Source organism: Mixophyes fleayi, chromosome 3, assembly GCF_038048845.1.
Source record: "Mixophyes fleayi isolate aMixFle1 chromosome 3, aMixFle1.hap1, whole genome shotgun sequence".
NCBI lineage: Eukaryota > Metazoa > Chordata > Amphibia > Anura > Limnodynastidae > Mixophyes > Mixophyes fleayi.
In genome coordinates, this window is record NC_134404.1 from 73,714,545 (window position 1) to 73,827,898 (window position 113,354).

A 113,354-nucleotide genomic window follows, 5' to 3' on the forward strand; every position below is an offset into this window, starting at 1 on the left:
TAAACAACACTCCGTTCAGAGAAGAGGACAGAATAGACAGATGTCGAGGCCTTTGCATGGCTCCATGGCGCCAGCTGTTCGATGAGACATCCTGGGGCCGATACAGTTAGCAGCAAGATGCCGCTGTAGCAACACGAGGTGCATTTCCGCGTGAAGCTTTGGTAATGATCTTTGCTCTTTTTCTGCTTGCACCTATATGAGGTTTTCATTATTGTAATTACTGGTAAATGCACATAAATACAGTGGTTACTGCAGAACACCAGCTAATTCAAATGGACCTTCTGAATCACACATTGCTGACTTTCCAGTTCTAGCTAGATTTCTTTCGGCGAACATTGGGTTGTGATCGGAAGATGACACACACACAGGCAGATTGCCGTCATCCTACAACTGTATTTACCAACATGCCAGATGATTCAATAAATTTATACCGGATTATTATTTGGCTCGATTTTTAAGTACATACACTGCGGTAGAGGCCCAATCGCCCGATATCACTGTAGACATCGCAGTGTGTGTGGCCAGATTAAGATGTACTTTCAAAATACAAAAACTGAAGCAACAAGGTGGTCTAGTATGAAAACAATCATTTATTCATATAAAAATGTTTATAGATAAAGTTATATAAATGAAAATACATTTTTAAAAATAAACCTGTAGATAAACTTTTGCGCTCTTGCTAGACTTTTTCATGTTTAATATTACATGTATCAAATCTAATAACAAGGTTCTATTGTTTAATTACTGATGCATAGTAATAAAGGGAGTTTATTCGTAACTAATAGGACACAATTTGTTCCCATTTCTAAATCCCCATATATTACTCCAAAATGTCTGGTTAAGCACTGGACTACTATTTTGGTACTGTAGCTGTACTACACTGTGATGTATACGTCACTCTGTCCCTATCATGTAGCTCCTACCTGTGCCATATCTTGTGTGTACCCAATATATAGCTTCTACAAGCATGTTGGCATCTAAGAAGTGAAACAGATGATAACTTGTCTCCTGTTATTTGTATAAATTAATAAATATATCTCTCCCATACCTGCCTAAAAGTCTCTAATTTCACTTACTGTAATAATTTTCAGTCCCCTATGTCTATGTTTAATCCTATAGAGTTGTGGTGTGGTTCGTGAGTGACCACCAGAGAAGCACTTCTGAAACAGATGGCATCTGGAGGGGCTCTGGTAATTGAGGATGCTAATATTAACATACTAATTAGGCAGTTTTACATGCTAATCAGCCTGTCTAGCATTCTAATGACAATCACTTCTCAACTGCTACACCCCTGTTCTATGTTAGTGTAGTAGGCCAATGAGTAGAACTAACATACATTACAGGCCAGTAGGAGAGGGGGGGGGGGGTGAGACTGAGCACCAATGAGGGAGAGATTAAAACACTCACTGAGTCTCTTAGCCACTGTCCCTCTCCTGTGTCAAATAAGGGGCAGGGGATTTTTTTTATTTAGCCTTTGAATTGCTTTGCACACACTGATGCTGAAAAAACCCCACACATGGACAATAATTGTGATAATAATTTTCGTGGTTATGGGCTTGTGACAATGTTATCTAGTACAGGTCTTCATCTGGGTTGGTGGTATTTTGTGAACTTCAGAGTGTGATCTGTAACCAACAAGAGTTATCTGCAGTAAAGTTTCCAGGGTTATTGCAGTGAAACTTCCGCTGAATCAAAGGAGTACATCAATGAAAAGAGATTGTATTTTTATCCCTTGCTATAAATCATTCTTTCTTTCTTTCATGTGATGTTTAATCTGCCACATAAGAGAAAACCCCATGTGATTTATTTATGACCATAGTCACAGTAAAACATGCTTTATGACAGGAGATAAAGAAATGAAATTTTGATCTCCCTATAACTGATCTAGGCTTAAGTATCCCAGTGACCCCAAAATGGAATTTAACAAATAACGTATTTATGTTCATATAACAAATAATTTATGCTAAATAAAGACATTCAGGTCAACGTGTGAGCTCTTTACGTCCCATACGACTCCCAGGTTTATAGCTACAGGTAGTTTAAGGAGGTAGGTCCGGCGTCAAGATCTGAGGACTCTTCCTATTTTCCAGGCTAGGAATAGATTAATGAGCAGGACGCAGGGTCTGTTGTCTACGTTTCACCTCCTGATCCAGCTGTTCCTGTAGTGTGTCCACCTGTGAGAGAGAACGCAATTGTCTTGTTGTGGGCTAAATGAGAAACTATATATGTAGCATCAAACTGGAGTATTACTGGTAATAATGACAGGGATTGACCCGATCCACCCAAACTACACCATAAAACACCACATCACACCTCTAAAAAGAGGTTACACCCCATTTTCGCTATCAAAATGGGACTGTTCCATGAAGGGGACTGTTGGGAAGAATGTATTGACCATACAAGGAACTAGATACTTGCCTAGGGCATCACTGTCCAGGAACTTGCACAGATTATGGTTTTATGAGCATTTTTTTTTTCTTTTTATTGTTCTTTTTTTGCTGCTTGGCTTTTAGAAACGGGGGCAGTTAATATGTAATATATTATATGAATATATTAATGGATGGAAAGACACAGAGCTAGAAATAAACATTACAATCAATGCATCATACCTGACTGAGATACCAGTAATAGAAATGTACGCAGGTCACCTATGAGGGTCTGCATTCACACACACACAAATACAATCTGTACTCAGTATCCAGCAGTTACCTGCTCCTCCAGTACTTTGATCCTCTGCCTGTGCGCTCTCTCTCTAGTCTCCAGTGTGCTCTCTGCCTGTTGCTGAGCAATGCGCAGTCTCTCACTATCAGTGTCCAGCTCCTGCCGATGTCTCACACTCACTTCCATCAGCCGCTGAGAGTGAGCTCGCTCCAGCTCAGTTATCTGTGACTGTACAACAATAGTGCATGTCAATACACTGAATGCTTATCACCTAACTAGCTGATCCTGTGGCTAGAGAACAATATTATTATTACTTTTTATTGCATGCATTTTTATTGACAACTATCTCACAGACGATTATGAGAACAAAATAACAGGTCAAAAACTTATGACAATGGTGGTAATGGGGGAGGGGGGGAGGCAGCGTAGGTAAATCAGTAACCAGGGGGATAAGTACTCAAACTATCATAGAATCATGGAACAGACTCTGATAACTGTCATTATGGTGACTACATTAGGATAATAGAAGTAACTGCAAGGTAAGCTGCATGTATGTCAATGATCAGTGAGAGTTTCTTAGTGAAGCTGGTAAGGACATTTCTAAGGCAACCTGCGGGTTTGTAAAGTTGGTTTGTAGTTTTGATGATGAAGACAACCTCAAAACGACTGATAAAGGAAAACGATTTGTTTATTCTGACACAAATATCTTAATGTTATTTTTATAATAATGTGACAATCAATTCCCCCCGAAGTAGCGCTGCGCTAAAAATATTACCGTTATTACAGTTGTTTCAGCTCGCAGCTCAGGGAGCTGCAAGCAAAAAGCCGGCGTTAGAACTACCGTAATAATGGTAATTACGCGCAGGTTGCGTTACTTTTAACAGTAATGCGGTCGATTGAATTCCCCCTTAATGTCAGCTCCGCCCTGTTTAGAAGATAAATGCTAATACACACACCCAGACGGAGGAATAAAACAGTGGGTGACAGTGACAATTTACCTCCAGGTATTCATTCTGTCTTTGTGCCTCTGTCAGATCTTTCTTCAGCGAAACCACCAACTGGTTGAGCTGCTCCTTCTCTAGGCTGAGACGTTGTGCGTCCCCATCCACTCGCAGCTGCTCACGTTTCACCTTTATATGACAGAGCAGAGTGAGCCACTCGGATTGTAAATCAGCCTTAATGTATGTCTGCCTCTCCCATATTATGATTTCAAGCAAGGTAAGGCACACTATCACATCACCTCTCTCTGAAATGTATATCACTCCCTTTCACACTGACCTTTTCCAGAGCAGCTTTCAATTTGCTGTTCCCTTTCTCTAGAAGAGCAGCTGAGCGCTGAATGTCCTGTCTGTCAATCTCAACCTGCGTCTTTTCCCCTTGCAACATCTTGACTCGATCTTGTAGCTCAAGCAGCGCAATGCCCTGTTCCTTCTCCCTCTGCTGCTGCTTGAGCAGAGCCTGGAAGAAATGCAGTGAGACCTCAGTATAAGTCAGAGAATGTTAGAACTAGATATATACTGTATTCAGATATACCACCAGGCAAACACTCTAAATCTGAAAATAAAAATTAGGGTCTGAGACAACAGAATGGAAAAATCTTTGTTGTGTTTTATCACAAATCTGAAAACTAATAATATGTTAATTACAGCAAAAAAATTAGTTATTATTATTTCACAACAGAAAAAAGGCTTCATTCAGAACTTGCTATAAAGCCCACCAAACCTGTCATTGGATTTCTAAAACTTCAAGAGAAACGACAACGGCCTAGTACCAATTTGAAAGGAAAAGAGTTTATTGCACAGTTGGATTCATGCATTTTTTAATTTGTGATAGTAAATAAAGACCAATTTCAAAAATGCATTTTTTTGCTGCAATAAAACTATTGTTAGTTGTAATTGTCAGGCTACTTTTATCATGAACAGCCACCTTTGTGTGCTGCATTACTGACTCACCTGCTGCAGCTCCTCTGATCTTGCCTGATATTCCCTGCATGTCAGCTGCATCTCTCCCAGCTGTTGTTGCTGCTCCTGTACCGTCTGTGAGAGACGCAGGTTCTGTCTTTTGCTGTCACTCAATGACTGTCGAATTGCATCCAGGCGCTCCTGGGGAGGTATAAAACAATTCGGGGTCATCAAATACAATAGAAACCATTATGTTTTCAAACACGCTCCGTTTGGGTGTGTTGTGCGTGGTGGCAGACCTGTAACACCCGTCTGTCTTGCTCAGCTGCTGTCAGAGCTCCTTGTAGTCTGCTCACATCATCCTGCAAGTTCCCTCTGCCAGATGCTGCCTCTCCAAGTGCCTGTGACAGCCCCTGTGACTTCTCCTGCAGCTGTCGCTCGCCATCCTGTGCCCTAGACAGTGCCATGCTCAGCTGCTGCACCTCCCGCTGCAGAGTTACCTCTCTGTCTTCACTCCTTCTCAGGTGCTCCTGCAAATCGTGTGCTCTTTCCTGCAGAGCTTGGACTTCTGCCTCTCTTTCTGCAAGACAGAGTCGTGTCCGCTCCAGCTCGCCCTCCAGAGAGCGGCGGCGCAGCTCCAGGTCAGTGCCGCGGTTCTCTGAGGCCTCAAGCACCTCTCTCAGGCCCTTACATTCAAGCTCATGACGACTTTCGCCACTACGAGACCGGCACAGCCTTTCCTGCAATAGTCAATGGGTTATGAGCATACAGAATAAATACAAAATGACTCTCCAAACCTCCATCACCATTTGATGTGGCAGCAGTAGCTCTGATACTGGGGTATAGCCATGTGAATAATTACCATTACTATTATACTTTGTACTAAACTGCTTATAGAAGTTGTCCACTTTGGGATAAGACGTCCCTTGTAGGTGACCTTGCGATTTATTGGATGTTACTCCTCTGGACGCCCACTGTACCTTATCCTCATCACTTATCCATGCTATCACTGAAGAGGTTTTCGAGTACCAAAGTTTTAAAGAAGTGAGTAAATCAATCTCCCCACACCAACAGATTTGTAGTGCATGAAGCACCTAATGGAAAAGGTGTTTCTACACTCACACATACTTTCTAATGCTATGCACAGTCATTGGTATTCTACATCTAGACGCTCTCTTCAGTGACAGCAAATTGCTATTCATGGAGTGCACTTACCAACAAGAGTGGGCAGTAACATAAGTAGTGTTATCACAAATCTTGTTAGCATCAAAAGCATGAGATAGTACTAATGCTATATAAGAACAAAACTACAGTTGTTAGAACTGAGATGTGCAATATGTAACACTATAACATTCTGCACTACCTTTGTAATACCACCATGTTCTATTATCTCCCTTTGTACCTGTAAGTCCCTCTTCTCATCCTCGAGGACACGCAGACTGTGCTCCAGCTTTAATGCTCGCTCTCCTGCAGCTTGACGCTCCATCTCAATGTGACGCAGGTTGTCCTGCAGCAGACGCATCTCTGTGTGCGATGTACCCAGCCGCTCCTCTGACTTCTGTTGTCCTTTTAAAACAATATATAGCAATCTTTGTAATATGCATTTTTAGTGCATGGTGAGTACACACATAAGAGCATAGGGATTAACAATCCCTATTACATCTTCCTTTGGCTAAACATCTGTGTAAAAGAGCTTTAAAGGGGATTCCAAAACTACTTCATTTAATTAACGTGTACATACCATCCTGAAACCTGTATGAAATACATTATTTCATACTTTTGGCTTCCTTCTGGATTTTTTAGCCACTGTGTTTATATCATCAAATCGTTTTGATTATTTTTGTTGCATTTGGATAAATCCCAAACCGGTTTCTGGATATAATCATATCCAGTGCAAAAAGCACAGCAGGGCTGCTTTCTATCCAGGGGCAACAAAATGAAACAACTGGGTCAAACTATATACTGTAAGTACATGATTGAAAAGCAAAGAAAGAGTTGGAGTGATAAAGCTATGTATTCAGTATAAGTTGCAGGAGGACAGGTACAAGGCAATACATTTACAATACAAGTCATCAGAACCCCATCCCCACTACCCAAACATTTAACAAGTTTTTGAAACAAAAAAACTGAACTTGTTTTACTACACTTGAGTGACCCCCTAATTCCCTCAATTCCCTTCACTTGTGGTCTCTGTGGGCCTGACACAGAGTTAGCCCCAAAAAGAGTGTAAATTTTGTATTTGTGTGTTCTCGAGATGCATCCACATTGGAAGTATATGCGCCTGGTTTACCCAAGTCATCATCATCAGCGTGTATTTGCACCTGCCCTGTAACAGGTGCAATGACATGCCTACTAAAGGTGTATATGGATGTTTCTGCATGTCTGGCATAAGCAGAATGTGTGTAACAACACCTTCCTCCCATCGCTCTGCCTCTCCAGTTGTAAGACGGCGCTAGTGCCAGGTATGCACAAGTCTGCTGCTGTCCTCTTTGTGAGCATGTGCAGTGCAAATTTGCGCAATTTACACCACATACTGGCATATGTTGAACTCTGCATCAGGCTCTGTACCTCTGCCTTTGGCATAGAGTACTATGAGTTTAATCAAATTTAATGCAACTCTCCCTGTATATATGAAGAGTTGTATAGCACATGATAAAGGCTTGTGCTTTGTAAGCACTGAAGGAGATGAGTACGTGTACACTGATGAAAATGTATGAAAGCCGGCACTAGCTTAATATGAGCAGTAACAATGGCGCTAGAAAAAATGCTAAAAACCAGGTATCCTCAAAGTTCTAATAAAAATATAAAATGTATGTTGGCTGAAGAAACCCTTTAATCTAGGCCACACTGTTATGTGGTGTAATCAGTGCTTGAAGTGTGAGTATATACGATGGTATGCCATACTGCTACTTCTCTTACTGCCTTCATTGTAACACTATCAGAATCCATTCACTTACATTTTCCATACCACCACTTCTAAATTCCACTTTGACTACTGGGTGTAATATTAGCATATTAAGACTTGGGGGTATATTTACTACACTGTTTAAAAAGTGGAGATGTTGCCTATAGCATTTTAGCTGTCATTTTGTAGCATGTACTAAGTAAATGATAACTAGAATCTGATTGGTTGCTATAGGCAACATCTCCACTTTTTCAAACCCCCAGTTTAGTAAATCTACTCCTAAATGTCTATTGTATGTTGTAAAAGTTTCAGTTTCTACATGTCAGTCAGCTCAGCCTGAACATGCATTATTATATCTTAAAGAATTGCCAGTCTGTGTGAGCAATTCCTGCATCCACAGAGAGGTAGCTAGATGGAAGTTTAGCTATAACTATTTTAAATAAACATAGCCTAAACATAAAACAACTGGTGCAAATAATCTGTTTTTAACTGTTATGTTTCTAGTACAGACTAGAAAATGAAAGCAAACATTTGAGTGGTTGCTATGTACGGGAGACACCTTCTTTTTCATTTTCATTGGTTTTCATAAATGTTCTCACCACATCTTAAGGCAGTAGTTAATAACCTTTAGGATTTTGCTGGAACATTGTTGTAAATAAACATTTTAATTTTTTTTTAATTATTTTTGTTTTTAAATATAATTTACTGTTGACCATCAGAAATTGAGTATCATGGGGATTAAAGCATATTGGGAAGTTTATGTCTGTTTAATTAAATTAACAGCAGTGAAGATTTGCCCTTACAAACGCCTTGTGTGACACAGTGTGGGTTTTACAGACAGACAGGCAGGGTGTAGCATGCAGACATCAATTTGTTGTTATCCTTGTGTGAGCATGAAATGTATAATCTGTCATCGTGTCTTTCATTTCACACAGTTCATTAGTGAGGTTGAATTTTAAAGAACAAAAAGTGATGTTTCACATTTATGTGATAATCCATCCCATTATGTTACAGCCTGTGAAGTTTCTCGCATAGAAAATAGGATAAACGTTCCCTCCCTTCACATCTCCTTGTTAAGGCTGTAGGGTCGCACCCTTTTAAAACACAGCCTTGGGCTGTGAACTTTTTAGTGTTGGAAGTTGTTCATAAATCTATACTATAGTATAGAGAAAGTACTTTCTTAGGTTAATGGACTGAAAACTTCACAATTTTATTTTACAAATGGAAAGTCAGACAATCACGTTGTTTTAGATTTAATAGAGGGTTGACCACAGTGTGTTTGGGTCAAATATGACCTCTGCTCCCAAATGCCTGGATCATGCCACACAGGTGTAGGCAACTTAGACATACATCCATAGACATGCATCCATACCCCTTCTCTGGTTCAGTGGCTGGATATGTGTGTGTATGGACACCTTTAGATGGTACAGGCTAGTGTCAATTCTAATGGCAAACATTGTGCATTCTGCATTATTTATCAACCCTGCATTTTCTTAAATCCATGTGTATACTGATCATCCATTCTGCATAAACATCAATGATGCTTCTGCTGTGACCACACCACACATTGGTGAACACAACGATTAAAAGATGACTAAAATCTACCAAACAGAAGACGGATACCACTGTGTCAACCAAACAAAAATATGACAATTTTTACAAAGTAGACACTAGGAAAGCAGTGTTTCCTAATGAAAGGCAAGATCTGGCAATGGAAATTAAGTAATTCTAGTATAGCATTTGTGTGGTTATATTTGGTAGGGATAATGCCCAGTTCCAGCAGTGTAGTCACCCATGTTTATAGTGTTAGAAGGCTTGTAGAAAAGAGATACCTTCCTGGAATTCTATTAGCTGTCTCTGCAGTTTCTGCAGCTGGCTCTGCAATCTCTCACACTGCTCTGTGTCATCAACCAGCTGTCTGCGAAGAGACACAATCTGAATGCCGGCCTCATCCTGGCAAAGGGAGAAGATATTCAAAGATTAAATCTTACCAGTTCTGTTTAATAATGCAGCGCGTGCAGTGTGCTACCGTGCTAGCTAATTGAAAATGTGCTACCGTGCTAGCTATTTGAAAATGTGCAAAAACAAAAACACAAAAGGTTGTATAGAGAAGACACAATTTACTGTGTCCCCATATCTTGCTACCTTTATGGCCTTTAAGTTATAAGACTGTTCTTGTTTTAGATCCTGTAACTTTGATAATGCAAACAACAATGCAACCAAGACATCTTGTGTCCCATTTGTACAAATTCTCCTAAATTGTATCCAGTCTTCAGGGGACTTTTGATGTAAACTTGTCCTCCCCCTGACTAACAGAATGATAGGGACCCTTCCTCTAAAACCGCTGTCATTATCTATATATGGAGTGTAATGAAAAGGGAGGAATTAGTGTTGTAAGGATTAATAAATAACTTAACTAGTGAATAAAGCATAATCATATGGGACTGCATTGTAAATACTGTATATCAAATGAATCAATTTATAATTTGATTTTCTCTGTAAGTTAAAAACAGATGACTTCAAAGCGAAGCCCTGCTCTCAAAGGGTTAATGATATAATTTCATGTGTAAAATGTGAGGCAGAAAAACTGTTCTGTGTTACAATATAACATTACCACCTATGTCTGCTTCAAAGACCCCCTGGGGTTAGCTATACCCTGGCATAGGAGTGTCTTTTGGCATCTGGAGAGACTTTTATGAACCACTCAGCATGTTGTCTTACAAAAGGAGACCACATGATGGCTGGTTATATTTTATATAGGCAAACATAATTCTATTCCAAAATTCCACTTACAATCAATATGATTAATGATGAACCACATATTCATAAATAGTATGGTGAAGGGCAGTCCACACATCAAATAAAGCTGTCTGTCATGCAGAGAACGAGAGGAAATTTGTATCAGCTGATCTAATACACAGGACCTATGCCTGTTTGGTATCAATAAATTGGTAAATGTGTATTAGATTTATTAATAATAAAATTGGATCTGTGTGACACTCCGCCAGAAAGATATGTTACATTTTTATCATTGGATATAAAAAAGGGAGGATGTAAATTGTGGTTGCAAAATGTGTCACAGGTCTCCTCTGGAGACTGACCACTGGAGACGGGGAAAGGTGTCTTTAAAAAGATGCAACCACTTACAAGATATTGTCAGACTTTTGAGAAATCAATCAACATTGATAAGCTCGCCATCTTCCAAGCCAATTTTCCTTGGCGCAGATTATACAACTCGTATGTAAGTTAATACTCTGAACTTTCTCCTTTTATTTCACCTATTTGCTGTATATTTTGTCATCTTTTATTATTATTTTTTTATTACATGTAAGCATTGTACTTTTTTGTATATTAAATCTAAAAATGTAATAAGTATTGTCCTTATTGCTCTAAATGAATTTACTGTATGTTTAGAAAAGGTTGATTGTTGAGCTGTGTTAACCCTTTAAATACTAGTGTGGGCAGTGTTAACTCTTTTAGTTATCAGAGTGCAGAGTGTGTGTAATTGGGTAATGAAGTCATAGATTTGCTCTGGGCTTTATAGGTAGCTGGTGGCAGTTGCGGAGAGGTGTGGAAGTGTGTGTCTGTGCTGGGAAAGGGACCAGTTAAATCTAAGAGATAGTTGAGACTGAGACTGGAATCCTGTGTGCTCCCCTTACAGTAAACTTCCAAGTCACGAGTGCGCAGAATGCGGTTGGTGACAGGTAAAGGTGGCCAGGAGTGGTTTCCTGACAAAAGAGAGGTAATATATTGTTTGACTGTTTGAATATTTGATAAGTTATTAGATCAGGGACCCGGCAGAGGCGGGTCTCCCTGACATGGAGTTACAGTGTTTTCGAAGCCTTGAATAAAAGGAGTCATTTACTCTTAAGACATATGCAAAGCATAGCCTTATTCTAATAGTAGCACAATATGTCTGATATCTCTTTGTCTCTGCTCTTTAAGCCACAGTGAGCAATGAGAGCACCCAGTAATATAGTTCTATTACTTGTTAACTGCAATAGTTAAAAAAAATATTTCTGGCACAATATGTACTACAAGCTAAGTTCCTGACAATTCTCACTTACTGATGTTCATCAGGAAAGCCAATTGCTGTGTGTTAACAGTGACAATTTAAAAGATCCTCACCCTCTCCCTCTGCGCTTCCCTCAGTTCCTGTACAAGATCCGTTAGAGCCACTTTCACAGCCTCAGGTTCAAGCTCTGGGTAAGGAGACCGACCGCGATCAGGAGACCCTCCTCGAGAGCATGGAGTCCTTCGTCCATCCAACAGAGTGTTAACTGAGCCATCAAGGCCTACAGATATGTATAGCATTAGGAAAGCAGTGTTATACATGTTCGGACTGGATAATACATAGATGGGATACTGCTGTAAATTATATAGATATTGGAAGTCAGTGAGGGTTGCCGTCACCATACAAAACAGGTAGCTTCAAATATCAATAATAAATGACAGCATTATTCCTCACAATACACACATTTACCCAATGTAATCGCTGAAGCGATTACATAAAAACCCACTGTTTACAGATATATTATTTACAGGAATGTCTACAAATATTAACATCACTTCTGTATTATAATACAATATAGGCGACTGTATCTGAATATTAGATTACGCTGTACCACTGTATCTGTGTTGTGTTGTGATAACTTGCATTTCTAACCATGATATTACAGAGGATGATATTTCCACCCAACCTAAATATGTCCATTGTGCTGAAAAAGTTTGAGTTTGTTCCATGTTTAATGTATCTGAATAAAGAAGGTCATTGGAGAGCTTTATCTTTTTTCAAATGAACCAAAGTCATATTCACCAAACTTAACGTTTGCACCTTGCAGTTTTACAACAGGTCTATTACTGCCCAAAACAGACAAGCAGTTCTTAAAACATTCACAAATATCAAAAGCAGCAGAACCAATAAGCTTATAGCACAGCTGACAACCCAAGTACATGTCCCTGGTTGGTTTGTCTGGTTGCAGTATTTACAAGGTAGGCTTAATGCATAAAATATGTCAATATTCTTTATCTGTACTCACATTCACCGACAACATCTGACATTATGGTTATTCTGCGCTTCATTTGCCAAGTTCTGTGCTAAGGATCTCACCTTTACTGGGGGAGAGAGTTCTAAGAGGTGAGGGACTGCGGCCCCTGATGCCCAGAGTACACCTTAATGCTGAGTACAGGCTGTTTAGTTGGGTCTCTGCCTCCCTGCGTGCTGCTTGGACCTTGCTCAGCTCAGCTTCAAGTGCTCTCACTCGAGTCTCACATGCTCCAAGATGAAGTCTGAGATCTGTAGCCTCGCTGTTTGCCCTTTGTAGCTGATCCTGCAATGTCTTGCACCCCTCCTGCAGCCGCAGCTCTCCTGCACGGTTCTCGCCAAGTCTCTGCTCGAAATCTCTCTCCCGCTGGCGAGAAGAAGACTCTATTGCTGAGAGGCGCTGCTGCAGAGACGAGATCTAAGAGATGCCAGAAGTAAATTAGCAGCCGTCCTCCTATATAGACACCTCTGTTATTTGTACTATTTACCATTCAAATAATCATAACAAATTATGTTCAATTAAAGTGGACCTGTGGTCTACACACAACTACTTTCTGACAGTTACATCCAGCTAGTACTATTCTGTACAATGATCAATAAAAAAATCAAATGCATATAAACTCTGTAAAGGCAAGGAAAACACAAAAAATAACAAGTTCCTCTTGTGCCAAAAATGTATGACAAGACTATATAATATATGACTGTACGTTGGTACAACGTTTCTCAGGGTGACCCCAACCTCTCTGCGGGCGGCCTCCCTCTCCGCCTCGCTCTCCGTTACACGCTGTCTCAGCTCCATGGATTCTCTGCGACTCTGCTGCTCTTTCTGCTCTTCCTGCTGAATACGCGCTTGTAGCTCAGCCACCTCTTGTTCCTTCTGACTGCTCTCTCCACCTAGCGTTTTTACCTGGGTAAATGTGTAGAGTAGGTGAGTGAATGACAAAGCGCATGGTCTCTTCTTGCAGTGTTTAGTATTATATCTGCACTATGTAAAGTCATTATTATGTTTCACCCACCAACAAACTAAGTATCGTAACAACATCTTTAGCTGAAAAACATGACACTATGGAAGACGGTATATTTGGCACAAAGTGATAAAACAGATAGAAGTAGAAAATATAATGCTGATTACGGCATATTTGCATAATAGAATGAGCAGACATCATAGTATAGATAATGTAAGGCAGATTGCTTTGGTAAAGGCATTAAACGCGCCACCTGTTTGCGCAGCTCCTGTAGCTGTCTGCGGGCCTCCATGTGTGAACGCTCCACCTCGCGCAGGTTGGATCTCAGTTGTGCTACTTCCCGCTCCACGCATGATTTTGCCTCCTGCAGTACTGCCATGCGCTGTTGTTTCTCCTCTATTGCCATCTGCAAGCTGGAGGAATGATGGCGATCATTACAGATTACATAATTGTAATTATTATTACTGCACATGTGCATCTATTCGCCAACATATTCAGTCTATTTTATCTACTTAATTCTCTCCCAGAACAGCAAATCCTCTTTATATATAGCTCCAATCTTGACACAATCTGCTTTATTCAGTACCCCGTATACCAATTCTAGTAATGAACTGTTATAGGTTTCCTGTGAGAACAAGAATAATGGGGATTTCCTTAGTCTGATATTTAACAGCCTGATCTTACTGACACAGTATTGTGTGTGCTGAGGTGGGTTCATCTACTATAATTAAATCTGCTATTTAAATCTATTATTTGTCATAATGTACAACTATATATCATGTGAATTCCATGCCTTATATTTTATGCTGCCACCTCCCCATTAATGAAAGGATCAAATTACTCTAATCACTTCTGCTGCTTTACATAGTAAAGTTATTTTTAACAAATCTACCTGTCTGCAGTAAAATTCGGGCGGCTTATATCAAGTAAGCTGTAAGAAATACTTTCCTTACTTCCCTATTTGTAACCACAGACCATGGCAAGTAACTAGGAGAAATGTATCACCTTTCACACTGTTCAGTATATTTAACCCTTAGTTTCAGAGTAGCTGACTTGATTATATACAAATTTTTCATAGCAAGAAAAAACAATAACAGTGATCTGCAAATCCCTTTCTCATTTGGGGATATGTTAGAGGAGATCCTCTTTAACATAAGGTAACAAACTGTCTTATGATATATTATTTAAATGGGTAATCTTAGTAAAGTCTGGCTCAAGGGAGCAATTGTACCGTTTTCCTTTCCATATACATGGCTATAGTTTATACAAGACTGGATTACACATAAAACGAAGACAGAAAACAAGCACATGATTGATGTCTTTAAACTAAAATTCACCTGCTCCTCTCTGTCTCTGTTTTCTTGATGGATGTTCTCAGTTCAGTATTGGACTTATGCAGAGTTTCTCTTTCACGAGTTAGATCTCCAAGTTCTCTGCGCAACTCTAGAGCCTCCTTCCTCTGCAACTCACAGGTCTCTTCCATCTCTCGCAGCAGACGCTGAACTTCAATTATGTCCCTGCGCAACCCATCTCTGGTATCCTCTGCTAAACGCACCTGAGTTCTCAGCTCCTCCACCTGCATGGCATAGACACCTTAGCTAACTTGGGGCCTGCAGCATTTGTTCAGCATGAAGCATACACAAAATAATCATTATTGTCTTTTTTACATATTACCATATTAAGAATATAGTTCAGTTTCCTATAGGCACTAAGCTCTATTCTGTAGAGAGCCACGAGTTTATTACCACACTTCACTAATCCATTTGTTACAATCTTTACCCAAGTCAGCAGTGCTAATAATTTGCTTTTTAAGGATGATACTTTCAGCTGGTGCATGCACAGAGAGTTAGAGTTGCACATAGGTGTAGATGTGCTTAAGATGCATTGTGTTGCAGAAATGATGCTCTGCACATGCGAGTCGCAGATAACTTGCTCTTGTGGTACCATGCTCTTGGAGAGGTGGACCAAGGGCGTTAACATGCAAGTGCAGTACAGTAAGGGCATGTAGGCACAATTTAAGCACGCTACTTTGAGATTCATCTTATTTTGAGTTAGACTGATTATTATTACACACCTACATAAATGATGTTAGTGATTAAGGCATCTTTGTTCCAGATGCATTTATATGTTAGATTCAAGGTTACAGATAAATTGAGCCTGATTCATGTTTGGATGTAAGTCCATTTGCGTAGCATATCTTGCATGAAATAGCTCTGTGCATGCTAAAAAATGGACCTTATGCCAATAAGCGAAATTGCATGCAATTCATGTCTTAGCGCAAATAAAACTTGCGACTGCCTACGTCTACAAGAGATGGAATGGGGAGGGAAGCGGCGGATGAATATAGGCCATGTACAGTAAGGGCGGTCAGACACAGATGCGGACGATTTAAGTCCTAGATTTCTCATAAGTACACTTGGTTTCAGCTGTATCATTTGCACACACTACAGGGTAGGTGTAAATGCCGACTGATAATGATGACTGACACAGCATAGTTTTTGATTAAAAAACTGCATGTATGCGTGCCACTAGCTACCACACAACATGTATGCAAGTAAGACAGACCATAAAAAATGCACTGTATGCACAGTACGCATTGCAATCATCTTTATTTATGTATTTAATGTAAAAAATTTAAATAAATATTTTTATAAATTATTATACTGTTAAGAGTTGTTCTTAAATTTTATATTACAATTTTTTATCTGTTCAAATGTGACCTTTTTTTGTACTTATGCATGTGCATATACTGCAGTCTATTGTGTGTGTCTACATATGACGAGGACCGTATAGGCAGAGTGTACTTACACCCAGATTCAAATCAAAACTTATCTTGAGATACGCTTGGATTTGAATATGGTCGGAACTCTGCTAAAGTACTGTGCTCCTTCTTAAAATACAGTTTGTATTCAAGTTGTGTTCGGACTTGAATCAGGTCCATTATGTGGAAACACAAGTGTGCAAATGCAAACAGAGAATCGTTATGTTCAACTGTAAATCAGGTCCATACAGAGTATAAAGGATTGTGCACCTTTGGACAACCTCCGCTATTTAGGGAAATCGTCCAATCTAAGTAGCCTGCACCAGGATTTGACTGTTATGATCCACATACTCCCAGCACACGCACAGTCAGCCAGTACATTACATAGCTAGCAGTACTGAGAGTTACACATAGGCAGACTCCAGTTCAGTATGTACAGTATATAGTAAATGTATATAGTATATGTAGCTCCTAAGTGAACAGAATGTAATCAGAAGTTGCATTTACTACACCTACCCCCCCCCCCCCCCCCCTTGGGCAGTGATAACCAGTTGGGTCTGTCAGTGCTGACAGCAATCTCTACTAGTGTCAGTCACCACACATGACTTGCGTGTGCAACCGGTAAAGCAGGGCGTTCCAGGCCACCCAGTGAATGTACTGAAGGTTCTTAAATAGCCGGCACTGTCCAAAAGTAGACAACCCCTTTAAGCATGTAAACACGTAGATAATAGTAAAAGAATTGTTATTTTGTACAAATCCTCAATTATCTAATGTTCATGTTTATTAAAAATAAAGCTTAATTTGTAGAAGCTTAATTAAAAGGAATCAAAATTATACATTTAAACTAAGGATTAAGACCCTCTTGTACTAGACTAGAGCAAATACTAGACAGATTGCTATGAAGTTTAGCACATTTGTGTTATTGGCAGTGTAAAATGAACATTGCAATTCCTAGGTTTTAATGTATGTCATTACACTGTTCACATATGAACTTGAAAAGTAAGCACATCCTCTCCATTTATTTTTTTCTTCTTGTACATTGTAAGTCAGTGGTCTGCAACAGGGAGCCACCTGCAGCTCTCCTGGCAGAGTAACGTCCCACCTTCAGTCCTAGTGACACACACAGCCTATGTAGCAGGTTAGTATGTGACTAGACGGTGATGACTTCTCACCAGCATGACTAGCCAGTGATAGGTTAACCTGGACTTTGAACTGAGTCACCACCATATGTATCAACCCTGAAAAGCTATTATGTGGGCTTCTCCTAAGACCTTATAAAACAACTTGCTACTCACCACTGCTGACAGTTCCTATGAGCAGTGCTTTCTTTCCTACTGTGTCATGCCTTTGTATTTGCTTGTCTTACCTCTTTGGTCAGGCTCTCCCTGTCTTGACTCAGTTGTTTGACGCGCTCACAGAGACTCTTGTTCTCTCTAGAGTGAGCTGAGACAGTATTCTCAAACTCGGCCTGCAGAGACTTCAGGTCTGAGGAGACTGCATCTAGCAGTGTCTGCTCGGTAAAAAGAAATGTAATAAGTATTACAGCTTTCTGATATCCTTCACATTCCGCAATAACTGTGTGCCAAGATAGCCATTACAATTCATGATTATGTCATTTTCATAATACAACGGACTTAGCTGCTGTAATCACAAATACAACAACATATTACATGAACAATCATAAGCTCTATGGAACATATCTATAAGTATAGAGCATGACTGACCTTGTCCTGGTCTTGCTTCATCTGAACTTCCCGTCTAAACCTCTCAGCCTCCAGTTTGGTGTCAGATAGCTCCCTCTGGGTCTGAATCAGACGTTCACTCAGAGAATTTTTCTCTGTTTCCTTCTGTAAAAGTGCCTGAACAAGAAGATTTTAAGCCTCAATCACACACATATATCCCAGATGATGAAAGACAGACCGTGATTTCCAAATATGTAACAAAAAAATCTTTAAATTATGATTGGTCATACAGTTTTATATCAAGCTAGTATCAACTAGCTGTTCCAAAACAGCAAGCAAACCTCCTCTCATAACCCACTACAGACAGAGGTGGTATTATTACGATGTATCCATGAACTAAGTTAATGCCATTACCTTTTGCTTCTCACTCTCTACCGCCAACAGACTCTCTTCCTTCTCTTCCTGTAAACGCCCGATCTCTGCACTCAGTATCTGCTTTATATTCTCACATTCAGAGAGAAGCTCCCCTTTCTCATTTTCCATACGCTGAACTGCCTCCTGCTTCTCCGCGATCATGGCCTGAAGCAGGGACTCCTGTGAGTAAACGGTAGAGGGTGAATCACTAAAGCTCACAGCATTGACAATATATGGATGGGGAAGAACCTGTGGTAGTTTCTTGAGAGGATTCGTGTTAATGTGGTGCTCACCTTCAGCTGGAAATTGTCCAGTTGCACATGGGAAAATGTTGAGATCACAATATTGCAAAAGTCTGGAATAAACTGAATTCCCAGCTTCAGATAAGGAAGCTGGACAGCATTAGAGTTGGAGCTAATGAGATGAGAATTACTTATGGGGGGGAGAATGGAAGCTCCTGTAGGACTACACAGTCATCAGCCTTGATGGGATCTTTCTTGCATTTCCACAGTGATTCATACTTATAGTGTACCTTTACTCAAATAAAACACACATGTAAACAGACACAAACCTTCTCTTTCTTCATCCGCTCCACAGTGTCTTGGTGCTGTTGGGCCTGGTTACTGAGAGACAGATGTGCCGTCTGCTCTGTCTGTGCCAGTTGCATCTCCAGCTTGACCTTCTGCTGCCGCAGCTCAGCCATGGCTTCCTCAGATACCAGGGCCTGGTGCTGACCGTCCGCTACCATGAAAGATCATACCAGGATATTTAACATAGGACATACAATATTACATACAGTATATACATGATATCACAACGCCTGTGCTACCTATTCACATCATGTAACCATTATTATTTAGTTTGGTATCAAAACAAAGGATTTTAGCAAAACAGATAAAGTGGCAGCGACTGAACTAAAGGTAAGCCAGAAAACAATCATCAAAAGTCTGAAGAGACTCCTGCATACAACATAATAACAAGAGGTAATGGCAAGTACATGAATCCTCATTTTACCTACAGGCACCTTTGCGACTTCTCAAAAACAATCCCAGACAACACAACATGCAAAGTATAGCATACTGAAAGTAGTTAAGACCAACTCTTAATGTGGTTCTGTAGTTTAAAATACTGCCCATCCCCTATTATTATTATTATTATCATTTATTTGTTAGGCGCCACAAGGTTTCCACAGCGCCTTACATAGTACAAACAGTAGACCATACAGGGTGAAACATTACAGAACAATAAACACAAAGTACCAATGCTTCAGAAAGTCCGGGCAGACATATGGAGTGAGGGCGGAGCAGAAGAGTAGGTATGGAGACAGGAGGGGAGAGGGGCTCTGCTCATGCGAGCTGACATCCTAAGGGAGGGTGGACAAAACAGGCACGAAAGGGAGGCAGTGATGCAAGGGAGAAAAAGGGACCAGGGGAGAGAGGGGAGAACAAGCAGAGTGGATGAGGGGTTAAGTGGATGGTTGGTAGGCTTTCAGGAACAGGTGAGTTTTGAGTGCTCGTTTGAAGGAGCACAGATTAGGAGCGAAACGGATGGAGTGAGGGAGGTCATTCCAGTGCAGGGGGGCAGCTCGGGAGAAGTCTTGGATTCTGGAGACTTACAGAACTTACACTCACAGACACTTACACTCATCTAAGGCCCCACATAACTATGTATATTGAATTATGTTTTATTTATACTTGCCTACCTTGCCATCCTTGCACACTGCTCAGTAAGTACTGGATCACCATTTAGATAAGTAGAATTAAAAAAATAATTTACTAATATGAAGGAAGGTGTCATAAATGGGTTTGGGGTTGCAATAATTCCTTTTATCAGGAGAAACACTTTAAACAATAAAAATGTAGACCTAGTGTATGTCCTAAGCTAAAACCAATAAGCTATAATTCATGCCTATGTGTCTGTCCCATGGAGGAGGAGCTAGCTCCTAGAGGCAGAGACTATATCCCATGATAGTGCTTTCCTTGTTCTAATGATACATATTTAGAGAAAGGTAAGGTTTACATATTGTGACACGGATACCTTTGGGTGGTGCGCACACGGACATCAGTCACAGACAACTTCTTGCTGAAAGCAGGACTTTTATTGTTCCTTCACAATAAACAGCATACTTTCATAAGGATGACACCAGTAAACAACATCAAGTTGCATACACCTCCTTGTGACCCTAATGCTAACTAACACAGTCCAGCATTCTAGCTGCTGGCCGACTTGTTCAGCATCAGTCACACCTTACAAATGAAAAGACAGGCCTAAATACACACAGCTCCTCCCTTTGGTCTAATTACACCAGTAGACCCTATTCTCCACATGTGTGTATTAAACATAGTTATTTGGTCTGTAAGAGCTTAACCCTTCCTGCAGCCTGTATCAGCAGACTCCCCAGGACCTCACCTGTCCCTACACAGAAGAGATGTGGAAAATAGACCTCTTTGCTACAATATATATATATATATATATATATATATATATATATATATATATATATAAACATATATATATATATATACTATGAATGTAATGTTACTAATGATAAAATAACTTATGTCAAGTAAAGGTATTTGCTTGTCCTGTCATTTATACTTATTATTTGTTAGGAACTCCAGCAGCCAATACCACAAAACCCGGAGTCTGCTCCGAAGGTCTGGTTTTCACTATTGCCCCTAGTGGTGGGGACAGACTTGGCTGCAGACAAACGGAGGGTCGTGAGATGGGTACTGGCTGCGGAGAACCCAGAAATGAAGAGTAATGGCAGACAGAGAATCCGGTAAACTAGCCAAGGTCAGGGGTCACTTGCAGAGAAGAATAGTCAGAAAACACGCCAAAAGTCGGGGTCACAGGCACGGTAGCGAGATCCAAGTTACAGGCTGAAAGGTCAAGGGTCACTGGCAAGCAGGCAGAGTCAAAGTCCAGGCAGGGGTCATACACAAGAAGTCAATCCACAGGTTGTCACCAACACGATACAGGAGCAGGCTAGCTGACAGGCAACTGAACGCTATAACCGGCAGGGAGGCTAAGCCCTCCCTGCCTTAAATAGTAACAAGGGCCAATCAAGGCTTACCCCTGTGATGATTGCCAGAGTGAGGGGCCAAACAGAGAAGGCTAGATTAATTAGCACACAGGCAGACCATTAGCGCATGCGCCCGGCTTCAGCACTTGCCGGGGCGCAGCGCTTCTTACACTCGGCGTCCGGCCGTTGCCTTGACAATGGCCAGGCCCGAGTAACAGGAAATGACGTCCCAGCCATCTCCATGACGACCGGGACCGGAAGTGAGTCACGGCAGTGCCCGCGGCCGCCGCGGCTCCTAACATTATTCAACCATCTTTTATGGCAAAGAGTTGAAATGAAGAAATAGCAATTATAACTCTCAGTTTTCTATCCTGTAACCAAGATTTTATCCATTCCACCATTTTTAAATCCAATCCCAAGCTTTCAAGTATATTTAACAGTCTGCGATGTGGGATAGTGTAAAAAAACGTACTAAAATCTAGATAAGCTATATCTACACCCCCCCTTGATCTATTACTTTAGTCACCCAGTCAAAAAAGTCAATATGATTTGATTGACATGATCTCCCCCCAGTAAATCCATGCTGATTGGGATCCTGTAAGTTACTGGATTTGAGATATTCTACAACTCTTTCTTTTAAGAGTGTTTCCATAGCACTTTCCGGGGTGCAGCGCTTCTTACACTCGGCGTCAAGGCAACGGCCGGGGCTGAGTAGCAGGAAATGACGTCCCGGCCGTCTCCATGATGACCGGGACGCTCGGCGGGACCAGAAGCGCTGCCGCGGCTCCTAACAGTATCCCCCCTGAGGAGGGGTCAAAGGACCCCGACATCCAAGTTTTTTAGGAAACTGTTTAAAGAATTTTTTAATAAGTCCATCAGCATGAAGACGGTGTTGTGGAATCCAGGCACGTTCCTCCACACCACGGTCTTTCCATTGGATCAGAAAATGTATTTGCCCCTGAACTTTTTTAGAATCCAGTATTTTCTGAATCAAAAATTCTTGGTGCCCTTCCACATTAACCGAATGAGGCCTCCGAGGGTGGACTCACCTGAATTTAACAGAAAAAATTACAGGTTTAAGCAGGGAACAATGAAAGGTATTTGGAATTTTCAAAGAACGTGGAAGTCTCAACCTAAAAGCCACAGGATTTACTTGCTTGATAATCAAGAAAGGACCAATAAATCTTGGCCCAAGCTTTTTACACGGTTGCCTAAGCCCGATATTCCAGGTGAAAAGCCACACCCTCTGACCCACTTTGAACGAGCATCTCCTACGGTGATGATCCGCAAATTTCTTGGAGTTGAATGAGGCTCGTTTTAAGGCAGAGTGAACCTTCTTCCAGATGTTTTTTAGACTGGAAGCCGTGGAGTGTATACCAGGGAGCCCAGAAGGATTGAGCAAAGCCAGAGAGTTGGATCTGGGGTGGTAACCAAAGTTGCAATAGAACTAGGAGGTACAGGTAGAGGAATGGCAAGAATTGTTATATGCAAATTCCGCCCATGGTAAGAGCGTTGACCAGTTATTGTGGAATTCGGAAGTGTATAAACGTAGAAATTGTTCTAAGGATTGATTAACCCTTTCAGTTTGTCCGTTGGATTGTGGATGGTATGCTGAGGAAAGGCTGATGTTTGTTCCCAGCAGTGCACAGAAGGATCTCCAGAATTGAGCAATAAATTGAGAGCCGCGGTCTGAAACAATATCCAATGGTAACCCATACAGTTGAAACACATGCTGAATAAAAAGTGATGCCAAGGTCTGTGCACTAGGAAGTCCGGTTAGAGGTATGAAATGGGCCATTTTGCTGAAGCGGTCAACCACTACCCAGATAGTATTGTGGCCTGCAGAAGAAGGGAGTTCCACAATAAAATCCATAGACAAATGTGTCCAAGGCCTGGTAGGAAGTGATAATGGCATAAGCTGACCCGAGGGCCAGTTCCTAGGGGTTTTGTTTTTAGCACAGATTTCACAGGAGATAACAAAATCTCGAACGTCTGCAGACATGGTGGGCCATCAAACGAAGCGTGATTCTCTGTGGTTTTGAAGATACCGGGATGTCCAGCAGTTTTATGATCATGGGCCTCAGTGAGGACTGCCTTTCGGAGATGAACTGGTACAAATAAACGGTTTGCAGGTGTCTCAGAGGGAGCCAGTTTTTCGAATCTGCGAAGAGTTGCACCCAAGTCCTGGGCTAGACCAGCATGGATAATCGAAGATGGTACAATCGGCAGTGATCTGTGAACTGGTGCATGATGAGATGAAAAACTTCTAGATAGGGCATCAGCCTTTATGTTCTTTGATCTTGGCCTATAGCTAATAATGAACTGAAAACGAGTAAAAAACAATGACCAACGGGCCTGCCTCGGATTTAATCATTTTGCTGATTCAATATATTGCAGGTTCTTATGGTCTGTAATGACTGAGATGACATGAATGGCTCCTTCCAAACAATGACGCCATTCCTCGAAGGCCCACTTAATGGCTAAAAGTTCCCGATTACCAACATCATAGTTGGCCTCTGCAGAAGAGAATTTGCGGGAGAAGAAAGCGCAAGCAAATAGTCGGTGATTATCAGGATCTTTTTGAGAGAGAACAGCGCCTGCACCAATATCAGAGGCATCAACTTCCAGAACGAAAGGCAGCTCAGGATTGGGTCGTCTTAAGACAGGGGCGGAAATAAATGCCTTTTTGAGAGCCTGGAAGAGGAGTTAATCGCTTCAGAGGACCAATTACCAAGATCTGCCCCTTTTCTGGTGAGAGCAACAATGGGAGCCACCAAATCGGAAAAACCATGGATGAACCTTCGGTAGTAGTTTGCAAAGCCCAAGAATCTTTGTACTGCTTTTAGATTAACGAGCTGCACCCAATCCAGAATAGCTTGGACTTTACTTGGGTCCACAGAAAAACCGGAAGCGGATATAATATATCCCAGAAATGATACATTTTGAACTTCAAACTCACATTTTTCAAGTTTGGCAAACAAGTGGTGGTCCCGTAACTTATGGAGCACTTGCTGAACATGAAGACGATGCTGAGACAATGAATGGGAATATATCAGTATGTCGTCTAAATACACAACCACAAGCTGATTGAGGAATTCCCTGAGAATTTCATTAATGAGCTCTTGGAAGACCGCTGGTGCATTACAGAGACCGAACGGCATAACTAAATATTCATAGTGACCGGATTGAGTATTGAAAGCCGTTTTCCACTCATCTCCTTCTCTAATGTGGATGAGGTTATAAGCCCCGCGTAGGTCAATCTTGGTGAAGATGGTCGCACCTCTGAGTTGGTCGAACAAAACTGAGATGAGAGGAAGGGGGTAGGTATTTTTAATAGTGATCTTGTTGAGGCCCCTAAAGTCAATGCACAGACGTAGCCCACCATCCTTTTTAGAGACAAAGAAGCAGCCAGCTCCCACGGGTGATTTTGAAGGCCTAATAAAGCCTTTCTGCAAGTTCTCTTCAACGTATTGTTGCATGGCTTTAGTTTCAGGGCCTGAGAGTGAGTACAGCCTCCCTTTCGGTAACCTAGTGCAAGGAATCAGGTCAATGGCACAATCGAAATCCCGGTGAGGAGACAAAGCGTCCGCTGCTTTCTTAGTGAAGACATCCCGGAATTCATGATACTGTGGACTGCAGACGTGGACTGCAACATCCGGAGGGGTAAATTCAGACAAGACTGAGAACATGAAGGCCTTCTCAGGCCTCCACTGAGTAATCTCCCCTTGTGCCCAATAGATTACAGGATTATGAAGTCGCAGCCAGGGATGCCCTAGTATCACTGGTACAGATGGACAGTGAATCAAGTAGAAAATAAGGGTTTCTGAATGGAGGGTTCCCACTGTTCAATGTAATGGTGGCGTTTCATACACAACCTTGCCACCTGGGAGAGATTCTCCATCTAACCCACATACAGTAATAACTGTACTGGTATTCCGAAAAGGAATCCCTGAGGATTTAGCAAAGCCTATGTCTAAAAAATTCCCAGCGGCACCACTATCAATGAAAGCTGAGGTGTCTGCAGAATAGGCACCATAAGTGATGTGTGCGGGAACCAACAATGCATTTTTTGAGGAGATGAATTGTAGACCTAGATGAATCTCCTCCTTATCTCCTAGGCCAGATCTTTTCCCGGCTTGTTAGGACAAGAGAAAGAAAAGTGTCCTTTGGTGCCACAGTAAAGACACAAGCCTCGCGTACGTCTTCTGGCTTTTTCTTCTGCAGAGAGGCGGTAAGCCCCCAATTGCATCGGTTCTTCTGGGTCCAATGGTACCGAAGTAAATACAGACGGTAGACCAGACGGTGTCTCTTTCTCCGCTTTCCTCTCTCTGATCCGCCTATCAATTTTGATGGAGAGTTGTATCAGGTCCTCCAATGATGTTGGCGGAGGGTATTGTACCAATGCATCCTTGATCTGTTCCGACAGACCTAACCGAAGTTGGCTGCGAATCGCAGGGTCGTTCCATTCACTGTCGGTAGACCAACATCTGAACTCGGCACAGAATTCTTCAGCAGAGCGTCGGCCCTGTTTCAGGGCCCTAAAATGAGCCTCAGCTGAAGCCACTCGATCTGGATCATCGTAGAGAAGACCCAGCGCGTCAAAGAATGCATCCACGGAGAGAAGCGAAGGGCTGGCAGACGGTAAACTAAAAGCCCAGGACTGGGGGTCGCCTTGGAGAAGGGATATAATAATCCCGAACCGTTGTTGTTCTGACCCAGAAGAGCGAGGTCTTAGACGAACATAAAGCTTGCAACTTTCCTTAAAATTGCGGAACAATGACCTTTCCCCGGAGAAACGGTCTGGCAAATTCATCTTTGGTTCTGGAGCAGGTACCAACGAACTTTGTTGGGCTTGCGCAGTCCTGGAAGCTTCCTCTTGTGCCGACAGGGGTTGCGACAATCCCTTGACCATCTGAGACAGGGTTTGAATCTGTCCAGCTAGAACTTTGGCTGGAGAGGGATTCGTCCCGCTTCCGTCCATGAATAGTCCTCTCCAGTGTTTCACTGGCTGGTTATAATGTTAGGAACTCCAGCAGCCAATACCACCAGAGTCTGCTCCGAAGGTCTGGTTTTCACTGTTGCCCCTAGTGGTGGGGACAGACTTGGCTGCAGACAAATGGAGGGTCGTGAGATGGGTACTGGCTGCGGAGAACCCAGAAATGAAGAGTAATGGCAGAGCCTGGACTTTGACTCTGCCTGTTTGCCAGTGACCCTTGACCTTTCACCCTGTAACTTTGATCTCGCTACCGTGCCTGTGACCCCGACCTTTGGCGTGTTTTCTGACTATTCTTCTCTGCAAGTGACCCCTGACCTTGGCTAGTTTACCGGATTCGCTGTCTGCCATTACTCCTCATTTCTGGGTTCTCCGCAGCCAGCACCCATCTCACGACCCTCCGTTTGTCTGCAAGGGTCTCTGGCAAACAGGCAGAGTCAAAGTCCAGGCAGGGGTCATACACAAGAAGTCAATCCACAGATTGTCACCAACACGATACAGGAGCAGGCTAGCTGAGAGGCAACTGAACGCTATAACCGGCAGGGAGGCTAAGCCCTCCCTGCCTTAAATTGTAACATGCGCCAACCAGGGCTTACCCCTGTGATGATTGCCAGAGTGAGGGGCCAAACAGAGAAGGCTAGATTAATTAGCACACAGGCAGACCATTAGCGCATGCGCCCGGCTTCAGCACTTGCCGGGGCGCAGCGCTTCTTACACTCGGCGTCCGGCCGTTGCCTTGACAATGGCCAGGCCCGAGTAACAGGAAATGACGTCCCGGCCGTCTCCATGACGACCGGGACCGGAAGTGAGTCGCGGCGGTGCCCGCGGCCGCCGCGGCTCCTAACATTATTCAACCATCTTTTATGGCAAAGAGTTGAAATGAAGAAATAACAATTATAACTCTCAGTTTTCTATCCTGCAACCAAGATTTTATCCATTCCACCATTTTTAAATCCAATCCCAAGCTTTCAAGTATATTTAACAGTCTGCGATGTGGGATAGTGTAAAAAAACGTACTAAAATCTAGATAAGCTATATCTACACCCCCCCTTGATCTATTACTTTAGTCACCCAGTCAAAAAAGTCAATATGATTTGATTGACATGATCTCCCCCGAGTAAATCTATGCTGATTGGGATCCTGTAAGTTACTGGATTTGAGATATTCTACAACTCTTTCTTTTAAGAGTGTTTCCATAAATTTTCCTACTACTGATGTAAGGCTCACTTGTCTGTAGCTGCTCACCTCTTCCTTGCTTCCACTTTTGTGTAGTGGGACTACATTCGCTCTTTCCCAGTCCTCTGGAATTACTCTTGTAGCTAGTGACTGGTTGAATAATTCTGTTAATGTTGTTACCAACACCCTTTAAGCTCTTTTGTATCCTTGGATGTATCCCATCTGACCCCATTGATCTATCCACTTTCAGTTTTGAGAGATCTGTTAGGACCTCTCCTCTGTAAATGTACTTGTATGTACCTCATGTTTATGATTATACTTGCAACTTAACTGTGATCCCTTCCCCGCTCTTTCTGTAGTGAACACTGAGCAAAAGTAATTATTAAGATGATCTGCTATTACCTTGTCTCCCGCAACAAGACTCTCACTCTCTGTCTTAAGTCGTATTATTCCTCCTTTTGTTTTTCTTCTTTCACTTATATACCGAAAAAAAGTTTTGCCCCCTTTACCTACTGACTGGGCCATATTCTCTTCAGCTTGTGCCTTTGCACATATGATTACCTTCTTAGCCTCCTTCTGTCTAACAAGATACACCTCTTTGTCTTCATTGCTTTGAGTCTGCTTATATTTCTTGAAGGCCATCTTTTTTTCTTTCACAATACTTGCTACTTCTTTTGCAAACCACACTGGCTTCCTTTTCCTTGTACTTTTCTTAACCCTTTTGATACAAAGGTCTGTTGCTTTAAGTATTGCACATTTTAATTTTTCCCACCTCTCCTGCACTCTTTTCAAGTTCTTCCACTCTGCCAAACAGTCACTTACACATTTTCCCATCTCTACAAAGTCAGCCTTCCTAAAATCTAACACCTTTTTGTTTTTGTGTGGCATAAGTCGGCCTCTGTCTTTATACTAAACCATACTTCATGGTCGCTGGATCCTAGGTTCTCACCCACATTTACATCAGATATTCTGTCACTATATGTAAGAATTAAGTCTAATATTGCGTCTTTGCGAGTGGACTCCCTCACCATTTGCTTGAGGGATGCTCCTTGCAAGGAATTCAGAATGTCCCTACTTCTAGTGGTTCTTGCAGAAGACTCCTCCCAGTTCACATCAGGTAGATTAAAGTCTCCCATGATTATTACCTCTCCTTTTAAAGCCATTTTATTGATGTCCTGCAGTAAGTTCCTGTCCAGTCTCTTCTTCCTGACCTGATGGTCTATAGATAATCCCAGTACGAAGAATAGCCTTGTCCCTCATTTCTATGGTCACCCAAAGGGCCTCAGTTTTTTCTTCAACAATTTGGGCTAGATTTACTAAGCTGTGGGTTTGAAAAAGTGGGGGTGTTGCCTATAGCAACCAATCAGATTCTAGCTGTCATTTTGTAGAAGGTACTAAATAAATGAAAGGTAGAATCTTTCATAGGCAACATCCCCACTTTTTCAAACCCGCAGCTTAGTAAATCTAACCCTTTGTATTAAAGTAGTATTTAAGCTTTTTTTCACATACATTGCTACCCCTCATCCGATTCTTCCCACTCTGTCCTCCCTAAATAAAGTATATTCCGGTATAGCTATGTCCCAGTCATGATTTTCATTGCACCTCTGCAATAGCCACACATCCCTTGTCATTAAAGCAATTAGTTCTGGAATTATATTTCCTAAGCTTCCAGCATTAGCACACATAGCTCTAAGAATTTTGTGTGTGCATCTTCTCTTCCTATCTTCTATGTTTATCTCTCTATGTTTATTTTGTTTTTATCTACACTGTCTTCTGTTGCTGTGGATATGTTTTCTGTACTATTAGTCTACAGAAATGATACTTCTTGGTTGGGGGAGCAGATTGTTTTATTCCTGTTTAGTTCACTGCCCCCCTCTGTTAGTTTAAATAGTTTCTGATGAAGCTTTCAAACTGCTCACTTAGTATTCTAGTTCCCCTTGAATATTTACTTTCGTATAGTCCCCTATCTTGCCAGATGGCATGACTGTGGTCTATTAATACAAATCTCTCCTCATAACACAACTTCTTTAGCCACACATTGCAGTTTCTGATGCAGCGAGTTCTGTCTTCACCTCTATGCACTGGCAATACTGCTGAAGAAGTTACAGTGGTTGCCACCTGTTTTAGAGCAGCCCCAAACCTTCTAAATTCATCTTTTACCACCATGACTTCAGCATTAGCCAGGTCGTTTGTCCCTAGGTGGACAATGACATCCGTCTCCCCATGTTTTCTTGCTGCTTTCACAATTCTTAATATGCATTCTTTATCCCTTGGAGCTGTGGCTCCAGGTAAGAACCTTACTTTCTTCTCTACATCAGTGGCTTCTCCCAGATGTATGCCTCTTATAATGGAATCCCCAAGAGAAGTGTAGTTCTTTTTGGAGATTTTATTTCCTGTTCCTATAGCTAGTAGAAGTCCCCATATCTCATGTTGTGTATTTCCCATATCATTCGTACACTCAAGCCCTGCAAAAGCAGCATATGAGATTTTCAATGGCACAGTTTGTGGGATGTTTCTGAGTCTGGATATTTCCCCCTTTCAGAGCTTACAGTAGTCCAGGCAGAATGTCTTCTGGGGGCTCTCTGAGGCAGTGGTGGACTCAAGGATACAGACATCCTACACACCACAGCTTGTAGTTTGGCTATTTCCTCCCGCAACAAAAAAAATTGCCTACAGATCAGACAGTAGTTGAGTTTTCAGAATGCTCTCCGCAAAACAAATGCATTACACCCACTGCACTAGTCCAAACATTGTATCAGATGTTAATTGTAGCGTCAATATTTGTGCACCTGCTTCTGTATTCTAACTCACCTGATTCTGTTTCAAACTCACAGTTCACTTAAGTCTGCAAGCTGTTTCACTTTAGGATGCAAGCTACTACAATGAGCAAGCTCCAATGAGTCTTTTGCCTACTTTATGTTGTTTATATTAGTGTTCAACTGAGGTGAATTTCTAGTATGAAAACCTATTAGGTCATTTTACAAATTACTACGTTACCAAGCCTCATTTTAAAAGGCCTCAGAGGAATGTTTGTGCCTGGTTTTCAGGCCTGTATGAATTCTGTATACATAAAGCCATGTGTGTATAACTGTGGTTTCACTCAAATTATGAGTATGGCTTGTTAGGAGTCTTGTTTTCTGATATATGTACACACTGACACACTATTATTTACTGACACACTGAGGCTCCTACAAGTCTCAATTATAAGATTGATCTTTGATGATTTTATGATCCAGATGTTGCCTCTTGTACAGAGAGTGAAGCTGCCTTTTGGATAAAAGTATCACAGCCATGAACCTCAATCACAGAGTATCTATTACAAAGGCCGTTCAGGTATAGGTCAGACAGTGAATTTAGTGGCTTTATACCTTGAAGGCTTTGTTTTGTAAGCATTAGTGTGTGGATCTCCCCTTCCAGTTGTTCTCTGCGGTCTTCCAGCTGTGCCGCCCTGCGCTGTGTATCATACAAGGCGCTCTCCAGAGAATCCTTTTGTGCCCTAGGACACAGGGACAGCACAAAATCAGTAAGAGTGAACTAGCACCAGGAGCACTAGAGAAACTACACAGGTGAAGCAGTCTTACTGAAGCTGAGACAATTCTTCTTCTTGCTCCTGTCTCTCAGTCTTCAGGGCTGCTACCTGCACACCAAGCTCTGCATTCTGATTGGTCAGCTCTTCAATGCGCTGCGCTGCCCGCTGCAAGGCTGCTGCTTTTATGCCCAGCTCCCTGTGATTTTCATGCAATTGATCCTGAAGCGTCTGCGTTGTAGCAATGGCCTGTTGAATAGTAAAAACACTGAAGAAGACAATGGTCTTGTATCTCACCACAGGCATTAGGGAGAGTGCAAATCAGTGATTGTAATCTGCTCATACCATGCTGCATATGGAGGAGAGGCGAGGTGGTGCAATCAGCACACCAGGAATGATTGATCAGAAAAGGGCTGCACATGCACCGTGGTGTCTAATATTGATGTCATAACAAAAGAAGGACATGTCCAGCGTTATGTCCAGATGCTTGTGTGCTCTTTTCTCAAAGGGGATCAATGATCCCTAGTGTGCCTTCATCTCAGTCTAGCAGAAGAAAAACAAGAAGCAGAACAGGTGGTTTACAATCACCCATAGCCTGTCTGGTCTCACTTTTTTCATATGTAAGAATAGGCCTAGCACATTCTAATTGTGAATCGCAAGATATATTACTTCTCCCCCTTCCTACCTGTGCAAGCTGCTGCTTTAATTTTGTTTTCTCTCTGTGCACAGTATGAAGCTGCTCCTCAACCCTCTGCTGCTTCTCCTCTGTCTCTTGGCACCTCCACTCCAGTCCAGCTCTCTCTGTCTGCAGCTTAGATATTTCCAGCTCCAGTGCTTCCCGATGCTCCTTCAATGCTGCACAGCTAGCCTCGCTAACACGCCCATCCTCCTGCAGGACACTGCGCTCTGCCTCCAGCTGTATAGTTGGTGGTGGAAAAATAAATGTCACACATATAGGATTACATTGTATCCAGCTTGTGGATAACAGAAGGATTCCCTTGGATTACAAGAAAATCAATTACACTCTTGGATTACAAATTAAGGACATTTCCCCTGAATTACAAGAAGAATTTATCTTAGTTGGTAAATTGGTGAACAATGGTTTATTTACACACATATCTGTTTGATTTACATTTCATTAGTATTTTAGTATGATGGAATGTGGTATTATGAACTCCTTACTGTTATATCGGGACAACTGAGGTGGTGAAGATACCATTCCAAGGGTCCCATTATTTCTCATTACCCCGGTACCTACAGCCCTGAGGTTATAGGAATAACCCTGGGAAGAGCCCTAACACTTTTCGGTACAGGGCTTTGGGAGGGGCAACCCCATGTATGCATACACGTCCAGTTTATAACAACTGTGGGTATACTGCATATGAACCACATATCATAGGCACATTATTTGTGTTTTTTGACAATGTCAATGGGTAACCGGTATAAAGTTCTCAGCTCCAGAAGCGACATGACCTGTGGATTGCACACAATAGTCCTTGTACCCCACCTTTAGTCTCCCAATTCTTATACACTTCTTAGTCACTGTCCATTATAAGGTATCTTTAGACTGGACACTCTGTGTATCACTAAAGGAATAAGTCCATTGTTCTTTACCAGGTGTTGCACTGTACTAGATGAAGAATGCTAGGCTGTTTACTCAATCTTGTTCTGTTCTGTTTATGTTTGCTTAGTTTCATATAGAAATTGTGTATCCAATTGTCCCACTATTTCTTACTTGCTATGTCATGCCATGTACAGAACTGCTTGCTTTATAGTTTCCTTGCAAAAATGTGACTTAATTAAAAAAAAGAATACTATCATCAATTGCAATATCTGTAACAAGTAAACAAGTATATAGCGTTATGTACCTGTAAAATTTCTCGGTTCAGGGCCACTTTATCTTGTGCTAAGCCCTCGTTCAGTGCACCCATTTTGGCCAGCGAGTCGTTCAGTGCCGCCCGGTCACTGCGCATCTGGTTTAGTGCCAGCTCTACTTCCGCTCTGCTTGACTCAGCCTGGCATGGAAATCCATGTTAAAAACACACCAGTAACGCCAAAGAGACACTGTGTACTGTACTTAGATCAATATTTTCCATCTCACGCAGAGTTCTTGGAGCAAGCAGGATGGTATATGTGGCATGTCCTAGGGATGACCCTTTTGGGATTAACACTTAGTAACTGATTATTTAGTAGTAATACAATTCTGGTACAGTTCACTTGCTATGCTGGTTCCCACTGACTTGTTAAAACATTTTCCATTAATTAGCACTAATGCTGATTACAGTGTTTGCAAAGGCATTAAAGGAATAGTTTATATAAGAAGCATCTTTAATGGTCAATAACATACAGGATATTGGACTATGGCAATGACCTCTCGCACACAGTTTTCTCAGGCATAAATTAGGTTTATTCTGCTCTAAGCATATTGGTTACCACTCGAGTTCTTGTACCCTATCTATAACTACAGTCAGCCAGCCTCTCTTTTCAGGTTTCAAGACACTTACTTAACCAGACAACCAAATCAGTTCATGTGCGTTATCGGTGACATTCTTAATGTGCATGACCAATGACCAAATGTATTATTTTTAAAGAACACAGCAATTAAATTATAGATCTTTAAATCTTTAAAACAATCATCACTATTGTCACAGCAACAGACTAGCAAGAATAGAAGCACCTATGCCCTGTATGGCACAGCAGTCTACATCACCCACAGCCTGACCTTGCTAAGAGCACCGCTGACAGCCTCCTTCTCCCCTTGCAGGACATCTCTTTCTAGGAATGTCTGACTCAGACTCTCCCTGACGGTGACCAGGTCTTTCTTCAACATTGACACCTTTTCTTCCAGTTTCTCTTGGGTCCTTTGCCTACAACAGCACGCAAAACAAATGTTCAACACACATGTTGTGCCCAGCTACAGCTGGACTGATAAATGTAGGTGTTAGCAGCCACTTGTATGTAGCAGTGCACAGGTCATCAACATAAAGGTACATAGATATAAGAGCCTTGTGTGCTCTCCTATGCAGTCAGTACCCTGTAGGACTCTGAGGGCAGGAGAAAATATCACTAGGTTTGGTGAAACCATGGGTCTTATAAATAGTTTGGCATGAATGTTGGCCTATATCACTAATAAACTGATATCACTAATAAACAGTCCATAGAAATCAGTGGTGGGCCACATAATGATTTTCAAGGGCCTCACAAGTGCCCCTCAGGCTCACAGTAGGGTGCTCATTAGTTTTGCAGAGACGCAGCACATCACATTATAAAATTAGAAGATGAGCAAGAAGTGCTCATACGGCCTAAGTAGAAGTTAACCTACCCTTGGTTAGTCAAGCTGGAGAGAAGACTTCACCATCCAATCACATACTAACCTTCTACATAGACTGTGTGTATATGGAGTGTACATTCTCTGACATCAAAGTCTAGAAGATAGAATTTCTGCACACCAGGGTGGCAGGTGACCCCTTGAGCGCCACAAGCGGCTGGGCTGCCAGATAACCACCGCTGCCTTAAATGGCCATTTATTATACTAGTGCAGTATAATTAAAGAATTACAGGATCTGCTGAAAGGATTCTGTACATGTCACAAACAAATAACCAAGTAACATCACAACTTCATCCTCCTGACCCTCTCTCCAGCTCCTTCTGGTTACGTTCCCGATCCCTGTTCAGTTCCTCCTTTTGCTCTTCCAGGACCTCCCTCTGACGCAGTAATTCTGCATTCACAGACTTCAGTCTCTCCACCTCCAGGAGAGAAGCCTCAGCTCTCTGTTTTGCTGCCTGTAAGGACTCCTCTATAGCTTCCTTCTCTCTGGGAACAGAAACACATTGACAATGAGAGTGTTCCACTGTTCTCTACATCCTTCATTATACTGTTATAAACCCTAAATGTAGCAAAAAGACAACACATTTTTTACAAGATGATTGTAGATGCAATAGGTACAGCGTGTAATAAGTCTCACAAGCCTATATGAAGTAGACAGCGAAGTGGCATAGAATAGGTGAGATACATGTCATGTGGGCTCTGTGTCTTCCAGCAGAGGGTGACAGTGACACAGAAACTGGGGACTGGGAATATGTCACTGTCCATCCTAAATGTTCACTGTCTCTGGATATAATGAATCCACTGCAGTAAGGTTAATGTGTACCTGTCGCCTACAGACAGTAGAGTCAACCATTTTAAAGGCCCAAAATATAGCTTTCACTGTGAGTAGGCCATGGATGCAAATTAAGTGACTAATAGTATTATACTGCAATCAAATGTGTCAACCAAAGAGAAGGTACAGAGCTGAATTAATACCATAAAAAAAATATGCTAGTTAATGACAGGATTACCAGTATCAGTACTGAAACAGAAACAATGATTAACCTTTCTATGTCATTAATATGGAGGGTAAATGATTGTCAACTCCTTAACAACATTTTTATCTGAATGAAATAGTAATTAATTTAATCTCAATTTACAATCCAAAAACAAATGATATTCTTGGATTTAAATATCTCAAATAAAGAAGGTAAAACAGAACCATCTACCAATGTACCAATGTAAATCATACCTGCCTTCTCTACCAAAATGTCCGGGAGGCTCCTGAATTTTGGGGAGTTCACTCAGACTCCCGGAAGTGCAGGCACCCTCCTGGATCCATGATGGGGGTGGGGATTAATTATGTGATTTACATCATTAAGCCCCTCCCACACCTGCCAGCTGACCTACCCTCTAGGAAAGCAAAAGTTGGCAAGGTTGAGGTAAATTCTTATTTAAACCATACTGGTTGCCACCATATGGACTGTATTCAGCCATATGTTAAGGATCTGAAAGAATTGCTCTCCCAAAGAGACTTTTTGTATGTGTGTGTATATGTGTGTGTGTGTGTGTGTGTGTGTGTGTGTATGTATATCTTTAGAACACTTTTATAACAGTTTTTTTTATTATTTGGAGCTTTTGTTAAACTGTTTATTTTATGAACTTTATTTTAATGCAATTTAAAGTGGGACCGGCTATGTTGGGCTGGGTCACCTGCATTTATTCTCCAATAGGCAGCTGAGTCGAATCTTGCCCCCCAGGCTAAAATTCACCAGCCCTCCCCTGCCCTCACAACATTTAATATTTATCACTTAGCATTTTATATATATTCATGTATACCAAATAGCCTAATAATTAACAAATTATGAGACAGTGATTGACACTAGCAAAAGTAAATAAAAACAAACAGAAGAGAGCACTAAGCTTAAAACCCAATGATAACACTTTAATAAAATAATGCAATTACACTATTGGCACTGATTGGAGGAGACATTGAATAGTCTCTAATCTGCAAGTGCAATGTGAACATGTGGCAGACACTCCGAAACCTCAGAATAATTTGAAAGAGGATAATCAAATAAAAGTCAACAGATGTCCATAAGAGTGTCCTGATAGGTTACCACTGCTATCGGACTTCCAATTCAGAGCTGTTTTGAATTGGATACACATGTGGCTTCAGCTTAAACAGAAGATTGGATTCAAACGCAGCTGTGATCAATGGCTATTACAGTATAGGAGTGCTCTGAATTGGAAGTCCGATAGCAGTGGTAACTATAGGAACTCTATGGACATTGATGATTTTATTTGATTATCCTCTTTCAAATTATTTGGGTTTCGGGTGTTGCAATGTTCAATGCACCTGAGATTTGAGACTATTAGTCTCCACCAATAATGCAATAGTGTAATTGATTATTTTATTAAAGTGTTATCATTGGGTTTTAATCTTAGCGCTCTCTTATGTGTGTTTTTAACTTTTGTTTTTTATCACGGGTCCCAGAACCCGTTAGAGAGGGCTGCAGCTTTGCCAGGCACTGTTTTTACATAACTTCTTAAGGGCATTTACTGATTTATTGTGTATTTATTGATACTAGCAGTCTACTGGCCTACATACCCTCTATTATTGTGGATAATACAATGTGATGCTAATAGCAGCTCATCCTCCTAATAAGCAGCTCACAGTGATGTGTAAAACACGTCTGGTATTATGTACAGACTCAGTGCTCTTGTTTATATGAACAACCAGTGGCTGGATTCCAGTATTACAACAGAAGATGCAGGGATGTGCATACATTGGAAACTATAGTCTCCGTGTAAAAGCAACCTGGTTACTATAAATGGACAGTCACATTGAACAATGACAATTTACATGTGCACTGCTTATTGGCATACCACGTGCTGTAGTACACACCATAGAGACATATAATCCTATAAATCTAAACCAATACACTGCACATTAGGAAGTTAGTGGGTTCTGTTTTTTATGTCTGTGATTCTGTACCAATTGAACCTGTGTCCTAGCCCCTTTGTCATATTGAACATGGTAATGTATAAAGTTTACTATTATATGCCAACAATTAATTTCAAACACAGTTATTATGTAGTTGTGGTGTAACTTACAACGGAACATGGCAGTTTACCGAGCTCCCTATAAGATAAATACCTAGCACTTGTCTGGTTTTTATAAGAGACCTCAAATAATTTTTGTTCAAGCTCACTTTAACACTGAAACATCATCTATTTTGTACTCTCGCAATAGAACAGTAAACCCTGCAACATCCTGCAATCAAAGAAATGTGATTTTAAAATATTTGTATTGCTGCACTGTGCCCTCACAAAGAAACAAGGTAACAAGATAAACATTCTCTCCTGCAGGGTCTCTGACCTGTAGACTAGAACAGAGTAGCAAAATTCTAAACATTAACTTCAGAGACTAATTCTATAGTAACTGAAAGAGCTTTACATGTAATCAACGTCTCAAAGAGCTGAAAGTTAGGAGTGTACCTTTATTCTGGTATTATATGAGCCACTGCTACAGCTCTCGTAGTGGAGTTTAATTACAGTTCTGTAGCAGAGAGGCGGCTAAACAAAACTACTACAGTTGCATGAATACATTTATATAGATGCATTTATATGGGGCATTAACAAAATGGTTCCTGTGCAATCTTGGATCCTGGCGGGGTTTGCATGTGACCATTGTGAACAGGTCCATTGGACAGAGGGCAGGCTGGGCTGAGGGGCAGGGAGGCATGTGCCCCTTCAGACTGGTACAAGTTTCATCTGTTTGGTATCACTGCCTGTCTGGCACCCGCATAGTGCCTGGGACTAAGACTGTTTTATTTATAGATTGCCAATGATGTTGGTCAACTAAAGTCTGATGCCCTCCTGTTATATCCATTTGAAGTTCATTGGAACGTTCAGGATGGAAGAAATTACATTATTATATTGGATGACATTCAATGTTTGATAAATATTTATATATTTACCAAATTTACATACACCTTATGCATTTTTTTAAATCAATGGTAAATAAACACCAATAAATATCACATTGCAATATCAATATGAACTTAATAGGGCAAACCACCAGGCAACTGGAATGTCATCCCAATTACTGAAGATGTTACTTGGCAAGTAGGGTATTATGGCAGTGAGTAAGTAGCATGTAGTGCTTAGAACAATATTACAGTCAGATTAATATTATATTAATATCATCTCACCCCCAGAGATCTGAGGTCTGATTTTTACCACTACAAAGATTAGAAAGAAAGTGGCTAAAGCTTTTTTAATTATTGCCCTTGCGTAATATAATACATTATAAAAATAGTGCTATTATGTTCTTAAATATGTCCGTTTCTGTAGAAAATGTAATGTGCTTGCTAGGAAAACACTAGAGTGGAAATGTTTATTAAATAATCATGAATCATTTATTTTTAAGGACAGTCTCAGTTATAAATCATATAAATACAAATCGCACATAAAGTGCAAAAGAGGCTGTTGAAGGAAGTGCAGATGTGAGACAAAGGGTAGAGAGGACGCTGCTCGTCACAGATTACAGTTTTATAATAGTGACATTAGCATAAATGCGTTGCATGCCATAAAGTCACATGTTTTTTTCAGTCTAACTAGCACTGTATTGGCCAAATCTATTAGCTGTTTGGTTGTTATTGTTATAGCATATTTCTGGTGCTCTGCGCTGGTATTAAAATAAATCTAAAAGCTAACCTAGTCACAAAGAAGGAATGTCACTAGAGATCTGGGATTTGATTTTTATCATCAGAGAGATTAGATTGGGAGGGGGCATGTATAGTAATGCCACCAAAGATCTGGGCTCTGATTTTTATCACTACCAAGATTAGGGTAGGAAGGAGTAAATATTATAATTCCACCAGGGATCTGGGCTCTGTATAGTAAAGCCACCCAAGATGAGGGGTCTCTTTTCTGCAATATACTAGGTTTCCCCTCTTTCGTTCTGTCTAGAGTATACGTAAATCTTAGCTATCGAAAATGCTCCTTTAGTGTCTCTACCTCTGATACATATTCCCCTCCACTCTCTGTCTGTTAGGGTCCACCAGGGATCTGTTTAGGGCAATCTACTTTTCTCAGTCTACACTTTTCCTCTTGGTGAACTGATTCACTAATTTGGACCCAAATATCACCTATACACTGACAACACCCAAATCTACCTCTCCTCCCCTGACCTCTCCTGTTCTGTACAGTCTTCAGTTGTCTCTACATAGATGTCCCAATGCTACATAAAGCTCAACATGTTTCAAAACAGAGCTTAACATCTTCCTCCTTCCAGAGTCACCACCTGCCCACAAATCTCCCTCACTGTCAATAACACCACAATTTTCTCAGTCCCCCAAGCTGGCTGCCTTGGTGTCACACTTGACTCTGCTCTGCTTTATTCCCTGCCTCCACCTTAGAAATACTGACAGAATATGCTCTTTTCTTACCCAAGATGTTAAACAAAAACACTTATCCACTCTGTCATCATCTCCCACCTTGACTACTGCAACCTGCTCCTCTTGCATTTCTCCCATCTATTCCCACTTCAATCCATGTTAAATGGTGTAACAAAGACTTATCTTCCTAAATTCTCTACACTGGCTTCCTGTCTGCTCCAGGATCCAATTCAAATTATTCACCCTCATCTACATAGCCCTCAACAAATCCACCCTTTCATATATCTCAAATCTCATATCAAAATACTCTCCCTATCGCCCTCTTAGATCTTCCACTGACCTGCACCTTGTCTTGCCTCTGGTAACCAGGGGCGGATCTAGAATTGTATTGTACGGGGGGCGATTTAGGGAGGGGCGATTTAGTCTCCGTTCCCTTTTTGATTGTTAAGGCTGCCTGCAGCTGCACACTATGTGCAGGTCCGTTCGGCAGAGACAGACAGGGAGAGTGTGCTGCTATCTCTGCCGAATGGACCTGCACAGTGTGCAGAAGCCTGCAGAAAGCCCCTGCTAGGGTGGGCGATCACCCAGATCGCCCCACCCCCCTGGATCCGCCACTGTTGGTAACCACGTCACTCCTGCCTACAAGACTTCTCACATGCTGCTACCCACATGTAGAATTCCCTACCATGCAGATCACTCTACCACTGCCTTCAAATCTTTAAATGCTTTCTGGAAACCCATATATTTATTAGAGCTTACCCTACTCCCACCTATATTATTCATAGCAAATATTGTAAATCTGTCATTAGAATCCTGTCAGTTTTGTACAGATGATACTAGAATGCTCTGTGTATTGTATAAAGGTTACGATAATCCTCTGTGTATTGTATAGTGGTCACTACAATTTTCTCAGGATTTTCTCTCTGGTCACTAGAATGCTCTGTGTATTGTATATTTGTTACTAGAATACTCTCTGTATTTATTAGACGTCAATATAATATTCTATGTATTGTATAGAGGGCACTATAATGCATTCTTTATTGTACGGAGGTGACTAGAATAGCCTCTGCTTAGAATACTAGCAAGATGGAGCTGGTAGGTGTTGTAATTGATTATAATTCTTTGACATAACAAATTTTCATAAATTTAATTATACAAGCCACACCCACATTAGACAAATCGCACCAGCGCGTTTTCTGCCACGCCTATTTTTCCTTTGCGACTCTCTGGTAGAAACACCTGGATCACTTGCTTGTATTTTCTTCCAAGCTAACTTTTGTCAGTCCAACGCTTTATATATACTTGTGCTAATGTTGGATGCTTAAAATGGCGAGAGCAATGGAATCAGAACATACCAAGCCAACATTATGACAGAATATAATTAAGATACTGTCAGCAAAATTAAAAACTCACCTTTTAGACTTGGAACCTCAACCACCAAGGTATGATAATGCAAAGGAAATAAAACAACAATATATATTATATACTGAGCAGAAGGCATTTATTTTAACTGACATATAATGTATCAAACCAACAGCGTTTTTTTAACCGGTTGAAGGCATCTCAAAGGGTGAACATTAGACAGGTGCTCTCTCCTGTACCTGTTTAGGGATTCCAGACTGGCTTGATACCTCTGCGATTCTTGTTTCACCTGCTCCAGCAACTCTTCCTTCTGCCTCCTAAATTCAAGACCTTCTCTCTCCAACTCCTTCAGATTTTCTAAAAGATGTCTCTTAGTGTCCTCCATGGACTGTCGTGTCAATGTTACTTCACACAGCAACTCCTGCCCAAGAACATGTACTGTGAGTGGCACACGCTTATGTATGTATAGGCTGTCAGATTGTGGATTTCTTCCACTGGGTGGTCCAAAGCCAAGAATAATGTTTAAAAGACTCTTATTACATATTGCTGTCAACAGATTTTAGTGTGGTAGTATATTACATTTATGTGTAAATGTGCTGGAAAATGACATTGTTTACATTAGTTAGATAATATTTTTTTTAGAAAGACATTATTGTAGCAACCTGTGAAACAGGCAGAGAGGAACCTCTTAATTTAAAATTACAATACCCGACAGAAAAGACTGATGGAAAATAACAGCATGATTTGGCGTGCTATCCATTTAATTTACATGTACTGGATACTGTATCTCTCTTTTTCAGAATGTAACACTTACGGTGTCTATACAGGGCTGCAATTTTGATGGTCAATTAGGTCGGTTCAGACCTTAACTGGCTAAAAATAGCTACATATCCATCACAAACGTTTCACATCTAATGGGAGCTATCAAATGTTAAATGGGATGTATGTTAGATGTGGTTGGATGATGATTACATCTAACCATGTAGGTGGTCATCATCTGACAAAGGAGTGTCGCTTTATTACATCCGGGCATTTGGCCTTTGCTCCAGAAGTCTTGCTCTTTCAGGTTTGGTCAAACACGTTTACATAAATGTGGACTGAGCATCTGGATGAGCCCGTGTATGTCCAACTTTACTTTTCAAAATTATTTAACAGTTAATCTGTTTTTTTAACTTAAAAACCTGTACCCTCCCTTGAGTACCCCCTTTCCCCCCTTAATGTACCTCTTTATCGCCTTTCTTTCTGTACCTCCTATTTACTTTTTTTAAAATTTGTAATCAAAATGACTGATATTAAACATGCCCCCACTGTATTTTCATATAATACTGCCTTACCTTCTCTCTCTCCTGGTGTCTCTGTAGAACACTCTGAACGGCCTTAATGGCTGTGTCTGGCCTAGAAGAGATGCGCATACGAGTAGGAGATTTCCTGCTGGTTGGGGAGACAGCACATTTCAGTTCGTCACCCGTAACTCCTCCTGTATTCTCTGCATTCACTGTATCAGGGTTTATACCATCTGCTTGACACATCTAGGAAAACAGAAAACATCTCTCAATGGCATGCAACAGAGAAGAGGTAAACAGAAACAACCCCAGAAAACAGACTACATACTGGGAACACCTGTGAAGCGTCTACTTCAGAGATGAGGGAAATGGAGAACACACAAGATAATTGTCACAAATCGTGGTTTTAGCCCTATTTACACAACTCGGCGGTACCATATTACCATACATCTTCCTCCTGGTCGTATGCAGCATGTTATCCTGGGACAAGCGTGATTTCTGTCTGCAGCACTGGAGGCTGCCATCTGGGGTCAGACATTTGCCTAGCATCCTGCTGAGTCTGAACACCTAATCCCATTCCCTAATTGGCTTCCTCTGCAGACTATAAGAGTCCCCCTCCTACACTCAGCAAGTTGCCAGTGCAACACTTCCTAGTTCCAGATCTACAGTTGCTGTTGTTTTGTTGCTTCACACTGCCTTCTGAATACAGAGATCTACCCTTCATGTGTACTCAGCTTCATCCGGATTACTGCCTCTATTCTCCCGCTACGTACAGATCTCCACCATTACCTCTGAGTGAATTCAACCTCAACCTGCTGCTGTGTTATGGACTTCTTTCAGTGAGTTCAACTTCTTCTGTTGCTATTACATGAACTGCAAACCTTTTACCATTCGTGTGAATTAAACTTCATCTGCTGCTGTTATCTGAATTGCAAACCATTAACCATTCTTGTGAATTCAACTTCATCTATTGCTGTTACATGAATTACAACCATTAACCATTTGTGTGAATTCAGCTTCATTCTACTGCTGAAATAAATACCTTGGTAGTTATTCCTCGTTTTGCTTTGTCTAAGACTTGACAATAATAATTTTAAAAAAAAACTAGATCCCTAAATTGGACAACAAATTATAATGTGGTTAAATAGGAGTGTTGTTAACAGAAATTGAGAAGCCAGATAGGGGAATGTTGTTGGAAGATGGCAAAAACAGTAGTAGCTTAGACGGAGGACAATATAGAGGAGGAAAAAGCCAGTGGTGAATAGAAGAGGACATAACACTGATTCCTAGGCACCCTAACTAAAGGAGGAAGCAGAGAAGTATAGTCCTCAAAGGAAATGCTGAAGGAACAAATTATGACTAGAAAGGCAGAATGAGAGCCATAAGAAGATGGAGCTCAATAGTGTCAGAGGAAGCTGTTACAATAAGACCCACCTGGGCATGAGTGACATGTGGGTGTGGGTGTGAAAGGGTTGCCTGTGGAAGGCTAGAAGGTATGTGGCAGAATCACAAGGTGGGGTTGGTGATACCTGCCAGCAGTTGGCGCTACTGAGTACTGAGGCGCGGAGTCTAACACGCCCCTGGTTTTCACCAGGGACCTCCGCAAGGAAGTATGGACTACGCTGCAAGGGACGTGCAGGTCGCGACCCTCAGTATTAGTTAGCTGGCCAGGTAACAGTTGAGGCAGCGGTGACGGCCCACCAGGATGCAGCATGGAAGAATAGTCAGCAAGCCGAGTCAGAACCAGAGATACGGATATAGCCTAATCAGAAGCAGGAGAATGATCAGGAAGCCGGGTCAGTACCAATAATCATTCTAAGCCAAAATCAGGAATCAAAGGAGAAGTCAGGAACAAGACGAGGTCAGAATCCAAATAGCAATATCACAGGAACAAAATGCTGGAGCAAGGCAGAAGACCTAATACCCTGGCAAGCAAATGGCGTCCGAGTGCTCTTTACATAGATAAGAGAGTTCCCTGATAGGCGCACCAATATTGGCGGGAAAACCGCAACCAATCGACAGCAAGTCGCAGCGCAGCGACTGTGGCGCTTGCGCATGCATACGGATGGCAACAGGAAGAGACGGTTGCTATGCAACGAATGCCTAGCTCAGCACACACATGCGAATGGAATGAAATATGCGTCGCTATGCAACGGGATGCGGACATCGCAAGGAGGCAGGCGCTCGTCTGGAGGCAGATGAAGGACCGCGCCTGACAGTATGGGCACTTCCTCAGTAGAAGATCGATCACCAAATGCTGACAATTTCTAAAACCATTTTATCACTTTTTAAACCTTGCACTTTCTTGCACAACTTCCCTTGCGATATCACGACACAAGGTGTGCTAGTATACTAGTCAGTTTTACACCGTATTATTGCACTTCATCCAAGGACATTTCTAATAATGGGTTCTACAAATATATTATAACTCCTCTCTGGTACATAGCAGAGATATGGCATTAATTCCACTGACCATGGTATGATGTTCCATACACATACTGTATATATGAAACATTATTATGTTATATTCATTCCTTGGGGAGATACATTATCCCTATAGGTTCCTTACAGCACATGTATATATCATTGACACATGTTATGTTGTTACTTTCATAAGCTACAAATTTATACAGATATATTCCCAAACGTATTATGAGAAGTATTCCTTTGATCCATTATCTTTCTTTATTCAAATACGATAGACCCAAGTATGCGTCTATGTTCATGGTCTTTGAGATCATTAGCAATAGCTAAGCAGTGTACTGTCCATTCATTTAGACTATAGAGTGTAATATCATTCTGTATGAAGCTTTATATACATTATACTGACACATACCTGAGTGATGGTATTTAAGATTTGCTGTAATGATTCACACTCTTTTCTGAAACCTTCCAGCTCTTGCCAGGTGTCGCACCCGCTATTCTCCTGCAATAGAAGTCACATGTATACAATTAATTTAACTTTTCTGGACAGTCATTTTCTCTACTTATATTTAAGTGCGTGAATCTCAGCAGCCAGTAACTTATCTAAGAACAGGTCCCATGGATTCTATATAGTTCTTTGCTGCTTTCTTAATATCTGAACTAGTAACAGTAACATGTAAGTTTTGTAAATGGTCAAGTTTGGAGCTTCCCCCTCATTAAATTTTACATAGTTTTAACTTTATTTTTCCTTATACAGCTCAACAGACATTTATTTAGATTAGGAAAGATGTATAGCTTAAATGTTTACATTTTTATTTTTAAAACACATTGCTTATGTACATGTATTACTTCTTTGTACATATAAATGTACTTCCTTGACTGAATACTGATTACCATCAAACGTATGCGATCTCCACTCAGCAGCTCATTTTTATATGCTGTCCGCAAAATACAATAATATTTTCTTTTTCAGATCTGCCTACCCTGGTGCATTATTACAAATATATTCTCCATTGTATAAGGAATTCTGAATAATAAAGGTCTATATATATATATAGTTCATATATGTTTACATCCAGCGCAAATCTTTGTTTAACCCGTGCCTACTTCCATAACCACCGGCAAAACAGTGGAAATATAGACACACAATGTCACAAACCAGGAAGTGGCTTTTGTTCCACGCCACATTATCAGACATCATAAATGGCCCCACTGAGGTGATAATACACAAACATGCTTAGTTATATTGGCTATATGCAAATGGAGGTACTGATAAAAGTTAATGGCTTCCTGGTTAGGTTTAGGCTTCCTGGTTAGGATAAATGCCAAGAGGAAGTAGAGCAGGATTAAGGAATTCAAGTCTATAGCTCAAAGAGCCAGAAGCAATTTTGAGCTTAAATTTAAACACATGTAAATATGTTTAAATTAGGTTTAAAATGTAACATTTCTGCACTATTTAATGTTATTTCTTCAAGACAGTATTTCATTTCCCTAAATGTCTCTGCACTTAAACCAACATGTGTTACATTTTCTTAGAAATAGCGAGTACGGTTTTAACAGAGTAGGCTACAGTGACAATAGCTCTCAGCATAGGACACTACAATGGGTACATCACCTACACACAGAGGGCCACATTTAGAAAGTGCAAAACAACCTCTTTGGTTACGCGCTCGTCTAAGTTTAAACTCGAGTGCTTGGTTTACGCATAGTTTTATGGCGTAAAATGGCAGAGTTTGTGGAGAACTTTGCACTGTCTGACGGGAGTAGTTGGGCGGAGAGACAGGACCTTTGGTGCAAAGTACACAACAGGTGAACCAATCAAGTTTGAAGAGCAGGGTAAGGACGTGAAGTTCACTTTCTGCAGCTAGATTATTGAGAAGGAGATAAAAGGTGGAGATGGTGCATTATTAGGGGCTTTCCTTGCTGTGTGGAGGGACACATGGCTATTTCCACTCTGCAAAAGAACTTGATTTTTGCAAAGGAGCTGGAGGAGATCAGCTCTTGCCCCTTAGTTTATAAGGACGCATCTTCGCCTTGCAGTTGCACTTCAGAAGGGCATTTCTCAAGGAACTTTTCTACAAACGGACAAATATGCCACATAATAAAGACAGTTCTTATTTTCCCTCACCCACATAATTAATTTGAGCCATAAATTAGGCTAATCCCAGTAGCATTTGAGTAAGAAGTTGAAAAGTTTTTATTTAATGAAAGGAGTGGTTCTAAAGTGGACGGAGGTTGTACAGTTCATATCATGATTACATAGAGTATGCCTCTTCAGATGTTCTCATACAGCTAGGCTCCCTTCTAGATCACAGAGGCATCTCCAGAGAGCTAAGAGTAGGCATGCATTTTCATGTGCACAGGGTGGACCATCTAGGCATATTGGTTAAAAACCAAGGACTGTTGCAATGAGCATCATGCGAGTGTTGCAAATGAAGACCAGTAGAGAAAGCCATTTTGTTGGCTAAACCAATACTCATCCTATTTACTAGCAACTGGTAACATATCTGACGCACGAGGTACAGTGATGTCACTAGCTCATAGTGAATTCATGGCCTCTTGTAAAGTCAGGAGGAACATAATATTCATGAGTCTACCACAGCCGTCATTTAAGTCAGTGTTATTCAAATCTGGCCCTCAGGGACCACTAACAGTGCATGCATTACATATTTCCTGGCTGGAAATAATTACTTACTGAATGCAATATTTTAAAAGACAGATGGTACTAATAATGTCACCTGTGATGAGACCTGTAAAACATGTACTTTTAGCTTACAAACGGATTTGAGGAAAACTGACCTAAATACAGAAGTATGCAAACGTTTGGGCACCCCAACTCAAATTGCATGTTTCACTGAAACTCTAAGTGAAAAGAAGTTACCATAATCTCTGCAAGGTTCAAATTTAAACATGACATATTTCTGCACAATTACGATATGCTAAATTGAAATATACAGTGTGGCATGTGCAATGGTTTGGGCACCATTTTAGTTAATTTCTTAACACTTTTTCAAAACAAAACTCAAAACTTTATTAACTTATTAGACTTTAAATTAAACAAAACAAAAGAATTCTAGAGTTGCATAAATACCCGACCATTCTAACCTCCCAGCATGCCATGCCTCTGCTCAACTACTATGTGTTCCTCTAAGGAATGTCAGGAGAAGGCTATAAATAGATATCTATACACTTCTGTGAGGACACAGTGATTGGAACCCAAGCTCACTAGATACCCAGTCCTCTAGGTTCACAGGTCACACAGGTAAGGAGACAGGAAAGAGATAATAATCCTTATTAAACAAAATGCACACACTTAGTAAAATACAACAGTGCTCCCCAAGGAGAAACTTGTTCCCTCACCAAATATAACAAGTGTCAGAAAATCACCAGTGCAAGTAAAATCTCCCAAACAAAGCCCCAAGCAGGTAACCTCCAAGCATAGAGTCCTAACAGGCCCAAACTCCTGGAAATAAAATCCACAGCTGAAAATACAAGTGGGCCAGAGGTTCTGATCCATAAGATGGGTCTGTGTATCTTGCTGATCCCAGCCGCTCGGCCAATTCTCCACCAGCTTGGTGGGACCCTGGGTATTAGTCTCCTTACCGATGTAGGCTCACCAATTCCCCAGAATCTGCGAGTGTCTCCCGATGGAGTAGTGACAGAATAAGTCCTAGAAGTACACTGTCTAATCTGGCTCAAGAAGCTCCTACTTCAAGCACTCCTTTCTGGCCCTGAGAGAATACGGTTACTCTCAATCAGTTCAAGTCCTTGCTTCTCTCAAGATTCTCCCACAACAACCTCCTCTCTCCCAGACATCTACTTTTTGTCCTTTCTCACAAGACACCCGATCCTGGCCACCTCCCTGGGTCGAGCCCCCGCTCATTGTCCTCTTGTGATTTTGGTGTGAAGAGTTTGGGTGGTAACAGGGGTGGAAGAAGAGCATGACATCCGTGGTCTCCCACCTGCGGTGATGGTGCCATTCAGACTGTGTTGAAGAGTTGCTGGAACAATAGTTAGCAAACAGGGATAGTCCACCTCCTGATTTTAGATAAGGTCCTGACCCTCCTGTTTTTAACCCCTTCCACTTTTTTTTTGATGTTACAGGGTCCACAGCTGTTTCACACTTCCCGTGAGCTGCCTCCCCCCTCCTTCTCCGGACACCATAGCAATAACAGATCTGGCCACTGGGTGGCATTTAATAACAGAGTGGACCACGGTTGTTCAATTGGCCCAAATAAATAGGCCCCACATATTGTAATATCCACTGGGGCAGGGACTGATGTGATTACATATTCTCTGTAAAGCGCTGTGTGATATGTATGTGCTATATAAATAAATGTTAATATTTAAGGCTGTTAACTTTTTTGTGTTTACTTCAGTGAAATAAGCAAGGGTACCAAAACCTTTGCATTCAACTGTACCTATGCAGATACAACACAAGTGAAAGGCTTAATGTGTGTAGTTTCATCACATCAACATTTTAATGATCACTTTTATGTCTTTTCATATTGAATACACTGTTATCACCGCTTGTTAATAGCTAGGCACCTAAAATACCTCTATTTCTCCTTAAGTGAGATTTCAGGGGCTTATACGCTATGGCTCATCCACTATAGCTTTATTGTACTGATTTCTAGTCTGTTTTTCATTCATAGTACATGTCTCGGCTATTACCAGGGCTCTGAACTTTACTGAACTGAGAAAGTACTCTGAATATATACACTATTAGCCCTGCTCTGAGAGTGTTGGTAAAGGCATCATCCACTTCTGCAGGATTAGGCTAACAGGTTCCCCTGTAAAACTTCACCTGGACAAAGATGCCAGCTACGAGTGACCTAATCTTGCCTAGTAAGCCTTGCTTTACTGAGCTCATTTCTTCAGATTTATGACCATTTTATTAAGTGTCTGCAAGTGACAGTGTTAAAAGAAAATCCCAAGTGAGTAATGGTGGAAAGTGTCAGTCAAGGCAAGTAATCGCGGGATGTAAAAATCAGGTTCTCTAAATACAATCTCCTAGGACCATTCATGGAACTTCACAGGGAATATGTCTTGTAGTTTATGCTTCATTAGCTGACTGCACTGCACTAGCACATTATGGATAAGGGGGTCCAGAAAACAGCTGCAGCCATTTCACGGGGGTAGGGGGGGGGGGATGTAATATTCTTGTGCAAAGTAAAAACAGCAGATATTACCGAGCAATGCGCATTACACACATTTGTGTTTAACCCCCTGGCTGCAGGTTAAGGAGAAAAACAACTGGGCAACTGGTTAATACGACAAATGTGTAGTGTTGCTGGAGAGGAATAAACATCAAAAACTCTTGATGCTTCAATGGGTTTTCTGAAGGTTTGCAGCAATATGTGACTTTGTTTATTAGTGTATGAAAGACTGCTTTGTAGCCTTTTATGGCACATGGATTAATCTTGTCTGTATTTACACCTATTATACATGACTGTCAGTAGTAGAACAGGACAGTGCACATGAAAATGCCTGAAAAGCATCTATGAAACTTCATAGAACCTCAACCAATTGCCGTGTTTAGTACGTCTGACAGCGGCGCACGGAGGATTGTCGGGGGGGGTTCCCCCCGCCGACCCCCCAAAAAAAAAAAAAAACCCGAGCTCCGTTTCGCCAGCGCTGTCCTATACAGCAGCCGCGGCGCTGTCTAAGAAGCGTCTGCGGACGCTTCTTTAACAGCGCCGCGGCTGCTGTATAGGACAGTGGCCACTTAGCGCAGGGGGGGGGGGTTTCTAGAGACTCAGAAACCCCCCCTGCGTGCGCCACTGTCTGAGATGGCAAATACTAAAGGATGAGGCATAATGGAATAATATTAATATTTCAACAATAAAACTAAACTGATTTAAATATCAATAGACTATTGTCTCCTGTGCAGTTTATACAGGCCACCCTGTGGGTAGTTCTGCCCCTTACTCCCTTAATTATGGGCAGCATGGTGGCACAGTTCAATTCCAATAAGGGCCCCATGTGTGGAGTCTGTGTGGAGTTTGTATGTTCTTCCCATGTTTGCTTGGTTTCCTCCCACACTTCAAAAACATACTGGTAGGTTAATTGGTTTCTGACAACATGGACCCTATTATATATGTGTGTGGTAGGGGATTTAGAATGTAAGCTCCACTTGCCAGAGACTGATGAAAATAATTACATATTTACTGTACAGAGCTGCACAATATAATTGGTACTATAGAAATAAATGATAATAATAACACCTACTCAAATGCCCAGAGTGATTGTTGCCAAAAGAGACTCAACAGTGCTTTTGGGGAGGGGGGGGGATCGGAGATTCCTTAATGATTCCAAAAATTCCATCAATCGTTCCATAATATCCTTTACTAATTAAAGCTACAAATACCATTTCTTGCAAAACAGGCATTCAATCTATTTTAAAGTTGTGAATTTGCCATCACAACCTCATGTGGTAAGGAGTTCTGCAGCCTCAACACTCTTACAGTAGAGATCCTCTTCCTATGGTGATGGTAGAACCTACTCTGTTCCATTCCATTCCCCTTGTCCACTCTATGGTATTTAGTACAAAAGGTAAAACTTCTGTCCCTTTGATTAATGAGATTCCCCACCCCTGACCCCTCTCAAATTCTCCCTTATCCTTCCTACCTACCACTGTACTCCCTACTTAAGATGTAGTATAATACTGTTTGCATCACGTTTGCAGCCATTGCCTGGCCCTGTGTGCTGCTACTCACCTTTCTGTAAACTAGTATTCCCAGGTCCTTTCCATCTCAGTTTTCCCCAGTTTGGTTCCATTTCATGTACAAGCAGCTATACAGGTACATAACACTACATAACACTACATTTATCTGCCATCTCACATTCTAGTTTGCCATTTCATCTAGATATTTCGGCAGCAAGTTACTATCTTGCTCTGTCTGTATAACTCTACATAACTTAATGTTATCAACATATATTGGGCCTATTTACCAATTATCAGTATTTTACCCCGATATTTTATGATCAATTTTGCAGCTGAATGATCCAATTTTTCGGAGTTATTTACTATATCTTGGCTGCCGGGACAACACGTCTATTGTTGTCCCAACAAAGTACTTTCCCCCAGTGATGTCCTGAGTACACTTTCATGTGTGGATGGCAAGAATCTACTGCACATGCACGGCTGGAAGGATCCACACAACGGAGACATCACACTCTCCGAAGGCCAGAAAGTGAGGTACGACATATGCTTAATGCCTTCTTCACAGGACAGTAGCATTTTGCGAAAAGATAATCTCTTCACGGCTTGGTAAATAACTGACCCCCTAGACCCTATGAGGACAGCGCTACTAAGCGTTATGTTCTGCTTATAAATAATCTTTGACTGTTATTCTTTAACCAGTTTTCATCCCATGAATATATTTTTTTTGCTTAGACCTAATTCTCTTCTCTGATGTACCAGACTTTAAACCCTATTGCAAAATCCAAATATATCACGTCAATTGCAATATCAAGGTCCAATTTGAAACTCAGCTCCTCATAAAAAGGAATCATTATTTGTTAGACATGAAACCATACTGACACTGTGTTATCAAACTGTTCTCTAACAAATGTCAGAATCACATCCCTCAGAATCCCTTCAGATAATTTACTCACAACTGAAGTCAGGATCACAGGTGCATAATTTACTTGTTACAATTTTGTTCCCTTGTTAAAAATTTTTACATCTTTGGTCCAATCTTTTGGCACTGAACTGGTTAAGAGGGAGTCCATAAATATAAGAAATAGTGGTCTATTAAATACTGAATTTTATTCCTTTTGTAAGTATGTCATGTGGGTCATATGCTTCACTTTCTTAATATTAATCTTTTTTTTTTTTTTTTAACTATTTTAGAAAATAGCATTAACAATCAAACAAGAATCAGCAATTAGTACATTGCCCAAAAAACAACAAAAAAACAACAGCATATTGTCACAGAACAGACAAGTAAGCAAACATTGGTTGTACCAATTGTTAAGGTTCCAGCAACATTTTCTAAGAATATGGGGAGGAGAAAGAGGGGGGAGGGGAAGCTGGTCGTCACAATTAAAATACTGTGGGAAAAACTACCTAAAGACTCAGGGAGAAAGAACAACATCCAACATCAGGTCACCTATGAATCGTGCACCATTAAGGACCCCAGAAGGTTCACTTAGTAGAAAGAAGCTAGTATAGGAGTAAAGAGATTACAAGTAGAGCCAGGGGGCCCAAATCTGGTGGAATTTATTGTCCTTGTCATGTAAGTGATATGTAATCTGTGCCATCCGGGCAATAAACCAAATGTAGGAGAGTAAGGCCGCCATAGTAGGGGTTTAGGGTGCTTCCATGATTTAGCTACTAGACATCGTGCTGCAGCAAGGATATGGGAAGCTAATTTCGAGGACGGCCTATCATCATCAACTAAAGGATAGCGAAGAAGAAAGGACCATGGGTCTTTCCGGACGGGACACGAAAGGAGTGAGGAGAGGAGGGCCCTAACACGGTCCCAAAAGGAGGATATTTTAGGACAGGTCCACCAAATATGTAAAAAAGATCCCATCTGGCCACAACCCCGCCAACATAGTGGAGAACTAGAGGGAAACATTTTAATAATTTTGTCAGGGGTGTAGTACCACCGGTAGAGTGTCACGACTGATAGTGGGTACCTGCTGTTGTTGGCGCAACTCAGAGGAAGGCGCGGAGTCTAACGTGCCCCTGGTTCACCAGGAACCCCCGCAAGGAAGTATGGACTCCGCTGCAGGGACACGCAGGTCGCGGTCCTTCCTAGAGTCCACAGCGAGATACAAGGAGGTGTCAGACAGGCCGGGTCAGCAACGTTCAGGTAGAAGAGGTACAAAGGGAAATCCAGAAGAATGGTGAGGCAAGCCGGGTCGGCAACTTTCAGGGAGAACAGTACAAAGGCAGAATCCAAATAGGGGTGGTCAAACGGTCCGGGTCAAAAGGTCACAAGCAGCACGAGGATAGTCAGGAACGAATACAGCAACTGGTATACACAAACGCTGGAGGCAGGACGACCTGATACTCTGGCACTGGTGAGAGGGCAGGAAAAGGTTTAAATACTGTGGTAGCCCAATCAGAATCAGAGCTGCAGCGTTGTCATACCTGCCGCCGGGAATCCTTCATAGCGTCCCGTTGCCTAGCAACGGGGCGCGTCATCACACCCAGAGGTCGGACGGCAGGGGGATCCGGAAGTGATGCGTCTGGTTGCTATGCAACCAGACGCGCTGTCAGCAGACAGGCGGCCGTGCGGAACGGCGCCTGACAGTATACCCTCCTCTTCTTCCTCCTGTTTGAAGGAACCTTTTAAGAATTCTAGGAGCGTGAAGGTCCTGCTTGTCCACCCATGATCTCTCCTCTGGGCCAAATCCTTTCCAATGGACAAGAAATTGCTGTTTGCCACGAAGAATGCGAGAGGCCAAGATCCGATTGACTTCGAATTCTGTTCCAGAAGAGGTTTGTATTGGTGGGGGACGACAGGGAGGTCGATAGAATTTATTGAGTACCACTGGTCGTAGTAATGAGACATGAAAAGTATTATGACATCTCAGAGAAGGAGGAAGTTTCAATTTAAAGCATACAGGATTAATTACTTGCATGATGGTGTACGGGCCAATAAATCGAGGAGCCATCTTCATAGAAGGAACTTTTAGTCTTAGGTCCCGGGTGGATAGCCATACTTGGTCTCCCACCTTTAAGAGAGGAGTGGCCCTCCGATTACGATCTGCAAAGATTTTGTGATGCTGAGTAGCCTTGAGTAAAGCCCTCTTAGTCTTAGCCCAAATGAGAGAAAACTCCCGATAAAGAGTATCTACAGCTGGAACCGGTGAAGAGGACACTGGAAAAGGATCCGGAAACACAGGATGACTTCCATATACAATAAAGAATGGGGAGAATCCGGTAGACTCATGAATGTGTTGGTTATGGGAGAACTCCGCCCACGGAAGGAATTGAGACCATTTATTCTGATTGTCAGAGGTAAAACAGCGAAGAAATGTCTCGAGATCCTGATTGATTCGCTCCGTCTGTCCATTGGTTTGAGGATGATATCCCGAAGAGAATTTCAATTCTATGTTCAATCTCTTACAAAAGGTTCTCCAAAAACGGGATGTGAATTGGACTCCACGGTCCGAAATGATCTCCTTCGGGCAACCATGTAATCTGAATATCTCCTTGATAAAGATATCTGCCAGACGACTGGCCGTGGGCAGTCCAGTTAGAGGAATAAAATGTGCCATCTTCGAAAATCGATCAATAACCACCCAGATAGTGGTAAACCCTGCACTGTGGGGTAGGTCTGTGATAAAATCCATGGCCACACTTTCCCAAGGAGCATCGGGGATAGGGAGTGGACGAAGAAGGCCTGCTGGGACTCTTCTACAAGTCTTGTGTTGAGCACAAGTAGTGCAGGAAGCAATAAATTTACAAATATCGGCACGTACAGTAGGCCACCAGAAGCGTCGGCAAAGCAGCGATGTTGTCTTCTTTATTCCAGCATGGCCGGCAATGCGGGATGAATGAGCCCACTGCAGGGTCTTGAGCCGGAGATGAGGTTCCACGAATGACCGGCCTGGAGGAGGAGAGGACGTTTTGGTCCTAGTGAGGGCTACAATATTAGAAGGATCAATAATATGCTGAGGAACCAACGGTCTCAAACGATCGGAATCGTCAAATGAGCGAGATAATGCATTGGCACGTCCGTTCTTGGCTCAATGCAGAATGTGAGCTTCATGTTAAATCGAGCAAAGAAGGATGCCCAGCGGGCTTGCCGAGGATTAAGGCAACGAGCCTCTTGAATGAACACTAGGTTCCGATGGTCGGTAAACACAGTAACAGGAAATATAGCCCCCTCCAACAGATGTCGCCATTCCTCCAGAGCCGCCTTGATGGCCAGTAACTCCTTGTCCCCTATTCCATAATTACATTCACTTGGAAGAAATCGTCTGGAGAAAAACCCACACGGGTTGTGTGAGCCAGCAGGAGACTCTTGAAAAAGCACCGCCCCAATGCCTACAGAGGATGCATCTACCTCTAAGAAGAAAGGTCGTTCTTGATCTGGCTGGGACAGAACTGGAGCTGAAGAAAATGCTTTCTTTAACGTTATGAAGGCAGACATGGCTTCCGAGGACCAAACCCTGGGGTTGGCAGTCTTCCTGGTTAAAGCTGTAATGGGAGCTATGATGGTGGAGAATCCCTGAATAAATTGGCGATAATAGTTTGCAAAGCCAATGAACCTTTGAATCGCTTTAAGGCCTTGTGGCTGAGGCCAGTCCAGAATAGCTGACACCTTGGTGGGATCCATACAAAGACCTTGACCCGACACAATGAAACCAAGAAAAGGTACCTGGCTGATCTCAAACACACATTTCTCCAGCTTGCAGTAGAGGTGATGTTTCCGGAGTCTACGTAAGACCTCCTTTACTTGTTCCCGATGAGTTTTCAGATCTTTAGAAAATATTAATATATCGTCTAAATACACTACCACAGAAGTGTATAACAGGTCATGAAAGATATCGTTAACAAAGGTTTGGAAGATGGCTGGGGCGTTGCAGAGGCCGAAGGGCATCACCAGGTACTCGAAATGTCCATCTCTGGTGTTAAAGGCCGTTTTCCATTCGTCCCCCTTCTTGATGCGAATCAAATTATAGGCCCCACGGAGATCTAATTTGGAAAAGATTTGAGATCCACTGAGTTTGTCAAAGAGGTCGGAGATGAGAGGTAGTGGATATCGATTTTTGACAGTGATGCGGTTGAGAGGACGATAATCAATACAAGGCCGAAGAGAGCCATCCTTCTTCTTAACAAAAAAAACCCCTGCACCCGCTGGGGAAGTGGATTTGCGGATAAATCCCCGTTTCAGGTTCTCCGAAATATATTGAGACATGGCTGACGTCTCTGGACGAGATAAAGGGTAGGTCCGCCCTTTGGGGATGGGTTGGTCAGGAGATAAAACAATAGCGCAATCCCAGGGACGATGAGGAGGCAAGATCTCCGCTTCCACCTTACTGAATACATCTTGGAATTCCATATAGGCCTCAGGAAGATGGGTTAGCTCGGAATGAGCCATTACTTGACATTTTGAAGGCAAGACTCTAGACAGACATTCAAAGCGACATCCTGGACCCCACGACATAACTTGAGCGTGGTCCCAATCCATCTGAGGAGAATGCTTTCTCAGCCACGGTAGCCCCAAGATGAGGGGATTAATGGACCTCGGCAACACCAAGAGTTGGATCATCTCGCTATGAAGTACTCCTACCCTCAACCGAACAGGAGAAGTCACGGAGGAGATGGAGCCGTGAGTGACACGACTACCGTCGACTGCCGTCAGAGATAACGGTTGAGGCAATGGGTTTAAAGGTATTTGGAGCTGCGAAGCTAGATCCGCCGAAATGAAGTTCCCGGAGGAGCCGGAGTCCACAAAGGCCGTGGTGGAAAAGGTACCCTTGGGGGTGCTCAGGATGACAGCCATCTGAAATTCTGGGGAATTTTCTTTAGAATAGGGAGCAACTGTGGATTCTCCTAAAACGGCCTCCCCGCCACCGTTTAGGAGGAAGAGTTTCCCGGTTTCTTGGGACAAACTCTTAGCAGGTGTCCCGGATCTCCACAATACAGACACAGGCGTTGTTTGAAGCGTCTCTCCCTCTCTTCAAGGGATAATTTAGAGCGTCCTACTTGCATTGGTTCGTCCACTGGCAGGATGGGATTTTGGAACTGGGGTGCTAGCTGTGGTATGAACCGTTTGCCAGGAGAGCGTTCCTGCGTGCGCTCTTGGTAGCGCAAATCCACCTTTATGCACATGGAGATGAGGGAATCTAACTCGGCCGGGAGTTCTCTGGAAATTAGCTCATCCTTAATCCGGTCAACCAGACCTTGCCAAAAGGTTGCCACCAGTGCTTCGTTATTCCATTTTAACTCGGAAGCCAGGGTCCGAAATTGAACTGCGTATTGCCCCACGGACAGGTCACCTTGGCGGAGGTTTAACAAGCTAGTAGCTGCAGAAGCAACTCTTCCGGGATCATCGAAGACTTTTCTGAAAGCTTCAATGAAGGAGTTGGAGCTATTAAGAAGTGGACCCCCTTGTTCCCATAAAGGTGAGGCCCAGGCAAGGGCTTGACCACTGAGGAGGGAGATGAGAAAGGCTACTTTGGTGCGTTCTGAAGAAAAGGCCCCTGGGTTGCACTCAAATTGAATGGCACATTGGTTCAGAAAGCCCCTGCACTTCTTGGGATCACCGTCAAACTTTTCGGGTGTCGGGATGCGTAAACCGGAGGCCGCTGTAGAGACCGTAACCACACTGGATGCTGTGGATGCAGAAGAGGTTATGGCTGGTGTAGCGGGTGAAGCATTCTGAAATGTATCGAAGCGGGTAGCAATCCCTTGGACACATTGTAGGAGATGCGCTTGGGCTGCTTCTTGTTGCTCCACTCGTTGAGCCAAATGCAGGAGTAGGTCTCGAGCAGACGGTTCACCAGACCCCTCCGTTGTCATGGCCAGAGTATACTGTCACGACTGATAGTGGGTACCTGCTGTTGTTGGCGCAACTCAGAGGAAGGCGCGGAGTCTAACGTGCCCCTGGTATTCACCAGGAACCCCCGCAAGGAAGTATGGACTCCGCTGCAGGGACACGCAGGTCGCGGTCCTTCCTAGAGTCCACAGCGAGATACAAGGAGGTGTCAGACAGGCCGGGTCAGCAACGTTCAGGTAGAAGAGGTACAAAGGGAAATCCAGAAGAATGGTGAGGCAAGCCGGGTCGGCAACTTTCAGGGAGAACAGTACAAAGGCAGAATCCAAATAGGGGTGGTCAAACGGTCTGGGTCAAAAGGTCACAAGCAGCACGAGGATAGTCAGGAACGAATACAGCAACTGGTATACACAAACGCTGGAGGCAGGAAGACCTGATACTCTGGCACTGGTGAGAGGGCAGGAAAAGGTTTAAATACTGTGGTAGCCCAATCAGAATCAGCGCTGCAGCGCTGTCATACCTGCCGCCGGGAATCCTTCATAGCGTCCCGTTGCCTAGCAACGGGGCGCGTCATCACACCCAGAGGTCGGGTGGCAGGGGGATCCGGAAGTGATGCGTCTGGTTGCTATGCAACCAGACGCGCTGTCAGCAGACAGGCGGCCGTGCGGAACGGCGCCTGACATAGAGTATTTTATAAGCGTTCTCCTCGACTAAGGTGGAAATAGAGCTTGTGGCAACCTGATCCCTTATGATTTCCCAATAATTTTTTTCATTTTTTTTTGCCGCTTAAATCTTTGCTAATCTGATTTCCCTTGTAAGTGTTTTACTACATTCCTTGCATTTCCTTAATACATTTTCAGTCCCTTCTCGTTTACACTTATGTGAACGTGACATTTATTTAAATATCTGGAAGGAATGCAACCGGCTGATCAACTTCAAAGCTTCCTAGTGTTTAACATACAGAGCAGCTGAAGAACACTCCATAAGGGTATATAATATAATATAATATCATTTATAAGGAGAGCAGGTAACTCACCAGTCTCTGCTTCTCCTTCTCCATCCTACTGTTCTCTTCTTTCATCTTGTCAACCTTCAGAGACAGCTCTGTGATTCTGTAAGAAAGTATTATTAAAGATATAAGATATATTTAACAATGTAATATATCTGTAAAATATCCATTGACAGAACTTCATATGTTTAAAATTCTATGTACAATTGCTATGCAGATGAGTACAAGCTAATGTTCTCTGTTATAGGATATTATCTGTAAAATATGGCTAAAAGTTTGCCTGTTGTGTCTTTCAGCAAGATAATGACAGGGTGTCTGCCGTGCATACAAAATATCTCTCCCCAAAATTACAACCTTTTCTCATATGTCCTGTTCTAAAAACCCTGAGAAACATTTACATACATGTTTGCAAATGTTACTAGTAGTAACCTTAATATAAACCAACTTTAACATTTAAGAAAGGATTGGACATTTACCTAAAAATAATTAAAAAACATACAGGCCAATTGTCCATAATAGCACAATATGTTGTCAGATCTGGGGTCAGGAATACATTTTTCCATCACAAGGCAAATTGTACTATGCTTTAATAGTTTCTGGACTTCCTCTTGGTTAACTGTTTTTTTAGGATGAAAGTTTGTACTTGGACATATGTCTTTGTTCAACCTGAACAACTCTGTTTTAGATATAATCGCTTTTAGTAGCCTACTGAAGCCTGAGCATGACACCTCCTAGAAGACAAAAGTACAATGGAGTTTTGGGGAGAGTAAAAGTAACGTGCTAGTCTAGCTCTGTGTGATCCCCACCTCCCAGAGAACTTCTCAAGAACATATTGTCACATATACTTTTTATGTGTTCAAACACTTGTCTGTCCTTCTTCCAGCTTAAGTCAGTGTATATACATATATATATATATATATATATATATATATATATATATATATATATATACATACACAGTATATAACAATATAAAACTATGATTTATCTGCACTGTCTCTAATGTATGAACCAGCCCACATGTGGACAATCTTGTAGGCAGGGAAATCCAATCCTTTATGAAGCTGGCAGGGTACAATAGAACAGAATTAAGGGTCCCTAACCTCAACATTTCTCATCATTCATTTGTATTACGTGCAAGGAATTAAATGGAAAAGCCCTGTCTGTTTTTATGTTTTCTAGGGGAGACAGTAAGGCTCATGATTAATCCACACAAGAGCAAAGCACTGCCAGATGCGGCTTTGTTATGTCACATGCCTACTTTGTACTGTTTTATGGAGAAATGTTGGGATTTATGAACTAAGATGGCAGTGTCTCCGACGGTATAAATGTTTCTACCTTCCGGTGGCACGTGGTGGAAAATTAGGCATGCATGCATGCACACAGAGGAGCACTGCAGGTCCGCAGTTCTGTGTAGTTCATAAATGACTTTATAAGTTTGTTTACCCATGACAAGAAGCCATAAGTGGTCCTCGTGGTGTCTCTCTCTTCCCTCCCCTTTAATCAAATGTCTGATAAGAAAGTAAAGTAGTTTAAATAAGGAGAGGGAAGCAGATGCAGGACAGCACATGACGTCTTCTAAGACATATTTCTCCTTTAAGAAGTCTTCTTATTTGTTAGGACATCCATCTGATATTCAGATATTTAATATTTAACAGAAGAGAAATAAAGCTGGCGTGAAATAAACCATTTTGTAACTACATCCCTCAGTTGAGATGGCTCTATAAAAGTCAGCTGTCACCTGTACACATTCATGAGACTGTAACTCATCAATCCACTATGAACTAGAGACACCACTAAAGCCTGATGGAATGTGCAGCTAAGATTACATCTAGTGGGATAACAGCAGAAATAATATAACAATTAATACAGGAGAAAGGGCAGTTAGAGTTAAGCTTAAATTCCACCCGATCTGACTTTCAAAGCCTTGTGGAACACGGATAAGTGGTAGAGGGCAGAGATTGAGGAAAATACATTTATTACAGACAACTATTCATGAGTCATGAGAATCCAGCACATTATCCGCACACTCTACTTATTATGAGCATGCGCTAAAACAAAATGTCTAAGACGGCATTAACCTACTCTGACTAAGATGCTTGGGTCTACTTGCAAAACAAATGAATGTGACGTACTACAGTCCCAAGTAATGAATCACACACACTGTTAATACCATCTCCTGGATTTGGAGCATTGTCTGCAATTATAAGACACACAAAGGGATTTATTCATCCCAGTCATGAGAAGTATGTCATGATTTCATGTTTTCTTCTGCTAGTATCCTCATCCGCTCAGGAGGTTCAGAAGGTTAGTGCCAATCCTTACTTATGCAGGGTAATACCGCAGCTCCTGACAAATGTTTCCAGCTTCCCTCATCAGACGCAATTGTGTCATCAGCATTATTCACACTGCAATGTTGATATGTAGCTAGACAATAATCACACAAGTGTCTGAGATGAGGAAGCGATCTTAGTCACTTTTAAAAATAAATTTCATTTACTTTGATTCTATACCCTTGCACAGGTACTGAAGAGGTTCTCCATCCAAAGTAATTATTGTCCCTCTCTCACATGTTTATTACACATTTTCTACTTACATCAGTTCTAGTACTTAGCGAGCTGAGGCTCCCAGCCTGCACTGAAACAACTCTGTGTGATATAAAATAAATCCAATGAAACTTAGCATTACAACGTGCTGTCAGATATAGCAGGTTACACTGCAGTCCATGTACTGAATGTGTAAACCTTTGCTTGCCTATAAACTAACGCTGAGTGCTAATTACCTGGCATTCAGTTCCACTTTCTCTGCATCCCACTGGCTCTGCATTTGGATCATTTGTCGCACTTTGTCACGGAGCTGCTGTTCAAGGCGGGCAGTGTGCAATGATGCTCCAGCGGCATTTTGGGAGAGGCGCAAGTTGGAGTCCAAATTTAGGCAAGCTGTGTGCATGCGCCGTGAGCTGCGGGAAATGTCTGTCTTCATGTCAGCAAGACCCCTGAAATGGGAAAGAAAACATAAACATAATAAAACGTTTGCACTAACATTATGCTATGATACCTGCCCTCCTGTCATCAAGCTAACATATGTCCAAGAACTGTGCCTGTACTTCTGTTTTATTATTGTGGCCCCCGAACTACTTTTTGTAGATGCTTCGGTGAATTCTAATAGCACTTTTCTGGCTGTTTATCTTGTAATTATATAGAGTTAGTGGGGAAAGGGTAGCTTCCAGTATTATCATCTCTGATTGCGGCAGTAAACTACAACTCCCATAATCCATCACTAAAGCATTCATGTACGGTATCTGTTTCTCATCTGTGGAAACATCACCAAGCTGCAACAACTAGTGTTGGAAACAGGAGTGGAAATAGATTTGGAAACAGAGGGCCCATAGAATAATCTGGATGCCATTCTTGACTCTCAGGTCTCCCCTCTTCTCTCTCCAGAGCAGAGCGGTAAACCTCTTCTGAGCATGAGCAGACAGGTGAATGCATTTCTCAGAAGATGTCTCCAGTCTGCTCTTTCGAGAGAAAAGTGGGGGTCCAGGGAGGCAGAGGTATCAGAGGGGTGCGAGCGACCCTGTATTGCCAGGCACCCTATACCTACGGACCCCAGAGCCCCTGCACCTCTTAGTGTTATTCCACTTTTCACTAGGAACCACACCATCAAGACCTGTCCTCTTCTTTCCTACCTTGTCTCTGGACTTCTCAGACGCAAGGTAGGACAGCAGTCAAGTATAACTGAGAGCTGCAGACAAAGTAGCACAGTTTTAAGTGGAAGGAGCTGGACCAGACAGTACCAACGCTGGATAACTGTGTCTGTTATCCAGAGCAAACAAACTAAACTATTTATTTCCACAGGAAACCAGGTATTGCTGTATCTTCCTTCCAGGTGCAAATATGTAAGTTTGTGACTAATAAACTCAATGGATTCCAGTTGTTTGAAATTAAAATTATACTTTAACTTCAGCTGCATTCTGGCAGGGTGTGGTTCTCTTTCAGTGTCCTGTGGCTGTATAATTGTGGTGTATCACAGTACGACATGTCACTTACCTCTCTGCCAAAGCACGCAAATCGAGGAACTGACTGCGCACATTTGCTGTCTGCCGCCACAAGGTCAGGATACTGCTGTGCTCACTGTTCATGTACAAGGTATAACTCTACAAAGATCAATATAAAAAATAACATTTGGAAAATTACATCAGAACTATACCCTACACATATTTTTTTTGCTTTTTATTTTTCAAGTCGAAATGAGCTTAAAGAAAAACAATACTTAAATAAAAGGTGTAAACAATACTTAAAATAAAAGGTGTTATTTTGTTCCTATGTTTAAAGGCATTTTGTAAAATTCACTCATTTGTGTTTACAGATGTGGAGGATGGAAGGATTAGCTACTTGAGATCTAATGCAGATTATTTACTTGTAAATGGAAGAGCGTCATTGCACTTCCTGTTATGTCTTCTGCAGTGGAGCGTATAACAGATCTGAGGCAGCAAGGTGGCTTAGTGGTTAGCACTTCAGCCTCACAGCACTGGGGTCATGAGTTCGATTCCCGACCATGAACTTACCTGTTTGTATGTTCTCCCCATTGTTTGCATGGGTTTCTTCCCACACTCCAAAAACATATGGTAGGTTAATTGGTTGCTATTAATTTGACCTTAGTCTCTCTCGGTCTGTGTGTGCATATATGAGTAATCTGTACAGAACTGCGGAATTAATGGTGCTACGGTCACTGAAGACAACCATCAATCATGATTGGCGCAGGCCTTGCTGATGCGTGGAGTCTAACAGACCCCTCGGTCTTCACTTTTCCTGCTGGGAGGGTAGCCCCCTGATGTGATAGAGGGTTGATAGACAGATGCAGCTGGATAAACACAAGCAAGTACAGAGGTCGTGGTCAGGTGAGAATATCAGAATATCATCCAAATAGGTGACCACGAACCGATAAAGGATGTCTCTAAAGATCTCATTGATAAAATTTTGGAAAACTGCAAGCCCGTTACAAAGCTCGAAGGGCATCACTAAATACTCAAAGTGACCGTCGTATTAAAAGCTGTTTTCCACTCGTCACCCTTCTTGATACAAATGAGATTGTAGGCGCCTCTGAGGTCCAACTTGGTAAAGGTGGCTCCTTTAATCCTATCAAAGAGATCTGAGATCAAGGGTAACGGATACCTATTCTTAATGGTGTTGGCGTTAAGACCCCATTAATCAATGCAGGGACGGAGCCCTCCATCTTTCTTTTTGACAAAAAAGAATCCTGCTCCAGGAGAGGAAGATTTTCTTATAAACCTTTTTTAAGTTGCCCTCAATGTACACAGACATAGCTTGTGATCCAGGTAAGGACAAGTGGTAGACGCGCCCCCGAGGAGGAGACTCGTCTGCTCCTCGGCCCGATGTGGAACTTGGAAGTTTTCAGCTCACAAAATACGTCAGAGTATGCGGCATACTGTGTTGGAATATCCAAAGACGCTGTAGGAAAAGATGAGGAATCCTTCTCAGGCAACTGCACCTCCTGAAGGCAAAGAGAGTGGAAGTTGGGTCCCCAGGAAAGTACTTGAGCTTTCTGCCAATCCAGTAGTGGAGAATGAAGTCTGAGCCAGGGAAGACCCAAGACCAGAGGATTTATGGCTTTAGGAATCACTAGGAAAGATACGATCTCGGTATGCAGTGCTCCAGTTTGGAGACAGAGGAACTGTTTGGAATCTAATGGAACCCCCTCAATTCTACTGCCGTCAATGGCTGTGATGGAAACAGGTTGGTACAGTGAAACCGTGGGTAAATACAGCTTTGTTGCCGTAGCAGCAGATATAAAAGACCCAGCGGCACCGGAATCAACGAGGGCAGGTAGACAAACCTGTTGATTGACATAACGAAGAAGTACACCAATAGAAAAGTTAGAGTCACACAGAGAAAATTCATCCATACCTAACCCGGCCTCTCGGGAGCGAGTTTGGTCTTCCCTGGTTCCCCACAGTACAAGCACAGGTTTTTAAATAGTCTCTCTCTCTTCTTCTGGGGAGAGGCATGCCAACCGAGCTGCATGAGTTCCTCCACAGACATTACCAGACTCTGGAACCTAGAAGCTAGGTGTAGGCTAGTGTGGCGGGAGTGTTTCCTCTCCCTAAACCGGATATCAATTTGGTTGCACAGAGAGATAAAAGCGTCAGGGGAGGCAGAAAGTTCACAACCTGTAAATTCATCCTTAATCTGAACGGATAATCCCTGCCAAAACGTTGCTACAAGAGCTTCACTGTTCCACTGTAACTCAGCAGAGAAAAGTGTACTGATCTAGAGGGAGTGATCCCTGATGTAAGCAAAGAATACCAGAAGCTGTGCTAAAAACCCGACCATGTTCATTAAAAATGTTTTTAAAAGTTTCTAGGAAGGTGGAACTATTGTACAACAAGGGGTCGTTGCGCTCCCACAACGGAGAGGCCCATGCTAAGGCTTGTCTGGACAGAAGGGAGATAATGTATGCAACTTTAGTCTTCTCAGTAGGAAAGTTCCCCGGCTGTAATTCGAACTGTATTGCGCACTGGTTTAGAAATCCTCGACATGTCTTGGGATCAACATCAAATTTAGGAGGATTAGGAATCCGAAGATGGGACGCCGTGGCTTGGGTCACTGCAGGAGTTTGCAGGGGAGGCGAAATATCTGGCAGAGTGGCTTGTGAAGCCAAGGTGTTCTGCAGCGTGTAGAGGTGAGTACAGACCCTGAAAGGATTTAGAAGCTGGGCTTGATTCTTCTCTTGCTCCTCTACCCGACCGATAAGATGCTCCAGGAGATCTCGCGGAGGAGGTTTGCTGGATCCCTGCAACATTTGGTAGGAGTAAACTGTCACGGTCACTGAAGGCAACTATCAAGATTGGATTGGCGCAGGCCTTCCTGAGGCGCGGAGTCTAACGGACCCCCCGATCATCGCCATGAACCGCCGCAGGATGGATTTTGCTGCCGGGAGTCTGCAGGCCGCGGCCCTCATAGTAGCCCCCTGATGTGATAGAGGGTAGATGGACGGATGCAGCTTGATAAACACAGGCAGGTACAGAGGTCGTGGTCAATATAGCAAGCCAGGTCGGATACACTCTGAGATACACTCAGAGCTGAGGACAATACAGAAAGCAAGGTCAGTGAACAAGCCAGGTGGGATACACAAGCAGCACAAGGGATAATCCAGGAAACGTAGTCAGACAAGCCAGGAAAAATTCACTAGGAGCAGAGAACCAGAAAGCACAGCGAGAGCCAGATGCAGGGGTTAGCAACCTGTTGCTCTGACAAAGACAGTGTGTCAGAGTGGATATTAAATAGTGCAGGGAGTTTCAAACTCCCTGCCCAGAGTCACATGATCAACGCACCAAGCAGGAAGTAAACAAGAGAGTGCTGTGATCAGGAGCGTGGAGCAGGTAAGTTCCTCACAAATGGCTATATATAAAGTTAAAAAAGAAAAAAAAAAGAAGACCTTTGGACTGAGAGTAAGTCGTTTGCGACTTTAGTGAGGGCAGTTTCAGGTGAATGGAGGGGACGGAAGCCAGACTGGAAAGGGTCTAGAAGAGTGTTAGATTAAAGCATGCTTGATGGCCCAGGGGGAAGATACCAGTGGAGAGAGAGAGGTTAAAGAGGTGAGCAATCCTGGACATCACCAATTCACAAAACACACTTATAAATCACCAAAATATACCTCTATGGCACACACTCCATCGGGTAGGACCTGCACACAATGACGACCCTAGACAATAATTTGAAGGGAGGGAGGTTTGCCAGGCAAATCTCGTTATTAGGTCTCGCCCATTTGCTAAACTGCCAATGCTGGCCTAATATAGCAGGGGGTGGGGATAGGATGAGACATTTAGCCCCGCCCCCCCAGCCACTTCCCTTACGAAGTGAGCAGGATGCGGGTGAGCTCCCAAAAATTTGTGAGTCTCCCGGACATTCCGGGAGAATAGGCAACTATGCCTTTGATGCTGGGATGGAGTCTTAAATGTTTCTATCAAAATGTGAACCAATACCTCATGTTTTCAATTTGCTAAATACACAGATTTCTAGTGGTAAGGACAAGTGCTGCCAAATAACCCCCAAGATATTCCTATACAGCAACAAGTAAACAGACTGTCTAATGGCTCCAGAAAAAACATCATTATTCTACTGATCAGTTTCTGTCTCCTAATCTTCATACAAGTTTGCCCAAAATTATCCTTAAAATAAAAAAATATTTCTATCAATTTAAGATTTTAATAAACACATTCATGACCTCAGTACAACCTGGATTAAAATGCTTCTTATTCACTGAACATATAAAGCAAATTGCTTTGGCAAAAAAAATAATTATTTCCTTTATATCTGTCAATTAACTTTAAAACAAATCACCATTTCCTCTGTACTTTTCAAGTTAAACATTCAGACAAATACAGAAACATATTTTGCAGTTCAGTTTCTAATGATTCATTCCCTTGTCCCATGTGACAGCTAGCCTACATGTTGCTAGAAGTGCATCATTTGCCTGGCTATCTACATATCAGAATAAAGAAAACACTTTGTGATATACATACGGCTTCCACTCATTCACAATACCTTTTTCCCATAATTTAAACTCATGATGAACCCAAATGGCAAGGAAGAGCTGGAATAGGTTCCTATAATTGTGTATGCGGCCATAGGCTGACCACGCTGATGGTGTCTGAGCAACAAATGCACAGTTTTGTCAGATGTGGCCACACGTGGATATGTCGGTATATGGCCAAATCTGATAAAAATCAAATTGCCCTTCAGTAAGTCCAATCTAAATGTAAAATGTGCTAGTCTTTTATACTGCATTTTATGTTCTCTACGCCACTAAATTGAAATTTTACATTTCCGTTTTCATTTTAAAGAAATTAAATTAAAAAAAATTGAAACGTGCTATTTTTAAAACTCTTTGGGGTATATTTACTAAACTGCGGGTTTGAAAAAGTGGTGATGTTGCTATAGCAACCAATCGGATTCTAGCTGTCATTTTTTAGAATGCACAAAATGAATAATAACTAGGGGCCTGATTCATTAAGGATCTTAACTTGAGAAACTTCTTATTTCAGTCTCCTGGACAAAACCATGTTACAATGCAAGGGGTGCAAATTAGTTTTCTGCTTTGCACATAAGTTAAATACTGACTGTTTTTTTCATGTAGCACACAAATACTTGATAGCTTATTTGTACACTGAAATTTAAAGTTGATATTTGTGTGCTACATGAAAAAACAGGCAGTATTTAACTTATGTGCAAAACAGAATACTAATTTGCATCCCTTGCATTGTAACATGGTTTTGTCCAGGAGACTGAAATAAAAAGTTTCTCAAGTTAAGATCCTTAATGAATCAGGCCCTAGAATCTGATTGGTTGCTATAGGCAAAATCTCCAATTTTTCAAACCCACAGTTTAGTAAATATACCCCTATGTGTATATCAGTGCCAGGCACTGAGACAGTATTACATATGCTGACGGCAAAGCATATTCTATGATAATGAAAATGTGAAGATCTATGGGTGCTGTTAAAAGGGGAAAAAAAATTCACTAAAGTCAGTGACCTAGATATATAGATGGACTTTAATATAAATATGGCAGTATCACAGAAGTAACTTCTGTATGATTTTCTGAGTAAAGAAAAGGAAAGGCTAAACAGTAAAATGTATCCTTGTGTATAGCACTTGAAGGGAGGGTTCCACTTTAAAGTATTGCTTAAGTCTCAAAAGAAATACCTACAGCAACAAAATGTTTTTTAAAAAAAGCAAATAATGAAGCATTTATAGACAAAATAACAAAAAAAGTGTGGTTTCAGTCCTCTAACATGTAAAGTACACTTAGCCCTGTGATGGATGAATAGAGAACTAGATAATATTTAACTGTTTAATATAAATAAATTGCAATCACCTCTCTCTCTTTCCTGCACTCGGACTCCCTGTGCTCCAAGTCATCACGTGTTCTGTGGAGTTCAGAGGTCAAGTGTCTCAAGTCCTCAGTCAGTTTTTCATTCGCTGACTGCAACTGATCCATCTGCTCCCGCAGGTTCATGTTCACTTGTGCTAGGCTGCTGTTCCTGCAGGGGGAAAGAGACACTGTATTATTCCCAAAATGTAAATTAAAATAAAACAATCACCATGAATTCATATTACCACATAGTCAACTAGAGAGAGCTACATTATATGGACAAAAGTATTCGGAGTCTTGACCATTACACCAACAGGGACTGAAATTACATTTTATTCAAATACATATACTTTAAAATGGAGCTGATCCCCCTTTTACAGCGATAACAGCTTCCACTCTTCTTGGAAGGCTTTCCACAAGATGTTGGAGTGTTTCTGTGGGAATTTGTGCCCATTCATTCTGTAGAGCATTTATGAGGTCAGACACTGATGTTGGACGAGAAGGCCTGGCTCATAATCTCCGTTACAGTTCCTCCCAAAGGTGTTCGATGGAGTTGAGGTCAGGGCTCTGTGCAGGCCAGTCAAGTTCTTCCACACCAAACTCATCAAACCATGTCTTTGTAGTCCTTGCTTTGTGCACTGGGGCACAGTCATGTTGGAATAGAAAAGAGCCTTCCCCAAACTATTGCCACAAAGTTGGAAGCATAGCATTGTCCAAAATGACTTGGTATGCTAAAGCATTAAGTTTGCCCTTCACTGGAGATAAAGGGCCTAGCCCAAACCATGAAAAACAGCCCCATACACCATTATCCCTCCTACACCAAACTTTGCAGTTGGCATAATGTAGTCAGCCAGGTAACTTTCTTCCTGAATCCACCAAACCCAGACTCGCCCATCTGACTCCCAAACAGAGAAGCGAGATCCATCACTCCACAGAACACATTTCCACTGCTCCACAGTCCAGTGTCGGTGTGCTTTACACCACTTCATACGACGCTTGGCATTGGTCTTGGTGATGTGAGGCTTGCATGCAGCTGCTCAGCCATGGAAACACATTCCATTAAGCTTCCGCCACACAGTTTTTGTGCTTACATTAATGCCAGTGGAAGTTCGGAATTATTCAGCTATGGAATCAGCAGAGCGTTGGAGACTTTTACAAACCATGCACTTTAGCAGTCCTTGACCCCGATCTGTGATTTTATGTGGTCTTCCGCTTTGTGGCTGAGTTGCTGTTGTACCTAAATGCTTCCACTTTCTAATAACATCACTTACAGTTGACTGTGAAATACCCAGCAGAGATGAAATTTCACAAACCGTCTTATTGCAAAGGTGGCATCCTATCACAGTACCACGCTTGAAGTCACTGAGCTCTTCAGAACGACCAATTTTGTATCACAAATGTTTGTAAATGGAGACTGCATGGCTAAGTGCTTGATTTATCCACCTGGCAACGGGTCTGATTGAAACACCTCAATTCAATAATTAACAGATGTGGCCAAATACTTTTTCCCATATAGTGATGCCTTAAAGACACCTTGGTGGCTTGTATCATCATGAGTTGTGCCACCATGCAGAGAGGGAGTAGGGTCATTATGATACGAATCACAGAGGGAGGGTGGCCTTCTCTCCCGGGAGTACGGAGGGCTCTTTGAAATTCGTGAGTCTCCCGAATGTTCCGGGAGAGTATGCAAGTATGGCTATGAGTAAACTCTAAGTTATTTAAGCCCTATGTCATATTTTTGGGCATTTGAAAACCTGACCACTCCCCTAATAACTATGTGCAAATATATGTCTATCCAAGCTACTGTATTGTGAGAGGGTAATTACAGTTCTATTAGACTGACAGTAGAGATAAGGGGATTCTGGAAAAGAGAAAGCAAGCAGACTTACTAGTACCCACAGAGCAACTAGGTAAATATTTTTATATATTTCCTTTAGAAAAGTATAAAGGGAAAAAATAAACAACTAGGGTTACAGACCCTTTACTATTTAATATAATAAGATAATTTGATAATAGTTATGATCATGATTAATGCATTTGCTGTCGATAAAAAACCTTCAGCCAACAGCCTCTATATAGGATCAGTGTATAGCAGAAAAAATTGCAAAACTTTGTTAATATCTTTTTGATAAAAAAACAATGGTAGGACCCTTAGTTTAATCAGCAAGAACATATAGCGTGTAAGTATTTTCCATAACACTAATACAGCCCCATCCAACTATAACTGTGCTATAGAAATTAACCACTTATCTGAATAAACACATATGTGTATATACTGCAAACTGTGATCTTATAAATGTAAAAACTATTTTGTGGAATGCGTGTGACATATTTTCCTGTACATATGTCATCACTCACTCTTAAATATGGCAGTTCATTCAGAGAGGTTGGCCAAGTGTCAACTTGTTTTTTTATAGGCCACCATTGCCTGTCCTAACCTGATCCCCCCCCATACAATGCCCAGAGTATGAAGTGTCTAGGGCTTAAAGGGGCAAGTTGCCATGTTATCCATTTAATTACTGCCAAATGTAAATGATACAGTTTCTGCAGCTCATTAAAATCATTAAAGATAGAGACTTGGGTGGTGGTGTATTAAAGCTAATTGGCAAATTCAGCAGATACGAGTTCACTCCCATCCTGTCCAATCAGGTGTGGGGAAAACAAGTCACCTGACCCCCCACCCCCCACTTAACTGGACAGTTGACAGGCGATCTCAGTTCCACCACACTTGTGCAACATATAACTATATTAAAATATCCCCTAATGCCAATCAGCCTCTGAACCTTGTAATTTATGTGCGTCGGAAAATAAGGGGATCATTTGGCTACCCTGGAATTTTTTGAAGTTTAGCTCTTACTAAATTCCCATGATACTCAGGTTTTATTGAATAAATAAAGCATATTTATTACTATGTATGACTGTTGTGTTAACTTTATTGATGTACGAGTCATGTAGAGTTATATCCAAATAAACATTCATATCAGCGGTTACTACAGGGGTATTTATTGTCACTCCATTTAGGACAAAGGTGATGCTGTAAAAGATCTTGTGTTCAGCATTTGTTAATGAGTGATGTCCCCGGTCATACCTCTGGTGTTCCTCCTCCAGTCTGGTCATGGTGTTCTTTAGCTCGGTGCTGTGATCCTGGTCAATCCTGTGCAGAGTAGACTCTGCCGACTCCAACCGTGTCTGTAACTAATAAACCACATTCCTAGGTCAACATGTTTGAGGGTTAGTGAGGTCATAATAGAAATGGATTTATTAATGTAAGTTGTATGTTTTCCTACTTAATGTTCCTGTTTGTTGCTTAATCTTTATCAGCCATCTAATTTTTCCCAGTAAAGATATCAGAGGAGTGTGGGTTAGAGGATTATGATTTTCTTGTAGAGAGCACAAATAATAATGGTAATTATGGAATTTTTATTCACAAAGCCCAATGTAGCATTACCTGTAAACATCACTTTCTAAATTATAGAAAAATGTAAGTTCTTTAGGGCAAATATTGCTTTCCGGATACTATTATGTACTATTGCATTTAACTGTAATTGTGTTCATCCTGGGTTCTAACTCTCTGTACATACCAGCTGAGCCACTGAATCTCTCTGAATACCAGTGTGTTGTAGTCTCTTCTCTCACTGTACAAAAGTGCGTATTCAGCAGTGTCAATCAGTCAATCAGAGAAGAGCTGCTACATTATAGAACCTCCAACAGTGTCAGTTCTAGAGTTCTACGGCTTGTTTCCATGTTGCCTTCCTGTGATCCTGACTTTGGATATGTCTTCTGACTCTAGGGCTCATTTAATAAAACTGCATTAAGATGAAACATTGCAGCTAAAGGTACCAACCAATCAGATGCTTGCTAACATGCATAGGACAGATAAAACATATTTGCCAATTGGTAGTTGTTGTTGATGTAGTTCAGTGCAAATTTTGCACCTAAATACAAATGAGTCCTACTGTGTTCCTATCCCGCTGTTTACCTGCAGTTACATCCTGGTCCTGAGCTGGTGCATTTAAGAATACCACATGTCAGCGGCACTACATCACTATCATGTTTACTCAATTCAATTATAATATATACTTTTGTGCAATTTCTGTGGTAGGGGACAAATCGTGTACATTATCTAACATATCTAGAAAATCTGACTGAGATTTTCTTTGGTCACTAATGGGAACCAAAGTGGATGTTAATATATATTGTGGCATCCAATCTCATGAATGTGGTAAATATTTTGCTCTGTCCAGGTAACACTCTCCTTGTACCCAGTTTGGTTTACCACTTACAGGAGGATTTGTTTTAATATTACAATTGAAAATATTTTATATAAAGAGGGAGACAAAACAAATATATCTCCATACGTGATGGACAAGGTCATATGAATCTACAACAACGTTCCACAACTCCAATTCTACCTACACTGCCTCTGATGTTGAAAATTAAAGGGGCTTTACACCTTTGGTTAACTTTAATTAATTGTTTTTTGAGTGCCCTCCAGTGACCCTTATTAAATACATTGTATTATATTTCTGCATGCTGTCTGTGTTTTTCATTAACTTGGATGTACACACAGTGGGGGCAGCCATTTTGGGAGCTAAACTAAGATTCAAGAGAATGTAGCCAATGAAGTTACTAGGAACCAGTACCTCATGAAAAGTATGAGAGTTGGGCAATACCTCAGAAATGTTGCTGGTTTCTAGTAAAATGTGTACTGGTTAGGCCCAAAAAATGAATAGCTCCAGTATGTGTAGCCTAAATAAACATGTCTGCCTAGATAATATAAAGGTTATGGCCTAGGTTCCCAAAGTGTGCGCTGCGGCTCCCAGGGGTGCCGCGGCGCTGTCACAGGGGTGCCGTGGCCAGGAGGAGAAAAAAAACAAAAAAACTTACCAATCCGGCGGCGCCCGGGACCCAGCATCCTTCTCCCTCCTCGCTTCTCAATGAATGATGGGCATGACATCATCACGCCCGACATTCAGTGACAAGCAGCAGGAGAGAGGATGCTGGGTCCCAGGCAGCGCCGAATTGGTAAGACAGAAGAAAAGACAAAAGAAATAGAAGGTTAAGTATGGTAAGTAAAGAAACAGGGGAATGGCGATAGGAAACAGCAATGGAGGGGCAAAAGAATGAAGGAGGGGGCAGAGGGAGGATGCAGAGGGGGCAGAGCGAGTGGATGCAGAGGGGGCAGAGCATGTGGATGCAGAGGGGCACAGAGTGTGTGGATGAAGGAGGGCACAGAGTTTGTGGAGATGAAGGAGGGCATAGAGTGAGTGGATGCAGGGCCACAGAGTGTGTGGATGAAGGAGGGCACAGAGTTTGTGGAGATGAAGGAGGGCACAGAGTGAGTGGATGTAGGGCACAGAGTTTGTGGAGATGAAGGAGGGCACAGAGTGCGTGGAGATGAAGGACGGCACAATGTGTAAATTATTCTTTGATAGAAATATAATTGAAAAAAATATATAAAAATATTCTTTTCACTTGGATTTATGTGTATTATTTTTGCATACAGCTAAATAAGTATTTCTGTCCTGACCTAAATACTTATTACGTTTTTTTGCCCCAACTACTTATAAAACGGTACTGCTCTGTAACTATTTTGGAGGTGTGCTTTGAAAAAATTATGGAGACTCTAAGGGTGCCGCGAACTGAAAAAGTTTGGGAACCACTGGGTTATGGTGATAAACAGAGGATTAATCCACTGAGAAAAATAATAAATATGTATTTAGAAAAAACTTCAGAATTACATCCATAAACCAATAATTTAAAGATGTTTGAAGGTGTAAAATTCCTTTAAATACAAGTTCTGAGGTAACATTTCCCTCCTATCACATGTTTTAGCATTCTTTATCGGAACCCACCTCAGTATGTACATTTTTTTACCTTCTACAAAAAACACAGAACTGAGCACACCTGCAGCCCAGTGAGGGAGAGAGGTATTCAGACTCAGTATACAATGGAAGAGAACACAAAAGGTGCATAGCTTTTGCACATTAATATGTGTCTACAGCAACCACAGGTGCTTAGTGGAATGGGCTGGATAGGATTTAAGCCATACACCAATGTTTCTGCAGCTGGTGGAGCATGAACTTGATGCCAAAGACATTTAAATGTAATAGTAAACATTGTTTTTAACCTAGTAATTGAAATACCAATTCAGACTTGTTTAGCACAATATTCCTAAATATTTTTCACATTCCTAGCATTTTGAAAACATAAGCTCAACATGTTCCGTGTTACATGTCATTAATACGACATTTTTTTCATCACTCATTGATGTGTTCAGCTGACTTCCAGGAATGACTAACACTGTAATGCTAACAGTAACAAGAATGTCCATGTTTACACACTAACGACTATTGCCCTCACTGACGAGCTCTATTACATAATATCAACTTTAATTTCAATTCTACATTGTAAAACCATGCGGCCACACATACAAGATTTTACATGTATCTCGATTGGATAAAGCATATATATATATATTGTCGAAGTCAGTAAATTGGATAAAGTCATTTCAATTAATATCGAGCAAACTTGATTGTCTTTGTCTGAAATTATGCGTAGAGCACGCTACGGCGTGGAAGGGCGTATCCAGCCGCAACACGTGGCAATAACAGTTTTTACACTTTTGTATACATTCGCACAAACACACACATTTGTAAATAGTACATATTAATCGTAGTCGCAACACATAGTTATTTATGTCAAAATATAGTAGTGCTTATATGTAATATTATAAGTTATATGCATATTAGTGATACATATGGTTCAGGTTAAAGGAAACGTGTCATGTCTGATATCATATTGATCCCCTTTACATCAGCAGCTGTCCGGTGCATTCGGCGAAGAGATCGCACATTGCATACTCTAGTTATTGATGTTAGGGAATAAACCTTTAATATGATGCTGACTGTAAAATGCTAATGGACTGGTTGTAATTGGAGTTTTGGCGGGAAGAACCGAGCTCATCCCCTGGCGAGATGACCCCCACCTTTGGATTCCTTAGATTGAACTAGCCTATGATCTGCAACCCCCTGGACCTTCCTGAAGCCTGGACCAATAGAAGCAAGCCACACCATCTGCATTGTTTCACTGTATTTCTGTTTATAAGCAGGAGCTTTTCATCCAGTGATCAGACATCTTGTCCACAGACTTCAGACCTGAATGACTGTTCACTGGATCCAGAGCGCCTGCAATAAGTAACGGCTGTACTTACTATTATTTCGCTTGAATTATTCTACTACTTTTTGAGAATAAATATTTGTGCGTTGGAAACACCAATCGAGATTCGACAATCGTTATTGGATAGCAACAAAACGTGCATAACAATATATATATATATATATATATATATATATATATATATATATATATATAATTTTTTTTTTAAGGTATTTGAACAAAAAAGGGATAAAGTCTGTTCTCTTGCCACCATATAGGATAACAAATGACATAAGATGTTTATTTATTCTACCCCCCATCTCATTGTCCACTTGTTATAATATTAGATAATACACCTGACTATATGAGGTTACTCATCCATCCTTTGATGTCATATCTAGCTTCTGGCTTCCGTGTCCCCTCCCCGTCACCTGTTATTGACTATAGAGTGTTAAGCTGGGATAGCACATTGTAATGGCGAATCAGCCAGCCCTGGTGAGTGCCTGTAAGGTAAGTGTGAGCTCAGTCTAAGATTATAAGATTAAACTACATCTTCCATGATGTAAGGTCCTAATGTAGAACTACATTTTGCCCATGACCATGAAGTCATCCAGATTATTGAATTACAAACAAGAACAAAAAACTATAATGGTAGAGGGTAAACAACTGGCACACACCCAGGACACATGTGAGCCATAATACTCTCATTTGTATTATATATGATGACAAAAGTGCAGGCTTTATTCCTTTTTATTTGATCTTCCTATGTACATGGCTGAGTTATGCTGTACGTCATGGGGGATTGGAGGAACAATACCAACATAAGAACTGTATATGAACTGTTCTTGTGAGATTTGAATGATTTCATCAATGTATAAAAGTGACAGGCATCCTGATACACTCCAGGATCCGCATGGGCCGCCCTATAACCTTTAACAGGGCCACACATTACCCTTAACCTCAGTAATAAATTACAACAATACATTTAATCAAACAAACAGTTATCTATCAGTAATTACATATCAGCGGGTATTTTAAACAAATGTTACAATCGATACACACAAATCTGACAACAAAGTGGGAAGAGAGCTGGGGCCTCAGATAAAGACTCGGGGGGAGGGGTAATTAAGGCTTGGAGGGCCGCCTATGAGGACACATGCCCACCCTTTCAGGGATGTCAAGTATTATTTTAAGTCATGTGACTGACAGCTCTGTTCTATGTGCTACGGTCAGATTCCCTCATGTACAAAGTGAGTGGGAAGATGTCCTCTCCTGCACTGCCCATCTTAGTTTTATTAGATTCATTTGTCACAATAGTCTGGACTAGAATCCAGTATGGCTGCTATTTCCTAATAATACTCATCAGCACGGCAAATGGGTGGACAATGCTGTGCTAGTTTCTGATCCGCGAGGTGCAAAGAGAACAGAGGTGTCAGAATGTCGAAATCCACCAGCGTCTGAACAAGCGGTGGGGATGAGTACCAATATATTATTATGTGGGTAGTACGCAGTTAAAGATAACCTGTCACCTACATACAGTGAGACATTTTGTGGGCTGCACCAGCATATCTATTTGCTAAGAACCAGTGACAATGCTGAGACAGAGCTTGCCTAATATTCATGAGGTCTGATGAATATTCATGAGGTCTGATTAATATTCATGCGGTCTGACTTATAGTCATAAAGTACTAGTATCTAGTGAATTGACAAGCTACATTCTGCTGAATATTACTTCAGCCCACATAATGGATGCATCCACTACTTGTAAGCTACAGGTCCATTTTATTTTTGTGTGGAGAAATGGTTTAGGGAAAGGCCCTATTGGCTAACATTTGCTGTCTTGTTATATGATTTTAGATCATGTGATCTGGTTGGTACACTCCCCTGAGGTGACTAAAGAGTAAATCACTTACCAACAATCTCTGCTGCTCATTGTCAGAGGATTTCTCCAGGAGCTGTTGTTCTAGTTCTCCACACCTGCTCTTATACTGTAAGACCTAGAAAACAGGCACATGGGACAATATTAGAGGAGTATTTTGTGGAAAAGAGATGATATGCAGTAAAATGATTTGCCAAATCTAAGTTTAGTGTAAATGACCTGTGTGACACACGAGAAATCAACAAAAATAATTTAGTCAAATGATACAAAATAGTGCAATAAAATAACACATTAACCTAAAATGCACTATACAATTATTGAGCTATAATAGTCAGTCTGATGCATATATGATCACCTTGGCAAAAAGCTTGATTACTAATGCCTTTATATTTCATCTCAAAATTACTGATCAACTATGAGATAAATGATCATTTATCTTCTCAGATTACTGACTGCAACAATATCTTCTTAAATGACTGATCTCTTATCATCTCAACATAATTATTGATCTCCTACTATCTTAACATAGTAACTGAAGCCTATCACTTCATTGTCATTGCTGATTTCTTATCATATCAACATGATTACTGATTCCCAATCACATCAATGTGACTACTGATAATCTACCATCTCAACATATTACTGATCATTTATCATATCAACATGATTACTGATTCCCTATCATGTCAATTGTTGATCCACTCATGTGAACATTGCAGATCTCTGATCGCCTCAATATGATTACCATCATCACTTAGTGGTTAGCACTTCTGGGGTCATGAGTTCGATTCCAGACCATGGTCTTATCTGTGTGTAGTTTGTATGTTCTCCCCGTGTTTGCATGGGTTTCCTCCGGGTGCTCCGGTTTCCTCCCACACTCCAAAAACATACTGGTAGGTTAATTGGCTGCAATTAAATTGCCCTTAGTCTCTCGGTCTGTGTGTGTGTAAGTTAGATTGTAAGCTCCAATAGGGCAGGGACTGATGTGAATGAGTTCTCTGTACAGCTCTGCGCAATTAGTGGTGCTATATAAATAAATAGATGATGATGATCACAGCATCAACAGGCAAGCAAATAAACACAATGTTCATCTCATAAAGTGGACTCACCTTATTCTGCAATCTCTGTACAAGATGGGCCTGCCGCTGCTGCCCCTCCTGGTAGGCAGCTAGTTTATGCTTATATGCCATCTCCTCTTCATGGAAGCGCCGCCTCAGATCTAACACTGTATCGCTGTCTCCAGAATGCAGTACCTGAGACTGCTCCAGCTATAAGAAAGCAGAGATTAGAATGAAGGACAACTAAGAGAAGCAACGTAATGCATAACTATAGTAGCTTTATAAATGTGTACATTGCAGTGTCAATATGTCATAGAGCTTTTTGGACACCAACTATGGAACTGGAACATTATAGTCTGCTATATGAAATGCTAGACTACATCATGTGCAATGTGTTTTGACGGGCAGCATGGTGGCTTAGCGGTTAGCACTTCCGCCTCACAGCACTGGGGTCATAAGTTTGATTCCCAACAATGGACTTATCTGTTTGGAGTTTGTATGTTCTCCCCATGTTTGCGTGGGTTTCCTCCGGGTGCTCTGGTTTCCTCCCACACTCCAAAAACATACTAGTAGGTTAATTGGCTGCTATCAAATTGACCTTAGTCTCTTTCGGTCTCCGTGTGTGTGTCATGGAATTTAGACTGTAAGCTCCAATGGGACAAGAACTGAAGTGAGTGAGTTCTCTGTACAGCACTGTGGAATGGGGCTATATAAATAACTGATGATGATGATGATTGTATTCAGTTTTCATATCCTGCTTGTTCTTGTGTATTATTAGTCACTCAGATCATCAAATGTTCACAGCATAGCCAATAACATTATGATAATGTTCCCAGTAGTACAGTAGTTGGGTGTGGTGATCTTGTCACTGGTGTGAATATGTCAGTTAGTACATTGATACATGTGACAGGGGATGTGTCATGGTGTGAGGGGAAAGGGGGGATGGAGGTAAGCAGGAAGCCACAGACTGAGAGTTAGATGGTGGAAGAAGCAGGGTCCCCCCAACAAGGGGTAGTGATGTGAGGCTCTTGTCACACTGATACAGAAAGATTGAAGTATCTCTATATGAATGGAAGTTCATGCATCCAACTTGTTTTCATAAACTCTTGTTACTAACTTATGCAACATTTTCAAAATGTACATTTTAATAGCTCTTCTTTATTACATCATATTTAGACTGTTGTCTAAAGCAGCACAGGAGAATAGTAAAGTGGGCCTGCTGGCTGCACACGGTGGAGGCAGCATAAACCAATAACTCACATAGCTCCCAACAGTTACATTTTTTCACTCAGGACAGAGAGCAGGAGAAGGGGACATGGTTATGCTAATTAAAGGCATGCCACGTCATCTTGGGGGTGTACCACATTCCCCAGGGACGGTGTCCAGACCCGTTCCCTAAGTAACACACCTTAAATGCCAATGTCACTGGTACGGTGACATTGAAGGGAGCATCTCCCAACTGTCCTGGGACAGGTGCATCTGTGGGGTCCAGAGCCTCCTCATCCTCTAGCCAGAGCAGTATCCTGGGAGCTGCAGTGCGTGCACAGCTGCAGATTCATATATTACATACTTACCTTTTTTTTACTTAATCTTCCCTGTAAAGACATGTAGCGTGGAAAAGATGCTGGGCACACAAAGTGGTGTGTGGAAATAAACCCTCACTCTTCTCTGTTTCTAATGCGGAAGCTTCATTGGTATATTTGGAAAGTTCCAATTTTGGACATTTTGTGACACGTGTGTGAGCCCAATTGCCAATGCTCTGTTCATAAATTAAAGAAATCAATGACCTCATTAACCGTTGTTTGGTCAGCAGACTCCTGCACTTTCTGAACCCCTTCCATCTGCTTGGATCTGTGCAGACTGACATACCACGTGTACAGGGACAGACCCCATCATTCTGTAGTCATGCCAACTAATGGACTGCAGCATGTGTAGCCAGCATAAGAGTGTTTTTCCAAGCATATTCTCATCCCACGGTGGCTAAGCTTAGCACTTCTGCCTCACAGCGCTGAGGTCATGAGTTCAATTCCTGACCATGGCCTTATGGGTGAGGAGTTTGCATGTTCTCCCCGTGTTTGTGTGGGTTTCCTCCTGGTGCTCGCTTTCCACCCACACTCCAAAGAGATACTGGTAAGTTAATTGGCTGCTATTAAAATTGACCCTAGTCTCTCTTTCTCTGTGTGTGTGTTAGGGAATTTAGACTGTAAGCCCCAATGGGGCAGGGACTGATGTAGGTGAGTTCTCTGTACAGCGCTGCGGAATCAGTGGCACTATATAAATAAATGATGATGATCCAATTTGTTTTATAATGACAATAATGCTCTTTACATTCCTATATTCCTGATTATTATATTCTCCATTTCTCTGTGCACACTACATCAACGCTGGTCACATCCATTATTCCTGTTCCCCGTGTTCATGTTCTCTCTCTCCTCACTAGTCCAGCACAATAGCTGTGTTTGTTTTTTTCTCTCTCTTTCCTCAGTTACTAATTGGTGCCGTTAGGGTGTCCTGTTTTTTATTTTCAGATATAGGCAGAACGAACTTAATTATAGTTACTTTTATACTTATTGAATCACTCCTCAAACCCACTAAGTCAATTTACAGCTAAAATTCCCCTTTAAAACTTATGCCCATGAAAACAAGCCATATACACAGACCTTTCTGTGCCCGAGGATACAAAGACATTGCAGAGGGGGTCAATTAATGGCTAAATGGCACTAAAACTGTTTGGAAATAATTATTAACTTGACAGCTCTCAATCTGATAAAAAACATTCATGTTCAACCAAATCCATGGAGAATTATTTATGTTGTCCAATAAAATGTGTCACTATATAAGCATTTCTGTTTGAAAGTGTGAAGTCTTGACATCTCCTGTGTTGCTAGAGGGGAGTTATGGGGGGAAGGAGATGGGAGTCGGAGATCACACGTCCCTGGGAAAGTGTTTGCGGGGAGGGCAGTGCTCCCACTGGGTTGTTAACAGCCAGACAGTTTATTTAGTGCTGTTATGAGAGAGCGTTAATTCTGCTCGGGAAGGTGGGAATCTGGCCCCGCAGGGGGAGCAGAGAGGTGCAGCTGGAGGGAATGATGCGAGCTCTGGTGTGAGGGACAAGGTCACAAAGCAGTCAAGGGCCTTGTCAGTGTGTTAGACTTGTGATACGCTGCCAAAGGCTGACACAGCACACAAGCAGAGATTAAGTCAAGATGTGTATGACAAGCAGATGGCATTGTGGGAGAAGCTTGACTCTTGCAAAGAGTAGTGCCAGTCTCGTTAAAACATTGGCAAGTTATTAGTGGAGCAATGTTTAATCCACAGAGCTGTGACTCAAACACTCCCCCTTACTTGGGGAGGTTCACATTCTCAACAGCTTCTTCCTCCGAATGCTGAGTGATAGAACATCAGAATGATAGCATTATCTCCATTTCTGAGACCTCTGGGAGAGTTCTCAGCACACAGATCCCTGTAGTTGGCATGACCACTGAATTACACATGTATCTGTAGCTAACTTGGGCACACAAAAGGGATGTGCAAATTGTCACGGATTCATTTGTTCACACAATGGGATGAACAAAAGGATCACAATAGCAAAATGCCTTCTGGAGCTCAATGCGGGTATAATGGTCATCAGGGAACAGAATATTTTGCTTGGCCTGATCGTCCCTTATCGGATTTTGATCAGAGGTGGTGATCATTTTGGTCCCACATGCAGCAATTTTGAACCGTCAATAAACATAAGTTTATTTGAAAACCAACATGGATTACATAAAATCAATTTAATCTACATCTAAAACATAGTTAAAAAATAATTCCAATTGTTTTTCTTCATCTTATTTTGATGGTACTTCCATTTTTTATTACAATTTTTTGTAGTACATTCAGCCTGGTACTTGTAAATCACTGGTCTAAACCAGGGGTCGGCAACCACCTTCATTAAACTAAAAATAATCAGTTTTTTCTGCTAAAAAATGCTTGGTTTAGCCTTATTTGTTGTACATCATGAGTGAGGGGTCATATGAACTTTATTAGGACTTTAGTAAATGTAATTTTGTGTGTCTGAATTGCTTCATTACAGCAGTAGAAAAATACGTTTAGAAGAGCACTTTACTGCAAAAGTACAACTGTAAGGCAGAAAATCCATCCAATTAAGTATAGAGACAGGATTGTGTTACCGCCACTTCCAACAAGGCAAATAATTCAAGTCCTTTTGCAGGACAGAAAAGTCTGTGTGGTTAACCGTAAAACACCTGATTTTGTGCAAAAGTAGACGCATGTCCCAAAACAGTATTCGCACTGTGCTTTTGTAGATGTGTTACAGCACACTGTGCTATAATCACCGTGTTATTAGGTGAGGTCAGTCATAGAGCTTTTCTGTAACTATACATAGTAAAATGCTAATTACATGGCATGATGTCTACAGAAAGCAGGACTGTCAGCATATGCATACAGTATGTGACCCCTCTTTACCTTTGTAATCAGGCTACGGTTTTTAATGGTAAGGTCATCGCGCTCAGCACGGGTTAGTGCTAGCAGGTCTTTCAAACGAAATAACTCATCCTGCAGAGATCTATTCTCCTCCTTTAGACTGAGGTCATGGTAAATTTCTGTGAAGCCTAGGGAGACAGAACACTGTTACTAAGGAGGTATGCATTCTATGTCGGACAGACTTATATTTACAAACATAGGTGAGGACAGGATATATACCATACAACAGTCCTAGGTCGCACTGGTTCTGCCCACTGCTCAGTATAATTGACAAAACTGGTTTATTCACAGATTGAATGAATGGTGACAAAAGCCCACTTGACATATCTACTATACTACAATTCTAACAAGGATTTACCAAAAGATGCACATCTGCAACCATGTAGGGACAAATAAGACAAGACGGGTGCATTACAAACCAGACCAAAAATACAGTAATTAGCAATTATGTAATACAGATAAGATAAAGGTCTAACACTTGTCAAACACAGTTAAATATCCAGTTTACAATAGCAACAATTACACAATTTGGTGAATGTGCCCCTAAAATCTCCTCTGTGGTCATGTGATGCAAACTGACAGAAGATATGACTCGGTGAACTTACTGTGAGTGGAGTCTTCGCTCAGACTCTGTGTGATAATCTCTCTTATACGTGCAGGGACAGGGGTGAGTGAGTCTCGCTCACTCTCACCACTGCGAACACTCAAGATCCTGTCTTCAGATGAGTTTTCTGGATTCAGGACTGTGCTCTCCAGACGCTGAAATAAACATTTTGTAAAATGTTTCAAATAGAAGATAAAATATTCATTTCTGATGGTAAATTGCTTTGCACGCTCTTACTAAACATTGATGCTAATAATATCCACTTAATACTAACTCACTTTTACGTCCTTTCACAAATGTACTTTGTTAAAATTACATCTCAAATCCCCCCTAATAAGTCTAGAAGCACGCAAGCTCACCACTGCTGGTAGCCGTAAATTAGCCAAGGGTTCAAAAATGCTTCCATCGACTATTACCTGGATTCACTTCATGAGGTATATTTACTAAACTGCGGGTTTGAAAAGTGGAGATGTTGCCTAATGCAACCAATCAGATTCTAGCTGTCATTTTGTAGAATGTACTAAATAAATGTCACATAAACGCAAAACAAATGAATTACACATGCTGCATGTCTGCTCGCTTTTACTATGCATCACACACATATCAGCTACTTGCAGTGTAGTCATTCAGCCTGTGTTATTCATGTTTCCAGATTTACATGGTTCATCTGGTGACACTATACACAAACAAGACTGGGAGAGCATAGCCAGAAATCAGTGCGAGAATTTGATCACAGAGTACTGTTAGGTAACTCGCATCCATTAGATATTTGTTTGGCCAAGAGAAATGCAATAACATATTAAATATATAATAATTATATAAATAATGATAATAAGTCATAGACCTTTAAGGTCTTTGTATATTTACCAACTGTGTCAAAACACCAGATACCCAAGTGGGAGTAGTGTACTGCTAGAATTACCGGGAAAAGTAAGAGACCTGTCAAGCGGTCTTGTCAATTCTGATGGCTGAATGGAAGCTGGCTACTTATTTCTGTAACCAGACAGGTGTCATGTATTCTCCCTGGAGAAGTTGTCACATCATGTTTCCCCAAGCAGACCAGGTATATAGTAATATTGTGCAAAATAGTATTATATTTCAACTTCTGTCTGTCTAACATGGCATTCGCTACACACCACAGTTTCAATTTCCTTACTGCTGTTATTAGTAAAACTGTACTATCACAGTTGCCAATAATTTAAAATAATTTCTAGGGACACTTTGTTGCTAAGCTGATGCATCACCATCATTTATTTATTTATATAGCACCACTAATTCCGCAGCGCTGTACAGAGAACTCACATCAGTCCCTGCCCCAATGGAGCTTACAGTCTATATTCCCTAACATACACATACTAGGGTCAATTTTGATAGCGGCCAATTATCCTACTAGTATGTTTTTGGAGTGTGGGAGGAAACCGGAGTACCAGGAGGAAATCCGCACAAACACGGGGAGAACATACAAACTCCACACAGATGGAAAACATATGAACACCAGCGAAGAAAAATATGATGCAGGAATTGAACTCACGACCCCAGTGTTGTAAGGCAGAAGTGCTAACCACTGAGCCACCGTGCTGCCCATCAATACACATCGCACATGATGTAGTCTAGGTGGGCGTTCTTATACTACAGTCCCCAATCATTACATGTTTTATAAAGCCATAATGTACTATTTATTTTATTTTAAATAATTCTATTCAATAAACATTAACATATACAGTCTAGATGATAAAAATAGTGATCATTGCATGTAGTATACAGCATAATAAGAAATGTTGTGTGCAAATGGTCAATATAAAAAACAGGGACATTCCAAAGGTACAAAAAAACAGGGACAAATCTTTGAAACCTGGGACTGTCCCTGGAAATTAGGGAAAGTATTATAATGATGTAGTACCATACATAGGGGCATATTCAATTGTCCACGGGATTGCCGAAAATCCCGCGGTCCGCAGACGATTACCGATATTACGGTAATCATGCGCGGAAAAACTGTTAATACGGTAATTTACTCGCTAGTTTTCAGCTCGCAGCTCAGCCGCGAGCTGAAATCCAGCGAGAGATTACCGTATTAACGGTAATATTTTTTCCGCGCTCGAACTTTGGAGCGCTTTGGAACAATTGAATATGCCCCATAATGTCTACTACCATAGAAAAGTATGTATTATTGTATATAATACCATAGAAAATTATGTATTACTGTACATAATGTCTACTACCATAGAAAATGGTGTATTACTGTATATAATGTCTACTACATAGAAAATGGTGTATTACTGTTCATAATGGTTACTACCATAGTATATGATGAATTACAATACACAATGCCTACTACCATAGGAAATGATGTATAACCATGTGTGGCTGGATCACGTAGAAATAACTTATTGTAGATATTTATTTTAATTAGTGGTGCAGTGCACCGCTGTATATCATTGCAAATGTACTGATTTTTTTACATTGTGTTGTATTTCTGTATAGGAAATTTATTTCTAATGTATTATGGCAGGTTAGAGAAAATCTGTTTTTCTGAAGTGACAAACACGTGCTTAAGCCTGAATGCCCAGTAGCAGGTCATTATCTATCATCCATATACTAGAGGGTGAAGTTTGTACACTTGTGAAGTTATTTAATTTGGTGGAATGCTCCCCCCATATAGAATTGGGGGGAGGGCCCAGCCTCCCAGGCCCCCGCATGCTCTGAGAAGTGCAAGACAGCGACCTCTTCTGAGTCTGAGAAAGTTCAAAACAGAGTGGGGCCTCCGGAGAGTGACCACTTGTGAGCCTGAGAAAGTTAGGAGGCGTGGAGTCTAAACATGCCCTGGTCTTCACCAGGGAACCCCGCAAGGGAGTTTGCTGCAAGGGATGTGCAGGTTGCGGCCCTCCAAGTTAGCTATCAGCGGAGTGGATGGTGAACAGGTGTGGTCGTGCAGGCAGAGATCAAACCGTACTGGCAAACTTGGTATCAAAGGGTAAGGTAAATCAGAGTCAGCAAGACAAAGGTCAAATACAGCGAGAGCAATCAGGCCGAAGGGAGATCCAGAAGCAGAACCAGGGATAGCCGGGTCGGTACACAGGAGGTCAGTCAGAGAGCAGGGAAACAGTCTGGAACGCTGGAGTATATGAAGACCTAGATACTCTGGCGCCTACCTAGTATTAGAGGCAGGTTTAAATAGTGGAGCCCATTGCCTGATTGGTGGCAGTGGAGGTAGCGGCCCGATCAGCTGACCGCCAACAGGAAGTGCAGAGAAGGGTCCCGTCGCTTGGAAACAGAGACGCGAGCGGGCACACATGTGCACAGCAATCCTGAGGAGAGAGGACGGCGTCCAGCTGGCTTGCAACGGACAACGCTGCCGACAGAGGAAGGCGTCTGTCCCTGGCACTGATGGTGAGTGCGGGGACGGCACCTGACAGTGGGGCCTCAGGAGAGTGACCGGTTGTACCCTCCAGCAGTCACACCCCCTGCAGCTGTGGTAGTTTTGCCACTGGCATTGACATTTTAGCACCAGTCCGCAGGGCCTTTTGTCATGCCCAGTTTATTAGCTTTGCTCTGAGGTGATCAAACCTCGGCCACTACTGTCAATGCAACACCTTTTGCACTGTCTAACCTCATATAGAAAGTGTATTAGTACAAGCACATAAACTAATGTAAATAAAAAAATAAAAGTTAACTTGACACTTGTCCCTTAAGAGCTCATGAAGATGAGTGTGATATAGATGCATTAGTCCAGCGCTATTCACCTACATCATGAGGGCAACAACGATTCATTACCAGGTAGAAAAAGGGTCAACCTGCATAGTCCTGCATTCCTTAATGCGCAAGATAATGGAACACAATCTAACACATCTCTATGACCAGGGCTGGTGCTAGCCTCCATGGCGACCTAGGCATTTTTACAAAATCGGCGCCCCCGCAACAATCGGCGCCCTCCTCCCTCCTCTTTCCTTACCTCACAACCGCCGCCTCTCTGCTCCGTCTCCTCCCCTCCACTCACTGACACTAGTGAGTGGAGGGGAGAAGACGGAGCAGAGAGGCGGCGGTGGTGAGCAATAGCCTCTTCCCCCCTCCCCCGTGCATCTGAATGCTGTGCGGCGGCCGTGACAGGTATGGTCAGCGGTCGCCGCAGTTTTAAAGTCTTTTTCATTCTGGAGGGCGCCCTCCAGAGCCCGGCGCCCTAGGCAAGTGCCTAACCTTGCCTAATGGGAGCGCCGGGCCTGTCTGTCACGGGCACTAGGAGTTGCTTACCCGAGTCTCACCAGATGGAACTCTGCTAGAGAGGCGGGGTTATGGCACGCACCTCAAAGCAGGCAGGTGAATGATTGGAGCGACACAACAGCAGGAGAGTAGAGATAGTCTGAGGAAGTCAGCGACTTGCAGCTATGGTTAGAGGAAAGTCAGCGACTTGGAGCAGTAAACTGGAGGCTGAAGATAATGTAGACACGAGGAGTGGACGTGGATAGGTGATGGTAGGTAGAGGAGGAGTCAGTGGTCTGCGTACAGCAAGTTGTACCACTGCAGTGATGGGAAGAATAGTACTGGTGCAGGTAGGAAGCAGGGTAGTCGGTGGTCTGCGTTCAGCAAGTTGTACCACCGCTATGGTGAGGAGTCTGGTCCAGGTGTAGGTAGGTAATAGGAGAGTCAGTGGTCTGCGTATAGCAAGTTGTACCACCGCTGTGATAGGAGTTCTTGTCCAGGTGCGGGTAGGTAGCAGGGAAGTCAGTGGTCTGCATGTAGCAATTTGTACCACTGCTGTGAGAAGGAATAAGGACTTGTCCAGGTGCAGGAGAGTGAAGTTGAAAGGCAAACTGTGGCTGTATGGAAACAGCGCGAGTAGAGCAATGTCTTGTGAGGCAGAGATGGAAGGCACAATGAATAGTCTGTATGGAGTAGATGCCTTGCAGGGAGGAGAAGCTGGTCACAGCAGATATGCACAATAACGCTTAGTAGTAGCGTGAGGAGATATCGTAGCTTGAGTGAAAGCTTGTCCTAAATGAAGCAATGCAGTAACACAGTCTATATGGGTACTTGTACCCTGTGCAGCAAACAACAATGGATACAACTGGTATGCGAGCAATAGGCAATAGTCAATAGTCAGTAGAGCATACCCAGTTGTGTAGATCCGGAATCAGCTGAGAAGTGAAGCGTTGTAGCGGTATGGGAACCACCGCTGAGTTGAGCAGGGAGCAGCGTGGAAGCTGAAGCACGAGTAGAGCTGGAAGCAGTTTGGAAACTGTACACACGAGTAGAGCTGGAAGCAGTTTGGAAACTGCACACAGGAGTAGAGCTGGAAGCAGTTTGGAAACTACACACAGGAATAGAGCTGGAAGCAGTTTAGAAACTGCACACAGGAGTAGAGCTGGAAGCAGTTTGGAAACTGCACAAAGGAGTAGAGCTGGAAGCAGTTTGGAAACTGCACACAGGAGTAGAGCTGGAAGCAGTTTGGAAACTGCACACACCTATAGAAGTTCACTGGGAGTGAGACTTCAAGATCAGGCCACTACCTAAGGCTGCAGGTGCCTTAAGTAGGGAGGGGTGATTGATCAATCAATCACATTAGTGGTCAGGTGTAGTTGTTAAAGGGACCTGCGCATGCCCAGTGCGACAGGATGGCGGACGGCCGCGGTTCCACACAGTTGTGAGCGGGAAAGATGGAGAACCACGTACCAGAGTGGAGGCACTCACACTCCGGTGAGTGACAGTACCCCCCCTTTTAAAGGTGGGCACAGAACACTTGTAACAGGGTTTGCCCGGAAATTTTTGGTAGAATTTTTTAAGCAGTGCTGGAGCGTTGAGGTCCTCAGCGCGAATCCAGGAGCGTTCTTCTGGACCGAAGCCCTTCCAATGAACGAGGAATCGGAGAGTTCCTCGCGAAATTTTAGCATCCAGGATCTGAGAGATCTCGAACTCCTCTTCTTGATGAATCTGTACTGGTTTAGGTACAGAAGGAGGAGCAGAAAAACGATTGATAACAAGAGGTTTGAGCAGAGAGACATGGAAGGCATTGGAGATCCGGAGGTTCTTTGGTAATAGTAGCTTGAAGCATACCGGATTTATGACTTGAGTGATCTTGTATGGTCCGATGAAGCGTGGCGCAAACTTCATGGACGGAACCTTCAAGTGGATGTTTTTTGTAGAAAGCCATACACGGTCTCCAAGCTTGAGTGGTGGAATGGCTCGCCTCTTTTTATCTGCGAAGAATTTATATCTGGCTGATGCTTTCCTCAGGGATGATCTCACCTGAGTCCAGATGGTTTTAAAGTTTTGGCAAAGTCTCTCCACCGCAGGGACTTGGGTGGGAGGGAGGGCAGGAAACTCTGGGAGAGACGGATGGTGACCGTAAACCACGAATAAAGGAGTTTTTGTTGAAGACTCATGGTACATGTTATTGTGGGCAAACTCAGCCCACGGGAGTAAATCTACCCAATTATCTTGATTGGCTGAGGAAAAGATTCTTATGAAGGTCTCGAGATCTTGATTGACCCTTTCAGTCTGGCCGTTTGATTGGGGATGGTAAGACGATGATAGAGACAGTCGGATACCCAAGTTCTTACAAAGGGCTCGCCAGAATCTGGAGACGAACTGCACTCCTCTATCGGACACAATCTCGGACGGACAGCCGTGAATTCGAAAAATCTCTTTAATAAAATGGTCAGCCAAGGTAGAAGAAGATGGTAATCCAGTGAGAGGGACGAAGTGAACCATCTTGGAGAATCTATCCACCACTACCCAGATGGTATTACATCTCTTGCTAAGAGGAAGTTCGGTGACAAAGTCCATACTTATGTGGGTCCAAGGTTTGGTAGGGATAGGTAGTGGTTGGAGCAATCCCGCTGGTGTTCTGCGGGAAGACTTAAATTGAGAGCAGATCTCACAAGCGGCCACAAATTCTCTGACATCCTTTCTGATAGAAGGCCACCAATAACTCCAGGAAAGGATCTCAAAAGTCTTTCGTTCACCAGAATGTCCAGAGAAGCGTGAAGAATGGTACCATGACAATATTCTCTTGCGTAGAGATGGCGGAACAAGAGTTCTCCCAAATGGTAGCACATTGGTGGACGAAGTGGCCAAAGTCACACATTTGGGATCCAGTATAGGATGATCGGAAGAATCCAGGATGTCAGAAGGAGGGGCAAATGCCCGGGATAAGGCATCTGCTTTCCTGTGCTTTGCAGCAGGTTTGAACGTTATAATGAGTTCGAAGCGAGAAAAGAAAAGTGACCACCTCGCCTGTCGAGGGTTTAGACATTGGGCTGTTTGTAAATAGAGGAGATTTTTGTGGTCGGTGAAGATGGTTACAGGATAATGAGCCCCCTCCAGTAGATATCTCCACTCCTCCAATGCGACTTTTATTGCCAACAGTTCTTTGTCACCGATGGTGTAGTTCTTTTCCGCAGGTAGAAGACCCCGGGAGTAGAAGGCACAAGGATGGAACTTCTGTTGCTCAGATCTTTGGGAGAGAATAGCTCCTAGTCCGACATTGGAGGCATCCACCTCGAGAAAGAAGGGAAGGTTTACGTCAGGCTGCCGAAGAACAGGGACGGTAGAAAATGCTTCTTTAAGGCTTTGGAAAGCGTGAAGGGCCTCGGAGGACCAGTGTTTAGTATTGGCGCCTTTCTTGGTCAGGGCCACAATAGGAGAAGCAATAGATGAGAAGTTCAGGATAAAACGTCTGTAATAATTCGCAAACCCTAGGAAGCGTTGTATAGCCCTGAGGGTAGTTGGCTGGGGCCAAAGTAGAACGGCATTAACTTTGTCTGGGTCCATCTCCAGACCTACTCCGGACACGATGTATCCCAAGATTGGAATTTGGGATAATTCGAAGGAGCATTTTTCTAATTTGCAGAATAGGAGGTTCTTCCGCAGTCTGGAGAGAACTTCTGCCACATGTTGATGGTGGGAGACAAGATCTTGAGAGAAGATTAAAATGTCGTCCAGATAGACTACAACGCACACGTATAATAGGTCCCGGAAGATCTCGTTCACGAATCCTTGGAAGACAGCTGGGGCATTACACAGTCCAAAGGGCATAACTAGGTATTCGTAATGCCCATCCCTGGTGTTGAATGCTGTCTTCCATTCGTCGCCTGACTTGATCCGGATTAGGTTGTAAGCACCACGGAGATCAAGTTTGGTAAAAATCCGAGCACCTTTTATACGATCAAAGAGTTCGGTGATAAGAAGAATCGGGTACCGATTTTTTACGGTTATGGCATTGAGCCCCCGATAATCAATGCAGGGTCTTAAGGTCCTATCTTTCTTTTTCACGAAAAAGAAGCCCGCTCCAGCGGGAGAGCTGGAAGGTCGAATGAATCCGCGATGAAGGTTGTCCTTGATATACTCTGACATAGCCTGTGTCTCTGGTAGCGAGAGAGGGTATACCCGGCCCCTAGGAGGGTTTTTGCCAGGTAGTAAATCTATGGGACAATCCCATGCCCGATGAGGTGGCAGGCGTTCAGAATGCGCCTTATCGAACACGTCAGCGAACGGGGCATACTGTGGAGGAAGACCCGGAGGACCAGATGTTATAGATGATCTGTTGATTTTGAGTGGTACCACTCGGGTTAGGCATCTATGATGACAATCCGGGCCCCAGGATGTGACTTGGGGAGTACGCCAATCAACTTGTGGTGAATGAAGCTGAAGCCATGGAAGGCCAAGAACGATGGGACTAGTAGTAGCAGGAAGGACCAGCAAAGAGATTTTCTCTCGGTGTAAGGCTCCAATTTGAAGGGTCAAAGGAGTCGTACAGTGGGTGATAAGTCCATTAATGATGCGAGAGCCGTCTATAGCGGTGACCGCTCTGGCGGTTTTTAACGGGGACACTGGTAGGGACCACTGGTTAACAAGAGCACTGGAGATAAAGTTGCCGGCAGCGCCGGAATCCAGAAGTGCTTGAGAGATAAAAGATTTGGTGGCTGAGAAGATGGTAACATCAAATGCACACACTTTGGAATCCATAGAAGATGGAGAGGAGTCCAGGGACCCTAACCTTACCTCTCCAGAACTGGTTAGGGCCTGGCATTTCCCGACTTCTTAGGACATGAGTTCAGGCTGTGAGTAGGGTCAGCACAATAGATGCAGAGTCTATTTTGTATTCGTCGATCCCTCTCTCTAGATGTTAACTTAGAACGTCCTACCTCCTTGGGTTCCACTGGAGGGGGAAGATGACTTGAGGTGATGGGCGAGTGAACCCCTTAGAGGTGCTTGTTCTTTCAGACTCCCTCTCACGGAATCTCATGTCTACCCTATGACATAGGGAAATTAGATCGTCCAAGGAGGAGGGTAACTCTTGTGTGGTCAGTGCGTCTTTGATCTTATCCGTCAGACCCTGCCAGAAGGCAGCTATCAGGGCCTCGGTGTTCCACTGTAGTTCAGAGGCGAGTATCCGAAACTGAATGATGTACTGGGCCACAGAGTGTGATCCTTGGCGTAGTCAGAGAATGCTGGAAGCCGCAGAGACAACGCGGCCAGGTTCTTCGAAAATTTTGCGGAACGTGGAAATGAAGAGTGCACTATCTTCCAATAGGGGGTCATTTCTCTCCCACAGAGGGGAGGCCCACGCAAGAGCCTGTCCGGAAAACAGAGAAATGAGGTAGGCAATCTTGGCACGGTGAGTGGCAAAATGGTGAGGTTGAAGCTCGAAATGGAGAGAGCACTGATTCAAAAAACCTCTACACGTCTTGGGATCTCCATCATATTTTGAGGGAGTAGGCAGGTGTAGTGTGGAAGCAGTAGACACCTGGGATGGCACTGGGGAAGGAGAAGGCGCTTGAGGTTCAACAGTCGCTGAAACAGTTTGTAGAGGAACTCCTCGGGTGGCCAGAGTCTGGAAACACTGGAACAGATGTTGCTGCCGAACATCCTGTTGTTCTACCCGAGTGATCAGATGCTGCAGCATCTCCTTAGCTGTTGGTTCCAATCCTGGGTCTGTCATGGCCTGATCTTACTGTCACGGGCACTAGGAGTTGCTTACCCGAGTCTCACCCGATGGAACTTTGCTAGAGAGGCGGGGTAATGGCACGCACCTCAAAGCAGGCAGGTGAATGATTGGAGCGACACAACAGCAGGAGAGTAGAGATAGTCTGAGGAAGTCAGCGACTTACAGCTATGGTTAGAGGAAAGTCAGCGACTTGGAGCAGTAAACTGGAGGCTGAAGATAATGTAGACACGAGGAGTGGATGTGGATAGGTGATGGTAGGTAGAGGAGGAGTCAGTGGTCTGCGTACAGCAAGTTGTACCACTGCAGTGATGGGAAGAATAGTACTGGTGCAGGTAGGAAGCAGGGTAGTCGGTGGTCTGCGTTCAGCAAGTTGTACCACCGCTATGGTGAGGAGTCTGGTCCAGGTGTAGGTAGGTAATAGGAGAGTCAGTGGTCTGCGTATAGCAAGTTGTACCACCACTGTGATAGGAGGACTTGTCCAGGTGCGGGTAGGTAGCAAGGAAGTCAGTGGTCTGAGTGCAGCAATTTGTACCACTGCTGTGAGAAGGAATGAGGACTTGTCCAGGTGCAGGAGAGTGAAGTTGAAAGGCAAACTGTGGCTGTATGGAAACAGCGCGAGTAGAGCAATGTCTTGTGAGGCAGAGATGGAGGGCACAATGAATAGTCTGTATGGAGTAGATGCCTTGCAGGGAGGAGAAGCTGGCAGATATGCACAATAACGCTAAGTAGTAGCGTGAGGAGATATCGTAGCTTGAGTGAAAGCTTGTCCTAAATGAAGCAATGCAGTAACACAGTCTATATGGGTACTTGTACCCTGTGCAGCAAACAACAATGGATACAACTGGTATGCGAGCAATAGGCAATAGTCAGTAGGCACTCACACTCCGGTGAGTGACACTGTCTATGACATCTGTCTGTAAGAGGACTTACTCTCATGATGTTATTAAGAGCAGTGGCACACTGGCACTGTCTACACTCTGTGTACATGAGCCACAGGAGCCCGGTTATTATTTGCTGCTTCTGCTGGCACATATCAGGCAGTGTCAATGTCGTGTTTTGTCATACTAGCACTTACAGTACACCAATATTCTTAATAAGTTCATCAGTATTACTGGATTATAACTTATACTGAAGTACATGTTTATTCATGACGAAACTAGCAGTACAGCTAAACTATGATTCAACCAAGTGCTCAAAGTACACCTGTATCACTAATAAAGCCAGTAGTATGACTATACTTCATTCTGATGTATTTATCATTGCAGTACCCCTGGTGAACCCAACAATACAGTGTACTATTATTCATTATAAGAGTAACTTGCTACACCTCAAGTGATAACTCATCTTGAAGTTAATGTGTTTCATGATTCCATCCATTCATCTAGCTAAAGCCTTTATCAAGTAGGATCCTCAAATATGTTGATTTGTCTCATTCATTGTATACTACTTTGTAAAGCTGATCACTCATGCTGCAACATCGCAGCTGATATAGGGCCATTGGCCTCATATGTAGGAGTTAGCATTGTGTCAGTTCTCCATGACAAGAGAGACGTTCAGGCAGGCCCAGGCCCAATACTTTGTACTTGCTCCCCCCTCCTCTCTGCACCCCTGGTGACATGGAACAATTGAAATGCGGGAACTGTAGGTGGGGAGAGGCAGAGCATAAGATAGAAGCAGTATAAGTGACTGCTGGACAAATCCATGGCATCTTGCTGCCCTCATCCTCTCAATGTGTGTGCTCAGGAATATGCCTTGGAAGTGCCCAGCAGTGTTCTCTGGATGAGCACTCATAGCTCTCTAATGGCTCTGTGCTGACAGTGGAGGAGCTTTACCCATACATTCAATGTAGCGGCACAGACTGTGTGATGAACACTATCACTATTCTAGCTGGAAAAGCAGTAGCATTCAAAGCACTTGTCTGACATCACAATTACTTTATAAATATCTCCTCTCAACTGTTTCACTTTTTTAATATGATATTGAAATATATTTTTCCCATTCTTGTAATGTTATTTTATAGTGTAATGGTTATCTTTTAAGTCTATGTTCTTTCTTTGATAAAGTTACGTTAAATCAGAAAGTAGATATGTGTGTCATAGTATCCTACTCTCACAGTATGTCTGAGACTCCATGAATAGTGGGAGACCTCCTGGACTCACAGGAAGTTATGCTAATTTCCCTAATGCTTGCTGTGCCTCTGGTACTACAAGACAATGGACTCCACTCTCATAAATTGGGACAGGTGTAGTTATAAATTTATTATACACTATTTTCCTCTAGTGTTTCCTATAGATAATTGACCTCTAAGATTCCTTCATAAAGAATATAACAATGAGATTCAGTGATATATTTAACAAGATGAACTCTGTACTACAAGAAAATGGCTGCTGCTCTCCAGCATATAATTGTAGTCAATGCTCATTCTTCTGATAAATGGCTAATTAATATGTCCTGCACACAGCATGCAATAGTAAAATTCAGCTCTAGATCTGTACTGTATAAAGGATATTCCCTTTATTTACAGTACACTAAGGTATTTACTAGGAAGCAGTGGTCTTCAAGAAAATGGCCATCACTCTCTTATGTGTCTGTCTGTCTGTCTCACTGTGTACTCTCCTTTATCAAGCAGTAAAATAAAAATAATCTTCCTTTCGGCCCTGCTACACTATCCTACCTCTGTACTTCTGACAGTGTGCCACACATACACAAACCCCTTCTAGCAGCATGATACACACAGTCTATAGGTTCCACCTGGTGGTGCTGGGCATGCCAAAGGGCAGCACTAGATACGGGCTAGACATGATCCTTGGATGGGATAGAACATGCCCCCTTCAGCAGGACACGCTTAGGTTTTATTTGACCAACTACCTAAAATCATACTTGCCAACTCTCCCGGAATGTCCGTGAGACTCCTGAAATTCGGGTAGGTCTCCCGGGCTAGCAGGCAAATATCCCGCATATGGCATCTTGCTCCTCAAAATTACGCGATTCGCGGTGAATCGCCTCATTTTGGCCCCGCCCCCTGTGAAAAAAACTGCATTGTGTTGCGGGCGGAGCCAAAATGACACAAATTACCGCGCCCCACCCTCCAACCACGCCCCCCTGCCTGGAATCTCCCGGGAATTAACTTACCAAAGGTTGCCTAAAATTATTTTTAAAAGTTGGCAAGTATGGTGTGTGTGACCTGTATGTATAACCTGTATTTTAGAAAACATTCAGACATACATAAATATTCAGTTTATCTACAAACCTGCGCGTCCATGATCCTATCAAATTTGTTTGGGAAGTTTTTAACTAACAGGCAATTCATCAATATACTGTTGCTTGGATCACATAGAAAACGTTATTTCTATCAGTGCCCATCAAACAAATGAACTATATATATCTGACTGCATAACCCTGAAATAGGTAATGTCCTCAATACCAAGACTTGTAGTTCCCCATAACTGGTGAGCCACAGGTGGCCCCAGACCCTGGCAGAGCAGTGCACAATATATTCCTAAACCTGAGGGAGTGCTGCCGTTCTTACAATATAGAGATGCAAGATGCAGTGCATAAGATGATAATGTTCTGCAGCTCTGCCCAGCACACAGCGGTGACTCTCCTGCGTGACCCTGCCGGCAGGTGTGTATAACTCACACGGACGTCCTGCGTCCCCCGGGAGCGAGCAGTGGCTGCAGGGGGGAGCCTAGTGCCCAGGCTCGGGCTCTGCCTCCCCACCCTAGCCGGAATTGCTTCCGCACCTGTCGGGGCTGTTGTTGACTCAGGAGGCCGCCCTACCCCTTCCAGGCAGGCTCTGGAGCCCGGCTCAAAGATTTGGCAGGTTCCTGGGCTGTTTTCTTTCCCTTAACAGTCTGGGCAGATGCCAGGCCAGGAACAAGGAAGGCAGTATACAGAGAGGGGGAGGTGGAGGGGGGAGAGGAAGGAGACGATGAGTGGGAGAACAGGGTTGAAAGTGCTAAGAGAGGAAATGGACAAAGGGAACAGTGCAAATAAGCAAAGGAGAGGGGTTATAGATACAGAGAAATCATGCAGTGCCCATTACACATAAGGCAGAATAACACAGAAATGTTACAGTGATCTTTATCCATGAAGCATGTCACATCTAATGATGATACTGAAAAGTCATCTGTGTAGTTTACATGGGGATCCTGTCATTTTATAACAGAAAACAATGACACTACCGCACAGTTTGCACAGTAGGTATAGGTCCGACCTTACTTATTGTATGGCGTTAGAAAATAAAGGTTATAGTTTGAGAGTAAGACTGCCCCAAGACTATGGTATCATGTAGTAAAGCAGTATAATATAGCTTAGGGTAGTGTAGCAAAATAGTAAAGTATAGGTAATAGCAGATAGCTTTGCTTAGCCAGATTGTAGTAGATATATGAAGCTTGAATGCTTCTGTCCTCTGGTAACTCAGTCTTATATAGACAACATAATAAGATAAACCCTTCAGTTAGAAAACACTAAATATATTCTAGTAATAATAATAGCTACGTATGTGAAAGCTAAGTACATGAAGCCATCCAACTTCACTGTGAAATCCCATCTATCAATAAAAAGAAAACACTGCCCCCTGCTGGAATTATATGTGGAACCTGGAGACAAAATAATTTGTACTCTATATGTAGCCTCGTGAATACAGTGATTTTGGCCTATTTATCAAATTCTGAGTTTGACCCCAGTAACTAATTAGCCATTATAACCTATGGGGAGAGCATCGCCGGAGAGGGATCTTCTAAAAGTACATGAGTACCTAATACTAGGCATAAACTATAAAACCTAGCCTACTGTGTGAAATGCCGTAGTGTATATGTCGTGTTATAGAAGAAGTGTTTGAGTTTCAAACATGTCAAAGGGACATGTCACATTGGATTCTACTTGTAATATGGAGAGCTTGTTAGTATTGGGGAGGTGGGTTATAAATTCAATATGCATTCTAGGAAATTAAATTATTAGACTATTAGAATAAAAAACTCTGAAATATTTTTGGAACGTGAAATAACCCTTTAAAGGAAGCCTATTAAAGTGAACTATTCTGTTTTTATCCAATAATCCTATTTATCAAACTAGCTGTTTGGTACAGTAACGATAACATTGTATTTATTTACCTTTTTAACTTCTCTTTAGTTCTCTGCCAGTAACTCCCTATTGAAAGTTCTGTGTTTGATAAATGAGCTGGCTATAGAGGACAAGTAGGAGACATATTTAGCAAACATTTTCTTACAGTTAGTAAGTAGACAAGGAATGTCCTTATTTGATGCTTTAAAAAACTACTGTGGCTTTGGTTCCTTTCACATGGGCTCTTGCGCACATTTGCGTGAACTGCAGCTTGAAGGGGCTATGAAAATAGAAATTCTTGACTCCTATAGCATGTTGCCAGTATGTAGTCCCACTTTTGGAACCCTGGTTTGTTCTATTTTTAGCATATCCAGGGGTATATTTACTAAGCTGCGGGTTTGAAAAAGTGGAGATGTTGCCTATGGCAACCAATCAGATCTTAGTTATCATTTTGTAGAATGCACTAAATAAATGACAGCTAGAATCTGATTGGTTGCTATAGGCAACATCTCCACTTTTTCAAACCCGCAGTTTAGTAAACCTAGCCGCAAGTGTTTGTAAGATTTTGGTTGATAAGATTCCCAGCAAAGATTTGTTTGTGTTTCTCTGTGTGGTGCTCACTGGTACATTGTTATAGTGCTATCTAGGGCCTGAGTCATTAAGGAAAGTAATGCAAAAAACAGGAGCAAATGTTCTCAGGGACAAACCATGTTACAATGCAAGGGGTGCACATTAGTTTATTATTTTGCATATAAGTTAAATACAGCTGTGTTTTCATGTAGCACACAAATACATGATAGCTTTATTTTACACTGGAATTTAAAGTTCATCTAGGACATGCCCTACGCCAACTATAAATCTGTCCCCACATTTTAAATTTACCTTCCCCTCCAATGCAACATGGTTTTGCCAAGGTGCAAAGTTACTACTTTATTTGCTTTGCTCTCCTTAATGACTTAGGCCCCAAATGTCTAATCATACATATGTATTGGAGCTATAATGCTTTTGGCAGTAGTGACGCTTTAAACTATACATGTATAATAAACATGTATAATAAACATTCTGCTATTATATGTCCTTAAATATGTCTACGTATATTTCCAGATTATAATGTTTACGTTTATTTGAATCTATTACTGATTGGCTAAGTACTATATTAGTAGTCCTAACATACCTAGAATGTTGAGAAGCCCCATTATGTGGTATGATTTACCAATAAAATTATTATAATTATTAACAAATGAAAAAACACAAATATGAAACAATCTCAAACAATAATAATGTTGGAAAGTATCACGAACATTTCAGAAACACACTGCCAAAAAATTCCTAAATCAAATGCATAATGACAGGGGGACTCTAATAGAAAGGCAATTAGGACACCTGTCCTGGGACCACCATTAGCCTTCCTAGTAATGAAGACCAAGAATGACGGGAGATACCTTGTTTCAAATAGGGAATTCTCCTCTTTCCAGTTAGATGCTTAGTCAAGGTTAACCTAAGGTCATCTTAAAAAAGAAAAACATCACCTACTGAAATAGTGTTAAATAGAGCCTTTACAAAGTTTAATATTAGCCCAAATGCAATTACTGAACATATTGCAAGTTTTAATCATGGATTAATATTAGCCAGTCTTATAATTAAAAATAATGAAATAATTAATAACTGTTATCTGGTCCAATGGAAACATAATCAACAAATGTTGTTTTGTTTGTTTTTGATTTATTTTCCATCAGTTGCTCATTTCCAATTCCAGGTTTTCAAGTATTTCCCATTTTCAATAATGACCAGCTGCACAATACATTGCTCTTATTCTCTATACAGAATGCAATTCTCTTTATTTTTTTCCTGTTGTCTTGGTTAGTGGAGAATATAAAATACTACAAAATACCAGTATAACTAAGCTCAGGGAACATGTCATGATGTGGATCCTAATACACTGAGGTCCACCTACAACAGGTATCATGCTTTTATGCATCTGCTCAGCAGTGTATGTATGGAAAGAATAGCTTTCATTCCGAAATTGTACATGTCTTAGCAATTAGGATAATATTTTTCTGCATTTGATGATTTTTCGGCAGGTAGCTGAGGAAAACAGGGGAAAAGTTTCAAACTACCCAAAAGGCCGACAAGCAGCCCCGGTCTGGATATATTTAGGGCTTTATATGCTAGCACGCATCCCCGGTCTGGATATATTTAGGGCTTTATATGCTAGCACGCATCCCCGGTCTGGATATATTTAGGGCTTTATATGCTAGCATAAAGCAGCAGCACTTGAGAAAACTCTACTTTTGGAATACAATTACATATTCCACCTTGTGTCTTGCAAGGCGCCTACCAGTGAAATATTGTCACTTTTGTCTACATGACAGACTAAAGTGCAGATGGTGTATTCACTGTGGATGTCATCTGCCCATAAGCTACCTATGATGTAACAATCAAAGCTGTGTTCTCTCTTATGCTGTACACCTGTATATACTGTGCCGTTATACTAGATGCTGCCCTGTGATGTCTTGGACCGATACTTATGAGAAATCAGGCAAGAATTTTGGGGAACCCATCACATATCTTTCACGGTAATTCTATATATTACATTTATGGACATATATCCCTCATGGGATATATGTCATCATATACAGCACCTGGAAGCTCCCACAGTTCTGTACAAAGAAAGCCATCCACATGCAGGAAGATCATCATCATCATTTATTTATATAGCACCAGCAAACTCTGTAGCGCTTAAGATCTAAATGGATAATATGGTAGTTGCAGAACAAGCTTGCCCAAGATGACCCTTTGTGTGGACCCAAAGACATCATTCTACTCAGTCAAAATTTGTTCAGGATTCATTGGATTTTGATTGGTTGGAACTTTAAATGTGCTTGACCGATTACCAGAATTGAAATATGTCATCATCAGCAGATCACTGCAAGGACCTCTTGTAATTCTGTCATTCAGCCTGATCACCAAACTACAATACATACTTTAGTCCACCCCTTATGTAGTCATTTGGTGATCATGCTGAACAATCAGATCTGACATTAAGTGAGCAGCTTAAATTGGAGCACTTTGAGATCGCTCGTTAGTGGCTGCAGTATGTCACTGTAGAAGCACCTTAGCTTTGTAAATAGAAGATAGATGGGTGGTTAGAACATATCTAATAAAATTGCCACATCAAAATACCTATATTTATATTGCTATAAACTAAAGGACAGATTACAGTCATGAAGGTGGGTTATGTTACATAAGAAGTTTTAAGTAATTTCACTGCCTATTTGAATTTAATAATATTTTGAGGGTTGGTATATTGATTAATAAGGTGAGAATCGTCCATAGATTGAAATGGACCTGTGGCATCCAGAATAAAAATTAGCATAAAATGTCAAAATGCTCACATGGCATTACTTAGCAATAACAACTTTCAAGCAGTTAACCAAAGTATGAGCAAGTGATCCATTTAGTTAAAAATTAAAAAATAATGTTCCAGACAGTATTTACTCATTGCGAAAGCAACGATTAGCCACAATTCCAGACAGTGTCTGCCCTATCATTCATCCCAGTGGATGTTTGCTAAATGTACAGTCACTGGGTTCTGAGCAGATAAAACAGATTTTTATTTAAAACAGTTATATAAAATTTATATTTTTCAGTTTTTCTTTTTGTTCGGTTGAAAAATTCTACAGTGCTATAATATTGTATATATTTGTATCATACTTGCCAACTCTCCCGGAATGTCCGGGAGACTCCCGAAATTCGGGTCGGTTTCACGGACTCCCGGGAGAGCTGGCAAATCTCCCGCATCCTGCTAGTGTATTTCCAAAATGACGTGATTCTCGGTGAATCGCGTCATTTTGGCCCTGCAACAAAACGACATTTACGTCGCGGGGGTGGGACCAAAATGACGCGATTGGCCGCCCCCGCCCCCTCCAGTCACGCCCATCTCCCGGAAAGAACTTCGTAAAAGTAGGTAAGTATGATTTGTATTGATATTCTCCATTTAAAATGCTTACCATGATGTAGCAGGTGGTTAGAATGTACAGGATATCCAAACAGCTGTACTTAATTCCCAGCTGCCCGATGTAAGGTTATGGGCTGGATATAATCATACCTATACACAGTTCATGGATATAGAAGAAATCAAGACTGGTCACAATGCCCTGTTTGTTGAATAATCACTTTGAAAACATAGTGCAGCACATATGATCATAATGCATTACAAGTTTAAGGTCACCATGGCTCTTTGTCATAGGCCTATCATTAAGGGCCGTGGTGGGCTGAAATACTAAGATGTTAGGATCAGCCTTGCAGCATTATGCTTTTAAATTAATTATCCAGTAAGCAGTGACTTTTTATTTGTATTCCAATACCTTGAGTAGGTCTGCGGGTGAATGTATTCTATACTTTTAGAATATACAGAGAATGTCCATTTAGTTTACAGTACACACAACATGCACAAAGGTTACACCAGTGATGCCGTTGTAGGCATGCCCTGTAGCACCTTATTAGTAGGCCTTGTTTGCCCTTTCTAGTTATTGCAGTTTTTGCTTTTATACTTGCAGATTAAAGGGTTTATGCACTAAGGGCAATAGAAAGGATTAGAGGGGCATATTCCCACTATTTCCTCTATATTTGCCCCCAGGCAGTTTGTTGCTTTGTGCTGGAACGAGTGCACTACGGTGGCTTAGTGGTTAGCACTTCTGCCTTATAGCACTGGGGTCATGAGTTCAATTCCCGACCATGGCCTTATCTGTGAGGAGTTCTCCCCGTGTTTGCGTGGGTTTCCTCCTGGTGCTCCCCGTGTTTGCGTGGTTTTACCCCGGGTGCTCCGGTTTCCTCCCACACTCCAAAAACATACTGGTAGGTTAATTGGCTGCTAACAAATTGACCCTAGTCTGTGTGTCCGTGTGTGTGTGTGTTAGGGAATTTAGACTGTAAGCCCCAATGGGCCAGGGACTGATGTGAGTGAGTTCTCTGTACAGCACTGTGGAATTAGTGGCGCTATATAAATAAATGGTGATGATGAGATACTCGCGTACATGGTGTTGAGATTAATCTTTATCATGCAGCATGTGCACTACTCCCTCCCATCCTACATGAAACAAAATCAGATGGCGACGGTCAGCTCTGCTCTGTTTTTGCTGCAGAGATGAATTGTGTATAATCATCATCATCGTTTATTTTTAAGGTGCCACAGACTTAACACCACCGGGCAGTCAGCAGTACAAGTCACACAAAATACAGATAAACATAAATGGTAACATGTACATACGAGGTAGACAAGGGAGGTGCACACATGAAGCAGAGGGTGGGGAGGGCCTTGCTCATAAGAGCTTACAGTCGTCTTCCTGGACGAATCATTATAATGCCGAACCCATTTGGCATACCCCTTTCTTTATAACACATGATTACTATATGTCTTTCTTACAACTCTGAATACCACTTATTCCCCTCTCCATTATTAATTTACAATTCAATAAGTAGCAACCTCCCAAGTCCCTCTTTCTCCCCCAATCTTTTTCCTCATATGTTTGTCCCCCCAACCCCCAAGAAATAAAACAAGAAAAACAACATTCTTCTTCTGCTATAATAACATACCTATTCCCCTTCTGCAAATATGAGTTTTCCCTCAATATTTGTCACTTTCTTTTTTTGTCAAAACATCTTGTCAATTATAAGTATAATATTTGGTATGTATTGCAGATGTTGTCTTGCAAAAATCAATAAAAACAAATAAAATAAAAATAAAAAAAAGAGCTTACAGTTTAGAGGGAGGTGGCAAAGTATAGAAATGATTACTACATATGCAGCCGATTTGCTCCAAGAAAGGAACAAATGACATTATTATTAATCACAAATAATTGCATTTATAATGGCCTTTTTGTGCAGTAGAAACTAAACGCTTAAACACGGCTGTTTAAATATCTTGTAGACTTTCAATCGGTTTTTGAAACTCTCTTCCTGACAACTTCAGGAAGTTTTAATTACATACGGACATTGAGCCATGTAGTTATTATGTACTGTAAATCCAGAGCTCAGCTGCTTCTAGACCTTGCAGGTAGCTTGAAACTTTGCCCCTGTTTTCCTATCTACCCTCCAATAACATAAATCATCAAATGCTAAAAAATAATCTACAAATTGCTAAGGCATATAAAATTTTGTAATAAAAAGCTATACATACCTTCCATAGATAATATGTGTGCTCAGCAGATGCATAAAAACGTGACACCTGTTGTAGGTGGACCGCAGTGTACTAGAATCCACATCATGACATGTTCCCTGAACTTAGTTACACTGTCATTTAGCAGTATTTTAAATACACCACTTCAGTGACTATTAACCCAGACAATAGAGAAAATTGCTGTCAGTACAGAGAATAGAAGGAATTGCTCTCTCTCTCTCTATATAGATAGATAGATAGATAGATAGATAGATAGATAGATATAATGCATTGTGCAGTTTGTGATTATTGAAGAACAGGGACATGTCTTGGGGCTGGAAATCAGTGGCAGTTGTAAATGATGAGATTTATGCACTTATGCACTACCAGCATGCAGCATTCAGCACCATGCGTGTTTCCCTGCAGCAATACAAGCTCGATCACAATATTCTCTCTATATGAGAACTCTTATATTCATCCTGACATTCAGAAGAAGATGATTTGGGATTCACCAGTAAATCACCATGCAGCTTAGTTGTTTGCACCGCTTTTTTTATTTATTCCTTTACCTGAATAACAGTCTCCAGCTTCATGGGTGAGCCCTCTTCACTGGCCATAATGCTGCCCTACGTCCTCCGCTCCACCACGTTCTGAGCCGCTGTTTTGGGCTAAGGAGCCTGGTTTTACCGTTACCATGGTAACAGCGAACGCTGAGGCCCAGGCCGTTGCCTTAGTAACAAAACGCGGCGCTAGCGGCTGAACGGTGGTCTAGCAGGGAGAGCAACGGAGACGTGCTGTTGGGGGAGGGGTTTGGTGGTAACCTTGGCGATGGCGGCTGGGGGCGTGGTTATAGAACTCGTTTGGTAAAGGATGGAGATGGTGGGGATCATGTTAGTGCGGGAAAGTGCAGGGAGAAGAGGGAAAGTGAGCAAACCGCTAGTACACAGCTTCCCCTGTGCTCTGTGTTACTGTACTATCCCTCCACGACATGGTTACTGCTTATACCTGGCTCTCACACCGCTTGCATTACTGTTCTCATCCAATGCAAGTGTTATATGTATAACGTCAAACGCTGCAATCCACACCAGATTTACCTGTGGTGTCTATGATGTTTTGTTCTTTGTTCTTTAATTGCTGGATAAACATTATTAGGGTTGGTAGATCAGCCATTTACTACTACACATGTATGAAATACATTTGCTGCAATCTGCAGCCATAGAACAAACCCAGCATTTAATACTTGTTACTGACAATAACCTTTCTTTTACTGTGAATAAGCTGCTTATTACCACAGCTCTAGTTTTTCATTTTGGATGCAATAATTCAGTACCAGGTCTTACTAGGGATGACTTATACATTAGAATGGATGATGTATAAATTAGAATGTTAGAGGTAGTTTGTTTTGGTCATGCTCCATTCCAAGGTTGCATGAACCCATTTAGATGTGGGGCCAGATTCATTAACAATCGCACGTACATCGGACATATGCACGTCTGTATTCAACAAGTAGTTTCTCAGAAGATACATATGTTGATGAATACGGGAATAGGTCCGCTCTGCTCTAAAAGATAAAATACTGCAGTATACATCCAATACATATGTGGAATATCAAGTCCCAGAACAACGCACAGAAGAATAAAAAAATCAATTAACACAACATGCGCAGCAGCTTGACTATCTAGAGGAAGTAAAAGTCGTAGCAAGGTTTCCGTAGGTGAACCTGCGGAAGGATCATTATCCTCAGCTGCTTTAGTGAAGTAGCTGTGGAGCGCCAACGTGCCAGACAAAAGTGGTCTGCGTGTTACGTCTGACACGCGTGGCGGCATTTGCCGACCCCTGACCTAGATCATCAATCTTTTTTTTACCCCTCCTGTCTACCCTGCTGCATATCTTTGTGTCATCTGCAAAAAGGAATACTTTCCCTTCAATACCATTCGCAATGTCACCAATAAAGATATTAAAAAGCACTGGTCCAAAGTACAGATCCTTGGGGTACTCCATTTACTACACCTCTGTTTTCTGTCACTCATATGGAGTTGTTCTCCTGTCAGAAAGGTAGGGTGGTACTAAACGACCGAAAGATGGACATCAAACAAAATTGCTGCTCTAAGGTATAGAAAGTCCACTCTTCTAGTAAGACAGCATAAACTGAAGTATAAACCTATAACAAATTATCAACAATCTTTATTCTTTACAATATGTATTATTTCTAAATACACATTTATGCATAGGTAAACGGGCTCTTAGGGGGAGATTCAGTGTGATATGTCTCTGGAACAGTCTTCAGAGTCACATGGACACGATGCTCAGGCAGAAATCTCTGCTCATTTTTAGATGTGCCCCATTGAGGTGCACAGAAAAATGAGTGGAGCTTCCTTACCGTTATAGCCAGCAATGTGTGCAGCCTTACATGGAGGCGGTCTGACGGCACATCGCTTCTAATTGAATCTCCCATTTAGTCTCCAAAAGCGAAATCTTTATATGTAGGCTTGACAGTAAATCAGTAAGTACTTCCAAGGACTTATTTACTAACATTTTAGTTAGCGACAAAATTTGAGCTAAACCATAGCAAACAATCAGACTGTTACTATCCTTAAAGGTCATTTCTGAACTGCAAAAAAACATATAGGGGTAAATGTATCAATATGCGGGTTCTTCAACACCCGTGTGTTCAGCCTCTTCCGCGATTAAATTTCAAGCGGCGCTGTATTGTAAAGGGAAGTTAACCCTTTACAATGCAGCACCGCTTGAAATTTAATCGCGGAAGAGGCTGAACACGCGGGTGTTGAAGAACCCGCATATTGATACATTTACCCCATAGTTTCTTTTTTTTCCTTTTCATTGCACAATTTGCCCGACACATGTCAAGGTGATTACCCACTCTCTGGGCTTTGGAACTGCCCCAGTGATGTGTCTTTGCTGGTTTGTGCATAAAAATTTGCACGGTGGAAAGAGTATAAACGGCAACACAAACCCATCTACAACCGCTTTCATTAATTGTAACTTTTATATTTATCTCCTAAAATGCTGGTTGGTTTATACTCATTTATATGTTAAATTAATAATTAGAACAAGGAGACATTAAGACTGCTTTTATGTGAATGAAAGTTCTTATTATATTGTTCCATGTGCTCCTAGAAATGTGCTTTTCCACCAAAGTACATTTGGAAGAAAGAAAATTGGTTCCATAAAAATATAAGACAAGGCCTAGTTTACACTAGCTCTAAATAAGTGGAAATATCAGATCCTTTTCTGGGGAGGAAAATCCTGCTGAGGAGAACTGAGCATATGTAAAACGGATGTGCGTGTTAGGCAAAACAAAGGGTAGAGGGGTGTTTGCACGTGAGAAAGCCTAACGGCAAAAGGGCAGAGCTGATGTAAGAGGAGTAAGTGTGACTCAGAGTGGAGATCATCATCTATATATCGCCACTAATTCCGCAGTGCTATATAGAGAAATCACATCAGTCCCTGCCCCATTGGAGCTTGAAGTCTAAATTACCTAGCATACACACACAGACCAAGAAAGACTAAGGTCAATTTAATAGCAGCCAATTAACCTACTCGTATGTTTTTGTAGTGTGGGAGGAAACCGGAACACCCGGAGGAAAACCCCCACAAACTCAAGATCGCAACAATAGTGAGGGTGTACCAGTGTGACTGGTATAAGAGGAAGTAGGCTAAGCTCCAGTAAAGAGGTGAGTTTTCAGAGAGCATTTAATAATTTGAAGACTGGGGGAGAGTCTGATCTGGCATTGGTGGTGAGTTCCCTAGATTGGTAGAGGCACAAGAGAAGTCTTAAATGCAGGAGTGAGAGGTAGTTTTCAGCGAAAAGGCGAACTGTAGATCAGATGTAGATCTATGAAGACTTGAGGAATGAAGTTTGAGATGTGTGAAGGGCTGTTTCTGAAAGCTTTGTAAATTGAATTTTATTCTGGAGGCTATGGGGACCAGATGTGGAGCAACAAGACATAGTATTGCTGTGACATTTAGGATGAATTTAAGTCGAGGTTTCAGTAGTCTAAGCAGTTTTGGTTGCATCTTGGGTAAGAAACATGGGAGTTCTAGCAATATTTCAAATTTGTTGAATTAGAGGATAGAGTCAAGGGCTTGGGCTACTAAAGAAATTGTGGTGTTGATGGTGATAGAGACTTGAAAATTGGTGGTGGCTGTTGGAGGGGGGAAGATTATAAGTTGTTGGTAGTGATGGGACATCCATGTGGAATTACCAGAGAGAGTTGGTCATACAAGATAGTAGAAAAGGGAAGAGTTCAGGGGAGATAATCAGAAGGCTGAAAACAGAGCTTTGTGGTTTCCAAATAGACAGTGGTAGTAGAGGGGAGGTTATGCTATAGGTAGAGACACTGAATGTGTGGTTGGATAAGTAGGAAGTTGTCACACGGCGCTCATTCGGGTTCCATAAATGAAGACCGACACGCTAACCTGTTCCTCATTTACTCATGCTTCAGCTGCTGGCAGTTGGGATTTGGAACACATTTGGGTCTGCGCATGCGCAGATGTTAACCTTAGTGTTCTCTGTATGTTTCCTATTGGCTACCAGCTTTGGCTCCAAACTTGAAAAGGCACTTCCCCCTTCTCAGTGCCTGTTGAGCAAGTTACCTGCCTGATTAGACTTCGTCTGTCTCCTGTGCGTTTACTTTGGATCATCAGCGCCTCCTTGTTCTCCGTTACATTGTTGGCTGGACTGTTCAGGCTGCACCTGTCTCCGCTGTGCGGCTATACTACGGGCTCAACTGCTCAAGCTGCACCTGCCTCCGTTACCTTGCTGGCTGGACTGTTCATGCTGCACCTGTCTCTGCTGTGCAGCTATACTACGGGCTCAACTGCTCAAGCTGCACCTGTCTCCGTTACCTTGCTGGCTGGACTGTTCACGCTGCACCTGTCTCTGCTGTGCAGCTATACTACGGGCTCAACTGCTCAAGCTGCACCTGTCTCCGTTACCTTGCTGGCTGGACTGTTCACGCTGCACCTATCCCTGTAGCGTTGCTGTACTATGGACTGAATTGCTCAAGCTGTGCTTATCTTCATTGTGTCACTTCACTACGGTCTGCACTGTTCAAGCTGCACTTGTCTTCATCATCCTGCTGGCTGAATTGCCCACCATATATCTGTCTTTACTCTGCCATTGGGCTGAAGAGCTTACGCTCTATTGTCTCCATTTGCCCTCTGGCCAAAGAGCTTACGCTCCATCTGCCTTCATTGTTTTTCCCTGTAACATCTGCACTTATCTACTCCCCTAGGGTCTCGACCTGACACTCCTGGTAGGGGCTGTGACCTGCGGGCGGACGCCGCTAAGCCCAAATCACCTTGCGGTGGTCACTGGTGAAGACCATCCGTCCGTTAGACTCCGCGCCCTGCTGGGAGTAGCGCCAAGTTAGGCAGACCCACGAATCCAGTATTACCAAACCGTGACAGTAGTAAACCAGGAAAAAAAGGCCAATGGAGTGAAGGGTGCTGGAGAAGAGGGTGATCAATGGTGTCAAAAGCAGCAGAGAGGTCAAGGAGGATGAATATGAAGAAGTGACCCTTAGACTTTGCATTGGTCACTTATGTGAGGACACCCTCAGTGAACCCTACTATAGGGTACGGAAGCCTGACTGCAGAGAGTTAAGAAAGAAATGAGAAGAGAGAGAGATCGTCAGATGTACATAAGCTGCTCAAGTATTTTGTAGGCAAAGAGGAAGAGAAAAATAGGACAGTTGGATAGAGATTGCATAAAGAGATTGCTTGGTTAGATGATCATTAGGGATTGGTTTGGGTGAGATGTCGCCAGTAGCCATGGGAAGAGCTGGGAGACAAAGATCATATGTTGGGATGACTTGTGGGTGTGAGGTTTGTTTCTGCTTTTGCAGGTCGATGAGTAAGGTGGGTGCAGGGAGCAGAAGAGTTCATGGGTGCATACATGCAAGAAGGGAAGTAGTGAGGGTGAAATAATAATGATAAAGAAAGGAATAGCTGCTTCATTAACTGAATATTAGTGTCAAGGAAAAAAGACACAAAATAATCACAGTAAGTGTAAGCAAGGTGAGGGATACTCCATAAACACACATTTATACACAGAAATCTCTAGCCAAAACACTATCTGTAGTATTAATTGTCATAATTTTTTTAAACCGGTAATTTGATTAAAGACAAAACCCTGTGGGGTTTGTCTTTAATAAAATTGCTGTTTTAAAAAAGTAAGGAAAACCTCGGACAATCTGTGGTTTTTCAGAACCACTGCTTGATAAATATACCCCATAGCGTTAGAAGGAGGCTATGGTCCTATACGGAGTGGGTTGTGAGAGAACCATCATTTATAATCCAGAAACAGGGACTAAGTAGTTTAACTCTATATTGTGGAGACAGCATAGGGTTTTGGTAGGAGGTGGAGTCTAGGTGACCGGGGTAGGCGTCTGTTTCTTTAAACATTAGCCATCTTATCTATTAAGCTGTAAACTCAGTAAACTTATCTTGGACTGAAGAGATCAGGTTCTGGAAATATATTATGCTGAACCACTCGACATAGAAGGTGTTTTGTCAGATTTACAGTGTATCGTTATTATGGATTTTGCCCCATTATTTAAATGTCTCAGCAGTGATTTCTTGTATGTGGACATGGGAATTGTGGTGTGAAGAAGAAGCCAGAAGCACGGGTCTAGTGGGGGTTCAGTACCGATTATTTGTTTGGACACACTAAGGATCTTTTGCAAAAAGGAAACTGTATGAGTGCACTCCCACCAAATATTGCAGAGTGGCATCTCCAACAAGTGGAAGGGGTAGCTGGGGACATTTATTAAGGAAGCTAGGTCATCCGTACCACCGTTTGAATTGGTTTTCTACAACGGAAAGGCTAGAGAAGAATATCCTTGCCATTATAACAATCTTTAGCCAATGATTCTCTTCCTGAGTGATACCCAAGTCTCTGTGCCAAGGCGGTGATGCATAGGTGCTGTCTAGTATAATTTGGTAGAGTTGCGATATTGAGTGTCTCAGAATCTGAGACAAAGAGCAAAGATCTTCAAAGGGAGTTAACTTTCTATGAAGGTTCCCGACCCATGTTTAATTTGGAATCCAATAAATTTAGACGAGAAGTGAAAGGGATTCCTGTAGAACGGGGAAGTAGCAGACCCCATTTGAGTCCACCAGCTGACAGACCATCAGAGAGCCTACAGTACACCAAGTTAGAGTGCATCCCAGGTGGAAACTTTGTCTTTACAGTTGTTTCAATTATCCGGCGTGGTGTTAATGTAATGTCTTGAGTCCAGAAGACAATATTTAGTGATGTGATGATGAAGCACTTTTCCATCTCCACCCAATGCTTGGAATTATTGTTTCTGGTTCACTCCACAATTCTGTTAACATGGTTACATGGTTCTACGTCTCTTTAAGAGATCATGCTTGAAATGTGGTATCTTACCCAGCCCCCCCCCCCAAACACAAAACAAAATCTGTGACGTCTTTTTGAAGATCTATAAAGAATTGAGTCGGAATATGGACGGGTATGGTTTGGTGTATATAGAGAACTTTGGGGAGGATATTCATCCTTTTATAGTGATCCTCCTCAGCCAGGAAAATTTATGAGCTAGCCAAACCTTAAGTTCCAGTTTAAAATTGATTAATTGTGAAGTAAAATTATATATATAACTGTATATATATATATATATATATATATATATATACACACACAAGTTAACCCGTGCATGATACTCATGTATTCTAGTCAAATCAAGCTACTTAGGGTCTTAAAAAGGTTCTTGTCATGCATTTGGGCCTAGCCCAGGCCTCCTCAGGGGAAGAGCGT

General features: G+C 42.0%; 1 protein-coding gene across 2 annotated transcripts; it reads right to left on the reverse strand.

Moving 5' to 3' along the window:
• Positions 1-570: 570 nt before the first annotated feature.
• CROCC2 (ciliary rootlet coiled-coil, rootletin family member 2) lies at positions 571-106,349 on the reverse strand. Of its 2 annotated transcripts, none has more exons than XM_075201797.1 (36): positions 106,123-106,349; positions 84,391-84,544; positions 83,768-83,913; positions 79,352-79,510; positions 78,277-78,360; positions 72,294-72,400; positions 69,209-69,374; positions 63,359-63,465; positions 62,092-62,304; positions 59,337-59,412; positions 45,247-45,336; positions 42,462-42,656; positions 41,367-41,548; positions 34,685-34,867; positions 33,776-33,920; positions 32,922-33,068; positions 31,739-31,969; positions 31,109-31,302; positions 30,896-31,023; positions 18,905-19,074; positions 18,334-18,513; positions 17,962-18,096; positions 17,604-17,747; positions 14,814-15,052; positions 13,730-13,889; positions 13,251-13,418; positions 12,578-12,929; positions 11,596-11,762; positions 9,300-9,420; positions 5,965-6,128; positions 4,862-5,302; positions 4,614-4,763; positions 3,940-4,119; positions 3,660-3,791; positions 2,710-2,889; positions 571-2,174 (listed from the first exon to the last, which is right to left on the reverse strand). In XM_075201797.1, the coding sequence occupies exons 1-36, from the start codon at positions 106,168-106,170 to the stop codon at positions 2,103-2,105; spliced, it is 5,910 nt and encodes a 1,969-aa protein (XP_075057898.1). In that variant the 5' UTR covers positions 106,171-106,349; the 3' UTR covers positions 571-2,102. The 2 variants fall into 2 exon arrangements, with proteins under 2 accessions (XP_075057898.1, XP_075057900.1); XM_075201799.1 differs by lacking the exon at positions 106,123-106,349 and adding an exon at positions 103,407-103,480.
• Between the last annotated feature and the right edge of the window lie 7,005 nt (positions 106,350-113,354).

Bases quoted from the DNA above. Each gene is read 5' to 3' on its own strand.
- CROCC2 (XM_075201797.1), bottom strand. From the start codon at position 106,170: ATGGCCAGTGAAGAGGGCTCACCCATGAAGCTGGAGACTGTTATTCAG. The intron at 83,914-84,390 runs GTAAGTTCACCG...CTGTCTCCCTAG, and splicing joins GAGCGAAGACTCCACTCACA to GCTTCACAGAAATTTACCAT. The intron at 5,303-5,964 runs GTACAAAGGGAG...TGACTATTGCAG, and splicing joins ATGAGAAGAGGGACTTACAG to GAAAGGCTGTGCCGGTCTCG.